We start from the raw sequence: 144,179 nt of genomic DNA, 5'->3' as shown, positions 1-144,179 counted from the left end.
CTGTCTTCGGCTGAGCTCATCGCCAGCTGACACACAGCCACCGCTCCACCAGCAGCTCCTGTCTTCGGCCGGGCTCACCGCCAGCTGACACACAGCCACCGCTCTATTAGCAGCATCTGTCCCTGGCTGTACGGCACCCGGCTTCATCCAGCCGCGGAATTGCAACGTCCAGACGGGCTGAGCTGGGACGGACACTATTGTGATCATGGATTTCCAGGGGTGAGATACTCCAACTGTCATTACTTACCCGTTTTTCCTCCAGCGTGACTGCATTTCACACTGGGATGCCAGTAGTGATTGCAATCTAAGCAGTGCAAGTGAGCTGCCTCACCATTGGAAACTAATTGCTACATTTGTAGCCATCGGTGTAGGAGCTGAACATTAGAACGCTATGCTGTAGAAACCTCAGTGATACAGTTACATTCTCCTAGCAATGCACCTAAGCTAGAGAGGCATTTGATCCTTGCTATTATATGATTGATTCATCTTGTTTGATTTTATATATGTACATTTGATTATCAGTGTCTATCTGTGGACCATTGTATTAAAGTATCAGATTTATTTTATTTTATTCAAGCCTCCTGTTTAATTAAACAGACAGCAAACCATATATAGAGTTTTCTAAATTTGTAAATCCAACAGTGCATAGCGCAGTAAAATAATTCTATACCGCTTCCCATCAGACTCTCCACCTCTCTACAATCCTTCAAACGGGCTCTCAAGACCCACTATTTCATCATAGCCTTCCAGCTCTCATCTTAACTTGCTGCTACATACTCCTTCCTCCCTGCCTACCCCATCTGTGTCATCCCTGTTTGTCTGTCCCTCCCCCTTAGAATGTAAGCTCCTATGAGCAGGGCCCTCTACCCTCTTGTGCATCTCCTTACTATACCATACTTGCCGACTATCTGGCTGCTCCTTCCGGGAGGGAGCAGCCAGATCGGCAGAACAGGGGGCGTGGCCGGGCGGGCTGAAGGCAGTTTCTGGGTGTGGCAGGGGGCGGGGCCACGCGATTGCATCATTTTGGCCCCGCTCCCGCTACACAATGTCAAAATACAGGCATTGTGAAGCAGGGGGCGGGGCCAAAATGACGCGAATCGCGTCAGCGGCCCCCCGCTGAAGGGGGTTTATCAGGTGCTGGTGGAGGGAGACAGGGGTTTGGCGGCATGCGGGAGGCTTGCCTGCCTTTCCGGGGGGGCGGGAGCTGCACCCGTTTATCGGGAGGCTCCCGCCCGAATCGGGAGGGTAGGCAACCCTGCTATACCTTCATCTACTTCTTACTCTCTACCAGGGCACCGAACACTTGATTGCTTTGCATTGTTGCTTATCTGGGTGTTATGGTCGTGAATGTAGCAATGTATATTATCCATGTCCTGTAATGAATTGTATTGTACTGTACTGTAAGTCACTGTATATCAATCTATTTGTTTATGTACTTTGTAAGGCGCTGCGGAAAACTTGTGGTGCCATATAAATAAATTATAATAATAATAATAACAATGGTATAAACAGACCACACGCTGATACAGTGTAAAAAAAAGTAAAAAAAAATTACCTGACTCAAGGGACTGGTGGTCGGGCCTCCGGTGATGTCTCCCCTCCGGTCAGCTGGTCTCCCATGCTGCATTGCGGCCCGGTCATCAGGTGATCGGGTCCAAGTACAGTATGGGATATCACATGACCGGAGGACATGGAAGACATCACCAGAGCCCGGATCATGAAGGTAAGTGTAATTAAGAGAGAGGGGGAGTCACGGGGGCGGGGCTTAACGACGGGGGGGGGTAGCAGCGGCGGCCGGTCGGCGCATGCGCGTTGCACTAGTAATGGTATTATTTTGCAAAAATACCATGACTAGTGTGCGGATGGAATTCGCAGGGACAGAGCTTTCTCGCAAGCTCTGTCCCTGCAAGGGATTTGTAGTAAATCCCATGTGATATTGCCTGAATTCGCAATGCGAATTCAGTCGGTAATAATATCACACTACAATCTGCATTACAAATGCGGATTGTAGTAAATCCCCAAGCCCCAAGTGATGTGCAGCTGAAAACAAATGTCTGGCAGAAAAAACAATGGGCCTGATTCAGAGCTGAACGCTCTGACCAGAGCGCTCGCTCTGAATCAGGGCCGTCCCAGCTAAATTTGGAGCGGCCTCCTGGCCGCTCGCATAGCTGTGGGTGACCACCCACAGCTTATGCGAGCGGCCAAAAAGATGGTCGCGATGGTCAAAGACCATCGCGACCATCGGGCTTGCGACGAGACCCTGCGGTAGGGTCTCGGTGACCGCAAGCCCAGGAGTGATTTTGGCTCTATCAGAGCCAAAATCACTCCCACTGACATCATTACTGATGTCAGTGGGGCCGGACTCAGACAATGCCTCCGTCTGGCAGTTACGCCTCCGGCACGCCCACCGAAGGGGGCGTGCAGTCAATCAACATCGACAGCACGCCCCCTTTGGTGCGAGACCCAGAGCGACGGAGAGTCCGTCGCTATCCGGGTCTCGCGCATGCGCACGACGGAGCTCCCTCCGTCGTGCGCATGCGCAGTAGGGCAACATCGACCCGTTTGCCAGCGTCCTTTGCTCGCGAATGGGTCTGAATGACCCCCAATGTCCAATAATGAAGCTGGGAACAGGTGTCTGGCAGAGAAACAAAAGGTCCAATGGAGGTATGACTGAGGAACAGAGGACTGTAGTACTGGAGTGGGCTCTGAATCCGGAGAGCTGGAGGAGTCACAAACAGTGGGGTGAGTAATGGGATATAGAAGGGTAGATGCGGGTATCCGGGAACAGCCTGAGGTGGAAACAGAGCACTGCTGGGACTGCAATAACATATCTCCCAACTGTCCTGCATTCAGCGGGACAGTCCCTTTTTTCTGGGACTGTCCCGCTGTCCCACCCGAAGGCCGCAGTGTCCCGCGGTGGGGGGGGGGGGGAGTTGGGGGAAGCATACACCACTGCTCTGAATAGCAGAGCAGCGGGTATGCAGAGCGAGAATAGATGCTGTGCGCATGTACGGGGGGAAGCCTGTTGGAGATGCTGGGCATGCCCCTTAGTGATGTAAAGGTGGACGAGCCAACAGGCCATGCCCCTTTACTATCATGCCACGCCCCCTTTTCGGGCGCGGAAGTCCCAAATCCTCCTCGACAAATGTTGGGGGGAGGTATGCAATAATCACACGGAGCTAAGGAGCACAGAGAACTCTCTCACAGCTTGCACTGTGTACACGTTGCACTGGCAACTAGATGGAGTGCTGAACACGCTTAAGTACCATGGGAATGTGTATGATAGGCTGCTGAGAGTTCACACAAGATGCTCTAACCTGATTGGCCCATTCAGTACAACTTGCCCAATACCAAGATGGCGGCGCCCAGGAATCCCCGGCGCAGCAGCGCTGCCAGTCTCACCTGTCACCACATGGCTTGTACCCTTAGGACATCCACACACACCCCGTGCCAACCTCCAGACACCAGCACCCCCACTGGTAGGACCGCGCCACAGCACCCGCACGGGTAGAGACCGCAAGTCGCCATGTATAACAGCTCTGGTCGTGACATACCCCTCCTTGTCTGGAATTAAAAAGTAACAAAAACCTCTGATTAAAGGAAGAAAAGAAACTCCTTACCTTGTCTCCAGCCAACGAAATTGTAATTCTCTGGGTGCAAGTTCCTCATCTACTAATTCTCCAACCAGCTGGCCAAGATATTTTGCAAAACAGGTATACAGCGAGTTCTACAATGAAGCTCAAGGATTCACTTAAGGCAATTACATCTCAATGAGTGGGGGGTAATACTCAGATCACCCAGCACGTTTCAGAGGCTTTGCAACTAATTTCTCAAGGGTATAGAGTACTCTATTTAGCACCAGGAAAATAAAATAATTTGTAACCATATACTGACATAAATCCGATTACAATTATTATTTGCAATTATGCACTATGGGCCTGATTCAGAGCTGAGCGCTATTCCGTTGTTCATGCAGTGATCATCAGTGGCCCACGCATGCGTCCCAGTCGCATTGTGCACATGCGTCGAAAGATTTGCGATCGCGCATGCTGTGATGATTCACCTCGCAATTGATTGACAGGAAGAGACCATTATGCGGATGGCTACGAGGAGTTCCGGCCAAACTGCAAGCGTGTCAGGGCCGTTTCCTGGGTGTGTACTAGCCAGCGCCTGTGATCACACATGCAGAGAACGAACCTCCAGTGTCTCAATTATCCAAATGCGGATTGTAGTAAATAGAGCCCCAGGTGATGTGAAGCTGAAAATAAATGTCTGGCAGAAAAAACAATGTCCAATAATGAAGCTGGGAACAGGTGTCTGGCAGAGAAACAAAAGGTCCTATGGAGGTGTGACTGAGGAACAGAGGACTGTAGTACTGGAGTGGGCTCTGAATCCGGAGAGCTGGAGGAGTCACAAACAGTGGGGTGAGTAATGGGATATAGAAGGGTAGATGCGGGTATCCGGGAACAGCCTGAGGTGGAAACAGAGCACTGCTGAGACTGCAATAACATATCTCCCAACTGTCCTGCATTCAGCGGGACAGTCCCTTTTTTCTGGGACTGTCCCGCTGTCCCACCCGAAGGCCGCAGTGTCCCGCGGTGGGGGGGGTGGAGTTGGGGGAAGCATACACCACTGCTCTGAATAGCAGAGCAGCGGGTATGCAGAGCGAGAATAGATGCTGTGCGCATGTACGGGGGGAAGCCTGTCGGAGATGCTGGGCATGCCCCTTAGTGATGTAAAGGTGGACGAGACAACAGGCCGTGCCCCTTTACTATCATGCCACGCCCCCTTTTCGGGCGCGGAAGTCCCAAATCCTCCTCGACAAATGTTGGGGGGAGGTATGCAATAATCACACGGAGCTAAGGAGCACAGAGAACTCTCTCACAGCTTGACTGTGTACACGTTGCACTGGCAACTAGAGGGAGTGCTGAACACCCTTAAGTACCATGGGAATGTGTATGATAGGCTGCTGAGAGTTCACACAAGATGCTCTAACCTGATTGGCCCATTCAGTACAACTTGCCCAATACCAAGATGGCGGCGCCCAGCAATCCCCGGCGCAGCAGCGCTGCCAGTCTCACCTGTCACCCCATGGCTTGTACCCTTAGGACATCCACACACACCCCGTGCCAACCTCCAGACACCAGCACCCCCACTGGTAGGACCGCTTCACATTACCCGCACGGGTAGAGACCGCAACTCGCCATGTATAACAGCTCTGGTCGTGACATACCCCTCCTTGTCTGGAATTAAAAAGTAACAAAAACCTCTGATTAAAGGAAGAAAAGAAACTCCTTACCTTGTCCAGCCAAGGAAATTGTAATTCTCTGGGTGCAAGTTCCTCATCTACTAATTCTCCAACCAGCTGGCCAAGATATTTTGTCAAAACAGGTATACAGCGAGTTCTACAATGAAGCTCAAGGATTCACTTAAGGCAATTACATCTCAATGAGTGGGGGGTAATACTCAGATCATCCAGCACGTTTCAGAGGCATTACAACTAATTTCTCAAGGGTATAGAGTACTCTATTTAGCACCAGGAAAATAAAATAACTTGTAACCATATACTGACATAAATCCGATTACAATTATTATTTGCAATTATGCACTATGGGCCTGATTCAGAGCTGAGCGCTATTCCGTTGTTCATGCAGTGATCATCAGTGGCCCACGCATGCGTCCCAGTCGCATTGTGCACATGCGTCGAAAGATTTGCGATCGCGCATGCTGTGATGATTCACTCGCAATTGATTGACAGGAAGAGACCATTATGCGGATGGCTACGGGGAGTTCCGGCCAAACTGCAAGCGTGTCAGGGCCGTTTCCTGGGTGTGTACTAGCCAGCGCCTGTGATCACACACGCAGAGAACGAACCTCCAGTGTCTCAATTATCCAAATGCGGATTGTAGTAAATAGAGCCCCAAGTGATGTGAAGCTGAAAATAAATGTCTGGCAGAAAAAACAATGTCCAATAATGAAGCTGGGAACAGGTGTCTGGCAGAGAAACAAAAGGTCCAATGGAGGTGTGACTGAGGAACAGAGGACTGTAGTACTGGAGTGGGCTCTGAATCCGGAGAGCTGGAGGAGTCACAAACAGTGTGGTGAGTAATGGGATATAGCAGGGTAGATGCGGGTATCCGGGAACAGCCTGAGGTGGAAACGGAGTACTGCTGGGACTGCAATAACATACCTCCCAACAGTTCCGCATTCAGCAGAACAGTCCCTTTTTTCTGGGACTGTCCCACTGTCCCACCCGAAGGCTGCAGTGTCCCGCGGTGGAGGGGAAGTTGGGGAAAGCATACACCGCTGCTCTGAATAGCAGAGCAGCGGGTATGCAGAGCGAGAGTAGATGCTGTGCGCACTTCAGAGGCTTTACAACTAATTTCTCAAGGGTATAGAGTACTCTATTTAGCATCAGGACAATAAAATAACTTGTAACCATATACTGACATAAATCTGATTACAATTATTATTTGCAATTATGCACTATGGGCTTGATTCAGAGCCGAGCGCTATTCCGTTGTTCACGCAGTGATCATCAGTGGCCCGCGTATGCATCCCAGTCGCATTGTGCACACGCTTCGAATGAATTGCGATTGCGCCTGCTTTGAGGATTCACTCGCAATTGACAGGAAGAGACCGTTATGCGGGTGGCTACGGGGAGTTCCGGCCAAACTGCAAGCGTGTCAGGGCCGTTTCCTGGGTGTGTACTAGCCAGCGCCTGTGATCGCGCACGCAGAGAACAGACCTCCAGTGTCCCAATTACCACAGCTATTCTGAGTGACCACAGACTTACTGGAGCTGCGGATGGTTTGAAGATCTGTGTATAATGCTGCATTTGTGTATGCAGTTGCGGGCAGCTACGAGGGCTCCGGTGGGCGTCTCAATACAAAATCTGCCGCCTGTAGCATTAATATATTTTAGCTACTGCGATCCGTGAGAGTATGCATTTGCGCATGCATTACCGTCCGTCTCTGAATCTGGAACTATGTTAACAAAAGGTAACTAATGATAGTATTCATGTGATGAGCTCTGGATGATTAATGCTGGGTTCCTTAAAGTGAATGGAAATGCCATCATGTAACTCCCAATTGGGACAGTGGCGGGATAGTGACGTCTCAGGGGCCTACTATCATCGGCTTTGGCTCTGTTATACTTGGGGGAAAAAAAAACAGATAATGCATGTTTAAAACATATTTAAATGTCAGAGATTTTGTTCAATGTAGAAATGTAGATCTCCTGTGTATAATAAAGATGTGACCGTCTAGTATGTCAGCATAGTCATTTATTTATTTATTTTATTATTTATTACCAATTATTTATATAGCGCACACATATTCCGCAGCGCTTTACAGAGAATATTTGGCCATTCACATCAGTCCCTGCCCCAGTGGAGCTTAAAATCTATGGCCCTGATTCAGAGCCGGTCGCTATTTGTGCTCGCTCGTCCAGAAAATAGGGGTGGCTATTCAAATGAACCGTTCGCTGTTTGCGGTCTGTTCACGCCTCTAGGTCTGAACGAGCGAACAAAACTTGCGGTCGTTTTTTGGGAAACTACGCCCCCTGGCCGCTCGCATCCTATGTCATGTCCGCTATTTATTAGATTAATCGAGTACATCGAACATGGTATGAGCTGCTCACTATTCTTGTGGTTGGTTTTTGCTACCACAATTTTGCGAGCAGTTCATGGATAAAAAAACCAAGTGACGTGGTCAATGACGCTGCTGTTTTAAATATGCACACCCATAAAACGCCCGTTTTGACCTTTAAGCACGCCTACGTTCTGATTTCCACTCCCCGTTTTCAAGCACCTTCCCCTGTTACCACCCAGATACGCCTCATCCTGTCACTCAAATTAGCAGGCATTCGCTATTTTGCAAGCACATGAATTTCGGCCGCACTGACTGGTTCGCGCATGCGTATAACGATCCGTATGCATGCGCAGTTTGGCAAACATCGCTCGGAGCGAACGAGCTGCCGCTTACGAGTGGCTCTGAATGAGGGCCTATGTTCCCTATCACATGCGCACACACACACATATGCACTAGGGTTAATTTTGTAGGGAGCCAATTAACCTACCAGTATATTTTTGGAATAATCATACTTGCCTACACTCCCGGGACTGCCGGGAGTCTCCCGAAAATCGGGTGCTGCTTCCGGCACCCAGCAAGAGTAGGTAAGACCCCCGGGAATGGCGACCCCCCCACCCGCAGCCCCCCTGCAATCGCCGCGAAAGTGGGCAGTCTGGGGGTGCGATGACACAATTTGAACTGAATCGCTTCATCATAGCTCCGCCCCCTGCTTTATAATGCTGGTAATATCGGCATTATAAAGTGGGGGGCGGGGCCGCAATGGCGCGATCGAGTCGGCACGCCCTCGCTTTGCCTGCCTAATCTGCCCCCATCCGCCCTTTTGCACCGACGTGGTAGCCCCCTCCCGGAGGGGGGCTGGCCAAATGTCGGTAAGTATGTTAATAATACTATTTATCAAACTATGGAAACTGATAGTGTTGGCCCCCTGAGATCCGCTTTATTCCTGTAGGGAGAGGGTCCAGATTGCAAAGAGGAATCCATTCCCCCCGTAACCTAATGTCTCGCATGCGCAGTAACACTGCCAGGACGGAGACTGTCCGTTTACACTTCCGCCACTACCATTAGCAGCAGTACGGATGTTAGGCCTCTCCGGTACAGCTGCTTTTCAGAGCAGCTATTCCTGAGGGGGAAGAGCGAGACATAACACTGCTTTACCATGCAGACCTGTATATCTCAACAATAACTATTTGTACCAAATGTATCTGTACACAGTAGACGACAGATAAACTCTCTGGGCCTGATTCAGACCCGGACGCTAAGAAGCGTTCGCTCGTAGCTGCCGATGGTTCACATTGTGCGCATGCGTATGCATCGCAGTGCGCGAGCCAGTTACTGCGAGCGGGAGTCGTGCGCTCATAGCACAAAGACTGAGCGCTACCTTGAGTGACAGATAGTGTTGTTTGTGGGTGGTAACAAGGGAAGGTGCTTGTGAACAGGGGAGTGGTGGTGAGAACGCAGGCGTGTCTGGGCGTCAAAACGGCGTTTAAAGGGTGTGCATAATTAGCATGGAGGCTTCATCGTACACATCACCTGGCTATACTTCAGTCAGCACTGATCGCAGTGCTTGCGGCGGGGTAGGGGCTACCTCAAGCGCTGCGTGCAGCTCCGATGGCTCTCGATGTTACCGATTAATCATACACTTCCTGGAGATGACGTGTTAAGAAAGGAAAGTGGGCGTCTTTATACACCAGCGTTCGCTCACTGCCATTGCTCGCTAAGACATAGAGGGCATCCTTACGCCACAAAGTGTGATTGCGGAATTTGCATAGCCGGCCCCTTTTGGCAGCGAGCGATCGCGCCTTAGTGTCCGGGTCTGAATCAGGCCCTCTGTACGGTGCAGAATTCAGACATCTAACACCAATAGATAGTACTGTACCACAAAAAAAAATTTTTTTTATTAAAATCTATTCTAAAACAGCGCCTCTTCTTCAACGTGTCATATGCCTTAGGAATTATTTACATTTTTGTTAGGAGTTCTTGTAACACTAATTATATAGCATCATTCAGAGCTGGTGTGCAGGAATCTGACAGCTTCATAATGTCACAGGAAGTTTCTCGGGTGAGTGTGCTCCTGCCAGTACATGGGATGCCTATTGGCTACCTTCATGCTGACATAAAATGGGAGATTCGGTGAGCAGCATGGTCTCATCGGAAACTCTCGCCCTACTACTATGTGGGTTAAACAGGAAGGAAACCTTGACCCAAGTCTGGATTGCAAGTGGGAAGAGCACCATTACTGCAGCCAGCCACAGGAGTGATGTGTACTAGATATACAGCAGTGTGCACAGGAGTGATGTGTACTAGATACTGTATATAGCAGTGTGCAAAGGAATGATGTGTACTAGACATATAGCAGTGTGCACAGGAGTGATGTGTACTAGATATATAGCAGTGTGCACAGGAGTGATGTGTACTCGATATATAGCAGTGTGCACAGGAGTGGTGTGTACTAGATATATAGCAGTGTGCATAGGAGTGATGTGTACTACTAGATATATAGCAGTGTGCACAGGAGTGATGTGTACTGGATATATAGCAGTGTGCACAGGAGTGATGTGTACTAGATATATAGCAGTGTGCACAGGAGTGGTGTGTACTGGATATACAGCAGTGTTCACAGGAGTGATGTGTACTAGATGTATAGCAGTGTGCACAGGAGTGATGTGTACTAGACATATAGCAGTGTGCACAGGAGTGATGTGTACTAGATATATAGCACTGTGCACAGGAGTGATGTGTACTAGATATATAGCAGTGTGCACAGGAGTGATGTGTACTAGATATATAGCAGTGTGCACAGGAGTGGTGTGTACTAGATATATAGCAGTGTGCACAGGAGTGATGTGTACTAGATATATAGCACTGTGCACAGGAGTGATGTGTACTAGATATATAGCAGTGTGCACAGGAGTGATGTGTACTAGATATATAGCAGTGTGCACAGGAGTGGTGTGTACTAGATATATAGCAGTGTGCACAAGAGTGCTGTGTACTAGATATATAGCAGTGTGCACAGGAGTGGTGTGTACTGGATATACAGCAGTGTTCACAGGAGTGATGTGTACTAGATGTATAGCAGTGTGCACAGGAGTGATGTGTACTAGACATATAGCAGTGTGCACAGGAGTGATGTGTACTAGATATATAGCACTGTGCACAGGAGTGATGTGTACTAGATATATAGCAGTGTGCACAGGAGTGATGTGTACTAGATATATAGCAGTGTGCACAGGAGTGGTGTGTACTAGATATATAGCAGTGTGCACAAGAGTGCTGTGTACTAGATATATAGCAGTGTGCACAGGAGTGATGTGTACTAGATATATAGCAGTGTGCACAGGAGTGGTGTGTACTAGATATATAGCAGTGTGCACAAGAGTGGTGTGTACTAGATATATAGCAGTGTGCACAGGAGTGATGTGTACTAGATATATAGCACTGTGCACAGGAGTGATGTGTACTAGATACTGTATATAGCAGTGTGCAAAGGAATGATGTGTACTAGACATATAGCAGTGTGCACAGGAGTGATGTGTACTAGATATATAGCAGTGTGCACAGTAGTGGTGTGTACTAGATACTGTATATAGCAGTGTGCACAGGAGTGATGTGTACTAGACATATAGCACTGTGCACAGGAGTGATGTGTTCTCGATATATAGCAGTGTGCACAGGAGTGATGTGTACTCGATATATAGCAGTGTGCACAGGAGTGATGTGTACTAGATATATAGCACTGTGCACAGGAGTGGTGTGTACTAGATACTGTATATAGCAGTGTGCAAAGGAATGATGTGTACTAGACATATAGCAGTGTGCACAGGAGTGATGTGTACTAGATATATAGCAGTGTGCACAGTAGTGGTGTGTACTAGATACTGTATATAGCAGTGTGCACAGGAGTGATGTGTACTAGACATATAGCACTGTGCACAGGAGTGATGTGTTCTCGATATATAGCAGTGTGCACAGGAGTGATGTGTACTCGATATATAGCAGTGTGCACAGGAGTGGTGTGTACTAGATATATAGCAGTGTGCACAGGAGTGATGTGTACTAGATAAATAGCACTGTGCACAGGAGTGATGTGTACTAGATATATAGCAGTGTGCACAGGAGTGGTGTGTACTAGATATATAGCAGTGTGCACAAGAGTGGTGTGTACTAGATATACAGCAGTGTGCACAGGAGTGGTGTGTACTGGATATACAGCAGTGTTCACAGGAGTGATGTGTACTAGATATATAGCAGTGTGCACAGGAGTGATGTGTACTAGATATATAGCACTGTGCACAGGAGTGATGTGTACTAGATATATAGCAGTGTGCACAGGAGTGATGTGTACTAGACATATAGCAGTGTGCACAGGAGTGATGTGTACTAGATATATAGCACTGTGCACAGGAGTGATGTGTATTAGATATATAGCAGTGTGCACAGGAGTGATGTGTACTAGATATATAGCAGTGTGCACAGGAGTGGTGTGTACTAGATATATATCAGTGTGCACAGGAGTGATGTGTACTAGATATATAGCAGTGTGCACAGGAGTGATGTGTACTAGATATATAGCAGTGTGCACAGGAGTGATGTGTACTAGATATATAGCAGTGTGCACAGGAGTGGTGTGTACTAGATATATAGCAGTGTGCACAAGAGTGCTGTGTACTAGATATATAGCAGTGTGCACAGGAGTGATGTGTACTAGATATATAGCAGTGTGCACAGGAGTGGTGTGTACTAGATACTGTATATAGCAGTGTGCACAGGAGTGATGTGTACTAGACATATAGCACTGTGCACAGGAGTGATGTGTACTCGATATATAGCAGTGTGCACAGGAGTGATGTGTACTCGATATATAGCAGTGTGCACAGGAGTGGTGTGTACTAGATATATAGCAGTGTGCACAGGAGTGATGTGTACTAGGTAAATAGCACTGTGCACAGGAGTGATGTGTACTAGATATATAGCAGTGTGCACAGGAGTGATGTGTACTAGATATATAGCAGTGTGCACAGGAGTGGTGTGTACTAGATATATAGCAGTGTGCACAAGAGTGGTGTGTACTAGATATATAGCAGTGTGCACAGGAGTGATGTGTACTAGATATATAGCAGTGTGCTCAGGAGTGGTGTGTACTAGATACTGTATATAGCAGTGTGCAAAGGAATGATGTGTACTAGACATATAGCAGTGTGCACAGGAGTGATGTGTACTAGATATATAGCAGTGTGCACAGTAGTGGTGTGTACTAGATACTGTATATAGCAGTGTGCACAGGAGTGATGTGTACTAGACATATAGCACTGTGCACAGGAGTGATGTGTACTCGATATATAGCAGTGTGCACAGGAGTGATGTGTACTCGATATATAGCAGTGTGCACAGGAGTGGTGTGTACTAGATATATAGCAGTGTGCACAGGAGTGATGTGTACTAGATATATAGCAGTGTGCACAGGAGTGATGTGTACTAGATATATAGCAGTGTGCACAGGAGTGGTGTGTACTAGATATATAGCATTGTGCACAGGAGTGGTGTGTACTAGATATATAGCAGTGTGCACAGGAGTGGTGTGTACTAGATATATAGCAGTGTGCACAGGAGTGATGTGTACTAGATATATAGCAGTGTGCACAGAAGTGGTGTGTACTAGATATATAGCAGTGTGCACAGGAGTGGTGTGTACTGGATATATGGCAGTGTGCACAGGAGTGGTGTGTACTGGATATATAGCAGTGTGCACAGGAGTGATGTGTACTAGATATATAGCACTGTGCACAGGAGTGATGTGTACTAGATACTGTGTATAGCAGTGTGCACAGGAATGATGTGTACTAGATATATAGCACTGTGCACAGGACTGATGTGTACTAGATACTGTATATAGCAGTGTGCACAGGAATGATGTGTACTAGATATATAGCAGTGTGCACAGGAGTGGTGTGCACTAGATATATAGCAGTGTGCACTGGAGTGGTGTGTACTAGATATATAGCAGTGTGCACAGGAATGGTTTGTACTAGATATATAGCAGTGTGCACAGGAGTGATGTGTACTAGATATATAGCAATGTGCACAGGAGTGGTGTGTACTAGATATATAGCAGTGTGCACAGGAATGATGTGTACTAGATATATAGCAGTGTGCACAGGAGTGGTGTTTACTAGATATATAGCAGTGTGCAAAGGAGTGGTGTGTACTAGATATATAGCACTGTGCACAGGAGTGATGTGTACTAGATATATAGCAGTGTGCACAGGAGTGATGTGTACTAGACATATAGCAGTGTGCACAGGAGTGATGTGTACTAGATATATAGCACTGTGCACAGGAGTGATGTGTACTAGATATATAGCAGTGTGCACAGGAGTGATGTGTGCTAGATATATAGCAGTGTGCACAGGAGTGGTGTGTACTAGATATATAGCAGTGTGCACAGGAGTGATGTGTACTAGATATATAGCAGTGTGCACAGGAGTGATGTGTACTAGATATATAGCAGTGTGCACAGGAGTGATGTGTACTAGATATATAGCAGTGTGCACAGGAGTGGTGTGTACTAGATATATAGCAGTGTGCACAAGAGTGCTGTGTACTAGATATATAGCAGTGTGCACAGGAGTGATGTGTACTAGATATATAGCAGTGTGCACAGGAGTGGTGTGTACTAGATACTGTATATAGCAGTGTGCACAGGAGTGATGTGTACTAGACATATAGCACTGTGCACAGGACTGATGTGTACTAGATACTGTATATAGCAGTGTGCACAGGAATGATGTGTACTAGATATATAGCAGTGTGCACAGGAGTGGTGTGCACTAGATATATAGCAGTGTGCACTGGAGTGGTGTGTACTAGATATATAGCAGTGTGCACAGGAATGGTTTGTACTAGATATATAGCAGTGTGCACAGGAGTGATGTGTACTAGATATATAGCAATGTGCACAGGAGTGGTGTGTACTAGATATATAGCAGTGTGCACAGGAATGATGTGTACTAGATATATAGCAGTGTGCACAGGAGTGGTGTTTACTAGATATATAGCAGTGTGCAAAGGAGTGGTGTGTACTAGATATATAGCAGTGGGGGTCATTCAGACCCACTCGCGAGCGCAGGATGCTCGCAAGCGGGTAGATGTTACCCCACTGCGCATGCGCACGACGGAGGGAGCTCCATTGTGCGCATGTGCGAGACCCGGCTAGCGACGGGGTATCCGGCGCTCCGGGACTCGCACCAAAGGGGGCGTGCTGTCGATGTTGATTGACAGCAGGCCCCCTTAGGTGGGCGTGGCTTCCAGACGGAGGCGTTCCCATGGGAACGCCTACCGTCTGAAGCCGGCCCCACTGCCATCACAAGTGATGTCAGTGGGAGTGATTTGGGCTACCGCAGGGTCTCTGTCGCAAGCCCAATGGTCGCGATGGTCTTGACCATCGCAGCCATCATCATGGACGCTCGCATAAGCTATGCGAGCGACCAGGAGGACGCTCCATTTTCATGTAGGAGGGCCCTGATTCAGAGCGAGTGCTCTGGTCAGAGCGTCCGGCTCTGAATCAGGCCCAGTGTGCACAGGAGTGGTGTGTACTAGATATATAGGACTGTGCACAGCACAGGAGTGATGTTTACTAGATATAAAGCAGTGTGCACAGGAGTGATGTGTACTAGATATATAGCAGTGTGCACTGGAGTGATGTGTACTAGAAATATAGCAGTGTGATTTATATACATACACACACACATATGTGTAAAGCAGAATACACAATAAGGTGTATAATCTATGTGAGTATACACAGCTGTGGCATACATATAATATATAGCAGTGTACACAGTAGTGGGTATAATAGATATGAGTATACACAGTAGTGGTGTACATACACTGAAGTGCCAAAACTCATAGGATAGATTCCTAGTGTCGTGTAGGACCCCCTCTAGCCCGGAGAAGTGCAGCAACTCGTCATGGCATTGATTCAACAAGTGGATGCAAGACCTCTGGAGAGACGTTGACCCGTGCCATCTGGATAGCTTCCCTGATATTTGTAGGTGCAGGATCTTGGGTGCGAATGGACCTCTCCACCATGTCCCATGATTGCTTGATGGGATTCATGTCGGGTGAACGTGGTGGCCACACCATTTGCCGAAACTCTACACAATGCTCCTTTAAGCATTTCTGCACAACCTGGGATGATGAAACGGTGCATCATCCTGCTGGAATATTCCATCGTTTAGGTATACATGAAGTCCATAAAGGTTGCTAATGGTAATCAAGCAATGCAACGGAGCAGTTATCGATCAATGATGTGTTCAGACAGATCAGCGGATCTAACCCATGCCACGTGAACATACCCCACACCATTATGGAAGCACCACCAGCCAGCAGGGTGCCTAGTTGACAACTGGGGTCCATGACTCATGGAGTCTGTGCTACACCCGAACCCTACCATCTGCCCGAAACAACTGGAACTGTGACTCATGGGACCATACCACGTGTTGCCTGTCCTCCAGGGTCCAATTAGCAATTTCACAAGCCCAGGTGAAGCGCTGTATCCAATGTCGTAGTGAGGCGCTCTGGTGGGTCTTCTGCTCCCAATTCCCATGGAAGCTAAAGAATGCTGCCCTGACCTGCTGGATATGAGTCTGGTATCTCCTGTATTGAATGTATATGTGATTTGGGCTAGTGTTGCTTGTCTGTTACCACAGAAAAATCTGGCCAGAAGCTGCTGGTTACAATCATTAAGCACCCGTGGTCGGCCACTGCGCCGTCCACGGTGGATGGCAATGCCTTCCATGAAGTATTCCCGGCATAGACGTGGCACCATAGATCGACTTCAGAAATGGAATGTCCCACCCGTCGGGCACCCACTATCATGCCCCATTCGAACTCCGATAATTCACCTCGCCTTGCCATGAGCACCCTAGCCAGTGTTCAAACTGACTCATGAGATGTCAGATTACAACTGATACAGGTCTGGGCATTTCCAAGACATTACTGTGACGCCACCTACCATTGCCTTTACATACTGCTAACCAGGGGTGGACCCAGAAAAAAATGACAGGGGGGGGCACTGTGTTTGGGGGACCATGATTGCGGGGTTTTGACCAAGTGGGGGATACAGAGTGGGCATGTGGCACACGTCTGCTCTGAATACATAGTTTCCACCTAAATTTGTTGTGCCAAATGGTATAGAAAATTAACATCCCACTTATATTTTGAGCAACTCAGTGATTGACGTTAGTAAGTAGAAGTGCTAGTATGTAAACTTAAAACAGTTGGCTGGAGGGCTGGGGGCCGCCCAGGCCCCCAGACGCTTTATGGATTTTGATGGTGTGAAATTAAGTTTAGATGCATTTTCTGCACCTCTACCACCAACTGAAACTCAAATGTTTGGCCACTAAAAAGAAGTATAGCTACCTACTTTTATTAATCTGTCACACTCTTCAATGGACAAAGGGCCTGATTCAGCAGATTCCGATGTTCGGGAATCTGCGCATGACCTGTTCTGCGCATGTGCAGAACGGGTCTGCGAGGCTGCACGTAAACTGACAGTGATTGACAGTCTGCTGCCATTTGGGGACGGGGATGTGGCGACGACAGCCTCCGTTACCCGGAATGGAGTCGTGTCGCCGCCATTGGGGGAGAGGGAAGAGAGCAGGCTGACAGAGATTTCCTGGCCTCTTCCTCTAAACTGCAGGCAGCCGGCTGTGTGACCCCATGGGTCACCTTAGCCGGCTGATGTTCCGCAGTTTATACGATGCTGCGTTGGACAACGCAACTCGGATAAGTAATGCACAGGAGACATGATGCCTGCTGCTGCATTACCATATCTGCAAGGATCGCAACTGCAAAGCTGCCTGCGTGCATACATCATATATATATATATATAGCCTGAGTGCATACATCCTATATATATAGCCTGCGTGCATACATCCTATATATAAAGTGTGCTGATCTTATCCAGGACTCTATATGTCATTATACTGCAAACTTTTTAAACAACTGTGCTGAGGATTTTGCATGTTTGTGGCTAATAGTGTACATCAGGACAAGTTATTCTCCCTCCTGCAGAGCAAATAGGAAACTCTGACCAAATAGACAAAAGAAGTAGAAGGTAAACATTGCAGAGCCACCTGAGCTTAGATATACAATTTCCATTGTAGAATAAGATGTAATAGTTTATTAAATGAAGAATGTCACTCCTGTAATGGTTCATATTTAAGAACATACTGAATTTTAATATATACAGTACTTTGCTAGGCAATAACTTAATATACATTGTAGTGACCTCCATACAATGCAGAGAACATTTTAGTGTCTGCAATATACTACAGAGCACATAGTAGATTATGCCATACAAAACAAACCAACACAGAGTACATCCCAATGACCAATATATAATACTGAGGAGGATTTCCAAATCCTGCATTTCACCAAAAACCATGCGTTTTCAATTCCAAAACCCAAGTACCACCAACTGGTCATGTTTTGTTGATGTCTTTAATCATAAACAGGTAAATTAATCTATTTTGCTGGGTCAGTGATTATCCCAACTGCTTCCACAGACAGACATCCTCAAAACATGACCTGTTGGGAGTATATCACGCTTGTGGCTGAGAAACACTGCCATTAAGCAATTTTAAAAAAAAGGAGTACAATCATACAAGAAAATCAAATGTACATAAACTGAGCAATGAGTGGGTGGGGGTTGGGAAAGAACGGGGGAGGGGGAGGAAAATGGGGGGGTTTGGGAAACTAGGGGGAGCGGAATGTAGGGGGGTATGTAGTACCAAGGGATGGCATGTGTTGGTGTGTGCCTTCAGTGTAGGTTGTGTTGGTGTGTAATGAAGAGCCAGACACTTGAGATTGAATCCAACCTGTTTATTGATGAGACACAGTGCTCCCCAGGTGGTTCCGTGAGTGGGGTTGGGGTTGAGTGGCGGGTTACATAGTATCCTGGTCAGGGAGTTGGTGAGCCCTTTTAGGGGGCTCCTTACCGTGCGGCCCTTACTTCTGCACGTCCCCTTTGCACTTCTGCACGTCCCCTATGGTCTCAGTCTTAGAGGACCAGGATAGTGATGATGACAATGAAAAGTCCCGTATAGTGACAGTAGCGGCATCCCGCACTGATGGTGTAGTTACTTACTGGTAGGTTGTAGTCCCTGGTTCGTGCACAGTAGTCGTGTACTCCGGTATTGGTCTGGTGGTTGCTGGCACCCTGCGAGCCCGCAGGGTGTACCGGACGGGCGCCCGTCACTGCTCCGAGATGGGGGATGATGCGGTGGTCCGCGTATATAGTTCTGTATCACCTTGCCGTGGGGTTGATGATGAGCTACAAGGTGGGGTAATGCAGTAAGCTGTGTGGGGGTGTGTTGCCTCCAACGCGTTTCGGCCTCAAGCCTTCTTCAAGGAGTTACTGATAGGTAGACTGAGGGGTATTAAATAGGTGGAGGGTGGGTGTGTGGGCGTGACCTGTGGGTTGGCTAGCCTATCGGAGTCGAGGTGTTGAACAGGTGTGGGCTGCATTGGGTAAGAGGCGGCAGAGTGGGTGATTGATATATATTGGCTAGTCAGTGACGGTATAGGGTTAAACTGCGGGCGGGTGGTGTTACCTATTACACATGAGACATAATCAGGGTCTCAACACACACACTGCAGTTTGGCGATATCGGGCCACCCACCTCACGGTTCACATCACGCGCACCCACAATCATGCATATGACTATTTCACATAAATATATTACTATTACATTTATTTATTTATCCCATCAAAGTGACTCTTCATGCACATTTAATTCCCCCAGCAAAGGCGCTCAACGTGGAACACTTGCCGAAGACAGCACCTTCTGGAGCCCAGGTCCCGGCAAGCTAGCGTCACCATGGAGACCAGGACGCTGCCACCGGGAATCCCCTCCCTGGTAGGCAGCAGTACACCATGTGACGCTCGACGCAGGGGGATACCTGCGTCGATGCGTCACACGGCATGCCACACCCCCGGACAACCCGGACCACATGACCTAAGGAAGAGGATAGTGACGTGCACGTGGGAGGTGACGTCAGAGGGCAACCCGACGCTCCCACGGCAACGCTGACCGCCCGACAGCCCGGCCATCACCGCGTGGAGCAGAACGCGCGCCCAAACACACACACCACCCGCCCGCAGTTTAACCCTATACTGTCACTGACTAGCCAATATATATGTCAATCACCCACACTGCCTCCCAATGCAGCCCACACCTGTTCAACACCTCGACTCCGATAGGCTAGCCAACCCACAGGACACGCCCACACACCCACCCTCCACCTATTTAATACCCCTCAGTCTACCTATCAGTAACTCCTTGAAGAAGGCTTGAGGCCGAAACGCGTTGGAGGCAACACACCCCCACACAGCTTACTGCATTACCCCACCTTGTAGCTCATCATCAACCCCACGGCAAGGTGATACAGAACTATATACACGGACCACCGCATCATCCCCCATCTCGGAGCAGTGACGGGCGCCCGTCCGGTACACCCTGCGGGCTCGCAGGGTGCCAGCAACCACCGGACCAATACCGGAGTACACGACTACTGTGCACGAACCAGAGACTACAACCTACCAGTAAGTAACTACACCATCAGTGCGGGATGCAGCTACTGTCACTATACAGGACTTTTCATTGTCATCATCACTATCCTGGTCCTCTAAGACTGAGACCATAGGTCCAGCAAAGGGGACGTGCAGAAGGGCTCACCAACTCTCTGACCAGGATACTACGTAACCCGCCACTCAACCCCAACCCCACTCACGGAACCACCTGGGGAGCACTGTGTCTCACCAATAAACAGGTTGGATTCAATCTCAAGTGTCTGGCTCTTCATTACACACCAACACAACCTACACTGAAGGCACGCACCAACACACGCCATCCCTTGGTACTACCTACCCCCCTACATTCCGCTACCCCTAGTTTCCCAAAACCCCCCCATTTTCCTCCCCCTCCCCCGTTCTTTCCCAACCCCCACCCACTCATTGCTCAGTTTATGTACATTTGATTTTCTTGTATGATTGTACTCCTTTTTTTTTAAATTGCTTAATGGCAGTGTTTCTCAGCCACAAGCGTGATATACTCCCAACAGGTCATGTTTTGAGGATGTCAAAATGTCCCCCCCACCCACTCATAGTTTTTCCCCCCCCAGCACACATTCACGCATAGGAGCGCAGGTGTACCAACCTTCGTCTAGCTTGTAACAGACAGGATCTGGTACTCCTGTTCCATGTGCAGCACCACCATACCCCACTTTCTGCCCCAGCCTACCCACTACCCCCCCGCTCCCCCTTCCCTCCCCCACACATCCAAATAAACTCACCCTCTAAGACCTGGAGCGTGGACCACTCTGTTCATTATAAACTGAACAATGCATATACAGGTCATGTCCTTTGGATATCAGTCATATCAACCCTAAGAAAGACCATTAGCGCAAGGTCTGTGTCGGCATAACAATTATACCTCTCTCCAGTGAATAGACGCAAAGTGCATGTGCATGGCATCTATTCACAGCTTGGGGGCCTCCCAATCCTGCACCGAGGGGGAAGCTCTGTCTCAAAAGACAAGGAACAGGGCTAGCACTAGGTTTCTCAGCACCCAGCGACATTCTGTGTTGCAATGTCAACCCTTCCCTTCCCCGTTTCCTCCCCAAATACCAATAATGCCAGTGGGTGGAGGGCGGGTTGTGGTTCTGGTGCCCTAGTGCGGATGAACTAACAGAACGTGTCATGAGCCGGCCCTGACAAAGATGCCCTTATCTCTCGATGTTAAGAGATCCCCCGCAGGCTGCTCTGCTTGCTATGTCAAGGCACCAGTGGGCTGCTTGTCATACAAGTGTGTTACATAACTTGCAGGGCCGATTCTAGACCAAATAGAGCTCAGGGAAAAAATTCCCATTGGCGTCCACCTTAAAAAATAAAAAATCTATACAGTTTTTTGTATGTTCTAAATAAAAATACACCTTACTTATATGGTAGTTTCTCCGCAACCTCTTCTGAAATTGATCCTCCCTGGGTAGACAGTGTCTTCAGCCGGTATTTGACATCAATGTAGGAGGTCACATGGTCTGGAAGATGCCTATATTTCTGTAGAAATATATCCAATGTCATCATCGTACAACAGAGGTTCAACCAGATTCATGCTTCCTGTGTCACCTCCTGCTCCCTATGTCTCTCCAGCCTCATCCCTCTCTGCATCTCGCCAGCGCCATCCCCTGCATCTCTCCAATGCCATCCCCCGTGAATCACAAACGTCTCCCATCTGTGTCTTTCCAGTCTCACCCCCCTACGTCACTCCATTACCACCTTCCTGCCATCTCTCTCTAGTAGCACCATCCTGCCCTATCTCCCACCAGCGCCACCATCCTGCCGTCTTCTCCAGCGCCACCATCCTGCCATCTTCTCCAGCACACCATCCTTCCGTCTTCTCCAGTGCCACCATCCTGCCCTCATGCCCTGTCTCTGTCCAGCACCACCATCCTGCCCTGTCTACCACCAGCGCCACCAACCTGTCCTGTCTTCTCCAGCGCCACCATCCTGCCCTTATGTCCTGTCTCCGTCAAGCACCACCATCCTGCTCTGTCTTCGTCCAGCGCCACCATCCTGCCCTCATGCCCTGTCTCCCTCCAGCACCACCATCCTGCCCTCATGCTGTCTCCCTCCAGCACCACCACCCTGCCCTCATGCCCTGTCTCTGTCCATCATCACCAACCTGCCGTCTCCATCCAGCACCACCATCCTGCCCTCATGCCGTCTCCCTTCAGCATCAGCATCCTGCCTTCATACACTGACTCTGTCCAGCACCACCAATCTGCCCTAATGCCCTGTCTCCCACCAACACCACCATCCTGCCCTGTCTTCTCCAGCACCACCATCCTGTCCTGTCTCCGTCCAGCATCACCATCCTGCCCTGTCTTCATTCAGCGCCCTGAATCCGCCACTGCTGCTATCCCATGAGTTTTGGCACTTCAGTGTATAATGTATAGCAGTGTACGTGGTAGGGTGTATAATAGATATTATTGTACACAGTAGTGGTGTACATACAATAACTAGCAGCAGGGCCGTAGCTTGGGTAGTGCGGCCGGTGCCATCGCACAGGGCACCACAGGTCAGGGGGTGCTGTTTGGGACTGTCAAATTTCTGTTTATTATCATTCTTGCTTGTAGCTTCCTCTTATTTCATCCCCAGCATCTCCTGGCCTCCCCTATCTCTTCCCTGGCCCTTCCCCATGAAGCCATGGCCCTTTTTTGAGTGCATTATGTCCCTTTGAAAAATGAGGAGGCGCCAATGCTCTTTATGGCACAGGGCACCAAAAAGTCTAGTTACGGCTCTGACTAGCAGTATACACAGAGTGTATAATAGACATGAGTGATGGTGTACATATAAAATACAGCAATATACATAGCAGGCTGTATAATATATGATACATAGTAATGGTGTATACATAATATATAGCAGTCTGCACAGGACATCCCAGCTTCTTCTTGCAGGGCTGAAGATTACACACAATCACTATTCCAGGCTAGAAACCAACAGCAGTCAGTCCCTCTTCCTCTATGGTCACGCCCCCGGACTGGCGGCCAATCACAAGGCAGACTGTGTGTTGTGCTGCAATTTGCATACGAAAGCGTGTCAGCCAATGAGAGCTCCCCACTCATTAGCATGCACCTTGGCTCATTAGCATGTGGGCTGCGTTCAGCGCTAGGAGGGAGCGGAGTGGCTGCGGCAGTTACACTGTATGCCTGATACTAGCGCTGCTGCGCTCCCGGGAGCAGGAGGCGGGGACAGGAGCTGCCCCTTGTGTGCTGCTGCTGTAGTGATTGCTGGCTGCGGGAGAGGAGAGAGGGAAACGCTGCTGCCCTGGGTCCCGGGAGCACACTGCATGGAGTAATCCCTCCCAGCGCCCGGCCGCCGCTCATTGTCTATAGAGAAGCAGGGGTTTGTGCAGCCCTCACTGGCGGGGATAAGGATGAGCTGCCCAGGCTGGCTGCTGGCTCTGACCGCCCTCCTATTGCTGTTGATCTCCCCTTCCTCAGGTGGGCCCAGCGGGGCTTCATCGCCGTCCCCCTGCCCGGTGCCATGCCGCTGCAACGCGGAGAGAGGAGTTGACTGCTCCGGGAGAGGGCTGCTGGCGGTTCCCGGGGGTCTCAGCGTCTTCACCAACATGCTGTGAGTATGGCAGGTGGGGGGTGAGGTGCAGGGGGGCTCCCAGTGCCCTCAGGAAGGGGCAGATGCGGGGGGAGGACTCCGGTGCCCTCAGGAAGGGGCAGTTGCATGCTGCGGGCTCTTGCTGTCTAGGAGCAGGCTCGGGTCGCTGCTGTGCCCGCAGCATTCATATCACTTTATCCACTGAATAAACCTACTTGCAGCCATGTATCAGAGTTCCCCTGGTCATGTAGCAGTTCTATAGCAGGAGCCACAGAGTGGGGTCACTTCTGCTGCTACTTTACATGATAACCAAACTCCTGCAGTGCATCAAAGGGGGCTGCAATGTCTCACAGCTGGGCCACCGCTGCCCTCCTCTACCCTCAGCCTGGCATTCACCTGCTTACTCCATAACCCTGGTCAGACATCTCCACTCTGCTCTGTGTATATCGCCTATGAAGCACTGGACACTACTGATACTATATGTCGTTGATACTGGTGATCATGGCCAACTATATCTGAGTGTATTGTATTCATGATTCTTTAGCCCCATACATACTGGATGATTTTTATGAACGATAATGACATCTTTAAACGATATATCGTTCAAATCGTCCAGTGTGTAGGCACTACGCTATGGACGATGCACGCTCCCAAGTGTCGTTAACGATATCCCCAGTCGTCTGTACTTGCAGTACAATCTGGGGATATAGTTTAGTGTTTACCCAGCTTTATACTCTGTCTCACTTAATATTAGTTTTTGGATTATTCTTAGTATTTTTAGAGTTGCATGATGTTGATTATCTGTCCTGCTCCTGCAGTAATATTGATAATATAATTTCTTTACACTACCTACCTATGCCGGTACGATAGATGACATCTAGCACCCAGGTCTTGGTGTAGAAAGCACCATAGCAGTACATGGCATGGCAGCACTAGCTGCTTACAAATGTTTTGACTGTGCCCATGGTCTGTAAAGTTTTGTGACTGGTGCCTAGAGTGGGCATCAGAGTTGCCTTCAGTTGATTTGTTTCATCGTAGCCTTCTGCCCTCAGTTCCATGATTGTTATTGTAGCTACCAAAATACATCAACAAAGTTCCTCTGTAACTTTGACAATTGACACTTCTTAATGGACCAATCATCACATTTCTTTCATAAGCCTATATGTGTAGAGTTGGTATGTTCTCCCCAATATTTGAATGGGCTTCCCCCTTGTGTTCCCGTTACCTCCGACAATCCAAAACATACTGGTAGGTTAATTGGCTCTGACAAAACATTAACCCTAGTGTATTTATGTGTAAATGTAATAGGGAATATAGATTGTAAACTGTCAGGGACTGCTGTGAATGTCCATATAATCTCTGTAAAGATCTGCGGAATATGTGTGCGCTATATAACTGTTAATAAATAAATGCTACCTATGTTTCATATTGTATTAATACTTCACAGAAAAGTTCTTCTACAATTTGTATGTAAATAATCAAAGCCAAGCACTTGCAATTGCATAGTGCCTATATACACTTGTCAGAAGAGTACTGTTACTATATAGATGTTTGTTTATGTTGCCAGTGTACTATTTAAAATGTAAGCTCTTCTGGTCAGGGAGCTCAAATTCCTCCTGTTAGTATTGCATGACTTGCCTTATATTCCGGCTTTGGTTTTTGTAGTTCAAATGCTGTTTACTTTGGTGTTACTATGTAAACAATTATATACATAGATGACATGCATAGCATGTACATGTGTTTTGGCTTCCAGTCTAGTTTGCTGTTCTATTGTAGTCAGGTTTTGTTGTTTTATATTTGTCTGTAGGCAGAGGAAAAAAGACTCGCTCCCTGCAGAGGTTGATACATGACGAGCCTCTCTGTAGAATGCAATATTGTTGAAGTCCTCCTGCAATTACCCCTACTGACCTCTCTTCCCACCCAGAAAGTCACAATGCTCTAGCTATGTAATCCTGGTGTTTATTACAGCATAACCAATAGACTTGGGAAACATAGTGAGTTCTAGTACCTGACTATGGGAAGGTATCTGCTACTTAATTCCTGTTGGCTACTGATTTAACTATTCTAGTCCTAGAGATCAATAGTCAGAAAATAAATGACATCAAACGTCAAAGACCGATGGACTGGCAATGTATCCTGGGATATGTAGTTCCACAACTGCTTTAGAGCTACTGGCAAGGAGAACATTTAGCCTAATGTGACAAGCAGCCTATTTGTATGACACTTTCTTGAGACATTTCTATCTCCTGTGTCAATTTACTTCCGCTAGCAGTGTAAACTTGTACAAATAAATCAGTTCCTTTGTAGTAACATGTATGTGTATATATAGTGTGCTTGTTACAGATTGCACAGATTTTAAGGCCCCATGTATCAACAATCCCTATTACCATGGAATTTTTAGTTTAGTATCACAGTGATACTAAGAGTATGCCTTTTGTTTTAACATTACTTGCCCCCTCCCCGGTGAGGTCCATCGATAGCCTATCGAGTGATAAAGAGGTTATGTCTCGTTGAATAGGACCCTTAGATCTTGCCTGTGTATGTGTGTAGAGATATATATTTATTCTCTCTATCCAATTTTTTTTTTTTTTTTTTTAATAAAGCTTATATTGATGAGTCCCTGATAGACCAACTGCTAGAGTGCGGATGTTATTTTAGCGACAAAGCTGGAAAGTTGTTGCTTTGTGAGTGGTTTTATTAGTGTTTTATGTTGTGAATCTTCGTGAATCATTAAAGTACCAGTTTATTGTCTGCTAACCTAATATAAGTTAAAGAATGTTTTTACTGTTGAAGGTAGCAAACATTGACCTCGGATGAGGAATAAAACATCTACACTTAATTGTTAGATGTTGAGGCTGTTATCTATAGTATGCAGCTTACCGTCCTTGTCATTTTTATACAAGGCTATATCAGGGTTTGCATTTGAACGGTTCAGACTTCTTTTATATCCCAGACAAGTCTTGGCTATAAATTAAATCAATATGATTCTTGTTCCTCACTCCAGATGTGATACAGGTCAACTGTTTGGCAAGAGGGAACTCCAAACCCCCCCCCCCCCCCCCCCCACAAATATGCTTTCCAGTGCAAGCCGTCCTGTTAATTTTCCTGTGGTTTAGCTCTTTCCCTCTACACGGAAAGGCATATTTGTGACCCTGTAATGTAGGTTGAGTTGATTAATAATGACCTAATTTGCATTACTTTTATTTCTCTCCTTAAATGCAGCCATTTAGGTTTAGCTACACAAAAGATGGTTGTGGTAAAGCTGTCTGTATTTTAAGGAGGGTAGGGGGGAGTTCTACTGGCGGCTCTTTTTTCTTTTTCTTTTGTATAACCTATAAATATATACCTTTTTATAAATATAAAGGCTTTAAAACCTGAACTGCAACACTTATAAACAGTGCAAAAGTAAATGCGATATATGTATTAAGTGATGTTACAGTACTTATAAATACCGTAAATTATAGCTGTAAAATCACATTTTTATTATAAGAAGTTTGTGTTTTATAAGTGATTGTTATGGATGTTGGTCACCTCGGATTTCTGTGACCTGTATTGAAGCTTTCTGCTACAGTCTATTTTTGTATGGTTGCAAAATTCTTTGGCGAATTCTGACATCCTTATAGCTTACAGGAGGGAGTGCGTTATGCCATGTAAATCGAACAATTTGTAAAGGGCAGCAGTGTCCTGCAAAGGCTCTACAGTTGTCAAATAAGCCCTACCTTTCACATAGTCGCAATGATTTCACTAGGTTTCCTGTATGGCATAAGATTGATATACTAATTAACGTGTACTTGACACGGTGGCAGCCATTTTGTACAGGAACTGCTATTACTTATGCCTCACTCGACGATGTCGCTGTTTTGTAGTGAATTCATAGGCTGCATTCTTAAGACTATTGGTTTAGCCCAAAAGTATGTGAACAGAAGACTTCTTAATGGCTTATGACAATGCTTCTGAAACGTTGTCCTCGAGACACGCTAACAGTCCAGGTTTTAAGGCTATCCATGCTTGAGCACAGGTGACTTTATTAGTACCTCGGTCATGTTGATTTAACAATCTGTGCTCAAGTATGGATATTCTTAAAACCTGGACTGTTAGTGTCTTAACAGAGTTGGAGAAGTGCTTTTTTAGGATACAAAATTTGACTTTGCTAAGTGCTGCTAGTTTTTGTTAAATTATAGTGTTTACTTTTAGTGATTCACTATTCAGATATGTATGTGCTGTGTGTATGCTAACTGAAGTATTGCACATCAAATAACTGTTTGGAATACAATAAATGAGGCCTTAGTTCTGGATCATAGGTGGATACACCCCTGCCCATCTCCCATGGTGTTGGTTACTTTTCATATTTGGTGCTACCGGTTATGCATTGTAATTTACAGTTTAATAATAAACGTTATTTTAACCATGGACCAATCTTCTATGTTATGATTTCGAGACAATTCTGCCCTATTCTGCATGTGTGGTCTAATACTTGTTCACAACTTTTTTTTTTGGGGCTTCCAATTATTTTGTTACATAAACCCCCCGTTTGCCATGTTGTTTTTTAGGTTGCCGGTTAATTTAATCAGAACTTTTTGTACATTGCAATTGCTCTACCTATGGGGATTTTGGTCTTTTAGAAAAAGCATCAGCTGCAACAGGACAATGCAGGGATACATTATGTAATTACATTAGTGTAAATGCTGTATATTTTGGCGATTGTACAGACACGATCGAGAACTATTGTGGTAAAGGAATTTGAAAGTAAACAAGCAAGCAGCAACAAGTTAGGATATTTGGCTTCCTACATGTAATATCTGACAACCTGTAAACTGAAGTCAGTGTGCACAGTAGATTTAAGTTCTTTTTATTTTTTTTTTATTTTATAGGTTAATTTTTTTTTTTTATAGTAGTGTTATAGATAACATTTATTTCCCCCCATTGAATATTTGTTTATATTAGGTCTAAATGATTACATCCTCTTCATCATTTAATGAAAACCTCTTCCAATTGTTGAATAATTATTTTGGAGAAATAATTCTAGCGACCATGCTGCGCATGGGGGGCTCCGAAGCATATGGTGGTCACTGCACCCATGCTAATGAAGTTGCATCGGCGGAAAATGCTTACGTTTTCATTGCAGCGTTATGGTCTGGGGAATGTTTTCATGGCATTCTCTGGGCCCACTCATCCATGTGGAAGGTACCTTCTACCGATATGGTTATGAAGCCAGCCTTGCAGAGCACTTACACCCATACATGCTGATTGTCTTCCCTGAGGCGGATGGGATCTTCCAACAAGACAATGTGACATGTCACACGGCTAGAAATGTCCAGCAGTTGTTTGACGAGTACGACCAAGACATCCAAGTACTTCCCTGGCCCCCTAATTACCTGGACTTGAACCCAATTGAGCACCACGATAATTGTTTGCTCTATGGATACTCCACCACGCAACCCTCCAGCAGCTGTGGGATGCACTGCAGTCAGCATGGTTCCAGATACCTGTGCCAACCTACCAGCACCTTTGAGTCACTCCCAGCCCGTCTAGCAGCTGTCCATGCTGCACACAGCGGTTATTCTGGCTATTAGTTGGTGGTCATAATAATGTGACTCGACTGTGTAGTTGTCCATAAGCATGCACTCAGTAACTGATGCACTTTTCAGGGTGTTCAACAAATGTCACACCTCTCCAATCCTGAGATGTGTGACTCATACCCCTTTCAGACATACTGAGATTCCCGGGATTTTGGCCTGCCTCGGCCAAAATTCCCGGGTCTCATGTCTGTGTGAAGGGTACCTACCCGGGAACACGTTCCCGGGTAGCCGCCCCTGCAATCGACCAGGGTTTTTCCCAGGACTTAAGTCCCGGGAAATTACCCTGCTTCTGTCTGAATGGTGCTACCCGGGAATTTACTACTCCCGGGCAGCACCAAACAGCTTTGACATGTAGCTGACAGCGCAAAGCGTCCTATAGGACGCTTAGTACTGCTGCTGCTCACCACCCCCAACACCGGCCGGCTGTGCCACAGCGGGCCGCCCGCACTCCCGCTGGACCACCAGGGAATTAAAATAAATGTTAAAAAATGATGATAAAAAAAAAAAAACTGCATTACGATTGGCCGGCTTTTGGCTGGGAGGAGCAGACGGCAGAGAAGAGGCAGGTAAGCAGAAAAACCCTGCTCTTGTCTGAAAGGGGTCTACCTGGGAATTTCCCGGGTAGACACTGTAGTGTGAAAGGGGGGTCTCGACCAAATACCCGGGAATTTGCACAGGAGAAATTCCCGGGTCTGAGCAGCAAATTTCCCGGATTGTATGTCTGAAAGGGGTATTAATCATACATAAAATAAAAGAGCACTCGCTTTAGAAACAAACTTTTTTTATTTGTATCATGATGTGATGATGCCGGCTGTATCTAGTGCTGAGGGGGTCTTGATAATGGTCACATCTGTGACCAAAACGACGACCATACCGGACCAGGTTATGGTGACATTTTATGGATTACCTACTTTTAGATAAGTACCGCACATGACTAGTATAATATACTATGGTGGTTTAATATTAAATCGAAGGTGATTTTTTATTCTATTTTTTTTATATATAAAAAAATTAAATTACCTATATCATGCTGAGATGCAATGTTACTATAGACTCCCAGTGAGTTTCCTTAAGTCATTTTGCTTTTTTAATAGGCAAATCAAACAATGTGGAACAAGCTGCCGCAGAGCGTTTTATGCAACTGTTTTTCAGTGTGCCACGGGCAAATTTGGCACCAATCTGCTTCAGCCCCCCTCTGGCATGAACAGATCACTTTGGTGAATGTACAGTAGTATTAGCACAGATGCTGACAAATCCAGCAAGTTGGATTCCTCCTGTTTTGTACTTGATTCACGTTGTTCCATCCTAATAAACAGCCTCTTATTTCTTGGCATCCAGTAGTGACGGGTCTTGTTGAACGTCCTTTTGGCATGCCCTCTGTTTCCTGGAGAAACATACAGGATTTGTCCACTGTTTTACTTCTTTTTTTTTTTTTTTTTAATTTGTGAAAAAGCAATGAAGCTGTATATATTGGAAGTTGTATTTCAAATAAAAAAAACAAAAGCAGTTAGTATGATTAACATTACAGAACCGAAGCAGTGAAAATAGGCTTCCTTACCCCAAAATAGCCTATTATTTGCTTAAACATAAATAAGAAGCAGGATCACTTTCTTCCTCATAGGTGAGGATTTTTAGTTTTATTCCTTTTTTAAACAAAGCTATATCGGGTGTAGAGTTTGTGCTGCAGTGATGTCACTTACCCCGCGTGAGTTCATTAGCTTGTGTTTTGGCTAAAATCTTTTTTACAGTCTGTATATGGCTAATCATGTGATCACAGGTACACCTTTTTAGAGGTCTATTTACTAAGCAGTGTTAGGAGACAGAGTGCCAAGTGATAAGTCTGTGATACGGTACCAGCCAATCAGCTCCTAACTGCCATCTCACAGGCTGTGGTTTGAAAAAATGACAGTTGGGAGCTGATTGGCTGGTACCTTATCACAGACTTATCACTTGGCACTCTGTCTCCTAACACTGCTTAGTAAATAGACCCCTTAATAATCTAAAGTTTTGATCACATCTTGTGTGTATGTAAAGTCTGATTAATTTATTCTCTGCAACCGTCATGTATCTGATGTGCCGAGGACAGACCATTCCTGATTTTCATACTCATTTAGATGTGTGTTTATGATGAGGCGATTATAAACCTTTTGAACTGTACCATAATGTATTTCTTGCTTTGTGAATGGGGCTGTCAAATGAAATTACCACTTTAATCTTTTTAAAAGCCCTTAGTAACAGGTGAAGGGGATGAAGGAAGATCTGAACCCTTCTGTACACGACTCGGTGAGGGAGGGAGTCGGTGGTTTGCTTTCATGCGTATTGGTTTGTTGATGCGGTTATTGTCTGATACTCTTCCATTACAGGTACATGCATCAAATAAGAAAATGATAGACCAGAGTATTTCCTTTCTGGAATAAGGGTGTTTCGTACATATTGTGACAAGAATCACATAGACCGGGTAAAATCCATCAGTAGCTTTTATTGCTCACCACAGGCAGGTATACAGGATATGGCAGTTTCACAGGCAAGATGTTACACAGTCTTCCAAACAGCAATATTCCTTCAGTGGACTCGCAGGTCCAGGTCCCCTAACACTAGCCACCACCTGGCCTGTAAGCTGGGCGACTATCTCGCCATCAGGCTCAGTTTCCCTAGTGTCTCTGCAGTTCTTAAACGAGCCTCACACAGGTGTCTGTAATCAGCTGCCTTTCCAGACTCCGATTGAGGCAACACCTGAACTGGACATTACACATTCCTAATGCCTTTGCTCTGCCAAACCTGGGAGATCTGGATATTCCACATTTACTTCATGTGGAATTATGCTGACCCTGTCACAATATCTATCACAGAATACACCCTTAGCGGTCAAACCCCAGTTTGTGGGGGTTTGACAACATTTCTCATATGCACCAAGCCAACGCCATCTTCTAATGGAGTTGCCCTGTAGAAGCCTATGGTCTTTTATTCGGAGAGTGATGTGAGAGGAATCCAGTTGGATCCCACTCATCGACATACGCGTCCTTCTGTGTAATTAACACCGTCATGCATGCGAAGAGTGGCGGGATGCGTCACATCCCGAACGCGATATCTCATGCATCCCACCCTCATTCATTTTACCTTGAACTACCGTTAATAGTACTTGAAGGAAATATACGTTGCAAGTTGCTTTTAATTGAAATTGGTGTTTGTGAATAACTTTTTTTAATAATTAGATTTATTGTCATAAACCTAAACTTGCCTAGTGTGAATTCCAGTATCTTCATTCCCTAAGTGAACACCAGACCCCTGTTTTCTATGCAAACAACATTACCTACACTGCATTTGTTTTGGCATAAGGAAGACCGAAGCCATTTTATACGCCCGGCGGAATTTAAACTTCGAGGCTGTATCAGAATACATTTAGGAGCAAGGATTAAAACTCTAAGGAGTGTCCCCATTTACAATTAGAGGTGTTGGGCTGAGTTGCTGGTTTAACATGGTAATTTTCTGGTTGGGAGGTCATTTGCCTCTTTGGAAGTTTCCCACCCACTTTTTATGATTGGAGGAACGGAAACTGTGGCAGTCTCGCAGTAGTTCTTGAGTTGCTCTCCCCGCCAATACACAGGTTTTGACTGATTTAACCCTAGGTCATCGACCTCACGACGGGCCTTCTGTGTGTTATTGGCAGGTGAGCTTGGATACCTCGAGTTGGCAGTTGCCCCATATACACTTTTCATTGGATTATTTGGGCCAGATGGGGATACTGCAGGTAGGGCCATTCTTTCTTCACTGCCATACCTTTTCCCTCCTTTCCATAAATAAATAAAGCTGACCCTTTTCCATGCCAATATGTCTAGGTGACTATTGCAGGTCTGTGTTTTCCTCTCTTCACCTTGTGTCGTAAATTTGCAGTTCTACTTCATTTTGAATCTCTGCATATCTTGCTCTTTTATACATATAGTATGTTAGAGGACAGCTAAACCTATAATATAAGTTACTTCATAAAAAATGGCTAATAAAATGAATGTATGCCTACATGTAAAATAATCAGGATCTCATCTGAACTAATGATAGTCAAGAACTTAAGTTGATTATGGTGGAGACAAGTTTCCCGACGTTCTACCCATAAGCCTATTTATGGCACCATCACGGTATGGAATGTTGTCCAGACTCTAACAAATGAAATTACGTGAGGCCTAGTGTTATGTAGTGAATGTGGTTTCCATTGTTTGGGTTTGATTCCATCACAAGTTTTTACGTAGTTCTTTTAATATCCATAGGTGGAAACTCTGTCATTATAAATACTACTTCATGTGTGAGGGCAGCACATGGTTAGCATTACTGCCACACAGCACTGAGGTTGTTGGTTTGATTCCTGTTAAGGCCCCGAATGTGTGGAGTTTGTATATCCTGCCTGCGTGGGTTTCCTCCGGGTGCTCCGGTTTCCTCCCACACTCCAAAAATATACTGGTAGGTTAATTGGGTCCCAACAAAAATTAACCCGTGTGTGTGTGTGTGTGTGTGTGTGTGTGTGTGTGCGCGCATGTGGTAGGGAATATAGATTGTAAGCTCCACTAGGGCAGGAACTGATGTGAATGGACAAATATTCTCTGTAAAGCACTGCGGAATATGTGTGCGCTATATAAATAACTGGAAATAAATAAATAAAAGGATTTTCTATTTCACTCTAGTTATCTTTATACTTTTATTCACCACATTGTTTTCAGTTAATTTGAATACACTGAGGGGTGCCTTACATTTCTCTATGTATACTTGCAGGTAGACGTGCCACAAGTCGAGAACCCTTGCTTTATAATATGGATTTACTCTTAAATGACTCTCATACTTTATTTACCTTTACACATTTGCATAACTGTAAGTACAAAAGCATTGAACTTTCAAGTAACAACTTAAAGGCACATGCACTGAAGCGAGGTCCAAATAGAAAAGATTAGTAAATGCTAAAATTGTTCGCATTAAACTATGTAGACAAGTGATTGGACACCCCTATGCAAGCGAAATGCATACCATTGCACAGGAGTTCGAAATGGTCACTAATGTGGCAGTTTCGACAAGAACACTTCGTAGGGAGGCCCATGCACTTGCAGTTCTATGGAAACAACAAATTTTATCAGGCCGACAATGCCACTTGTCATGTTTCCAGGGCGACACTGGACTGGTATACAAAAATTTCGTCCAGCTCAGGGCAGAATTCAATTGTTTTTGCGGCCTGGACTTCCCATCTAAAGTGATGGGAGATCGCGGGCCGCTCTTCAATTGTTCCAGCTTTTCACACTGATCGCGCCCAAAGTGGTAGGGTTTAGCCGCGTAAATCGGCTAACCACGACCAAACTGCTGGGCGCGAATGCGAAAAGGGCCGTTTGGGGGCCCAAACAGGTCACTTTTCGCCGATTTTAGCTCTGACCCCTCTGCGAGCTGAAATGGAGCGCTGGCAGCTGATCGCGCCCGACAGGAGCAACAATTGAATAACTCCGTCGGGTGCGATGGGGGCTGGAAACAATTGAATTCTGCCCTCAGAGTCCAGATCTTGACCCCATTGAGAACCTCTGGGACGAAATGGCGTAACTGGTGCATTCTAGGCATACACAAACTTCTTCAGCGCCACTGTACTTATGGCGGAATGGTGAAACATTCCGCCTGCTGTTGTCCAGGAACTTGTGGACAGTTTACCAAGAAGTGTGTCTGCAGTAATCACTGCACATGGTGGACCTACAAAGTACTGACCTCAATAAAATCTCATTGATCTATTTCCTGCCAGTTTTCAATAACTTTTGTCTACATAGTGTATTATGATATAGAGTGAGGATTTGGGGTGAGTATTAAGGATCTGATTGACAAGCCTTGACTAATTCTAGAATACTGGTCGATAATGAGTTGTGTGACTACCTAAGGTGTTCCTGTTTTGTGGAACTTCTCAGTTGAGTTTGATATTATCCTTGACAAATTTTCAACAATTGTCCGTAACAAAACCATGGGTTTTGAGCTGATATTTGGTGGGTGTTTTCCTTCCAAGATGTATTTTTTTTATTTTGGGGGGGAGGGGGGGGGGGTTATATGGCAGTGTCTAGTTAAATTAAACCCATTGGATTTTGGAACACGTCCCCCAAATGTTTTCAAAGGCCGCCACTTGTCTGTACTGTTTCCGAGACAGAGTGGGCGTAGAGGAGATTATCTGAGGTTTTGAGGGAACAAATTACTATCTGCTATACATTTATATTTGTTTTCACTTTTAGTAGTACTAATAGAAAACTTTATTAACCTGCTTCTCATGCCATCCCATTTTTCATGACCTATTTATATGGCTTGGACCTGTTGCCTCGCATATTTATGTAGGTCAGAGCATAGGACACAACTTTAACAAAATGACTAGGGCTGCTCACTTTACCCTCCACATATGACTGAAAGATGTCATGGATAGATACGATTAGTGGCGGCTTCGGCACAAATATTGGGGTCGCTCGAGCACCCATATCGCCCACAAAGCTGACTGTTGTTCGTAGGAGTATGCTATAGTTGTGGTTAGTAATGAGTGGTATATGAAGGAAATGGCATCTCTCCTCCTGTGGGTGCTCAATCACAGAAAAGGCCAAGAGTGGTCATATGGTCTCCTACATACAAGGCCTAGCTTTAGCTTAGAGCCAGCAAAATGTGTGTGGTGGAATACTGTGCTGAGGAGGGGAATATATTTTGAACGTCAAAGAGCAAAGCTGATTTTATATTATTGGAGAGGTGTGCAAGTTGCTTAATAGCCAGCTCAACCCAAGGGCAGCAGCACTTATTATAATGGATTTGTGGGAAAAGAGGACAGTGCCAGCGGGAAGCTATAGGTGATTGAGGGGTAATTTGAGATATTTAGTTGAGTGTTGCCTCCTATTTTGAGTGGCAAGATTGAAATAGTAATGTTAGTTGTGTGTGTGTGTGTTTTTTTTTTTTTAAATAAGTTTCATATTTTAGGTACTTATAAAAGTTAATTTTGCTTTTCTTAATCCAACTCATCTTCAGAGGCTCCTTTAGTGTGAAGGAGAAGATGCCACAACCCAATTTGAATAAACTGCCCTGACGTATTACAGACCATAGGGACTGCAAGCTCATCTGATACTGTGTATCGAACTAGGACTAAATTTTAAATTGCATCTCTTCCCATCCCAGACACATTTGTTGCAAAGCATTTAAATAAAAACTTTTTACAACTGGTTTATAGTAGGCCATAGGGAATCCATCTGGACCAGGGACCTTGCATGGTTCCTGGAATTCTAGGGCAGTTTTCATTTAGTCTGTTATCTCATTATTCAGGAATTTAACAGATAATAGGTCTAGAGTGACCAGTTTTACAAGAGTGTAAGGACTGTATACTGCACATCAGTATACACTATAGGACTGTATACTGCACATCAGTCTACTGAGGAGGTGCAGTTTTGTGGATATTGTACAGGGAGTAATATGCCTCAGTACGTATGATCGGTATATTGCTGATCTGTTTAGGGTGGTACGGTAGTCTAGGCGGCACCATATGCTATGACCGTAGTATGCTTGTTATTTTTATTGTTTAGTGCTGTATGTATGAAGGATGTGCTTTTAAACGGTTCCATTCCTTCTTGGGTAAACAGTTTTTTGTAAATGAATGACTGAATGTTTAGGGATTACAGTACTGAGAAAACAGACTGTTCATACGTCTCTGGTTATAAAGGATCGTTTAGTAGACCTATTAAATCGAGCTCTGCTTGTTTCATTTCTGTTTTTCTTATTTGCAGATCCATTCCCTTTAGATAGTAGTATTTTATTTTGTCATTCACATTTACGTTACACATGAATGGCTTGGCCCAGTACCTCAGTAGGCGGCTTATGTAGCTTTGCTTTTAGTAAATACCTTGACGAAGCAAATATATGGGATATTTTATTGCGGAGAGCGAAGGCATGCTCTAATTACATTACATTACATTGTATCATATAGGCGTCTCTTTGGTGATGGGCAAATGGCAGCCCTCCGAGTCTTTGCTTGCGGCCCTGCTCCTTACTGCTTGGTTGTGATGGATGTTTGTTACAGCTTGTAATGCTTTGCTTAAAATACCTACTGATATGTTGTTACAGATTGCAGTCTTTTTCTTTGATTAAATGCATTGATTTACCTAATGACTGAGATTAAAGGTGAAGTAGAGCTCTTTTGAAGCTTAGAGAGACTCCCAAAGTGTCAGGTTGTCTATCACTGCTGTATGCAGAGACAGTAATGTATGCAAACCTTATGAAAATGAGAATATTTAAAGGAGGCAAAAGCTGAATGTCTATATAATAATCTGCTCATTTCTTGCAATAAAGTGGCAAATGACTTTTTTATGTTTGTTGTAACTAAACCTAAAATGACCCTTAATAACACTGTATCCAGGTGTTTGCTGTTGTCTTCTGTTATCAGGTTACCTGCGGTATCCTAACAGCTTTATAGAACCCCCCCCCCCCCACTATTTCCTCCTTGATCTTAACCCTTCAGTTGGGTTGAATTATTGAACTCTTTAGATACATTACTGTTAATAGTACTGTAGCTCTTCTATGGGACCACTTGCGTTTTTGCTTTTGTCATCCATTATTTAAAAAAAAAAGTCCTGCTGAATTTGAAGTTAGAAATGAAGGTAATTCTTGACCAGAAATAAAATCTATGTCTGCAATTGGCAAATATCTAGATTTCCAGATGTTGTTTTTTTTTTTTTTCTTTCCCCCTCTGTAATACACTTGATCAGGTCATAAGTGAAGACCGAGGGTGATGATTATAGCAACTTTTTTTTCTACTTCAGGGTCCATAGGGTATCCACAGGATACCTTGGGGTATAGGTGTGACGTCAGTCGCTGGGCACCATAGAGTTAAGCTTTTCAGCCTCCCAGGATGCACTAGGGTCCCCCTCCTATACCCCGCCCCCGAGCCAAGGCACCTCAGTTTAGTTTGGTGCCCGGCCGGCGTCGGGTGCACCTGTCGGAGTGGGGGCTAGAAGAGCCCCTGAAGCTTTCTTCAGTGCAGCTGTGGCTGCACATCTGGATTTACAGCATGGACAGTCAGTCCTGACGTCCATGCTGTCTTCCCTACACCCCCGCCGGTACCAGAATGCCGGTACCGATCCGGGGATGCTGGTGAGCATCTGGGGTCACAGCTAGCGGTGACCCCAGATGTTCCGGACCATGGCCGGATCCAAGGGGGACAAAGGTAAGCAGCGGGGTCCCGCGGTGGGTCCCCGCTGGTCACATGGTCCTAAGTCCCCAGGCAGGGGGCTCCCTGGGGACTGGCTGCAGCGTGGAGCCAGGCGACCAACCTGCGCTTTCCACTACCCCCTGGGACAGCGGACCGCAGCAGAGCGGTAGCGCTGCGGCGTCCCAGGGTTAAATGCATGCCAGGGGAGCGCGCCTTCCCTGTCTCACAGCCGGCGCCTCCCCCGCTGCACACAGCCCTCTCTGCATGTTGCCGACTGGTCCTGTGGCAGCGCTCCTCCCCCAGGCCAGCCTCATCTCTGCTCCTCGGCGGCCATCTTCTCCAGAACGCATGGTGAACGCTGCTGGAAGCGCTGGACGGAAGCATCGTGGTCTGGGTCCCCCCGCATACCTCTCCTCCGCTGTGGCTCAGGTCTGTGTATGCAGCGCTGTGTCCTACCAGGCCCTGTGTCTGTGTAGTTGAGTGATCAGCGCTGTTAGTGCAGGAATTGTTATTTCTCTGCATTGTATGTGACTGTGCTAGCGCTGCCTGTAACTTTTCTTCTCTAAACTGTCAGCTTTATTACTGTCCCTGTTCTTTCTGCTAAAGCCCTTGCGGTGCGGTGCTGCAGGGTGGTCTCTCGCCTATTTAATACTTAATTGGTGAGAGAGGTCACATACGTGGTGCCATCATGTCTGAAAGTAATTTTCTCCTCCGGCTACAGTGTACCACGTGCAAAGTACCGTTAGCGGAGGGGGAGGGTAGCGCGGAGGGCCTTTGCCGGCAGTGTTTGTCCATGGCGCGGCCTATTACGGTTACAGCACCGGTACAGGAGCCGCCCTGGGCTTGTTTCGCTCAGGTGTTAACAGCTTTAGTGGGCCAGTTAGCTCCGCAGCCCGCGTTTACTCCGATGGGTTTGTCCCAGCAGTCTGTGGTGTCGTCACCCATGCAGGGGTTCCCACGACAATTGGTGGTACCCCACAGTCTCCCTATTTCCCCGCTCCCGGGTTCTCAGGAGCCAGCGTGGGTTAACTCCCTGACGAGTTCTGTACAGCACTTGTCGGATGTGTTGCAAGGGGAGTCTGTGATGCGGCCTCATAAAAGGCCGGTGGCGTCTCTGTCCGCTCCTTATGAGGATGACGAAGGGATGTCTGATGATGGGGAGATTCTGGATCCTTACGATCAGGAACCTCTCCATACTAAGGACGCTGATGCTAAGTCCAAAGTATATATTCCTGGACTTATTCGGGCGGTCCGCACAGCCTTGGTGATTGAGGACGAAGTTCCCCCAGCGGCTAAATCTAAGTATGCCTTTTTCAAAGATGTGAAGGGCGATGCCACAGTCTTTCCTCTTTCGGGTCAGTTGGTGGACCATTTAGAGGAGGCGTGGAAACAACCTGGCAAAAGATACCAGCCGCAGAGACGCCTGGCGGTGGCTTATCCGTTCGCGGATAATTATTTTGCTAAGTGGGAATCCCCTCCACAGGTGGATTCTCACGTGACCCGTCTTGTCCGTAGTGCCACATTGCCGATGCCATCCATGTCCTCCCTTAAGGATGCTACGGACCGCAAGGTAGAAATCTGCCTGAAGTCCACTTATTCCCTTGCAGGGGGGGCAGCACGGCCGGCTATGGCCATTTGCTGGGTTGCCAGAGCGATGGAGCGCTGGGCGGATTCATTAGAGGCTTCTTTTGAATCCGACTGTCCGGCCGAACAGGCGGAGTTGATTGGCAATCTCCGTGATTCGGCCACCTACATCAACGAGGCGGCTCTAGACATTAGTACTCTGGTGTTTAGAATTTCTTCAGCAGCGGTAGCTGCTCGTCGCACCTTGTGGCTGCGATCCTGGAAGGCGGACGCAGATTCCAAGAAAGGTCTGGAAGCGTTGCCATTTACCGGAGAAGTTCTCTTCGGTCCGGATCTGGATAAGATTGTGGCCACGCTGGCGGCAGCCAAATCTGCTTGTCTCCCGTCGGCCGCTGCTCCTTCTGGTTCTGGACCATCGTCCTTTCGGTCATCTAGGGCCCAGGGCAGGCCCAAACCACAGTCGTTTCCTCGACAGGCTGGCCCTAAGAAATCGGTCAAGCCCCGGAAGCAGGCATGGAGTACCAGACGTCCGGCCCCCAAGCCAGATGACAAGCCTGCGGCCTGACGGTCCGGGCCTCCCTTTGGGGGATCCCAGGGTGGGAGGCCGCCTGCTACAGTTCGCCCAGTGTTGGTCGACCACTACGACAGACACTTGGGTTCTGGAGGTGGTTTCCCACGGATACGCCCTCTCCTTCCGGCACAGACCCCCGGCTCGATTCTTCACCACGGGTCTACCATCAGACCGGAACAAGGCTACGGAGCTGCGGAAGGTATTGCACACTATGCTCCAGGCTGGAGTTATAGTGCCTGTTCCATTCTCCCAGAGGGGCCAGGGTTTCTATTCAAATCTATTTTTGGTACAGAAACCCAATGGGTCATATCGTCCGATTCTCAACCTCAAAGCACTCAACAAGTCTTTGCGGGTCCCGAAGTTTCGGATGGAGACCCTACGGTCCATCATTCTAGCGCTGGAACCTGGGGACTACATGGTGTCATTGGACATACAGGACGCTTACCTGCATGTCCCTATTCTTTTGCGCCATCAACAGTTCCTCAGGTTTGCAATCCGCAGCGACCACTTCCAGTTTCGTGCGTTACCTTTTGGCCTGGCAACAGCACCACGTGTTTTCACCAAGGTGATGGCGGTCATGGCGGCTTCTCTGCGGCTGCAGGGAGTCCGCATGTTGCCGTATTTGGACGACCTGTTATTGGTGGCAGGATCTCCAGAGCTCCTGTTACGCCACTTGGACCTGACCATTGCACTGCTGCAACGGCACGGCTGGCTAATCAACTGGCAGAAGTCCACTCTAATCCCGTCTCGGAGGATTCTGCATCTTGGAGCCTTATTGGACTCGGGACAGCAAAGGATCTTCGTGACGGAGGACAAGATCTCTGCTTTACAGTCAAGGGTGCGCAGTTGTCTGCACAGCCGCCGGGTGTCCTTACACTCGGCGATGAGGTTACTGGGCTCCATGGTGTCGGTGTTCGACATGGTGGAATACGCCCAGTTTCACTCCAGACCTCTGCAGCACCTGATCCTGTCCAAGTGGAACGGGCTGCCTCAGTCTCTGAAGTCCCGGACGATTGTGCTCACCCCGGAGGTTCGCCTGTCCCTTGCGTGGTGGTTACAGACGACCCACCTCAACAAGGGACGTCCGTTCTGGGTTCCAAATTGGGTCCTGTTGACAACGGACGCCAGTCTTCGGGGCTGGGGAGCAGTTTCGGGTCCACACTTGTTCCAGGGCAGGTGGACGCCGACAGAAGCGGAGCTTCCAATAAATATCTTGGAACTCCGTGCGGTCTTCAATGCTCTCCAGCAGGCACAGCGGTTTCTCCAGGGTCGCCCGATGCAGGTCCAGTCGGACAACGCTACCACCGTGGCCTACATAAACAGGCAAGGAGGAACTCGCAGTCGGGCGGCTCTCGTAGAGGTCTCTCGGATCCTGGTTTGGGCGGAGCGCAATCTTCCGGCCATATCAGCGGTCTTCATCCCGGGAGTGCTAAATTGGGAGGCGGACTTTCTAAGTCGCCAGGATGTTCATCCGGGGGAATGGTCCCTGCACCCGGACATTTTTCAACTACTGGTGGACAGGTGGGGTCTTCCAGAAATCGACCTCATGGCGTCCCGGCACAACAACAAGTTGCCGGTGTACGGGTCTCGCACAAGAAACGAAGGGGCGTCTCTGGTGGATGCTCTGTCCGTCCGGTGGACGTTCCGGTTCGCATACCTGTTCCCTCCGGTCTCCCTTCTTCCACGGGTAATCCGGAAATTGAAACAGGAAGGAGGGTCGCTCCTGTTGATAGCTCCCGCGTGGCCCAGACGGCACTGGTTCTCAGACCTTCAGGGTCTGTCCGTGGACAGTCCTCTGCGGTTGCCGCTACGACCGGACCTTCTGTCTCAGGGTCCTTGCCTTCACCCGGACCTGACTCGGCTGTCTTTGACGGCGTGGCTGTTGAGACGGCCATGCTGAGGTCCCGGGGGTTTTCCAGCTCTGTGGTGCGTACCATGTTACGAGCTCGGAAACCCTTCCGCGAGGATATACCATCGCGTGTGGCATACGTTCTTCCAGTGGTGTCGACCGAGAGGTTATGCACCGCGGGAGTTTCGTCTGTCTCGGATTCTCGCCTTCCTGCAAGCGGGACTAGATCATGGGCTTCGCCTTGCTTCTTTGAAGGTACAGGTTTCGGCCCTATCTGTCTGGTTTCACCGTAGGATTGCTACAATCCCGGATGTGCGCACCTTTATGCAGGGTGTTCTCCGCATTCAGCCGCCCTTTGTTCCACCTGTGGCGCCTTGGGATTTGGCTGTGGTCCTGAGGGCTCCAAGGACCGCCGTTTGAACCACTGGGCTCAGTGGATCTTAAATGGCTAACAGCTAAGACTGTTTTCCTTCTGGCCATTGCTTCGGCCAGACGTGTTTCTGAGTTAGGGGCTCTTTCTTGTAGACCCCCTTTCTTGGTTTTTCATGGGAACAGGGCAGTGCTCCGCACTCGGCCCGAGTTTCTTCCCAAAGTTGTTTCCCAGTTTCATGTTAACGAGGAAATAGTTGTTCCAGCCTTTAACTCACCGGGTCTTTCCGTGGGTGAGGCCTCTTTGGATGTTGTGCGGGCCTTAAGGACTTATGTTGACCGCACTTCTTCGTTTAGGAAGTCAGACGCTTTGTTTGTCCTCTATGGCTTCCGTAAAAAGGGTTGGCCTGCTTCAAAGCAAACTTTGGCAGCCTGGATCCGTATGGCTATTTCTGAAGCTTATCTTCATGAAGGCCTACCGGTCCCTCCTTCTCTGAAGGCTCATTCCACTAGGTCTGTGGGTCCTTCGTGGGCAGCTCGACGTGGTGCCTCGGCAGTTCAGATCTGCAAGGCTGCTACGTGGTCCTCTGTCCATACCTTCGTGAGGTATTACAGGTTTGACACCTTCGCCTCTCAGGATGCTTCCTTCGGGCGGCGGATTCTCCTTTCTGCACGGGAGCGTCCCCACCCTTAAAGGATACTGCTTTGGGACATCCCCAAGGTATCCTGTGGATACCCTATGGACCCTGAAGTAGAAAATATGAGATATGGTAAGAACTTACCCTTGTTATCTCTATTTCTACGAAGTCCATAGGGTTCCACAGGACTCCCGCCCTGTCGCACCTGTGCTGCAGATGGGCTTTGCTCTGGTCACCGGTTTTCCATCTCCCTCTGGTGAGAATGTGATTCTTGTATGTGTCCAGATCTTTTTTCTCTCTCTTCCTTCTCCTCCTCCGGCCTATGGCTTGATAACTAACTGAGGTGCCTTGGCTCGGGGGCGTGGTATAGGAGGGGGACCCTAGTGCATCCTGGGAGGCTGAAAAGCTTAACTCTATGGTGCCCAGCGACTGACGTCACACCTATACCCCAAGGTATCATGTGGAACCCTATGGACTTCGTAGAAATAGAGATAGCAAGGGTAAGTTCTTACCATATCTCATATTTTTTTTCCCCCATTGGGTCTTTTATTGTTGACAACCATTCTGTCTGCTTGTGTATGTGGTCTAACCCAGCAGGCCACTGTTATACCAAAGTATAGTTTGCACCACACAGCCGTAAATCATCCAATTTGGCAATCTAACTGTGTGGCAAACTGGATGTTGATCCTGTAACTCGACTGAAACCGGTAATTGTAACAAAAACAAACTGTATGACCTTGTGTTTTATATGTTGCTTTCTTTTGTCGCTTTAGACCATGTCCTGCACATGTTTACAACTATTTCTACCCTGGTTTTGCCAGTGACCTTCCCAGTGTGCAATCAAAATGTAAAAACGTATCTTGCTGTGAGAAATTCAGCATGTGCACACGTTTCCCTGGCCTCCTACCCCTCTGCGATTGACGGCCATGTGTTGACCAAGCTGTTAATGTTTTACTCAGATTGTGTAGGTCAGGTGTACTTGAGGGCGCTCTCACTCTCCCAGAATGCATTGCATGGCACCCTCACGGAGCATAGTAATAACTTTAGACAAACTGAATCCGTTGCAGAAATAAAATCCTGTGATGCAATGTGGTTCAACAGACTTTGGTGCATCTAGGTGATAAAATGGTCCAAAGTCCATGCAAAGAATTATGGTGTGTAAAATCACCCAGGATGCAGCTATCTTTCCAGTGTGCCCATCTAAATAATTGTCTTCTACATTTGAGCTTTATAGAAGTCTCATTATTCTCCATTCAGTATCTAAGAGCATATTTCACAGGAAATTTCCCTCCCTTGATGATAAATGGCATAGGCATACCATTTGGCCATTTACGACGGTAGCTACAACTAACAGCCTCTGTTTTGTAAGGCATTAGCTCTGGGTGTATTTGGCCAGAGAAACAGCAATCCGTGACACTGTCCAATCAATCCATCTGTCTGAATCCACTAATAAATAAGATTTGTCTATTGTGGGTCACATCAGATACTCCGACCTGAAGGTGCTATGCAGTATGACTCTTGGCAACCACTGAAAGCATAACATAAATCCTAAAATCCCTTCAGTATTCTACTTCGCCTGATTATTAACCTAATGTGTGGCCTATTTGGGAACTCTCCAAGCCCTACTCCACAGACTCTGCCATATCATGCTTTGCACTGATGAGATCCAATGAGGCCGAAATGGGCTCTGTCAATTAGATTGATAGCTCTGCACCTCCTAGCTGGATCCTTGCTGGCAAACCAGCGGTTCTGAGCAGTAGTGGGCAAGTAATGAGTAACTTGCACGTCACCAGCCAGAATGACTAGGATGAGTTTTAAGCATTCTCTCTTTATGGTTTTTGGCGTTAATGCGGTTTGTTGTTTTTTTGCAATATTTGCATCGGAGCGTAAATGCCTCTTCTGTTCTTATAGGTTGTTTTATTTACGCGCTCTTCGCTCTCCGTTGTGATTATTCAACCGCCCGTACACACAGCACGTTGCCCCCATATATCTGCAGATATATTGGGCATCGGCTGTGCAGCACAGCCGACGCTTTGTCTGTGATTGACGTCGTTCACAGACATATTGCTGGTACACACTGGCCGACGGGCACCCGGTATATCGGCCGATCAATTGATCGGGCAATATATCTGCCAGTGTGTTCCCAGCTTAACCCACTGTACAATCATATCACATCTCATCTCCAGTATATGGCTTTAGTGAGAGATTTCCTCACTATAATTACCTTCCCTGCCCTTTTGGCCTTTGTACCATTTGTTTGGAGTAACTCTGTTGCTCAGGGAGTATTTCCAAACAAGGCAGTGCCTCAAGCTGTCCGGAGATGTGATTTATGCTTTTGACAATGCATGTTGGGCCTCACTGCCTGAGATATACACATTCTGAAACTGCTTGTAAAGTGCCCTTTGTGTAGAGAGTACAAGCAAATCAATTTTAGTAAAAGTTCTACTAAGAGCAAACACTGAATAACTACTGTAATCTGTTCCACTCTGATAAAGTTTTGTGTTTTTTTTTTGTTTTTTTTTAATTGGTTTCCATCTCTACAGCATTATTTGTTCACTCAAATTGCTATTCCACCCCATTTTTGTGGTTGGTAGTGTTTTTTTTTAAATATTTTCTTTGTTTTACCGGTTTTTTATTTTTATGGTACAAACTCTGTGTTTTGGGTCCTGTTAACATATAAAATAAGTGTGATTGTGCCTTGTGTTTATATATTGTCTTTCTATGTGCCTTCCAGATGTGTCCACATACATCTATCCTCCGTGCGCTACAAGTTGCGTTACACACAACGCCGCACAACTCTGTAGCGCCAAACGTCTTTTCGTGCAACTTTTTTCCCTTTAAAATTGCGTCTAAGTGATGCAAATAGGACCCACAAGCAGCTTATGCTGATTAAAATGATATGTGGCATGCCTATATTCTGTGTGCATCTGATGGTGTCTCTGCATGCAGAATGCTACGTTACAGTCTCACCGCCGCTGTTATGTGCCATGGTTTTGATGGAATCTGGGACGGGGTGTAGTCATCCTGATAGCTGGGATGCCGGAGCTGAGAATGTCGGCATTGGAATCGTGAGTCAACGGTAAGTAGTGGGGTTAGGCGGAGAGGTTAGGTGTAGGGGAAGGGTTTAGATAATTACCGGCAGGTGTCGGTATCTTAACGGTATCGGGATGCTGACTGCAGGATTCTGACCGCCGGTATTCCAAGTGCCAGCATCCCATACCCAACCCTCTGGGACACCTCGCGTGAATGATTTGTGCTTATTGGAGCTCATTAGCTGCAAAGAGGTGTTGTTAATAGTTTTACATCCCAGTCATATATACATCAGAATTCTGTGGAAATGAAATCTGACATGTCCTCCAGTCACGGTCAGAAAGCTGTTGATTTATTGCTAGAAATTCAACTTCTTTACAAGCTTTGAATGTTATGCCCAGCAATGCTGTAACCTGAAACTATCTACTTGTCTTCTTCCCATAGTTATCACAGAGTGGGTGTGGTGAACCTTTATCTGATAGTGAGCCCGCACCACAATGTCATAGCCTCTGGCAGTGGTTCCTTTTTAGTGGGTGTTTCGGTGAATGTAGTATTGCAATGCCAGCCAGCACTTACAAGGTTAATGTCGATATTTTTTATATTATTTTTTTGACCTATATCTTTTACTAGGAGTGTCTCGTCCCCCGCAGAAACCATTAATAAGACTTGTACTGCGTTATCTTGCAATATATTTATCAGCAGTTTTCACTTGCTCTTTTTTTTTTTTTTTCCTGCTTTATTAGTTTTTGATAGGAAATAAAACAAAACTTAGTGGGGATGATTCTGAGTTGCACTGAAAGTGGGGGAATTCAATTAGAAGTGAGGTGATGTAGCCCCCGGGGTGGGTGACTGGAGCTATTCTATTGTCTGCCCCGTGACTGGCACTTAAGTTGGGAGCTGCAGCTTCCCGTGGCTTGGTGCGGATTTCTGCTCACTCTTCAGGTACCCGGGGTAGCCTAATTCACTTCCTTATACTGGTATGCAAGTATCGTTCAACTAATGCAGGGGTTCATGCGTGTGCAAGCGGAATCCCGTGCCACTAACTCAGTTCATGCCGGACGCCACAACCATCGTCATTAGCATCTGCACTTTCACCAGCCTCGTGCCCAGGTGCAAGAGATCCTTATGAAACATGTTTCCTTTCCCCGTGCGCACAACTCAGTATTGCATGGAGGGTTTGATACAGACACGTGACACTCCCACAAGTCAGTGTGATTAATGGCGATCGCATTGTCACTACCTAGTTCACTACCTAGTTCACGAACCAAAACCCCTCTTTCACGGAAAACAGACCTGGCCCACTCGGAATAGGACACACATACTCACAAATGCGTAAGTTCACATCTTCACGTGTGCTGTATGCAAAAAAAAAAAAAAAATGCCATTTGCGTCTGAACAGAGATCCATGCGAATCAGCCCCAATGAGTTTCATTAGTGCTTCATATTTGACCTCCGCATTGTTACACCTCAGACCTCCGCATTCATTGTATATGCACGACATGAGACTTATAAATGCAGCACACATGTAATTAATTTTTGATTTGGTCTCCGTGTATTACACGTATGCCTACTCTCCGGGAATGTTTTATGGAATTCTCCCGCTTCCCGGTATAGTAGGGGAAGTATTCCCCAGTGAAGTGGGTGGTTTGGAGCAACGTGATTCTCTGCGATTTGTGTTGTTGTGGCCTTTCCCGTGCTGTGCACTGCTGTGAATTGGAGCATTGTACAGTGGAGGGCACAATGACTCTTCCCAACAGGATATGCCCTCCTGAGGGGCACATTTGCAAATGTCTGCTATAACATATTTAATGTTCTTGGGCTTTTAGTAAAAAAATAAATAAATAATTGAAGCGTTTACTTGTGTTATATACTTGCGGCATAGCCCTAAAGGTGCCCATCCACTAGCAGACATGAAAACGACTGCACGATTACAACATTGTAATCGTGCAGCCGTTTGTCAGTCTGTGATGAGCCTGCACTGAATGAGCAGTCGTTCAGTGCAGGTTCATTAATCATCTGCAAACATGCTCAACCTGACTACCAGCATTGCCGGTCGTTTTAGAAATTTTTGCAAACTATTTATGAACGATCGTTATCGTTCAATCGCTCAACTTAATCTTTTGGGGGGTGGGCACCTTAACAGTGTGTGAGGTACTGTAGAATCCATTCATGCATTGTCTGTGGCTGGCAATGCATCCTGTAAGATACACTCAGCAATGAGTCACTGGATTACCTTAGTGTGTTCTGTATTCCTTTCTCTCTTCTTGTATGTGTGTTGTGCAATGAACACTTTTTCATCCATAAACACTAGTGTAATATGGCAATGGCCTACCTGAACTGAACCCATCAATGTTCAATAATAAGGATTGTAGGTGAATATGTCTATAGCAGAGAGGTGAGAATACTAAAGTCATTTAGAAAACTTTCTTGCATTTCCTGATTTTGAACATAACAAAGCATCTGCATGCTTCAGGTACAAAGGCCTAGCATTCCACAGGTTACATGAGGCATTCTTTGTATTGGAGGCCAAGCCCTGTAAGACTTTTCACACAGGGACCCTTGACTCAGTGCTAGTCTTCAGTGCTGTGCCTACATCCGATATTATTGAGATCCATAACACTCAGCAAGATATCTGTGACAGACCAAACCATGAGAGTCCCTCCTTTTGTAATATTAGATAACATATCAAATATTAGATAACATATCATGTGCTATAGCTATACTATATCATTTCTGACTAGCATGACCCTCACCTCCTGTCTTCTTGTCTGCATGTTATGTAATACCTTTTAAATTTGCAAATTACCTGTAACATATTCTTAATTGTAATCTTTTGTTAGCACATTTTTGCTTCTTGAGTATTCTGTATTTGCTTTTCTATATTGTTCTTGTTGGACCTTTTTTAGGTTTCATGTACTTTGCTTTATTTTCATTTCTAGTACGGCGCTATGGAATTTAGGGGTCTATTTACTAAGCAGTGTTGGGAGCTGACTGGCTGGCAACTTATCACTCTGTCTCCTAACTGTCATTTTTCAAACACAGCCTGTGACATGGCAGTTGGGAGCTGATTGGCTGGCACCTTATCACTTTCTTATCACTTTTCACTCTGTCTCCTAACACTGCTTAGTAAATAGACCCCTTAGTCGCATCTTAAAAATGCAAAATCGTTGCTCTAGTAAAGTCCAGCCAGAAAGGAAACTATAAGTCTCTGCACGGCGTGAATGCTGACTAGAGAACAGGAAAAACAACCTGGGCACTAGTGTAGTATGTTGAGTCTTTGGTTTATAAGGCTAGTACAATTCATATCTTTATAAACCAATAGTGCTCTTATGCGGTTCATGTCTAATCGTAAAAGATGTACAGGGAATACATCTTCTCACTTGCATTCCAAGGTTATTTGAAAGATTTATGTGTGCATGAGGTTATTAATGTAACAATGTAATTGCTAGATACTAAAGAACAGAACAAAACCTGTTCATTCACAAGGGTTAGTCAATGATTTAAAGTTTAATACTTTAATAGGATGAGTTGTTTTGTTTTTTATTATTATCCATTGTACACCCCTGAGTAATGTAAACCGACCCTTTTGTGCGTGATTTAATCGGTTCTCCAAAGCGTCTGATTGTCTGGCCTTTTCTAAAAAACCAATTGAAGTCTCTTCGTTTTTTTGACAAATAACATTTTATCACGAAACTAAAGTTCACACAAAAGGTTCTGGTGTCTGATTTTATAAACAGCTGCAGAGTACAGTTTGTGACTATAGAATACAGCCTTTTAAAGTCCTTGTCATTGTATGCTCACATTATTGCACTAAAAAAAAAAAAATATATATGAAAAAAAAATAATAAAAAAAAAAATAAATAAATAAAAAAAATAATAATAAAAAAAAATAAAAAAAAATATATATATATATATATATATATATATATATATATATATATATACACATACATTTTGCCTTTATTATGCCTACAGGATGCTTGGAGATGTATTGTTAGATTGGTATTCGGCCAAAATGTCAACATGGACGTTAGGTCGACATTCACAATGTTGACATGTTTATAATGTCGACATTTAACATGTTGACAGTACATTTTTGTATTATTTTTGGGGTTGGGCCAGTGGTTCCCAAACTCAGTCATTACAGTCCATGTTTTAAGGATTTCCATGCTTGAGTCCAGATGGTTAAATCAAATAGTCTGATGTTCTAATTAAGTCACCTGTGGTCAAGCGTGGAGTGTACTGTAACGGCGGAGTTTGGGAACCTCTGGGTTTGACTAAAATTAGCTAAATACTATATGTTGACATTTTGTAGACATAGCAAATGTCGACATTTTAACAATGTCAACATTTATGAATGTCGGCTGTTTTTATGTTGACCTAATGTCCATGTCGACTTTTCATGCTAAGGGGCCCATTCATCAACTAGTTTTATCATACGCAACAAGTGATAAAGCTTGTTGCCTATGATGAATGGTGTTCCAGCCAATCTGCTTAGCTGGAGCACCATTTCATATGCAACAAGTTTTATCACTTGTTGCGTATGATAAATCTCGTTGATAAATCTGGCCCCTAAACTCATTGGAAATAGTTCTGTACATTGTGAAATTCAATGCAATAAGTAGCAGAAGGTGAACATTTCAGTTTCTTTGTTCATATTGTGCTTTTGTTGTAATGAAATGGTGTTTCTACCCAAAACTCAATATCTAAAGTTTACTTGGGGTCCAGCGTTCGAGCTCCCTGGCGGGGAACTGCTACTATGCTGCAGACATCAAACCTCCTGGCAACCCTATGGAAGCAATTGTTTTGGACTAGGTTTCACTTTTAGAATGGTCCTTTTAAATAATATGTTGTTCTATAAGTTCTTAAGTGCATGAACACTGTCTTCTAATGGCCGAAGCACATTGTGGTAAAGTCCTCTACAAAGATGACCTTGCGTAATCATACCAACAATTACTGTTGCTGCTGAGCCAGCTCCCCCTGTGCAATCGTGGCGCCAGGAAAAAAAAAAAAAATATATATATATATATATATATTATAATATTATTTATTTTTTTTTTTTTTCTGAGTGGGCGTTGCCATGCCTTCCCAGACTTGGTCACGCCCCCTCAGTACCCAGGCCCATGGTCGTTCTCTGCAGCCCTGCCTTCCACTGAGTATACAAATACAGTATAACCCACAAAAAGACATACCTTCACATCTAAGGGGTCTATTTACTAAGCCTTGGATGGAGATAAAGTGAACAGAGAAAGTACCAACTCCACTAAATCTTAACATAATGTGGGTGATTCAGGTCAGCACGCTGTTAATAGTCCCGGGAAGGAGTTGCCAGGGCTATTTAATTCAGTGCGTTGTTAGGCACCCTGAGGGTTCAAGCCGATATCCGACTAAAGTGTTTTCTGGCTTAGCGCGGTGCTAACAGCCTCGTGGCCGGTACTTTACAGTACGCTGAATTGAATAGATCCAGATACTCCTTCCCGGGGATATTCACAGTGAGCTGAAATGAATGGGCCCCCAATGAGTCAGAAGAAAAATTGGTCACAACAGGGCTCGACAAATCCCAGGGGCCATGTCGCCATGGCTACCAGATTTTGCAGTGAGGGAGGAAGCAGATCCTCATCAGCTCTGGCGGAGATTCGGGCCTATAGTAATGCGGTGTTCATATCATGTGCTGAGTGTCGCCTGTGGTGACTGCTGTGCCTGTGTTTGTCCCGGCCTGCGCTGACTATTCCTCTCCATCCTGGCCTGCTCTGATCCCTGCTGTTTGTCCAAGGCTACACTGATCCTCCTGTACGTCCCGGTTGTCTACTGTCTCTTATCTCCGGCTGCATAGAGCTTTCCTGTAGTAAAGTCTATGCGTGGCCAGGGCTTGCGGAGCGGCGTCAGAGGGATAGTGGTGTGACCACGAGGGGAGGGGGGTTTTGTTGTACTTTTTGGCACCAGTATTTTATGTTGGAATGTGGTTTATTATTACTGGAGGTTGGAGGGTGGAGCAGGGGAGCTGTGCAGAGTAGTGAGGGGGCCTCCATTTTACTGTATCCATTCAACTGTTACCATTTTGTGGACTAGTATAGTGTGTATAACAGTTACATAACACACAGAGCTGTGCTCCTCACTCACTCCTGTAATATCTGTTTGGTGTTTGGGGGTACGGTGGTCTGGCTCCTACACTTTCATCCTGGCACCTAGATTTTAGAAAAATTTGTCAAGCCCTGGGTCACAAAATGTTTATGAACACCCCCCACAAAATAGCCCGTCTACAGAGCCGTACAAACCTTGAGATGCGCCCATCTCTGGATCAGCGAATATGTGCCTGGTTAGCAGCAAGTCCCCATTATCCGTGGTGTGTTAGCACCTGTTCTTTTATTGGGTGCAATAGGTGCCTCCTAACGTGTAAATGCTTATATCTGCAAATCTGCATTAGCAACATTTGCATGAACAATTACTGTACTCTGCCTGTGTTTTCAATGCCCCTTCCCTTCCCGTATCTCACTGCAGCCATAGAACGGCGCAAACCGTGTATTTGCGATCTTTCTTTTTGTGGACATGCACAGTGCAAATGTGCGTAATTTATGCAAATTTGTTCATTCAGACTTGTCGAAAGGCTCCTTGTTCATCGAAGAATTTGGAATCGTGGTCCCTTAGAAGTGAAGTTATTAGATGTTCCATTGTGGTTTGCCAGGAATGCATTTGCAAGTGAGAGTGCATCTGAAATAAACTTGTTGCATTGCTGTATTGGAATTTGCAGCATGTGAAGTAGTGCAGTGCAGGTGACTGTAATACGTACAGTGGCACTTGGTAGTACTCTGACTTCAGTGCTGTAGCAGGGCACTAATGCATCTTAGGCCGGCCCCTGCCACCTCTCACACCCACACATGTGACGTCACGGAAGAGGGGGGCAGTACAATGAAAATTAGCACTGGGTAGCACAGACTTCTCGGCCTTCTATCCTCGACGCCTGCACCTCTTGCATGTACCCGTTTATACCACCCCCCATTAGATTTTTCTAAATGTGCCATTTAGTTTACTTCTACTTGGCCTCTGTCACTGGTTATTTTTTAATGTAATGTTTCCCATAAGGCAGCACTTTTTACTATGTATTTTTTTAGTATTAGAAAGTAATACGTTTAAAAAATTTTTTTTTAAAAATTGCTGTTTTACAGATCTATTTTTCTGTATAGTAAAATATCCACTTCTACTGCCCACAGCTTTATATACAGTGTTACTTAGCACTTTTGTGTTTACTTTGTTTGTAAATGCTCAAAATCCTTAAGTTATGGAGCAAAAAAAAAAAATAAGCATAACATTGTTATAGCTTAAGACAATAAAAACTTTTTTATTTTAGCCTTTTAACCTTAGAATTCTATGGTGTTCTGAAGTTGTTGTTTTTTTGTGGGTTAATGACAAATTCTTGTAATTTCTGACTCTAGATGTAGATATGTTTCTACTTTATTTTGCTTAAGTCACATGCTTGTTTTTGATTTTTTCAAAATCAATTCAAATATCCAGGTTTGATTTTTTATTTTTTTTGGTGGTGCGGTTATAGAAGCATTTTGTGTACACACTATTTCAGCAGCCCTCAGTATAGTATTTTTTTTTTTTTCCCCCCTTTTTCTTTAAGTTTAGCAAAACAGGCGTGTAATTCGTTATTGAGCAGGAGCAGTGGGGGTTGCTTTGTGCAGGTCTTAATTAAGGGCTTTGTAAGCCTCAACAAAAGCGAGTGAAAAAAAGTATTGCATAGGGCTCATTGTTGCCTGTCCCCATTGGCCTGGCTTGCTGGCCAGCTATTGGTTCACCTCTGTGCTTTCTGAACATAAGACACTTTTGTTCGTGGCTAACGGAGGTGAAAGAAGCCAATTATTGCCACTTTTATGCTGGTTTTTATTTATTTTTTCTAACTCTGTTAAAGGGCAGCTGCGAAATGATGGAAATAAAGGCAAATATGGACTGGGCTTACACTTGCAACTTAACTTTAAAAACTTTTTTGTGTGTTTGGATGTTGCTGAGTTCATTGACAGAAGTTTTATTTTTTTTTGTGACTTTTACGGCCTAATTAGCATTTTGGTTGTAAGTGGAGATCAGGTTATACTTGTCCAGCAAAATAGCAACTCTTTATCCTACCTGGAAGCCTTCGGAGGATTTAAAGTGGTGAAGATTCAACTTCATCTTCATAAATGGGTTTCGTCAGTCGGATTTTATTTGTGAAGTATTTTGCGGTTTGGTAATACATTGAGAGTCCCTTCGAATTTTAGAACTGTCTGTACTGAGTGCAGGTTACATTGATTTGGTTTAAGTACATTTCAGACTGGAGATTTGAGTCATTTCATAATCTAATAGAATAAGCAACGATTAGACTAATGTCAGAAGAGGCTGCTCTGAGCCTTGTTTTAAGCACATTACTTAATTGTACTTAATAAATTATGATGATGGACAGTGGGGAAAACTATAGTATACATAAAACAGACTTATCCGGTCGACAAAGTAAATGCAGGCGTGAAAACAAAGGTTTATTAGATTAGAATCTACCTCCTGAATCCTATTTGACTTATATGAATGGAGCTTTCCATCTAGTTCAAGTTACCAGGTTGCGGAATATGTTGCTTACCTATCTTCTAAAGTGTACTCAGCTAGTGTCCTTGCATATAGGCTATATACATATAGCCATATCTTTCAGACTGACTACCCATGGGCTGAGCACCATGAACTCGTTAAAGAGGTTTATCCAACTACATTCTTTCATTTTGTGTTCTTTATTACTACCCCCTATGATGCCAATGTCCACAGATAGCAATGTTCTCCCCACGAGAGGGGAAGGCTGCGAGTGTGCAATGCCTGCTGCCCGCCTCCAGAGCAGGATGGGTCGGGGCCGAGTCAGATGGGGCAGCCAGGATCCTCCCTTTGGCGGGGGTGACCCCATTCAGTGTGAGCACCTCTGCTGCCCACGGTGCACTCCCCCCACCCCACCCCACTGTCCAGGGCTCCCAGCAAGCCGGGCAGGCCCCAGGCAGTGTAAGAAAAATGCTGTGCGAAGCACCCAGCAAAATGGCCCCTAGGAGAGCGCTGGAGAGCAGATGTCTGTGACTCCTTGTGATGTATTGGTAAATTATGGCCTCAATCTTTTAAGGAAAAGGGAAATCCTCACAATCCTATATTTAACGCAAAATGGCTAAAATTCACGGTATGCAGTCAGGATGCTGACGGTCTAAATCCTACCGTCGGCATCCCGACTGTCTAATCCCGGCAAGGGTCTAATGATAGGCGTCGAAAGCAACTTCCAACATGGCAGCCGTATATGCCGGCAAGATGAACTTCCACAATGGCAGCCTCAGTATACCTTTACACCTCAAATAAGCAAGGAACCGTGCTTCTTACACCCATCCTGGAATGACTGTCTCTGTGCCAGCCTATGGTGCGTTTATCCTTCAAGTCATATTTACTTAATGGGCAGCATGGGTCGTGTAATGGTCACGACACTGAGGTCTTGGGTTCGATTCCCACCACGGCCCTAACTGTGTGGAGTTTGTATATTCTCCCTGTGCTTGCGTGGGTTTCCTCCAGGTACTCCGGTTTTCTCCCACAATTCAAAAATATATTTGTAGGTTAATTGGTCTTGTGATAGAAATTCACCCTAGCGTGTATATGTGGTAGGGAATATAGATTGCTACCCCCATTGGGGCAGGGACTGATGCAAATGGTCAAATATTATTTGTAAAATGCTGCGGAATATGTGTGCGCTATATAGGTAACTGGTAATAATGGTTTCCTTTCTTTGTGCTTCCGCACAGAAGGTGACTATTAACCTCCCAGTTGTGTGTAATCACTACTATGCATTTATCATTGTTTCCTACTGGGAGGTGAACGAGGAAGAGCAGATCAGCTACAGGGCAAATCACCCACTTACAAATTGACGCTTTGTGGCTTGCTCCAATTGACACTGTTTGCTTTGTACTTTGGCTAGAAGTCAGCCGCGCTCTATACTGTACGTGCCAATGTTTGTCTTCTCCTTGCTGTTCCTGCCATCTTGGACACTTGTAAAGCTCTAGGTGAGTCAATAAAGGTAAAGCAAACTATGGCACACGGAAAGTGGCAGCCGCTGTCTGTCAGAGAACGCTGAACTTGGCAGCTGTGCCTATCTGTGCCCTCTGTATTTTTTAAAAATTTTTTTTTTTTTTTTTTTGTAAACACCAGTGATTATCAAATACATTTTACTAGGGTTTTAACTCTATATGGCAGTGATTCCCAACCTCAGTCCTGAAGGCACACTAACAGTCCAGGTTTTAGTGATATCCATGGTTGAGCACAGATGGTTAAATCACAATAACTGAGGTACTAATTAAGTCACCTGTGCTCAAGTATGGTTATCCTTAAAACCTGAACAGTTAGTGTGCCTTGAGGACTGTGGTTGGGAACCCCTGCTGTACGGTATATTTTTAAAAGGGTTTCAAAAATAGAACTAACTGTTCTTAATGCCCCCTACCCACTTTCGTTCTTTCCGAATGTGCTCTTATAAACTTGTTCTTAACATAAGTGTATGGTCTGGCAATGCTCCCATAGAAATACAATAACCCCAAATGGTAGCGACAAAAACGTATGTGTGTTTGTCATGACTTTTTTTCACTCTTTTTGTTTTTGTGGTGAAGGGACCTAAGGCAACTCTGCTGAATGGAGATTATTACTTTTGACTAGTGTATTAATAATTTAAGCTGGGTATGCAATAGGACGACTAATCGGGCAGTGGACCGATCCGCTGTCCTAGCAGCCGATTGGTAAGCTATACACACTTGCCAATTGGCCGCTCGATGTGTCCGTGCTGACATCAGAACTGGGCGGTCCCAGTTGAGATATTGGTGTTGGCGGGTCCCTGCAGCAAGTGATCAAATGCGCCGATATATTCTCAGATATGTCGACTGTACTGCAGAGAAGACTTGTTATCTCTGGGAACGCCATCGATATATATAAAACCCGCCGATGCACTGGAGATTTATATATCGCTCGTTGCTAGGGTTGCCCAGCCTTTGGGTTGGATATGATACATTCCGTCACTTATTGGCTACATGGCGGCGTGGGTAACGCCAGCATGCACTTAGTATTGTGAATAAAATCGTCTTTTGCAAGGATAGGATTACCGAATTTATGACCTGGGAGTCCCTCTGTGCATGTGCTGGGGGACACGGAGGTATCCGGGAACATTGCGAAGAGTAGCCCATAGGCTTCTATTAGGCAACACCATCTATAGAATGCATTGCCTAACGAGTCCAAGCCCTGGAAGGTATCGCATTGTGGAGCTTGGTACATATGTGGCCAAAACTCTGAGCTTCTGACACCTTTTGCTTTTAGTACATCCCGTCCTTACTCTTAAGATTAAGGTCTTGTTAATAATGACAAAAAGAAAAAAATCATTGTTCCTGCATATGAGTGTAAGAAATTTAAGCTTGCGAGCAGGTCCCTCTTACCCCTCCGTTAGTGCTAGGTCTTATTGTATTAGATCATTGTTTCCAGTTGTAAAGTGCTGCAGGGCATGCTGTCTGTATATGAGCCAATGTTAATATTAAGAATGTTGTCCTTTTTCTATTTTGAGGTCTGTTAAGCAGCCAATAACCATCCCGCAGTTATTGTCCTAGCACACGGAAGCCGCACAGTGGTTTATGGTGGATGCAGTTCTCTAATGACTCTTCCAGATTTACCATTGAAATGATGTATATGTGTTTTTTTTATTTCTTTTCATCCTCTGCCTAATTAGCTCAGGTCTAGGAGAACAGTGCGTTCACTGACTCTGCACCTCTGGGTAAAAATGAGTGTTCTCCATCAGACATACTAACCTGGAACAGCGACTCTTTCCCAAGAGAAGTAGCAGAGAATCCTTTGTAATGATCTCAATCTGCTTTTTAATTTTTTTTCTAATTCCTTTCCCAGGGGGTATTTAGTGTTTTTTTTGTAATGTGAGTCTTATCTTAAATATCTGACCCCTGAATTCATTATGTGCAGCCTTTTATAGTGGAGAGTGTGGGGTGAATGACATACAATCACAGTGACTCTCACCAGGGTCTGTTAACCCATTTGTAACCATATTGCGAGCCCATTACTGATCATTGCAATCAGCATCTCCCGAGCGGACCCTGAACCATCTGTTGTAAGAACGCTTTCTGGCCTGATACAGGGATGTACACTAATGCCATCCCATCTGCAATGTCGTACGCAGCTGCTGTGCAAATAAATGCAAATGTTGTAGACCCCGAGGATTGTATTGAGACGCCCACCTACGGCTTTGCAAATCCAAGTACCTGTGTACAAAGACTCGGCATCGATCGCGGATCTGAGTAAAACTGTGGCCGTGGGAACTGACATGCCGGAGCCATTTATATTGTGTATGGGATCGCAGATGCAGGCTGTGACACCCCCCGAAAACTGTTGTGACGTCCCTGCGTTTTCTTGCCGCCACTCCCCATCACTGAGGCACCCATTGCCCTGTCACAATGTGCCTCAGCTGTGTCACTGCATCCTAGTGCATCCATGGGCTATTTGTTTACATTCACTAATGTTGGTTCAGATCACAAAATGGCTTCCTTCGTTTCTACTAAAACCAATGCATTACATGTGAATGACCATTTAGTGTGGTACAAACTTAGATTTTCATCCTTAACATTATTTCGGAGACATTTTGAACTGCTACCTGGGGCGAGATGCACTAAGACCTCGCACTACTTGCCGTCGGACACCGCCTCACTGCTGATTGCATAGGCACTAACATATGCGATCAGCAGCAAAAAGGACAGCTCTTCCGATGAGAGCTGTCCTTTGCGCTCTGCCTTGCGCCGTGGACTTCCGGGTTTATGACCTGGGAGTCCATCTGCGCATGTGCAGAGTGACGCGACGGCCGTGAGGCATGCTGGGAGGGATCCAAAAGCTGGCGTTACCCTCTGCATCGGAGCCCAGCAGCCAGCTGATTGATGCATGCGGAAAATGCGGTAAATTGGGGTTTTACTGCATTATCCGTTTAGTGCATCCCGGCCCAGGTCTGTATGGAAGGCTGTTAATGCCCATCGGGCCTTGTCTAGTTTCCCTTTTGATAATCTAATTCCTGTAGATACATAAGTCACACGCTTGGATTTTATAAGACCTAAATATTTGGCCTGAGATTCTGGAGAATTGCTCCATTTCAGAGCCCTTATCTGTATAAATTCCGCCCTTGGTCTGTTGCTTTGTACGGTTTTAAAATATTTTTAATTATGCTACTACAGCACTGATAAGAGAACATCTACTTAGCGGAAGGACTAGTTTATTTTCAGTCGGGATCATTTTGTTCAGAGAGATTTATTATGCCCCCTATCATAAATAAATAATCAAAAAGCATTCTGTTGCTATGATACATAATCAAAACACCATCACCAGCCCATACACAATAATGATCCTTTCTTTTTAAAGTCTGGTATAACCTATTTCTAGTGAAAAGAGTGCCAAATATATTACATGTTTTCCATTTTAAGGCTGTGTATTTCTCGTGCTACTTCAGGCTATTTCCGTCCAGCATTCAGCATTTCCAAACCATCACGTCTAATTTAAAAGTGGCAATGCATTAGTTGGCTCACTTAAACCTTGTATTGCTGTTATAGGACCTCTATTCCAGAACCGCTGTGTATATTTTGTGGTGGAAACAATAGTTTTGTCTGAATTGCGATCTCCGTTTTTAGTTTTCATTTTTTTCAGTCTCTGTAGTGTATAAGCCAGCTTTTTGTGCCAAGGGCTCTACACTGAAATTTGCGCAGTCAAGTGAACCAGCTGCAATTGGTGGTTAGTATATTTCTGGGCACTATTTTAGCTGGAGTTACCGGGTTGGTTGAAAAGCATAAAAAAACAGTAAGTAACTTTGGACCTTGATAAAACCAAGCTGCACTGCAGGTGGTGGAGATTTAAAATATGCTGTCACATTTGTGCCAATATAAATAGTTTACTAGCATGTGCTCTATTGAAGACCCTTAGCGTATGTGGCTCACGGTAACAATATTAAGTATAAAATGTGTTCTTGTTCGTTCTGTTTTATTTTAAATAAAGCAAAATAAAAAAATACAGCTCTCAAGAGGCATTGTGTTTGCACGCGCGGCCACCGAACCTTGCGGATTTCTCACCGCTGGTCGGTATAGTGAAAACAACCATGCTTCTATTTCATGTGGTGTGGCATATTTCTCTGGAGGAAAGACGAGACCAGTCAAGCACCCTGCATATGCCTCAGCCACAGCTTATAGGTTTTCAAACAACCTGCCAAGTACAGAATACATATTGCACATGTTAGTATTTTGGTAATGTAAATGCAACCTGACAGCTTATAAATCTAGTGGTCCAGCGTCTCTTCAAAAATCGGCATTTAGTTTTTAAGGCCTTAAGCCGGGTACACACTTCAGCGACCCAGTGGCCGATTTTGGTAAGCCGCACACACTTGCCAATCGGCCGCTCAGTACGTCTGGCCAGACATCACAACTGGGTGGGCATTTAAATTTGCCCGCACGGTTGTGATGTCACTGTTGCCCACTGAACAGTCAGTCGGCAGGTTGCCCGTACACGCGGCTAGACGTATCGATGCTTCGGCTGTGCTGCGGGGCCGACTTGATATGTCTGTGAACAGTGTCATTCACAGACGCATCAGGTGTACGCACCCGCCAATGCATTATGCGATATGTCGCTCATCAGCTGTAGGAACCACATATCGAATAGTGTGTACCCAGCATTATTGAGGCTCCTCAAACTTTTCATTGTAATTTTTTATACAGGTTTACAGCGAGGTACTAAAAACAAACCCTATGAGTAACGCTTTCTGCTATCATGCCGCATTTTATAGTCTGTAATGATGCTCGCGAGCCGGTCTTACTAAATTCTGACCCTTTTTTTATGGACGTTAAATTAGTCTTCAGCTAATGACCCCTTCTTTGGCTGACTTTATTTAATATACAATTGAAATCTGTGAGCTATTTAGAAACATGGTGTTTATAGGGTATGCAGTTGGGAAGCCGGCGGACCTAATCCCGACAGCCGGCTTCCCGACTGCTTAATCCCGGCGAGGGTTAAATGACGGGCGTCTAAGTCTAGGCGCCTGTCATTTTACCTACGCCTGGAGACCGGCGTCTGGCATCCTGATCGAAGGGACGCTGGGCACGGATAGCCGTGAGGATGGGGTGGGAGGGTTAGGTTTAGGGTTCCCGGGGGGGATTTGGGGTTAGGCACACCCCCGGGAGGTTAGGTTTAGGCTAGGGGAAGGGGGGGTTAGTGTTAGGCACCCCGGGAGGGGGATTTAGGGTTAGGCACCCCCCCGGGTGACTTGGGTTTAGGCAGCAGGGTAGGGGAGGATTAGAGTTAGGCACTGGGGGGGGGGAGGTTAGGGTTAGGCACCCCTAAGGGAGGGTTAGTGTTAGGAGGTAGAATTAGGTTAGAGAATACTTACCTTTGACGACCGGGAGATCCTCCTCTGCCTGGATGCTGCTGTCGGGATTCCAACCGCTGGGCACGGGTCCGGCGGTAAATCATACAGATTCCATTTCTAGATGTGGAATTAGACCTCCACTTGTTCCAGTCCTGTTCATAGTCGCATCTATAACTGTACCGTATTGATATGAATGGTAAGGTTGTGTACTGTGGGTTAGTTCGGGTGCAGTGATGGATGAAATAGAAATGATTACGCAGTTGAGGCATTATCTGTAATCTGGGTACGCCTTTGAGTCTCACTGCGCGTGCCTCCCAAGTTTTATTTTCGTTGCAGCGCGCAGTGAGGTTTATTTGGAAAGTGATTTGAAAGACAGGGACCGTGGTATTTGTAGGTGGCAATGGGGAGTGGCCCTTTTTGGGGTGTGTCTCAGCCTGCAACTGCTATCCGGTGTTCAGTAAAAACCGCTCCGCCGTCTTGGTTCCTGCGACCATAGTTACTCAGAAGCCTGATAATCTGCTGATCTGCAACCAATGCTGCGTCTTTGCAGTATTTGCGAAGTCACCAGTGGGCGTCTCAATACAAATCCTGGTGGCGGCAAGATTAGCGTATTTTCGCACAGTCGCTGCGCACAAATTCACAGCTGCGGATGCATTAGTGTACATCTCTGAATCCGGCATGATCTACTTTTGGATTCAGGTTTTATGCACTGTTGTGACCTGCAGTATTGATTTATGTATCATTTTGTAGTATCCCTGGCAGTGTCAAACTGTATCAATAACCGCATTAATGTTGTAAAGCTTATGTTCTTGTTAGGTCTTCAGGGGAGATGTATCAAATGATCTCAATAGGTTATAGGTGCATATCAATTGATCGGCTAATGTATCTGTCAGTGTGTACCCAGCTTAAGAGGATGGCTACAATCTGATTGGTTGCTGAGGATAACTTCTCTACTTGTTCCTGTTAGGTTTACTAAATGTTAGTGTATATTTTGTCCGCCTGCATTAGTATTTACCACATCATAATGTGCTTTTGTCTTGTATATGCTGTGACTTTTTCTATGCCATCAAATACAGCATTCTGAGATCTGCAGATCAGGAATAACCCATAAAGGAGATTTTTTGCATTGTCATTTATGGAAATGAGCAGACAATATTTAATATCTCCTTAAAGTTCAAGAATGAACAGTGATCCCCAGAGCTGTACAATAAGTCAGCTATAAAGAGATTGCGGTACAGAATCATAGAAGTCCTCAATATGTCATTAAAGATGATTTCTGCCTATTTTGCTGCTTACGTGGAAACAGGCATTTTTAGGTTTCTCCAAAGTGTATATTACATTAAATCAGTGCTACAGCCCTATATTTACATTGACTGTAAATCATAACTCAATACTTATTTAGGATACAGAACATATGTTTGTCCACAGCTGACCTTATTTTTATTTTTTTCTCTCCCTCCAGTTACGAGTTTGCTGACTTTAGATTTTGTGTTCTATGTAATATTTTCCCATCTTTTAAAACCCCCCCCCTTTTTTTTTTTTTTCCCAATTAAACGTTTGCAACACACAATTTGTGAATAGTATCCTGGAACTAATTGCAAATGTGAGTTGCTTTCATTATTAGAGCCATGTTGGTGAAGTCCTTTGCATATGACCCACTTTGTGGAAGCGTTCCATGGTGATACCCACATGCTCCAGAACTGATTTATAGAACAACGGCTTGTGATAATCTGCCTTCTATTACTGATGGATGGCTGGTGCTGAGGGGTTTTGTCCTCTATCTTTAGGAATTTGGCAAAGTGACATTTTGGGCAAAATTTACTAAGCGGCGGGTTCTAAACCCTGGCAGGTTTGGTGGCGGTTTGACGGCGGGTTCTATTCTGTTCTAAACCCTGGGAGTTTGGCGGTTTTGCAGTAGTTTCTAAATGACAGCCCTGTTCTATTCTATTCTAAAATGTGTTTTCCTGTGGTTTGGCGGCGGTTTTGCTATCTGCAGATTTACTAAGACCCAAACTGCTGCAAAACCACCACCAAACCCCCTGAGTTTAGAACAGAATAGAACCTGCCATCAAACCACCACCACACCACCGGGGTTTACAACCCGCTGCTTAGTAAATTTTGCCCTTTGTATTCTGATGTCACTAAGAAAATAAATTGTGATCTGTGTCCAGGATTCCCTGCCCAGCACTTGCAGCACATTAGGGCCTATTAATCATTAAATATATGCAGAATATTCCGAGGGTTTCCCACAAATATTAATGGTCCCATAGATGTACTATTGAGGGATTGCCTCAGATATCAGCTGCGGGCCCCCCAATTTCGCCCACAAATGCAGCTGCCATAGGTTTCTATGGGTGCTGCCGGCTTTACCTAGCCAGCTTGGCCCTGATAGGGTAGCGCTCTCCAGATAGCATTACCTTATAATAACCTATGGGCTACTATATCGCATATTTTTCCGGAGGGGGAGCCAGTCTCCTGGCAATAGGAGTTTAGTAAGTTTGCATGAAGATACTGTGAATTTACGTGAAAAATATTTCACATCCACATTCCAAATGCAGATAGTGATAAATGTGCCCCATAGGGGATATGTAGTAAGTCTTGGAGAGTGATAAAGTAGACTGAGATAAAGTACCAACCACCCAGCTCCTAGCTGTCACTTTACAGGCTGTTTGAAAAAATGACAGGAGCTGATTGGTTGGTACTTTATCTCCGTCTACTTTAGCTCTCTCCAAGGCTTAGCACATAGACCCCTCAATCACGAGGAGTGCCTCCATGAATGTTACTGGCATCTAGGTATTTAAGCTTCACTTTGGTGAGCACTGACTCAGGGGTTTGCTCAGTGCATGAATCATGGCTATCTTCCCTTTCGGGTGCACATGAACTTGTCTCAATTCGCCGGATTGAAGCATATATGCGTTTTAGGACTAATACCCAGAGAATATTTTGGCATGAATGATTTAATACAAAGTAGTAATACAGTGATGTATGCTGTACAGATAGCATCTGTAGAATAAATCTATTTTCTGCCTGCTTCTTAAAGACTTTCTCTTTTCTTTACAGAGATATCAGCATGAACAACATTACAAAGCTGCCAGAGGGTGCCTTTAAGAGTTTGCCCTATCTTGTAGAATTGTAAGTACCCTATGTCTTGTGTTAACCCTTTTTAATAAAACAAAGAGCTTTAAGGCTGAGCAGTCTAAAATGGGTAAGATTATAGTTTAAAAGAGAAAAAGGTTCTCCCAAAAAAAGTGATAATGTCTGTGCAACTGGAGTCTGAAGCTGGGTACACACTGACAAATATATTGGCCAATCAATTGATCGGCCAATATATCTGCTGCCCGTCGGCCAGTGTCTACCCGCGATATGTCTGTGAACGATGCCGTTCAGACATATCGTATTGGCTGTGCTGCACAGCCGATGGACAGATACAGTATGTCTGCAGACAGATATGTCCCCCCTCCCAGTGGCTGCATGTGTACGGGCATACACACTTGTCGATGGACAGTTATGTCGGCAGACATAATGTCCATCGGCAAGTGTGTACGCCCGTACACATGCAGCCACGGGGAGGGGGGCGGACACTCCCCCCGGCCAGCTGGACCTGCCCCCTCCCACACACTGAACACAGATGATGGTGTTCAGTGTGTACGAACAACCATTATCTGCAGATATATCTGTTTAGTGTGTACCCAGCATAAAGGGTTTATTTACTAAAGTGAGGGATTTTAGAAGTGGAGATGTTGCCTATAGCAACCAATTGGATTCTACTTTAACATTTAACTTGCACCTTCTAGAAGATTCTAGTAGCTATGGGCAACATCTCCAGTTCTAAAAACTCTCACTAGTAAATATACCCCTTAGCCTTTTGCTCACCAAGTAGTTTAGTCTATCCCTTACCCCCTCCCATCCAACGCAATAGACTTCACATACACACTGCTACCTCCATGCTCTGTAACACCTGCTCCTTCTCTAGACCTGTTTCTATCTACAGTGGATTTGGAAACATCCACTAAAGTGATGGCAGCTCCATTTACATTGATTATAATCTCCTATTAGAGGAAACACCGATCTCCCCAGTGTCACTTTTGACGGTTGTACCTACTTGGCACTGGTGCTTTTAGTGTCTATATAAAGACATCTTTGACAAGGCTAATACACTTGGTAGCCATTTTAGGTTCCAGTTAGCTCCCACCGTTAACTTTCAGCAGACTGATTTGTTGGGAAGGAGCCTGCTTACCCTGCAATCACAGCCTTCTAAAACCCTCTTTAATACTAAATATTGCATCATACCTTATTAATATCTTTAATATCCAGCCGATTTTACATTTTAGGTTTAAGCAGTACTTTACGGGAAAGAAAACCCTATTGCCTTATATTTCTTTTCCGAATCTGCAGTTTCATTCCGTGTTTTGGTAATACATCTGTAATCCATTATTGTGCCAGATGCCTACACATGTTGGTGACGACAGCCATTTTCGGGCTCCTAGTGACCTCTTCTAGGCTTGCTCCCATGGGTGTTGGGCCTCAGTACGTAGATGACTCTATTTCCTTTGGAATTTTAATAAAGGGGGTATTAGTGTGTGTGTGTGTGTGTCAGACATTTCAAAGTACTGAGCCATAAGATGTGCTGTGCTGGTTCAATTATAACAGTTTGCTGTTACGTATTTGTACATATGGTGGTTTTTAAAATAATGTAAATTCAAAGTAATTAGTGTTTACAATATCTAAGTGGGTGGGAGCTTGCTACAGTACAGTCCGTGTATACGTAAAGGGATTCCGAGACGGCTTGTCCAACTGATTCCAATTAGACCCATCCTGTCAGTGTAATTGGAAGGGGAGAATGTTACTGATGTTTACATCTTGTCAGCAAAATGGTCTATTCAATGTGTTTGTGTATATCTATCATCTTCCCTCACCTCTTCTTTTCTTCACTGTCTCTCTGTCGCTCTCTGTGTGTGTGTGGGTCGCTCTCTGTGTGTGTGGGTCGCTCTCTGTGTGTGTGTGTGGGGCGCTCTCTGTGTGTGTGTGTGTGGGGCGCTCTCTGTGTGTGTGTGTGGGGCGCTCTCTGTGTGTGTGTGTGGGGCGCTCTCTGTGTGTGTGTGTGTGGGGCGCTCTCTGTGTGTGTGTGTGTGGGGCGCTCTCTGTGTGTGTGTGTGTGGGGCGCTCTCTGTGTGTGTGTGTGTGGGGCGCTCTCTGTGTGTGTGTGTGTGGGGCGCTCTCTGTGTGTGTGTGTGTGGGGCGCTCTCTGTGTGTGTGTGTGTGGGGCGCTCTCTGTGTGTGTGTGTGGGGCGCTCTCTGTGTGTGTGTGTGTGGGGCGCTCTCTGTGTGTGTGTGTGTGGGGCGCTCTCTGTGTGTGTGTGTGTGGGGCGCTCTCTGTGTGTGTGTGTGTGGGGCGCTCTCTGTGTGTGTGTGTGTGGGGCGCTCTCTGTGTGTGTGTGTGTGGGGCGCTCTCTGTGTGTGTGTGTGTGTGTGTGTGTGGGGCGCTCTCTGTGTGTGTGTGTGTGGGGCGCTCTCTGTGTGTGTGTGTGTGTGTGGGGCGCTCTCTGTGTGTGTGTGGTGCTCTCTGTGTGTGTGTGTGTGTGGGGCGCTCTCTGTGTGTGTGTGTGTGTGGGGCGCTCTCTGTGTGTGTGTGTGTGTGTGGGGCGCTCTCTGTGTGTGTGTGTGTGTGGGGCGCTCTCTGTGTGTGTGTGTGTGGGGCGCTCTGTGTGTGTGTGTGTGTGTGGGGCGCTCTCTGTGTGTGTGTGTGTGTGGGGCGCTCTCTGTGTGTGTGTGTGTGTGGGGCGCTCTCTGTGTGTGTGTGTGTGTGGGGCGCTCTGTGTGTGTGTGGGGCGCTCTCTGTGTGTGTGTGTGTGTGGGGCGCTCTCTGTGTGTGTGTGTGTGTGTGGGGCGCTCTCTGTGTGTGTGTGTGTGGGGCGCTCTCTGTGTGTGTGTGTGTGTGTGTGTGTGGGGCGCTCTCTGTGTGTGTGTGTGTGGGGCGCTCTGTGTGTGTGTGTGTGGGGCGCTCTCTGTGTGTGTGTGGGGCGCTCTCTGTGTGTGTGTGGGGCGCTCTCTGTGTGTGTGTGGGGCGCTCTCTGTGTGTGTGTGGGGCGCTCTGTGTGTGTGTGTGTGTGGGGCGCTCTGTGTGTGTGTGTGTGTGTGGGGCGCTCTGTGTGTGTGTGTGGGGCGCTCTGTGTGTGTGTGTGCGTGTGTGGGGCGCTCTCTGTGTGTGCGTGTGGCGCTCTCTCTCTGTGCCTGCGTGGGGCGCTCTCTCTCTGTGCCTGCGTGGGGCGCTCTCTCTCTGTGCCTGCGTGGGGCGCTCTCTCTCTGTGCCTGCGTGGGGCGCTCTCTCTCTGTGCCTGCGTGGGGCGCTCTCTCTCTGTGCCTGCGTGGGGCGCTCTCTCTCTGTGCCTGCGTGGGGCGCTCTCTCTGTGTGCCTGCGTGGGGGGCGCGCTCTCTGTGTGCCTGCGTGGGGGGCGCGCTCTCTCTCTCTGTGTGCCTGCGTGGGGGGCGCGCTCTCTCTCTCTGTGTGCCTGCGTGGGGGGCGCGCTCTCTCTCTCTGTGTGCCTGCGTGGGGGGCGCGCTCTCTCTCTCTGTGTGCCTGCGTGGGGGGCGCGCTCTCTCTCTCTGTGTGCCTGCGTGGGGGGCGCGCTCTCTCGCTCTGTGTGTCTGTGTGGGGCGCTCTCTCTGTGCCTGCGTGGTGCGCTCTCTCTGTCTGTCTGTGTGTATGTGTGTCTCTTATACACGTTGAGTCTCCCATATCCAACATGCTTGGGACCAGTGGTATTTTGGATATATGAATAATCCGTATTTTGGAATATGTGCATGCCATAATGAAATATCTTTGGAATGGGACCCAAATCTAAGCACAGAATGCATTTATGTGTTATATACACCTTATACACACAGCCTGCAGGTAATTTTATACAATATTATTAATACTTTTGTGCCTAAAACAAAGTTTGTGTACATGGAACCATCAAAAAACAAAGGTTTCACTATCTCAGTCATGCTAAAAATATTCCGTATTTCGGAATATTTGGATATGAGAGGCTCAACTTGTATATACTTCTGACACTGCTAGGAGTGTTCAGAGGTCAGACCAACTGTAATGACATTCCAACTGTTTTATAAGGCTCCGATTTTATTATATATATCTTTTTATAAATAAAAAATGCATGTGTATTGTATTATACACTAATATAGTTTAGACAGTAACTCCATTATGAATTTCATATCAGACACCTAATTAGACTCTTTAATCATGGTTAAAAGTTGACTATGAATTTATATTTTTCAGTCAACAGACGCTGTCCTCTATTAACATCATTAATTTAAGTTGGAGTGTTGTGACCTAGTTATGGTGTTTGGAAATATCACACAACTTGTGAGAAGTGCTCTTACATACAGAACAAAGGGTGTGACGAGGGTGGAATATTTAATGAACATTTATTAGCAGTACAAATCTCTTAGCACGTACAGCAGTTGGAGAAAAGGCTTTATTGGGAAGTTGATCATGTTACATAAACATTGAAAGCGTTTGCTGTGTGTATTGGGGAATTACATTAATAATAAGGTGCTGCATTTATATTTGGAGTCGTAGTAGTAGATTTAGGATTGCTTTGATGCTGTTGACCAGATAGACACATGCAGTCTTTTGTCCTTGTTTTATGGGTATGTATTTTTTTTTTTCTTTTTTTTCATTTATTCATAACTGGGACAAACTGTTTAAAAAGTTTTTCTAAGATACAGTAAAGCCTATTAAAATCGGTTATTAATCGCCACTTTCTAGCTTTTCAACCAGAAAGCAGCATTCATACGCAGGAGCCTTATTTTAAAGCATCCTGCCAAATACGCCAATACTGCGTGCTCATCCGAGCTGTGAAATAAGAGCTGAGGATAATAGACGTCTGCTAATGATTGAAGGTAGAAAAATGTGAAAATGCAGATTCTTGGTGCATCCTGTATAACCATAATCTAGATATCTTGGCATGCCTTCCCATAATATCAGACATGATGATTCATCTATCCTGCTAGAGCACCCTCCAGTTCCTGTGGAACTACATATCCCAGAATGCCCTGCCACAGTTTTGCTACTAGGACATACTAAAACTGTGGTAGAGCATTCTGGGGTGTGTAGTTCCTCAGCAGCTGGGAGGGCCAGGCCACATGTAACTACAACTAGTCTGTAGAACCATGGTTTCAAGTATTCGCCAAAGCCTTCTAAAGATGTATGAGATATGACTGTTCACCTGAGCTGTTCACAAGTGTATGCAGCACTGATGGAAGAACACTGACTCTCTGCTGACTACCATCTGTGAAAACAAGTGACTCCGGGGCAACTTCCCTTTAGTCACCCATTTGCTAGCTCGCCCATGGGATTACTAGATTATCCTCCGCGCTCTGAAAGCACAAGGTTGCCTTGATATCATTGCAGACCCACATGTGGCATGACCGCAGCAGTCCCAATTTTCACAGGAGAGCCCCATTTGTCACCGTTTTGACATGAGTAGATGGACATGCTTCGGTTGGTTTAGGATCGTGGTCTGTTTTGGCCGCAGTTTGTCACACCTCCAATTGCATGCTGGGATATGGGCCCATGAGTAGGGTAAGTGATGTTACAGAAAGCATAAATGACACTTGTCCTTAATCAGAGCCACTTATCACTGTATTACAAAGGCTGTTGCATTCATTTTAGGTTTTTCCGAGCTGTTTGTCAGCTGCCCTTATTTAAATGCACATTTCTGTTAATGTATGCTTACACTATTAATGCTACATGCTCATTAAGCTACAAGCTTGTCAAGCAGTCTGATAGAACAGTGCGCACCACACATGTTGTACCTCATATCTGATCTCAGCAAGGAGTGGTTTGTGAATTGTGGCCAAACACCAAACGTTGCTATTCATTACTCTCCAATCGCCTCCCTGTGCCTGTGTACTCATAGCTTAACCAGTGCCTCCTGCACTGCAGCTTTCAGCTCATGGTGGTCCGAGTGTCTGCTTTGGCTGATGCCGTCCTACAGACATCTGTAAATTGCTTCCAGATGAGTGTCTGTTGGACGGACAAAAGAGAAATGTTAATTTAGATTGCAAAATGCAATAAATTTAGTGGATTCCTGTCAGGTTATTGTTTCATAATTGATATGCGTTCATGTAGGGGTATTTTGCCTAATATATATATCTATCAATATATCTCTCTCTCTATATAATTAGATTGGAAGTTTAAGCTTTTTTGTATACGGAACCAGCATTCATGAAAATGGAGCCACTATGTGCCTCATACCCCAGTGAAGTCTCTAGTTCAGGGAACTTTTTTACCTTTTACTCCAAAATATATTTGGATACGCTGACGTTACCCCTTTGATTTGAAAGGAAGGAAATCATGTACTAGTGCCCCCATATAATGCCTCTGTAGCAGTGCCCCCATATATTGCCCCTGTAGTAGTGCCCCCATATAACGCCCCTGTAGTGCCGCTTGTACAAAAAAAAACCCCAAAAAACACCTTAATCCCTGCTCCTGCATCCGCCGCCATCCTGTCCACCCGGCTGCTGCTCGGACCTATGCGAGAGACGTCATGACGTCTCTCCTATAGTGCGCATGGAGAGAGGCGGAAGCTGGAGTTCAGAAGAGAACTCCAGCCTCTGGCTAACGCGGCGCTGCAGGGAAGGAGCCGGGCGCCCGCTGGTGGTAACATCTCAGCGGGCGTCCGGCTTAGAGCCTCCCTGTGGCACAGCCGGGGCTAATGGACGGACAGCCGGGCATGCATAGAATGATTCATATGCATGCCCGGCTGTCCGTCCATTACCCCCAGGAATTTAATTTTTACCCCATGTGTGGTAATTTACCCCTGTTCCCCGACCACTGCTCTAGTTCATAGTAAATCGAATTACTTCATATTGGTTCAGCTAACAAAATAGTTCCCTTCGTTGTGTGTAGAGAATATATAGACTTTCGATCATGCAGCCATCCAGCTTCTGTGGAACTATACCTACCAGCACTCCCTGACACAGTTTTGCTATTAGGGCATGCTAAAACAATGACAGGGCATGCTGGGCTGTGTAGTTCCACAGCAGCAGGAGGGCTGTATGTTCATTATCCCTGCTGTATGCATTGTCTTGCAACAGGTCTGCAGAAAGGAATTCTGATGTGTCTAGGTAGCTTCCCCATGATCAAACCAGTATTTGCAATATCTCCAGTTCTGATTGTGTTGTGCAACTTTCCCTCTATTTATTTCTCAGCGTTGGATAAAGCAGCTATGTTGGGTTAACCCTTTCTGCCTCTAACACTATTTATTTAGCAAGATTTTTTATTTTTTTTTCTTTCTCCATTCTTGCCCCCTCAAACCTTGCAGTCATAACTGACAGAACAAGTTGTGTCTATCTAAAGCACTGGGCTTGCTGGCGTGAAAAATAAACCATTCAAGATTAGTACTGGAGCCTGTCTGGGACTAAATTTTACAGTGAGCTCTATGTGAATATGCTGCCACCCATTTAAAGTGTTACATATGGGATTTACTTGCCATCCTGCAGCTTTTACTAAAAATGTGGCTGTCTAGCATTGTCCTTTTCTTTCTACCCAGGTCTTTCTATTATCAGGTAAAGCTATTTTATTTGTGTTGCCCTTGGATATGAAGCATACAGTAGCACTTTCTGGGTCATATTGTGCCAATGCAGAGAGCACGTCAGAGGTCAATGAAAATAAACAATTTCATGATTACAAAGAAAAAATCGATTAATAAAAATCAAAAACAAAGTAAAAAAATTAAATACTTGGGTAAAAATGCTGGCAGGCATATCCAAACAAGCCAGAGACGAAGATGGACAACCCCTATCTGGTATCCCTTTTGTAAAACTCCAAGGCTCTCATGAAACACTGTAGTCGTGCTTCCTTGGAGATGAGTACCTACTGTACCACAGTCTGGTACTAGGCCCACAATTATCATTGTCTTGTGCCAATGGCCCAGATCTCTGACCGTGAACAATTAAAGTCACTAGAAAGGGAGGTGCAAAGTTTTAGGTCCTCTCGTCCTAAGAGGTGTTAGAATGGGGTCTGGAATATTTCCCTTTACTATTGCAATATATGCAGTTATTTCAGCTCAACATAAGTAGAAGCGTGTACTTATTACATACAGAGTACACTTTACACCTTCAGCTTGTGTTTTCCTGAGACCCAAATTAATCTTTACATGGAGTAGGAACAAGGTGGGGCTTGTTTAATACTTAACACATGGGGAATCGATTCAGCTTTGCATAAGTGACATAATTTATTTTTCATATTTTTTCTCTGTGATTACATTTGTCAAGTACATGTGCTTAATATGACAATCTTCCTCATGCTGCAGTAGATGTATAAATATGTATATCAATATAAAGTGTGTGTGTGTGTGTATATATATATATAAATATATAATATAGATTCACCTTGCCAGTCGTCAGACTGGTAAGACACATGGCACTATGGGATTTGGTAAGTAACTTTTTTGTGACAAGCATACTTGCTTGTTAGTACATCATACTCCTCGTTGAATGGTCAATGTTTCAGGGACACGCAGGACCCCGTCATCAGAACAGAGGAGATGCAGAGCGATAAGCCAGAATAAAGTAGTGTTAATTATATTAATATAAAGTATTGTGAAACAAAGCCTTCTTCATAACCTAGCACTAAGAACGGCATACAATATAATTAGTATGGATATTTAACCATCTGATATTACCCAGCTCCTGCTCTTCCATATGAATCTCCAACAGCAGAGAGATCCATGTTAAATTTTCTTCCCGAAACCTAAAACCATGGCCACAGTTCTGCTAATCCCCATTCACAGTTCAGCAAATTACTCAGCTGGGTAACTCACTGCAAAATAATGTGGACACTTAGTGTGGAAATCGTAGCCCAGCTGTAATAAAACACTTGAGTAATATGTATCCTGAGCAGCCAAGATATGGAAATAGTTTGGGTTGTAATCATTTTTAGCCTGTAAGAAGCGATTCTGCACCTATATTCCTTACAGCGTGGTTTAAAACAAACCTGCTCATATTTAGGAGATTAATTGCAGGACTTTAGTACATCAGTCCATTTAGTACCAACCTGTAGTATGGAATATCTGCAAGGCTCTGTGTTTAGACATTTTTATAGACCAGAAGTTGGCATAAGTCTTTGTGTTATGTCATCCGGAATATGGACTATTTATAAGGAATTTGTTTTAAAAGGGAAGTTTATACAAATTGAATGCTCTATTGGTAAACCTCCATCCATCATAGCTTTATATCTCTAGAGCCTGGATTACAGAGTGATCATAATATCTAATAGGATAAGTGGTGAGTTATCCAATCCTGTGAGCACAGACTGTCATCTCGGCCTTTTCTGGTATTGGATATCTGGAACCATTACAGGTGTAGATGAGTGGTATCTGCTGAACTTGTCAGGAGTTCTCTTTCTAAGACGTTTGTATGTGTTTGACCTTTCTACAATAGCTGATAAACTGTACTACACGTGGCAATCCTGTATTACAGGTGTCTTCATACATCTATCCTATTTGCGCCATACGACGCAAGGCACCTGGTGTGATTTTGGCACTTCCCCCGCTGGTAACTACTCCCTTGCTTGAGTACTTTTCCCAGAATTTTGAATCTTCATTCACTAATGGTGTACTGTGGGGGTCATTCAGCTGCAGATGGATAATGCGATCACTGTAATCTGGTCATGCAGCAGGAGGTATCAGATCATGTTGTGGCCTTGGTCGGCGGAGTGACCATGGGGGTCACTCAGCCGGCAATCACAAACTAGTAAAAGAGGCCAGGAAATCCTGCGTCAGCCGGTGCAGATCCCGGCCTCCCCACCCCAATGGCGGCGACATGTCTCTGTTCTCGGAAACTGAAGCTGTCTGCCACCCCCTCCCCGACCAGAAACTGCTGCAGACTGTTTGCGGGTTTGAAGACCCATACTGAGCACGGGTCAGGCGCATGCGCAGATTCCCGATAATCGGCAATCTGCGTGATCCCCATCACTGCGGCCTCTGTTAAATCACCCCCTATGTACTATAGTTAGGATTTGTAGTTATTGGCAGAAAGTAGCAGGTTAAGGATAACTGCATGGTGCCAGTCACTCATAAAGAACATTTTTTTTTTTTTGCCTTGTTACCCAGAATGGGTAATTTTTCCTGAATTATGTGTAATTCGCGAATAGTGTACTTAAGTTTTTAGTATTTTTTGTCACAAAATAATTGGTATAAAGTAGCAGATTGACACACATTTTCTAGAAAGTCACATGGCAGAGTCGGAAAGTCTATGGCGCGCCAAATGGGCCTGCTTGGCACGATTTGAGGATAGGTGCATGCCGGCACATTTCATATTTCAATCCGTGGCTAGCCATAAAGTGGCCAAATCTTATCTTGTGGCGTTATCCTACTGAAAAAGATGATTCCGTCAAAATTTTGTGAGATTGTCCAGAAATGTGACAATTTAAGTTTGGGGGAAAAAAAAATGTTCATGATTACAAATTGTTCTATGGTGAGAAGTTACAACTAGGCAGCAATTACAGCTGTGCTTGGCGCGATTGCCGTTTTTCAACTCTTGTGCTTTATATGCATATCAGATACGTGCAATAAGGAATGTAAAATTGCAAAAGGCAGAGGTGGGTGTGTGGTATGATTGGTCAACAATCAGAAGGGAGACGGGTTGTGCATGTCGACAGAAGGTTGATATGATCATTAGGTCGACTAGCAATATGTGTATGGACCTCTTCAGTTTTTGGGGGTTCTAAACTCCTATTGCCATAACTTGGTCCAAGGCATAGTGCCGGATTCATTTAGCTGCAGGAAATTAGCCAGTGATCTGCAGTTAACCCGGATTTCACTATGAGCCTGAGTAGGCTCGAACAGAAAACAACGTTTAAATGCCCCGATCGTGGGTGTGAAAATGTGTTCACCCATAGCTCTGGGAACTTAGCCCAGATCCTATGGGTTAATGTGCGTTAACAGGTAATTAACCGCGTGAGGAAAATGGGACTGTAATTGAGGCTACCACCCTTTTCCCAGCGCGGTTAATTACCACATCAAATTGAATCCGGTCCATAAACGAAGTCTAGCTGTTGGGTCCCAAATATCAGCAACGAATGAAAACCATAATTCTGTGACTATGTAGAAGTGGGATAATGTACCCAGCAGCGGTGGCATAGCTAAGCTGAGTGCAGGCTTAAGTTGTCCTTTTCACCAAGCTAACTAATGGCTGACTAAAAAAAACAAAACCCCAGCATTATCTGAAGATTTTGTAAATGCACATAAACATTGACACCTGTAGGTTATTAGAAAGGGCTACATTCCTTAGAAATTGGATTTACACACAAGAATATAAATATGAAAACGGTGACTCCAAAATGAGATTTTTTTTTACTTGAAGTGGTCTCCTTTTTGTCACATTGGTATATAAAGCACACTCCCACGGATGCGCTCCTGTGACACCGCTGTTTTTCAAAGTGTACACCGTGATAATGACAATAGGTGTTGCACCTGCGTGTCTGCCGTTTCAAAGAGCCCGTGTCACACCTATAACTTTACAAGACAGTTTCAAAAGAAAACTATAACGTCACATAAAAGGCACTGGCCAAGGCACTATTCTAACACTGACAAATGACTTCATGGAATGAGATTTGTACTGAGGTGTGCAAATTATTCGACTCCAAACAAGGAATTTAAATCAGTCACACTTTTTCTGTAAAGCTTTTATTGACACACTGTTTGCAAATGTTAATACTTTGTATGATGGCCTTTGTTATTTATAATCATTTTGATACAGTTTGGCTGCTGTTCAGGAGAGTTTCACAGATTTATTTTTTTTATATATATATATATAGAACTTGAGCCCTCTGCCGTATTCATATAAGTTCTTCTTTGAGGCCATTCTTGGTGGTGGTCGTCTTCTTATTGAGTTCTTTCTCTTTAGCATTGGCCAAAGATTCTCATTGGATTGCATCTGGGCTGTTACCTGGCCAGGGAAGGACATCTACGTTACTTTCTGCCAAGGCTGCCACATTCAAAAAACACATTTTCCCTACCAAATTTTTTAAATAGAGGACCTAGGGGTAAATTTACTAAAGTGAGAGTTTTTAGAAGTGAGTTTTAAGAGAGATGTTGCCCATCGCAACCAATCAGATTCTTCTTAACATTTAACTAGCACCTTTTTAGAAGATAATAGCTAGAATCTGGTTGCTATGGGCAACATCTCTTTTAAAACTCACTTCTAAATACTCTCACTTTAGAAAATGTACCCCCTTGAAACTTGGGTAACACATGAAAATATCTCCTTGCAAAACAGTTTTTCAGTTTAAGGCCTCATTTATCAACAAGTTTTATCATTCACGACGAGTGATAAACTCGTTGCTTATGGTATATGGTGCTCCAGCCAATCAGCTCCCAACTGTCATTTTTCAAACAGAGAACACCAGTTGGGAGCTGATTGGCTGGAGCACCATTATCATAGACAGTACATGAGGCCCATAGTTTGTGGCCCATAAGTCATGTAAAAAACTCTGGTTGGGTCTAATAAGGTGCACACATGTCCATAATATATTTGATGTATCATGTGTCATTGTACTGAATTCCTTTGCTTTAAAGATGTTTTTTTTAATAATTCAGTATAATCACATTTATAAGACCTAAAAATGTGTATGAAACATTACACTTGGAGCATAATTAAAAAGATATACACAAGTATTTTAGAGAACAGTTGGAGTGAGAAAACCACCGCACACGTGAAATCAACAATCATTAAAAATACATGTACCAATATGAGAGCTGACCACTAGAGGCATTAAGGGCCACACTTGCAAGGATCAATATTTCAGAACAGAGAGCACCTCCTAAATTATACCAAAAAGTCAAAGCAAAGTCTGCTTTGTGAAAGTTAGCCTTTTACACGTGTGTGTGTGTGTGTGTCAATTAAATATAAAAAATATATATATTTTGCTTTCTTTATTGATCGACCTTTCCAAACAATCCATATTGAATAAATAGGAGACCCGAGGCATCAGCAAAGCCAATGTCCGTGTATCTGATGATATCCATTGGGATAAAATAGTTTTATTTCGCTGCCGCAATCTTGGCTAACAGCATTTATTCTTATTTTTATTATATGCGCAACTCCCAATATTTAAACTTGCAGAATCGGGATAAAATAGGACCCATGATCCATCCAATCCCTGCTCTGAAGCTCCCATAATCTAGTTATGAGTGAAATCCATTTTGAGGTCCCAATTTTTAGTATTCATTTGATATAACTTGTAGTCTGGCTATGTATATATTTCAATGCGGTTCCCCTGGTTGCCAGGGGAACCTACCTTCTATGCGAGCCAATTGGAGCACAGCTTTTTTTTTTTTTTTTGGTAATTGGTCTCTTAACTTAATATTAAATTTAGGAAGGGGGGAGAGAAAAATGTAGAAATTAGGAGCTAGTGAGGAGCATTTATAAGGACTAATACAAAAGGAAATACTGTTCATAGCAACCAATCAGATGTCTGCTTACATTTTCTAAGCCACCTTTCAGAAATTAGAAGAATCTGATTGCTTACCAACATGGGCAGCACCATTTTTTTTTTTTCTTTACATGAATCACAAAGTAGTTTATCATAGGAGCTATCTTAAATTGTTTACGGAGCCGAGAAAAAGTTCTATATCCATTGTGATAAATGGAATTTTAAACTTGGGCACGAGCAGTCCATGGTGTTTGTATTTAATTGTTTTAGGCCCATTGTTAACATTGTTGCGTTGTTTTGACCAGCCATGGCTTAGGCCATTTTAACATGTGAGAAAACCAGGGTAAAAACTACAGCAAATGCTTCAGTTTGAATATCGTTAGATGAGCCTTCCCTGTTCGCTAATATGGGGGAGTACTTTTAAATGTTTATCCAGCTCAGGCAATTTATTCCAGAATATGGAGGGGACTGTATAGTAAGTACCAAGCAGCTGGGGCTAGGGCAGAAAGCCGGAGTCTACTGCACTGCCAGAGAGGGGGGGGGGGGGGGACCCGCACGGAGGCTGCATACGTACCCCCTCCTCTCTTAAGTCCCCCATACACGGTGTGATTTACAAACAATCCAATCTAATTTGTGATTTCCCTTGAATTCCTGAACACTCCCGGACAAACGATATTGTGCTCACACACGGAATTATTGTACAAACGACCCAACTATGTAGATGGGTCGTTAACGACTGCAGATCATTAACGATATATCGTTTGGCTGCAAACAACCTCACAATGCATCAGCAGAAACATTTAAATATAGTGGAGGGGAGTGGCCACGGTCAGTGACGACAAATCGCCCATTGCATCACTCATCATGCACACACACAGTCGGAACGATGTGCGCCAAATCGTGAATGATGGGTCGATATCTTTCTGCAGGTTCAGTTGAACAACGATCAGCGACCGTGGGGAGCGTGCATAGTTGTTGTGCCCACAACGATATGTCGTTCCAATCGGTCGAAAATGGCCAAATCGCTTAAAAAATTGCACCATGTGTGGGGGGCCTTTAGTCCGCCCCTGTGTGATACCTCAGATTTTTAGGGTAGGTCTGTAGTTTATGGTATGGCATGTGTCCTGGTGTAGCTTTCAGTAAAAACAAAGCAGACATTAACTCAGTGCAAAAATTAAAACTATACTGCCCTGACTAGAACCATACAGAAGGCAATGCCTAATAATAATAATAATGATGATGATGATAATATTATGCACAACAAGGGGTTGCAGTCAGGATGCCGACTGCTGGCTTCCCGACTGTCTAATCCCAGCAGGGGTCCATTGACAGGCATCAAAATCCCGATACCTGTCATTTTACCTACGTCGGGAGCCCGACATAACGATAGAGGGGGATGGGGGGGTTGGGTTGGGGGTTCCCAGGGGGGACTTAGGGTTAGGCTAGGGAGAGTGGGGTTAGGCACCCCTGGGGGAGGTTAGGGTTAGGCACCCCCAAGTGCCTAAACCTAATCCTCCTGGGGGGATGCCTAACCCTAACCTCCCCCCAGGGGTGCCTAACCCTCCCGGTGGGGGTGCCTAACCCTCCCGGTGGGGGTGCCTTACCCTAACCTCCCACCCCAAGAGAGAGTGTTAGGGGGGGGTAGAGTTAGTGATGGTTAAAAACACTTACCTGTCGGGATCTTCACTGACTGTTTCCCGATGTCTGGATTTGAACATGCGTCCGGCAGTATTTCATACCGATCCCCCACAAGGGTTCCACAGCGCCTTACAAAGTACATAGAAAACAGTGACTTACAGTACAGAAAGTTGCAGGATAAGGACGTGGTTTATCAATATTGCTGCATCAGCACTTAGAATACTCCAAATAAGCAGCAGAGCGACTGAAACGAAGGGTTAGGTTCCGTTGTAGTGAGTGTGGAATAGATGATGGTATAAGTAATAGAAGTAGAAGCACATGAGGGAAGAGGGCCCTGCTTGTGAGATTTTACATTTGAAATGCAGTGTTACAAATTACAGCAGACTGATCAGATACTCTAAAAAGGATATGATGTCCTGTACCATTGACCCCATACTGCATGCACCTGTGGTTGGCCATGGTCAATGGCCTTTAATGCAAATGAGCAGCCACCTTTTTATGCATTTATTTTTTATCTTCTGTGCCTTGACTAGTTAAGTTGTTATCTGGGATGTAAGACAAAGGGTTTAGTTGAGAAGTGTTAGTGATAACCCTCAAATTTTCCATAGCTGTGCTGAAATCCTGGTCCAGTCACTTGGAAAGTGTTCTGCCTCGTAGGGTCTGCATGGACTGGCTTCTATTACTATGTCCATTATATACAAACAAATAGGAGGAGCCCCAACAGTGTTCAGCGTTGCATTTTATCTTTAGATCAAATGACATCCAGTGGCGGCAGCATGTCATTTCAAAAAGATTTAACAATACAGCGAAACACGTCATCAAGCCCTCTAACTGCCCACTTTACTTGGGCAGTGGTGAGGATTCTGGAGACTGGTTTGCTCTTCCAGGAGTGCATAATAATTCACTGAAATGTGTGAGCCTCCCTTTCCAGGAGAGTAGACCACTATGGTAGTAAGGCTGCAATCCCATCACAGTTTTTGGGGGTTATGTTTTCTCTAAAGATAAATCACTTCCTTTAAGAACATTTGCCACTTGTTTTATTTTCCTTAATATTTTACATTCAAGCTGCTATTAATGATTTAATTTTCCCAGTGTCCTGAAATCTCTATGGTAACCAGCAACAACACGTATGATGTAGTGCGCTCAGAGGCTTTGGAGCTTCCCTTTCCCCAGCATGCATATTGATAGCACAATTCCTTGGCCCTCCTTCATCCTTTAGTCCTTATGCCGCGTATCCATTTGCAGATAGTGGAACGACCGTACGATTACAACATCGTAATCGTACAGTCATTCCTCATCCCCTGTAGTGCCTTCACTGAACGAACATATCGTTCAGTGTAGGCACCCTCCCTCATCCCCGAACATGGTCAATCTATCGTTATCGGCAGATTGACCGGCATGTTCAGGTGATGTTTGAAACGACCAGCGGGAGCACGCATTGCTGGTTGTTTCCGACACTAAACTGCCCGATTTATGCCCGATTAATGAGCGATTGAAAGATTACCATGTCGTGATCGTTCAATCGCTCAATTATATCTGCAAGTGGATACGCAGCTTTATTCTTTCATCACATGACCAAAGAGGAACTTCTTGACTGACTGGCTCTAATCTTGGTACACTTTACTCCTGAACATGCACAAGAGTACTGTACATAAATGTAAATTCTTCCATCTGAAGGACACGACCTTGCCCTGGCAGCCATGTAATTCTCCCAAAGGATAGTGAATCCTGTGTTTTAGAAAATATCATGTTGATTCACATAAGTGTACTAAACAGACTGTGAAGCCACAAATGTGGAATTGCAGCTTTCATTGTATATACCATTGCCTCTATACATACAAAACAGAGAGAACTGGGCAGATAAAGTTATATTGGTGACTTGTATTTGTCCAGTCCTGACCTAAATTTGAAAGCGTTTTGAACTGAACACCCTATGCCAGATTGTATGTTTGGCACGTGTACCCACAAATTTGATCGATCCAATTCTTCAGCAATTTTGCGCAATGATCTGAATCTATGCTGCAGTTAGGTTGTATTTTGTGATGGCTGTAATAATCCCCTAACTGCATCTTCTCTGCAGCTCGTTATTGATTTGGTTCAGTGGTCATTTTGGGACAATATTGTACATAAAGCAGTTTTGTTTCCAAGTTGGTCTACTCTAAGAAGACCTAATTGGCATCTGAATTGCTTTGTGAATGGGTAACTTAACTGTTACGTTCTTGGTAGCCTGATCCTAGCTATATGAGTGGTAGCACAGTGGTTACCATTGCAGCCCTCCAATTCCCTATCTTGTGTCAAGCTGCATACACACGTAAAGATTTTCTGTCCAACCATCCAACTAGTTGATTGGTTGGAATAAAAATCTGGTAAGGAATGAAAGCAAATGACAATCAATCAGCAATTTAACCCAAATGCCGGAAAATTAACAAAAACTGTTTGTTAAATGTTTGAGCTAAACAATTTGTTCCAACTTGTCTGACGACCATTTTCATCTGTTTTCTGGCATTTAGGAGCAAATTGCTGATCATCAGTTACTCCCATACGTTACCAGATTTTCATTCCAACCAATCAACTGCAGTGCCTTGCAAAAGTAGTCACCCCCCCCCCTTGGCTTTTTACCTTTTTTGTTACATTACAACCTATTTATTTATTTTTTTTAATCTGAATTTTGTGATGGATCTGCACAAAATAGTCTTCTTTGGTGAAGTGAAATGAGAAAAATATATCTAAAAAAGAATCTTTATAAGTAAAATTCTGAAAATTGGCATGCGCATATGTAATCACCCCCTTTGCTATGAAGCCCCTCAAAAGTTCTGGTGCAACCAATTACCTTCAGAAGTCACATAATTAGTGAAATGAAGTCCACCTGTGTGAAGTCTAAGTCTCATGATCTGACCAAAGGTAACCCTGAAGGAGCTGCAGAGTTCCACAGCAGAGACTGGTGTATCTGTGCATGTGACCACAATAAGCCGTACACTCCATAGAGCTGGGCTTCATGGAAGAGTGGCCAGAAAAAAGCCATTACTTAGTGATAAAAATAAGAAGACACGATTTGAGTTTGCCAAAAGGCATGTGGGTGACTCCCCAAATGTATGGAGGAAGGTGCTCTGGTCAGATAAGACTAAAATTTAACTCTTTGGCCACCAAGGAAAACGCTATGTCTGGCGCAAACCCAACACATCCCATCACCCCAAGAACACCATCCCCACAGTGAAACATGGTGGTGGCAGCATCATGCTGTGGGGATGTTTTTCAGCAGCAGGGACTGGGAAACTGATTAGAGTTGAGGGAAAGATGGATGGTGCTAAATACAGGCATATTCTTGAGCAAACCTGTTTGTCTGTCTGTGATTTGAGACTGGGACGGATGTTCACCTTCCAGCAGGACAGTGACCCGAAGCATACTGCTAAAGTAACACTCGAGTGGTTTAAGGGGGAAACATTTAAATGTGTTTGAAAGGCCTAGTAAAAGCCCAGATATCAATCCAATTGAGAATCCGTGGTCAGACTAGAAGATTCCTGTTCACAAGCGGAAACTATCCAACATGAAGGAGCTGGAGCAGTTTTGCCTTGAGGAATGGGCAAAAATCCCAGGGGCAAGATGTGACAAGCTCATAGACTTATCCAAAGCAACTTGCAGCTGTAATTGACGCAAAAGGTGGCTCAACAAAGTACTGACTTTAGGGGGGTGAATAGTTATGCATGCTGAAGTTTTCTGTTATGTTGTCCTGAATGTTGTTGGATTCACAATATAAGAAAAACACAACTTCACAGTTGTAGGCATGTTCTGTGAATGAAATGATGCACACCTTCAAACAATCCATTTTAATTCCAGGTTGTGAGGCAAGAACACATGAAAAATGTAAAGGGTGTGAATACTTTTGCAAGGCACTGTAGTTGGATGGTTGGACAGAAAATCTTTACGTGTGTATGCAACCTAAGGTTTGTCTGTCCAACTTCTGTTTCTGTTTCGGTGGGGTTCCAATGGTGCTTTTGAGTTCTGTTGGGAGAAAGGCTCTATATTAATATTAAAGCAATTGGAGTGAGACTTGGCTGTTCTTGTACAAACACAGTGAGCCTGTTGCCCTATCTTTAAATGCTTTAAACATGAAACATGTATATATATTTTTTTCATGAAAGCTCTTGTTAAGGTATAAATCGGCCTAGAATTATAATTGCCCCCCAAATCGGGTAATTACCTGAGAGCTAATCCATCTGCTACGGATCTGTACACCCAGGTATTGCCTTGATGTTGAAAGTTTAATATGTCATTTAAGAAAAAAAAAACAAATGATGTCTGGAGGCTAAGAAATGTGTCATCTTCCGTTCCCTCAGCCCCACAGGCATTATTTATATCATCTTAAGAGTTAGTGTCTAGTGCTAATAGTGCACATCCCCTCCCCGCCCCTAATTATGAGGTTCTTGACCCTTATAAGCAGTAAGTCCGTCAACGGCCCACGAATATTTGGCAGGCATGTTAGAAAAGCCTTTCGCATACTCGGCCAGTTGTATCCTGTTTCCTGGAAGATTGCCAGAGAGCGGAAAAGCGGATACTGGTTGAATTGCTCCTCACTGTTAGTTGGTTTAGCAGGCTGAATAAACAGGAGTTGCCTTGAGGTAGGCAGCTCATCTCTACTTTAAAGTCACGCAGCAGCTCTTGGTTTCAGCATGTTCCTCTACAATACATCGGGGACAGTGGTTTCATTTGCATTGTGTTTTGTTTTGTTTTTGTTTCTCTGTCCTTTTTCTTCCACAGACTACAGATGTGTTCTTATACATCTTTGCTGCAGACACGCTAAAAAGCCCCTCTCGGCACACCACCTTCCATGTGACTCTGCTAGCACCAGGCGTCTTTTTGCCAGATAACGAATGTTCCAATGCGATCAGACTAGGATACACCAGCAGACTGTGCTGATTCAGTTTGAAATGCAACACTTGTATATCTGTGTGCAAAGTGCTACAATGTAGCGGGCACAGGTTTTTTTCATTCCAAGTTCCGTTGTGGTTCATATACAGATATACAAGTGTCACATATCAAATTAATCGGCAGAGTCTGCTGGTGCGTTCTAGTCGCATCACATTGCGACTTGGACGCAATTTCAGCAAAAAAATGTTTCTCTTATTAAGGCTAGATGTATGAGGACACATTTCTTCCATCCCTGCATCAGCCATGTTATGTCTAGCCTATGTATAGGCTGATCCCAGTGATAAAGCCAGCACAGAATTTGGATGCATTTATAAGTGTACAATTTATTTTGCGGTTCGGTTTCTTCTAATTTGCACTAATGTATGTGTCATAATTGTGGAATATTTTAAATAGGTTTTTTCTGTAGCTGTTGAATTAAGTGTTATGGGGGGACTTCAATTGCTTTTTGCGCACCCGTTAGGGTTCCCGGCTCAGCAATTCAATTGTTCCTCTGACCAGACTCTGGTGTCACTGGCTTCAAGATTTCTTTCCGCACCCTCCTGAGGTGCCAGCCGTAGGCTTGTGCAAGTGTCCATGGTGGATGGGATGGCACTGATGATTGTGTGTTTGGAATCACTGGCGGATTTGCACTGTCCACGGACATTGTCGTCTCAGGGCTTACACTGTCCAGCGCACGTTGGTACACTGTGAAAATTCTCGACTGCAACTGTGTCCACATCTGTATTGCAGGCTATCGCAGAAATACAAAATGTTGTACCTCATGTATTTATCATGAACAGCCCCAGCGAAAGCCCCACTCCTTAGCGGGAATGGGTATGAAGTCCCGGAGGTTGATTAGCCGCCGGTTCATATCCCGACGCCGGCAGCCCGAAGGGAGAAGATCACGACAGGGCAGGTAAGTACCTTAACCCCCCCTCAGTGGTGCCTAACACTAACCTCCACCCTAGTGCCTATCCCTAACCTCCCCTCTTACCTAACCCTCCCCTCTAGGGGTGCCTATCCCTAACCCCCCCCCCTTACCGCACCCTAAACCCAACCCTCCCATGGGGGGTACCTAACCCTCCCCTCTAGGGGTGCCTATCCCTAACCCCCCAAAAAACCTAACCCTAACCCCGCCATGCTCCCTGAACCTAACATTCCCACCGGTATTTCAATGCCTAAAGTCCATCATCTGGATTTGGATGTTGGTATTAAGACCGGTGTCCGCAACTACATCCCCCTTAACGAAGCCTTTCTCCCGGACACTGGAAGCCTAACTCTGTCAGCAAAGGGTTAAAATAGTGGGGGCGAACCCTGGCACTCCAGCTGCTGTGGGAGTACATATCCCAGCATGCACTGCCAGAGTTTTGCTATTAGGGAATGCTAAACCTGTGGCAGGGCATGCTGGGATATGTAGTCCCACAGCAGCTGGAGTGCCAGGGTTCACCACCACTGGGTTAAAACAGTATGCGCATGCGTGGCTTATGTTATGGCCTACAAAGTGATTTGTACTGACAACGATCTAACAAAGCCTCAACAGCAGTAAGCGGAGCAGAATAGGTTATCATTGGAGACATTTGTGATTATTCCTGGATTAACCTGTTAATAAATAGCAAGAAGTGGGTATAAAGCCTTTCTCCTGCATTTTTGGCCGAGGTTAGTCTTATCTCTTTTCATAAATAGACCCCTCATTGTGCAATGACCGTTTTTAACAAGTTGTAGCTGATCTTGACAACCCCTTTTTTTTGTTTCGGAGGGTACACTTAAAATAACATGGGCAATAGTTTTGTGCCCGTTAGTCTTGCACTAAATTTTCAGAAACTGCTGGAGAATCGGATTACCTAGAAGTCGCAATGAATTGTCTGATTTATAGCTGGTAAACTTTTTGTCTTACAATAAAATGCATCCTCATCTGTTACAGATCAGTGCCTGTACAATCTTCATCTTATTTAAAAGGCACCACAAGGATTCCGTGGCACCATACAAAGTGAATAGAACAAACAACAAGCTTCATAAATACAAACTGATACAATTGCACCACTTCACATAAATACATAATTGCCGTTTAATGACATAACTGTGTAGAAGGGCTCTCCTTGCGAAAGAGCTTACAATGCAGTCTACAGCTTTGATATTTATTGTTTGTTTTAACTTGTTACTGAGATCAGTGCTGATTTGAGGCCCTTTAGTGTTGCAGATTGCCCCGTTCTAATGAGATGCTGCTATATTCGGTTTTTGTTGCCAAATTATCGTCAGTTCGGATTTCTCTTATTGGCTATCCAAAACACGTGACAGCCGGATAGCCAATATGATGCCGTTTTTGAGATCCGAACATATCCGAGTTAAACCGAATCTCGCATCTCTATTCATTACCATCTCTATTGAGCTTCTTTTACACACATTCACTGGATTCGCCTTATGTTGCAACTTGCCATGTTCCTGCGTTACAATATTTGAATTAAATCCGCAATGACTCATAACCACTTTCAGACATATGACCCGGGAATTTCCCTGCTCTGACCCGGGTTTTTCCTCGAGACCCCATTTCACACTACACCTGAGACTCGGGGAAATTCCCGGGGTTGACCCCATTCAGAATTAAGCCAGATCTGCCCTGGCATACAATCATCCAGGGCTGGCAGGCTGCTCTCATGTCAAACTCTTACACATACAACAATGTCATACACAAGTCACACTCATACACACTCACGCAGTCACACACCCCTTCTCCAGCCACCAAATTTCACAACAGGCAGCGTTCCCTCCCCAGATCCAGCGCTTAGTTTTTTTTCCTATTGTAGGAGGATGCCCCGCCCCCTTCAGTAGCCACAAGCAGCCAATCAGAGGCCTCTAGGTGTGACCAGGGAGTAAAATCCCGGGTCGCACCATTCAGACTTAACCCGGGTTGTCTTCATGGGACTAAAGTTCCGGGAAAAACCATGGTCAATAGCAGGGGCACCAACCCCTGGTTGGTGTCTTTCAGACATAAGTGAGACCCGGGTAGTTTGGCCAAGCCTCGACAAAAACCCGGGAATCTCTCTATGTCTGGAAGGGGTATTAGTGACATTATACTGAAACATTTTACCAATTTAAAAAATCAAAACCTATATTAGATGCTTTGTTCAAAAGCAATGAGTGGGTTTTTTTTGTATGTTTTCTTTCATTCTTTAATGGTACAGATTATTACCGTCTCTTTATACCCACACTTTTCCAAAGACCAGTATAGGTGTGTTCTCGAGCACTGGCCGAAATGAAGACCTGATGGTATGTCAGAGCACTTGTCCAATCAGGAGAGAACGCCTATCAGTTACTGCTGCATTAGATCCTTCCTTTCCTGCAACCCCTCTATAAGTGACAGTCCTAAATACAGGGGGTTTGTGGACCAGTCTGAGCAATTGCGGAACAATGAAAGTTAAAATAAAATAACCTGCTCTTTATACATTTTATTTTTTTTTCTAAATCGATTACTTTTTGCTACATGCCCCTTTAAGCATGAGTCCTCTATCAGTTAGAACCTATCACTTTTTCATGCCAGTGATTAAATGTGAATACTTTTTTCAGTATTAAAATGACTAATACGCATAAAAGGGTAACTGACAAACGAGATAAGACTTGTGAAAAGAGTTGTAATCTCACAGGAACTAGTGTACCTGCTCGTAGGATAATCGTTGTTTAATAAGGTTGAAAAGCAAACATGCTGGACCGGTAACCAAATATGGCAGCTACACCTGCCCAGATACTCAATGGTAGAATAAATAGGCAGAAAACAAGATTGCAAAAATCTCAATGATCTTCAAGAGCAACTAATGCTCGGGGCATATAATCAGTCTGAATGGACAGTTATGTATGTGTTATGTAACTCGTAGCCATCACCAAATCCTAGATTTACCCATCTGACACCACTTCTCCTTCAGCCATTTCCTTTGGGGGCCTCACATTATTTCATGCTCCTTGGCATGGAGGTTGCCACAGTGTTGGTGTTGGGGAACTTCTATCATCTGGTCACTCCCACCAACTCTTACCTTCTAAACTCTCCATTTGATTCTTTCCATTGAATGCTCATGATATTCGCCTTTTTCAACTTTGAGTAGCTGCCTTTCTTCGTCCCCCTGGACTTAGCTCAAAATTTCTTGATAACTGCTTCCTGGCTCTTAATCTTCAAATGGGCTCTGAAGACCCTCTTCTTCCTCATAGCTTTCCAGCGCTCATCCTAACCCACTACTCCATGTTCCTTCCTCACAATCCAGCCCATCTGTGTCACTCTGTTTGCTGCTCCCTCCCCTTTAGAATGTAAGCTCTCACGAGCAGGGCCCTCTTCCCTCACGTGCTTCTCCTTCCCTTACTTATACTTTAATTTACAACAGCACTTACACTTGGTTGCTGACACCCTGCTGCTTATTTTAAGTGTTATGCAGCAATGTTTGTAAATCATGTATTTGTCCTGCATTGTTTGTACTGTTAATAACGGTTTTCCTTGTGTGCTCATTTATGTATGTACTGTGTAAGGCGCTGCGGAGCCCTTGTGGCGCCATATAAATAAAGGATGCTAATAATAATGTAAATAGCTATATTTTAGTGAAAGGAGTAAAATTGCTTTAGGAGGATATTAAGTTTCCATTTGTATTAGGGTGTGGTATAAAATGTTGACATGGACATTATGGCGATACACAATGCCAACATTGTAAGCATGTCAACAGTCGGCATGTCGACAGCATTTCCTTCCCATTTTAACCATAACCCAGTTTAAATCGAACACTAAAATGGACTTGTTAATCTGCCTATCGACATTATGTCCATGTCAACATTGTAAATGTTGACATTTTGACTGTTGACATTCTGAATGCCGACATGGACAAAATGTAGACATGACTGCGTACCCTTAATTATTCTTTCCAGTATCCTAGGTAACAGAAATGCTCTGCTCAGTCTGCATGTAGGTGAACTTATACAACAGAGTGGCAAACATAACTGAAATGCAATGCTTTAAGCTTGAGCTATATGTCCTACATCAGATCCCCATTGTACACTGTCTAAGCTGCAGGGTGGGTGCTGAGCTGTTTTTATATGGAGCGGAAAAGAAATCTATAACTAAATTTCAGAATTGTACAAATCTTGCCTAGAATGTTGGGGGTAAAGGTGCCTACACACTAGACTATGTGCTCACAATGCGAGCGATTTCCCTTGAAGTCTCCCCGGCACCCCAGGACACAATATGGTGCTAAAAAGTGTCCAATCTGACTTAAGATCTATCGTGCACAAAATCTGTCTATTGCGCAAAATTGTGTATGAGATTGACAAATCTTCCCTGCAGTAGGCAAGAACTGAAGATGGGATGAGTAGATACTCATGATTTGGACATATTCTACCCGATTTGCCATTCCGATGCTTCGAAGTTTTCGGTTAGTTTCCCACGACAACCCTAACTGTGTGGAGTTTGTATCTTCTCCCCATGCTTAAGTGAGTTTCCTCCCACAATCCAAAAATATACTGGTAGGTTAATTAGCTCCTGAGGAAAAAAAAGTTCTCCCTATTATATAAATGTGTGTGTTTTTGTATACATGTGGTAGAAAAAGTATAGTGTGCAGGGTCTGAAGTGAATGGCTAGGTATTCTCTGTAAAGCATCTGAAATAAATCTGTGTGCACTAGATCTATAACTGCTAAATAAATAGGGTTAATCTTTGTTAGCAGCCAATTGACCTTCCTGTATGTTTTTGGAGTGTGGGAGGAAACTACAGCACCTGAAGGAATCCCACACAAACGCTAAACATACAAACTCCTCTCAGATAGGGCCATGCATGATATTGAACCCATGACCTCTGTGCAGTAGACAGCAAAGCCATCCATTGGCCCATCATGCTGCCCATATATCTGTATAAATCATATATTTTTGGTCAATGAGGTTTGTTTGTTTATTACTCATTTGTCCAGTCACGTTACAGCTTACTCTGAAAGGTTATAATCAGTATGGTTTGTCGGTTATCTATTTATTCACGGTTAGGAGGAACTTGCTGTTAAACGCCAGATGTAAAACCAATTAGCCAGCAATTATCAGCACATCCCTTTACTAATAGCCATGTAAAATGTGAAGAGCTGGCTAAAGAGAGCTCTGGGACAGAGCCTGCGAGCCCCCACCACTGCACATGGAAGGAGCTATAATACAGCTTGTGCTTGGCTTACCGTGTAAACTGATTCCTGTGGGCAGCCTGGTGACTGAGATTACTAGGTGTGCCACATTTTAGCACTTGTCTAATTCTGCATTCAGTAAAGGGCTTGTGATATTTAAGCCTCGGTGCAGCAAAGGTTTGGACCACACAGAAAATGTTTATCAGGAAGAAGTACAAGCAGAGGAAAACAAGCCGGGAGTAAAGACTGTTCCCAGGAATGCCCATCTAGATGGGATTTGGGGTTTTCTTGGTGTTGATCCTTAAACATTGCCAGAATCTTACTTTGTGAGTTTTAAGTGTCTGACACTTTGATTTGTTATTTACTTGGTATTTATTAAAATGCTGGCGTTGGAGATCATTATCCATTCTTATATATGTTAAATGTAAAAAAATAATATAGAGTAAAACACAGCTGCTGTCTTTGCAGTAATGATTTATTAAAAGGAAAAAAAAGCTTAGATGCAGTTTCATGTAGAGGCATATTACACACGTCTGTGAGCCTACTACATGTGAGAAAGGTTAGGATAAAAATAAAAGTGGATCCCCCCTGTCACTCTCTATTGACAGTGTTTTATACACACCTGTATCCATTTGTTTCAAATAGAAGTGAGTTCTGACAACACATTCATGCTGCACCAGGAGCTAGAGATCGCTACTCCGCTTTTGGGAAACCTTGGTGGTCTCAAGCACCCACCGAACTGGCACCTTTGGTCCACCCTAATGGTGCACACACACGGTCAGATCAGATAACGATATCGTTGTCTGATCCTCCTGCATCTGCTGGATGATCGATATCGATCATCCAGCACACCACCGAACCCCAAACGACTATAACGACCCACGATCAACGATCGCTGGTCCCTATAGTAACCTGGTCAATATCGACCAGGTTGGAATGCATGCACGGGTGATGGTCGTTATAGTTATCGACCTTCTGTGCCCGCGCATCGTCCGTCGTTTGGGGGTTGGAGGGGACCAAAAAATGGACGATATGAACGATATAACGATAAACGATCTAGTTTATCATTCCTATCGTCCTACAAAGTCTGACCGTGTGTATGCACCATAACATTCACTCTTCTAACCGGTCACTGGTGCCTATACAACCAGCACAGTCACTGATTCCCTAGAGCAGGCTTGGCTCTCCAGCTGTTGTGAAACTACAAGTCCCAGCATGCTTTACCAGGTAATCGGTAGAAGGGTAGTTTCACAACAGCTGGAGAGCCACAGGTTGGCCAGGCATGCTCTAGAGTAATGTAACTGGTGAGTGACAGTTGGCATGTGTTTTTTGTACATTTAAACACTAACCGCAGCCTAAAGCTTGAGTACACAAGATGCAATGGTCCACCCCAGCAATACTTTGTACACGCTGCATGGTCTGGTGCACGACGGTGCAATGTGTGGTTATGCTGCAGGCGACAGCAATGCCTCATTAATTGCACCGTCCCATCTGCTATGGGTGTACCCAGCTTAACCATAACGTGAGCTGTCGACCTTCAAAATGCAGACATTGTGATACTGTCGGCATAATGCCCATGTCGACATTCAGAGTTTATAAGTTCTGCGCTAGCTCTTGGTTAAACAGGATAATTGGAGTTGCTTTGCATGTATAGCATGCCATAATACTAATAATGAGACATCCTTGCCACATTTACTAAACTAGGTCACTCTCCAGCTCTCCTAATGACCACTGGCACTTTATGATGGTCTGCCTAAGGCTTTGTCTGAGTGTAAGAACTGTCCTTATTGTGCCCTTTCCAGGAGTAATTATTGTAGAATGTCTCTTTGGTTTAACAAGTCACACATTCTTCACAATCAATTAGCGATGGCTCTAAAGATTACTGTTTTCTTTTTTGTTCTCAACTCATTAATATAATATTTTTAATAGATTCTCAATTTATCTAATTTTTTTTTTTTTCCCGAGTCTCAATTATTATTACAATTTTTTTTTCTTCCAGGCGGCTGGCGGGCAATGACCTCTCTTTCATCCATCCCATGGCCTTGTCTGGCCTGAGAGAACTCAAAGTTCTGTAAGTAATTGTGCAGTTTTGTTAGTAATTACATGCTTGCCCTGCTCTGTCAGCACAGCAAGTCTTTCCCTTTAACCCTTCTAGACCTGCTGGAATTCTGTCATCGCTCCTTGGCATAAGTCACACCTGCTTCTACAGACACTGCATTCAGAGAATTGTCCTGTATTTGTCACTATCGCTAGCATTGGGTAAATGATCCATCACAGGTGATTGCATAAAAAAGTTATAGGAACTTTTTTGTGTTTATAAAACACCCTACACAACTGAACCTGCTGAAAGAGCCTTTTGTGATACTTATGGGACATTTCATAGTTGGTGGCACAGGAAAGTGCTGCATGCACTTAAAATATAGCCATACCCTCTGCTTATAGCCCTTATGTTACATCTCAACCATCCATTTTCTGTACTGCATTATGTAGCAGAGTGCAAGTGACTATACTTCCTGCTGTGTTCTTCCTTAAACCTACAAAGGTGTGCAAAGGAGAAATATTTCCTTCCACAGAACAATAGTTAATTACAGTACCTGTGTTTTATGTAGGTGCTATGGGTTTGATTTACTAGATTATTTCATTTTTTTTATATAGTGACTGATCATCGGTGGCTTGAGTGATAGATTTAAAACTGCAATAGTTATAAATGCTAAATCAGGCTTCTTAGCATTTATTTGTATTGCCGTTTTAAATCTGTTGGTCAAAGTCCCCGATGATTAACTAAAGGGAATCTTAATTTAGTGACTTGCTATACTTGGCCACATCACAACTCCTGCTTTCCTACATTTTATAGGCAAAGTATTCTTATGACTGATTGTAAGAATTAAAACAAAAGGTTAGTGCATGTCATGGGCTTGGGGAGGTCAAGCAATAGAGTTGTAAGAGAATTTTCCTGACCAAGAGGTCTGTACATTCAATAATACTATCGCATGTTATATTTTGTAGGACTCTTCAAAATAACCAGCTGAAAACTGTCCCTAGTGACTCTTTGAAGGTCTTGCCATCCCTACAGTCCCTGTAAGTGGTATTCTTTATTTGCAATTTATGTACAGATATGAAATAATTTTTCATAATATATTTCTAGGGGATGATCATGTGGTATTAACCTTCTTAATGTGTGATTCACACAAGGATTATATTTTGTATACAAGCATTTACCCAGCTGTCACCAGCACTGACATGTTGTCCTTACTCTCCACCTGAAATTGTTTTGGTCAAATATGTGAAAGCCCTTTAACTCCTCTACCATGCCATGGCTGAAGTCACACTGCTTGACGGTGACGGCACTACTGCAGTTTATAGTTCTGGGACTTTGAATTGGCAGAACTTACCCATAGCTACTTTGATTACGACTTGACAGTTTCTCCTACCCACAAGTGAGTCCATACTTACCTTCTCTCCCAGAATGTCCAGGAGACTCATGAACCGGAGGCGGGGGGGGGGGGATGGGAACTCCAGGACTCCCAAGTGTACAGGCAATCCTCCATTATGCCGACTAGTTCATTCAGTCAACTTACAGTTGAGTTTCATCAACATGGCCCCTCACCTGCTTTACATTGCCACGAATCGGACACGGCAGCCAAAATGTCTGCGAGTATAGGATAGGGTCAGTTTATATGGACACTGGTTGTGCTATGGTACAAAACTCTTGTTGAAGTTTAATACTGAAATTAAAAGTTAAAGCAGTAGCTCTCTGAGCCTTAATGTTTGAGATTATATTTCTAAGTCACTCTGTTCGTAGCGCTGCACTTGATCCGTTTGGATACATTTAACACACAAGAACCTATTCAATATCTTATAGGAGCACTTATTATATGCATGCTGCTGTGGTTGTCGAGATTACATGTGCTCCAGTATTTAGAACTGCTTTCAGTTATTACTGAACTTCCAGCCAATCAGACCAGTGCTTAGAGGGGCTCTGGACTTTAGCGACACCGCCAATGTACTTCTGATTTGAAAATAACTTCTAGTGTTTGGAGGAAAATTTAGCTTCGATCCCTGGTAAAGAACTCCAGCCAGAGCTAAAATTACTCAGTAACATTCTCCTCCCAAGCAACAAGCAGAAATGCCGGGGTTCTGTGCCTGGCACCCTGCCACCTGTGAGCTGCCCAAGTCCTGGCAGAGATGCATAGTCAGCCCTCCTTCGTCCCTCCAGGGTATACCAGATCATTATGAATTTCAAGTGCTGCTGACAGTACAATTTCACTTCTGGATGGAGTTCTTTTTAAATATCATGAGACTGTGGAGCAGATGCTCCCTGTTTCTCTGTTATCAGAGTGTTGTATAGAAGTATGTGTGTGTGTGTGTGTGTGTGTGTGTCTATAATATGCATGTACACATATAACATATATACACACACTGCTGTCTGCTTTAATTGTAGTATGCCTATTTTAAGTACAGAAGATGGTTGTAAGGATTCCAAACTCTCTGAACACTATAATTTAATCTATGCAAAGTTCTGCTTTTATATCCAAAACGTGGTCAGTCTTCAAACATCTACAGTATGTTGTCATAAGCTCCTTTTAAAGAGAACCTCTAGGCTTTGGTCCCTTTGTATGTAGTGCCACACATAGTATGCTCACTCTACTTGTTCCTTCACCTCCGGGGCGCTGTGATGTAGGGATCAAACCGTATGTGACCTATCCTAGAAGAGAAGCCAGGCTGTCTTCATACAGTGGGCCAGATTCAGAGATGTACGGTCATCCGAGGATGAACGCAAATCTCCAATGTAGAACAGGTCCTGCGATCTTGCTCGCAGCCTTCCCCCCCCCCCCCCCAAACAGCAGCATGATTGACTTGCTGCGGCATTTGGAGGGCAGAGCGGGGTTGTCACCTCCTTCTTCCGGGAGGGACCAGACCAGGGTCTGCGTCGGCGGACGCAGATTCCTGGCCTCTTGTGTGACCAGACATCGGCTAGGCTGTGGGAGACTTCAGCTCCTACAGCCTGACCAAAAGAGCACCGGTGATCCCAGCCTGCGACTGCAAATGCAGCAAGGAGGTGTCCGACACCACCTTCTGCATTCGTATGGGAGCTTGTTTGCAGCTGTGTAAATCCGACCATCTCTGAATCAGGCGCAATGCACACTATAGAGAGTGGATTTTTTACCACATGCATCATATTATATCTATCATTGAAATGGGCATGGCTTAGGCCAGGATGTACTAAAGGTAAAATTATGTAAAAACCCAGTTTTCTGGGTTTTTATCGCGTTTCCATATGTACTAAGCCCCGGCCGCACTTTTATCGGTGCAGAGGGTAACGCCAGCAAAACCTGGCGTTACCCTATAGAAGCCTATGGACTTCTTACTGCGCCCCACTCACGACGCTTTGCTGTCGCCCAGCACTGGCCCCCAATCACCTGCTCTCACTGGTCGCCGGCCCGCGCTCCTCCTGGGTCCTCCACCTCCTCCTCCTCCTCCTAATCTTCCGGGTGCAGGGAGGAGGAGGAGCCCGGGACGTCCTGTACAGGTGACCAGCAGGAAGCTCCCGGGACTCGGAGGGGGCGGGGTCACACAGACGCCGCGTCGGCTGCTTCGCAAATGGCAGCTCTTATCGCAAGAGCTGCCCTTTGCGATACTAATCGCATATGTTAGTACATATGCGATTAGCAAGGTTACAGGGGCATAACTATGGGGGCAAGTCAAATCAAAGGGGTAACGTCGGTGTATCTAAATATATTTTGAGGTAAAAGGTAAAGTTCACTACCCCTGTTCTAGAAGATAATGGTTAGAATCTGGTTGCTATGGGCAACATCTCCATTTCTAAAAACTCTCACTTTAGTAAATATATCCCTTAGACTTAACAGATGTGAGTTTGTGGCAAATGTTACAATTTTTGCGAATCCTTAAGTCACCCCTGTGCCTAATCAGAACTACACCTCAAATACTTTTCTGTACAAAGCCCCTCCCCCTCTGCTGCAGTTCTAGCTGTCATTGGATAACTTTATTGAGCGCAAGGGTTCAGTGTGTAGACCTCTTACTGCTATGTGATCACCACGACAGGGGCATGCTGGATAGCATGGGTGAGTAATGTTATCTGTGTGCGACAGGAACGTAATGGGCACAGCTGGATAAATGTGTCTGGCAATGCTGTGACTATTTATCATTTTTCTGCTCTGTTGTGTTGTGTGAGCATAACCCTAACAATTGTGTACATCGCCCTCTTGCAAACCAGCTGAGGTTTGGTCCCAGTCTCCAAGTTTGTTGAAATTTTTCAAAGTCAAACTATCTGGCTTCAGCCGCTGTCAGTGTTTCAATAACTGTACACTGCTGTCAGTTTAGTTATTAAAGAGAGATATTTGGACTGTTCTAAGATATTTACTACTGAACCTGTTGGAGGACTAGCCGTTGTGTTTTGCAATGCCAATTTGGAGAAGAGTTGAGTACACATTAGGATATACAGGTGGGGAGCAATTTTTGAATGGTAGGAAAATTTAGGAAAATTTACCCTTTTTATGCTGGCTACACATCCTAGTAGTGATCATTTAAAACTTGTCCTATTGTTAAATTACTGCGTAATTTAATCTATGACCAGAGTAAAATTTTATTTAAATCTCCTTTAGATATTTCAGCTGGTGGCTGGCTACAGTAAAAAGGGAGACTGGTTGGGAATGTCGGGTTATAAATTCAGGGGTGGTAAGCGGTAATGGTCCCATTGTACTAAAATTGATACTGTGACCCACTAATGCCTTAAATCAAGATTTACTATCAAGTATTGTATAGAGAAAATAGAGTTAAAGCATATTTTCTGCTAACTGAGCAAGTTTACGGTCGTAGTTTCTAACTTGTGTACCAGTAAAAGATGGGTTTAGTCTCAGGACACAGCTTGGAGTCCCAGGGCCACATCAAACCTTAACCGGGAAAGGGGGTAGCCTTGATTGGGGTACCTCACTGTATACAAAAGAAGAAGATAGACCATTTAGATGGAATATTTGGATGAGGGTTGGTGTGTAACGGAAAAAGATTAATCAATATTTCTTAATTGATAGAAAAATTGATCTTTCTTATGAATAAGTTCTTATATGCAGGTAAAGTGTTACTGTGCAGCACATCCTCTTGTACTTCATGTTTATGCCCATCCGATGTTCACACACTTCGATGTGCGCGGTATCCTGAGGTCTTGTTCTGTTGAAAGGTGCTTTTGTGTAGAATGAGAGAGGGCTTTTATTTTAGCAGGAGAACGTTGAGCCAACTGTTTTAAGAAGGCAGGTTTGGCACTTTGGGCTGTGTTCCGTGAGACCTACCAGGTTGTCTGAACTAAAACCAAATCCTCCTGAAGGTTTCGATGTTTGAACAGCTACCGAGTCTCTTGGCAGCAACAGTTGAACACACAATGGAAATTCTTGAAATGAAATTTCAGTGTCGCTTAACAATACTCTCTGCTCTTTAGACACCCGTACACATACGCTGTGTCAATTACCTTATTTACTTGCTATTTACTCACATACGTACATGCATAATTTATTGCCACTGGCTAACACCTTTATTGTACAACAAGGGTATACTATTGGGTATAGTAAGCTAGTTGTGATGGAAACCTTCGCAATTATGCGCGCGCCAGGAAATGGGGTATCTCCCTTACCATTCCAGGCCGACAGGTCTCAGGCTGCTCCCCCACTGGCGCTCAGTCAAAAGTGCCCATTATGCAGTGCCCCCTGTAGTTATCCCCATATGCAGTGCCCTTTATACAGTGTCCCCTGTAGTTTTGCTTTGCCCTTATGCAGTGCCTCCAGGCTGGTCCCTAATACGTAATTGTGAATATGTTCTCCATCTGTGAAACATTTTAGCATCCCATTCCGATCTATACATTTGTGCAGATGCTTTTACTTCAGCACAATAACCACGGCTTTTATTTAGATGCCTGGCAACAAGATGTAGATTTGGGGAACAGCAAATACACAGGAGACTGTTTTTTGTTGTTGTTTATTTAGGTTAAGCTCATACTTTCCTCTTTATGCACAGTAACATCATGAAGAAGAAAAGTGTCACAAGGAGATGTGACTGAAAATCTGGTGTCGCACCTCACATTTTGGGGGAATTCAATTGCCGACACTGACGCGATCTGCAGCACCAGAACGGCACACCGTGCCCGCCAGCATCACATTTTCCCCTTGCACTCCTATCTGCCACCGTAAATGGCCGATAGGAGGGCAGCCAGGTGGCACTTCCCGCTGAATTGAATACCCCCTTTGTGCCTGCAAATCTGGAGGCACACATTATGTAGAGACTGTAAATCTGGTGGCACACATCACAAACAAGAACTTGCAGTAACACCTAATGTTCAATAGAGTACAGATTCAGTCCCAGCCCAGAACTTACCTTCTCTTGCTCGCCACTCACGCTCCCTCTGCCTCGCTCTGACTGGATCTAACTAGATCACGGGGCAGGCTTCTTCTTTAGCCTCCGGTCACTTCAGAGGCCAGCGTTACACAGTGGCCGTCGGCGGGAAAAAGTGACGGGCGGTGGTAGGCTGTTTCTGCTGGGCGATGTGCCTGCAGAAAACAGCCTGGGGAGAACACTGTGTATGTATATGTGTGTATATATAGATATAGTTTTTTTTTTTATGTCTCCACCAATGTTTCCTTTCCCAAAGAGTAGATATGACACTGAGAACATGTTCTTATTATTATTATTATTTATTTTGTAAATTTCTCAGACTGTTTGGCATTCTTTATATAGAAGAATACTGCATTATTCTGAAATCCTTCCTGGTTGAAAGACTGCTGCCCAGGGGAAATAACTGGTTGCCTAGTTTTTTCTTGGTTTGAAAATCATTCTGAAGATGTCTTCTGCATGTTTGTCAGAAAGTGTCCTTTGTAACAAAACCTATTACTTTATGAAATACTTCCCATTTATGTTTTTAAGAAAATCCAAGCTTTAAAGAAGGACTAATTTAAAATAGGAGGAAAAAAATTAATTTGAAATTTGCATTATAGATAGGGAAAAACATGCTTGTTCATTAGTGTTAAATGACTTAATTATTGAATTAACGACATCTCTGTGGACACTGATATGGGGCTATTTAACAAGCTCCAAAGTTTTTCAGATCTTGTTAAATTGCCTTGTAGCACAGTCTTCAGTGGCATTTTGAGATGGAATTAGCTGGTTTTGTCTATGGGAAAAGCCCAGTCGCATCTTCTGATCCCTCATCGGTAGGGTGGACACTCCTTCACCCCCTGATGGCCGTGCATGTACAGTGGAATGGTCGGGACAGCGAGAGAGAGTTTACTCCTACAAAGATTCACCTTCATTTTTCATGTTTGTTTTATTTCGAAAATTGTTGAATTATCTCTCTAAAGACCAATTCTATTCACGTGGGGAGAAATTTAAATGGATGGTGTTATAGGTGAGTGTTTTGTATTGTTTGTGTTTATGCGCACACAATGTTGTGTGTATTTACGGGCAGTGACACTGGAGTTGGTTGCTCTCATGGATAAAATGTTTGGACAAGAGTTGTGCTATGAGTGTTTGGATGGACTTTGGGTGGACTGCTGCCTGCTTTAGCTCATAATGTTAGGTCAACACACTGCTCCCTGTTTGTCTATAAGGAAATAATGAAGGTATTTTCTTGACGCTTGATGAGTTTATCCTACCGGAAAATCTTTCTTTTGATCTTCAGGGGAGGTTTATAAATCTGGAATAAGAAGACAAAAAGAAGACAGGTATTTTCTAGTTCATTTTTAATGGAGCCTCAGGCCTTTTGTATCTTGAGATGTTTTAATGCACCTCTGTTTAAATATCCCTTTCTCCTGTGCAGGCAAAAATGATTCATCAATACAGGATTATTTATTTGCATTAGGTAAGAGGCACACAGGTGGCATTACGTAAGGCAGAGTCATCTCCCAGGTCACTGCTTTTGCATCAACAATGTATTTTGAGAAGATCTTTCTTTCCTTGTAAAAATAATTCTGACACGTTCATAAGCCTCTAAGAAACTTGTCAAGAATGACCTGGAGGATTGGTGTGGAAGAGAATTAGCATTTTAAGATAGTAAGCGATGTTTGTAAGCAAAGAATTCCAAGACATCCTTTACTTGTCGTATTTACAATTAAAATAATCTACGGTTGATTGGAGTCATAATCTAGTTGCTATTCCAGTTTAAAGTGCTGCTATTCCATCTGCATTATAATATCTATCTGTCGCTACTCCTCACCTCTATAGGGGGAATTCAGGTGTACTGCGCGCCGTCAGGCACTAGATGGCGCCCAAGAGAGCAATTCATTTGTTGCTCCGTTCGGACGCGCACAGCTGCCGGCGCTGACATTTCTACTCGCAGCCCCCCCCAAGCTGGCTAGCAGAAATTATCGAAAAGTGACCCGTTTGAGCGCTCAAACGGGACTTTTCGTGGGCGCGACAATGTCACAACATTTTGACTGGCTGATAACTAGTATATTAAGATATAGATGGATATATATTAATATATTAATGTAGTTTTATGTAGTGATAGATATATATTAATGTCATTTTTGTTTTATGTAGTTAGGTTCCCTTGTTTAACATGTCTCGCACATTTATTTGCAAATGTTTATTAATAATTGAGAGGCATTCTCTGTGTATAATATCTCTGACCATATGGGTTACAATATATTAAACAGGAAGTTAAATACATGGAAATGAATGAAAACGGCTCCTATGTATAAAATAAAATTCTTGCCTTTTTAAAAACGTGACCTTTTTCTGGGGAAATTCAAAAAATGCTAAGAACCAGATGAATACTTAATAAAACTACCGAGGTCCCTGAAGTATTTGACAAGGTCAGTGTGTTTAATTTCACCACCTTGGCATGTCTTCTACTAGCTGCCTTTTACAAAGAATTCAAGTTATAAACCAAAAGTTTGCCCAGGAATCTCCTTTTTCTGCCTGTTATGTGTTTTAACCTCAGTGGAAGCTGTCATGCTGCTTGCATGGCTGTGATCAAATTAAATTGGTCATCTGCAGACAGTGAGAGATCATATATTGTGGACTGAACAAACATTTGTGAGAATGCAGCCAATGAAATCATTGCGGGCTAGTGATGTCACTTAGGCAGCCATTTTGCGACTGAACCAATATTTGCCTCTCATCACTGGTTCCTGGTGATTTGAATAGGTTGCATTCTCTGGAATATTTCTTCAGCCCACAAAATGACTTCCCCTGTGTAGACTAGGTTTGACTACTCTCCTGAAATGACTCTTGGGGTAAATTTACTAAAGGTCTCTTTTAATCGATTTTAAATCGATGATGTGTTTCAGGGGCTAAATTGCACATTTACTAACATCAATATAAAAATAATCTGTAGGTAAATGTGCAATATAGTCCATTAAAATTGTCCTTTAGTAAATTTACCCCTTGGACTGCTGAGAATGTAGGCCACCATCCTGCTTCTCTCTTGTGAAGTGGTTTGGATCTTGACTCGTTTAGCATTATCAGACCCCGTTTTGAATTTGTGGGGGGGGGGTGTCAAATATGGTGTGGACCAAGCTAGGAATAACATTCCTTTTGTTGATTTTTATGACTTAATGCAAAACATTTGGAAGCAGAAGCATGAGCCTAATAAAACGACAGACCTATCGAGCCGTACAGAGAGAGAAAGTACCAACCAATCAACTCCTGTAAATTTTCAAAAACAGTCTGTAAAGTGATATGAGCTGATTGGTTGTCACGTTCTCTCTCCACTTTCTCTTTCCAAGGCTTGATACATCTAGCCCTGGACAAGTATAAATGGAGGTTTTGGACGCCCAAAACACCCTTGTTTACACACCTCCACTTTCCAGCCACATAGCGCCGACCTGACTATATTTATAGCCCAAAAGCTGTAACCTGTGTAAAACTTAAATAAAACTGAGGTTTATTCTCACGCACATATCTATTGTGTGGTAGAAAAAAGAATAAGTGTGCAGTTGTTCACATTTCAATTATCCCCAGTGAAGAAATGAATACCGGACACAGTCATTGGTTTTTTGTTTTTCTTTGGGAATGAAAATAAATTGCAACTGTTGCTCATTTTATGTTCATTTTTCAACTGACAGCTACTAGGAAGGCGAAAGATCGGGAGATCTGTAAATGATCTCTCCCTGCTTTGTTTGGAGAAGCTTAATGCATCGGCAGCTCCACCATTAATCACAAGCCTGACAGCAGAGTGCAGGTGTTTTTTGTTTAAATTAGGAGGGAGCCTGTCCATTTATGTTTAACCTACATTATGCCAGAGGGACATCCGTCCCCATCTCTCCTTAACTCTTTCGTGCCGGTAGAGGCCTGCAAGGTACATTTGTTGTTGTGCATAACTTCACTTAAAGGTCTTAAGCTACTGGTAGGATTCATAGTTTACCAGTTCAAAGTGTTCCTTAAAGGAGGATTAATTAAACAACCCCTGGAAATTTGATAGTCTAGGTGGGTCGCTAGTTCAAAGCTTAGCTCTTTGTTATGTACTTTGCTGTGATCTCTTCTCTTATTGTAATGATGTTATTTATGTTACAAAAGGCATAATCTGCTTGTTGGGGAATGGAGTAGAGAGGTGCAAGGAGTGAGGATTGTTTCGGGTTCAGCCTCCAATTTTCGCCCCGGTACTAAATGCTCTCTTTGTAAAAAATGTGCTGCTTCTTCTATTGCGGTAGCCCAGAGTAAAGGAGTTGACTTTGAAAACATCAAAAAACAAAACAAAAACCTTCTAATCAATTCATTTTATTTGGCAACTGTTTCGGGAAATCGGCATTTTAGTAACAGCGCATAATTCAATAGGGTAAAGAGGTTGCTCTGAAGCTCCAGCTCCTGTATTTATTTTTAACTTCTAAGTTGTTTTATATATTGGAAAGCCAGAAAGTTGGACATTTTATATAACTGGAGATGTAACTCTCGGAAAACAATTCTATTTTACATTTTTTTTTTATTTTTTTTTTTAAATAAAAAAAAAATGGAAGCATAGATGTAGTTGGTTTGGATTACAGGACCTTTTTCCTAGTGTGCTAGATCTTCCCTAGTGTATGGCCTCAGAGCGATACTGTTAGTATTGTAGTTCTATTGAAGAAACTTTTTAGGGGGGTAAATTTACTAAAGTGAAAGGTTGCCCATAGCAACCAATCAGATTCTAGCTATTGGAAGGTGCTAGTTAAATGTGAAGTAAAATCTGATTGGTTGCTATGGCCAACACCTCCACTTCTAAAAACGCTCACTTTAGTAAATATACCCCTTAGTAGCTTATCTCAGTCTCCCAACCATTTATTAAGTCTCTGTCATCTAATAGTCCATGTTTATGAGGATTTCCTTTTGTTCAGATTAAATAATAGTTGATGACACAACTTGGTGATAGTTGCCAAGTGGTTTGAATAATTCTGCTTTACCTATAAAATATAGGGCTGATTTGAGTGGTGTACAAAATGGGAATAGAGAATGTTGACATGGACGTTATGTTGACATATAAAGAAGTCTAAGTCAAACTGTAGCCGTACACTAACTTGGATTGTTGACCTTAAGACCATGTCGATATTTTGAGATCTACCAGCTGATAGTGGAGGTGAGGCGATAATTCAGGGTGTCTCTCGGAGTAGTTAATAATTATTTCATTTGTGAATCTTCTTGCTCCAGACCTTAATAAATTCCTTAAAATCATACTGCAAACATTAGTCCATTTAAGGTGCAAACTTTGGCCCCATTGTATCTTCACTAGTGAACTCTCTAGTCTTCCCTAATTAAATGCAACCATAACCTCTGAACCAGCCATCTACAACTGTGTGTGGACAATGCTAGATCCACCGCTGGTTAGACTCCTTCCTTTTAGGACATAATTTTGTTTCTTCAAACTTATTGGGGCAGATTCAATTAGCCGCAGGATTTACCCCGCGACTGATTACTGGCCTAAATTCCCGCGTCGTGGGGAAAAGCTATTCAATTAAATAGTCTTTTTCCCGCACTGTAAAATCAGGACTCGCGTGCGGAAACACACTGATTCCGCGTAAACAATGTGTTTTTTTTCCTCGCGCGAAGCCGATTTGACACGGATTTAACCACGCACCTACCTGAGGTGCGAGGTAAAGTCCAACTGTGGGGACTCGCGCACGAGGAATCCCCGCTAATCGGGTAGGTCCAGCGCAGCAATTAGCCGTGGGGTAAATCCCGCTGATAATTAATGCAGAGGGGTAATGTGAAATGTTTGGCATAATATAGTGAAATCATAGGAACCACTTAATCTTGAAATCCAAATTCATGCCAGTTGGTACCAAGGTTTGCAATCTATAGATAGTGATTCGCCAAACCATTCCACTGACCGATTTCTATAAATAAGATCACAAATGTTAGGATTTTGGAGAATGTGTTTATAGTAAAATGTTGGGAGATGATCAGACCACCGACTTCTATTAAACTACTAGTCCTAGTTCCAGACTAACTCTGCTCCATGGGCCTTACTCTTCTGTACTTGTGCTCCTTGGCCTCTCTGAAGAATTGCAGTTGAATTAATTTTGGAAGCTGCTCCAGATCACATTAAGAATATACAAAATCGGGGAAGAAATACTGAAATAGTGCCTGGGTGGCAGAACGAAACTTACCAGGAAATACCGGGCGAGCTGAGAATGTACAGATTAGAGAGAAGGGAGTCTGGGACAGAGGTAATGGGATAGATTCAGGAAGGGTTAACTTTTTTTTATATTTTTTTTTTTTGCTTTTAAATAAGGGGTTTTCACATGAAGGGGGGACATTAACTGAAATTAAAGGAAGTTTGAGAGGTCAAATAAGTAATTTTTTTTATTCTTTTATTTGTTGGAAAATCGGTAATAGATTAATTGAATAGTCTCCCAGCAGTTGTTGTGGGGACTCGTACACTAAAGAAATTAACGAATATGTGGGATAAACCTATTACCATACATGTCGACTTCCTGGCAGCTAAGTAGGAGGTGCTGGGGAGAGGGGCGCGTGGCAAAGTGTGTGGGGGGGGGTGTTTTTCGGGTTGGGGCTCAACCTGCACCATTACGTGATTGCGGGATAATACATATACACGTATGTGTGTATCAACTTGATGAGTGTTGACAGAGCAGACTCACAATACGCTGTACAGATTTGTGTACAACCTTCTCTGCTTCCTGCCCTGTTTCCAATTTGCCAAGCCTGTATTAACGGGTGTAGTGTGATTGGTCGAACTATGTTGACATTGTGGTGTTGACGATATGAATCTCAGCATGATTTCTTTTGTCCATGCGACCTTATACTTGCGTTAACTGGACTTTAAAGGTCCTATCAAGTTAATCACTTTTTAGTTTCTTTGCAGAAAGTTGGAAAAGTAGAAATAGATTATTATCAGACTCTAAAACGGTCGGGTTGGCGGGCAGTATATGCTGGAACTTCTAGTTCAACTGACTTTTTCCTATATTTGCATTTTATGAGTTACTTTGTGCAATAAATTAAATGCCATCCTTGTATTTTGACAGTGAGGGTTTTGCCAATATATGTGCTGCCACATTTCCATCACATATCCTGTAATCACAGTAGACTAAAACTCTTTAGAACAAGGCACTAAAATTGCAGTGCATGGTGACCACGCAGGTTAGCAAGGTTGAAGAACAATATAGTTTTGGTGATGCAACAAGGTTGGAAAGTTGTATGAGAAAATGTATTAATACACTCTATCCAGAGTACTCGGGACAAGACCGATAACCTAATGATACCACATGGTGAATGCTTGTGTAGTGTTTGCCCATGTAGTGATCTAAATGCATTGGGCCTTATTCTGAGATGTACGCAATGCCGATATTTGTCGGGACTGTTTATACGCCGTTTCACGGGTGTGCATAAATTAGCCATTGCGTGGCTGCCCGATTTGCGTCAATATTACCGATGTTGACGGTGTTGTATCTCGTTGAACGGTTATGAGAAGGCAGCAGTGGGCGTCCCTATTCCCTAGTAAGCTTTGGGAAGGCATTAGCATATTTTAGCGACTGCGATCCGTGAGAGATCGCAGATGCGATTGCATTAGAGTAAATCTCTGTCTGGCCTATTGTGTTTAAAAAGAATGGCTAACAAGTCGTCATTGCTAAAAGTGTAAATTTAATTTTCTCCTTTGGCTCTTTATTTTATTTTATCAATACTGCATAAATGTATTTTGAAGATTAAACCTGCAGATTCTGTCTGGTGGTGCGTTTCTGACAAGTTCCTAAAATGGATCGGTCTCTCGTATCTCCCGACTGTCCCGATTTATGAATGGCAGTCTCTGTATGCTGCTGCCTATTTACCCCTTCAATGGTGTGTGCAACAGTGCCCAGTGTTAATGGGGAATTTTTTGTATTCTGAGGCATTGGGCACGCCTGGTGGGGATATATGCCCTAACGTGCTGCGGTGTGTGCACAGTATCCTGACTCCAACGGGCAGATTCAATTAGCCGACGACTGCTCGCATTGTACGTTTGTCGGTTCATTATGGTAGTCAATTCCGTCCGCACCTCCATAAAGTGCTAGCGGAACCTGCCTACTGAAGTTAACGCATGGAAGCTGTCGGAACTACGGCTATATCGGCTTGTTTCGACCTGAAACCGATGGTTCCAAACTCCTTCTCAAATATGACCTTCCTAAAGAAAACAAATGAAAAAATACATACAATTGCATAAATTTCCCATATCTAGAGATGGTATATGGTAATAATATAAGCACGAAGGACAATACACGGCTAAATTCCTACCCCAATCGACCTAAAGAAGTGTTGTAATTGTTAATCCAAATAAGATCGGGGGAAGATGGGAGGATAATAGTACATTACTAAAGGTACCTACACACTTAGCAATATTTTACACGACAAATCATGTAAAATATGCCCAAATCGTGAGTGTCCCCTTACGATCACGATGTGCGTCCCCGCAGGTCGCACATCGCATCTTCAGATCTGCCGTGCTGTAGGGCAGATTTGCCGATCTGTCACGATGCACTGGAATAGTTAGGAAGCACGATAGTTCGTTTGTCACATTGGACAGTTTTTAACACCAAATCGTGCCCACGACTGCCTGGGAGCTGCTGGGGAGAGTTCAAGGGGAAATCGGACACGATATCGCATCGTGACCACATCTCCTAATGTGTAGGCACCTTAAGGCCCATCAAGTTCTATGGGTATTTTGTTTTACCTTCCTGTAAATCGACAGTTGAGGCAACTTCTAATTACCTTTTTATAGTGAAAAAATGCGTACAGACCCAATAATCTGAATCTTTTCAGAGAGGGTTGATTAATAGCAATTGTATATTTTTTTTGTCTTGCATACAGTAGGAATAATAGATTAAAGTGGCAGAAAAGTGTAGTTTTATTTAACAGACTATTTGTAAAGTAATGGTTCGCCCATAGATAATCATTATAGAACTGTTCTATTTTATTGCACGTCACATCCATACAGTTTCTTCTAAATGCAGCTTTAGATGTGTATTGGGCGTTAGCCATTCTCTTTCCAGGTATAAATGTGCATTGGTATTTATAGGACTAGATATCCCATGTCTGCACTGGAGCAACATGAGGGAGTGGAACTTTAAAGCAAATAATAGTCTAGAGCGGGGTGGACAATAAGTGGCCCTCCAGCTGCTGTTGAACTAAACATCCCAGCATGCCCTGCCTCAGTTTCAGCATGTTCTTATAGGAACACTGTGGCAGGGCATGTTGGGATGTATAGTCCCTCAGCAGTTGGAGGGCTGCTTATTTGCCCACCCCTGGTCTAGAGGGGGAAAAAAGAGGGCAGTTCTGGTATTTTTGTATTTATTTATTTTTTTTCGGGATATTTTTTTTTTTACAATTTTATGTATATTTATAATTTACGCTGTGATCTGAATTTAAGATCTCACAGGCTTTAGTTCTTGTAAAAAAAAAAAATTCACATTCCAAAGTGGAAATATTTTTGCAGTTCAGATTTCCCCTTTCTCTCAACATCACACCATAATAGATCATCTTTTGTGCCAGGTTTACTGTTTTGCTTGTCAAACTTTTTTAGTCTCAAAATATTTTATCTCTTCCCTTTCAGTAAACTTGCTCCTGGTCATGACACTAAACTATTTTGATGAATCGGGTGTTTCTCTGCCTCCCTCTCTCTCAGGCGACTAGACGCTAACCATATTGTCACCGTGCCAGATGACAGCTTCGAGGGTCTTGTACAGCTTCGACATCTGTGGCTGGATGACAACAGTTTAACAGAGGTCCCCGTCCGTCCTCTCGGCAACCTCCCGTCCCTTCAGGCCTTAACACTGGCGCTGAACAGAATCACTCACATACCAGATTATGCCTTCTCAAATCTCTCAAGTCTTGTTGTGCTGTAAGTATTCTCAGATCATTTTTCAAATTAATGGGAAAGTTTAACTTGTATGTCATGTCTACCAGTGATACTTAAATGCCAAAGAAAATGTTTCGGGACTAGGTTGGAATGGAAAGTATTTGAGAAACCTTTGTTTAGTATACATTTTTTTTTTTATTTTACATGCACACTGGGTTTTCTGTAAAATATTTCTTAACCTGGTGTACAGGTAACTGCGTAAAACAAAAATGTATCTGTAACCTGTAGCAATTGATCAGATACTAGTTGGTTTAATCTGGTACAGTTTAGAAAAATAAATCAGGCCGCTATTATTCACTCTGTCTGATGCAGAGTTGACGGCGATCGGCCTTAATTGAACCCGCGTTGAGTACACGCAAGTGCTGATATTTATCCTTCTGCACAATTTACACCTCTATGGTCGGACTGCTCCAATCGGTATGTTTCGTAGCCGTCGTTCTAATAAGTGTTCACTTGGTGAAAAAAAAAAAAAATCTCTGCACGGGCGTAATTTCGCACAGACACAACTCTGCATAGGGGGGGAATTCAATTAGCCGCTGTCCAGTCAGCCCCGAAGCTCGACCGCCTTCAACACTTTTTTAGGGATTTTTTTTCGGGACCTCAGCAGGCTCTGAAAAAAAATAAATACCCAAAAATTAACCTGTTTTAGGGAAGCCGCCAGCGAAAAAACATAGGTCCATGAACTTATCACAGATTCTGTGTATATTCGCCCGAAACAGAATTTTTCGGGTGTGAAAAAACGGGCTCTAATTGAACTGCCTGAAGCTAAAAAAAATTCGGAAAAATCCAATTTTTTGCCCCTGAAATAATATCGGGGCTAATTGATTTCCCCCCATAGTCTGCAATTCTATAAAATTATAATATAACGTAGGAGAATAGGCGACCGTTGCAGTGTTCAGATGTACAAACACTCAGGGCAGTACTAAAGATGCCTCTACCAAGCATTAAAACAAAATGGGTAGCTACATATTTATTATCACCTGTATGCTTTTTATTTATAAGTTTTTTTTTGTTTGTTTTTTTTTACTTGTTATGACTGTGTTTTGTGTTGATCTGTGCTAAGCTTGCACAAAGCAAAGAATCTGTTAATGCCATGCTGTAGGAAAATTTGAATAATGTTAATGGCCGTAAAGAGATTGTTATCCTAAATAATAGAGGCTTACTTACCTGGGGTGTTTCCCCTGATGTAGCTGGTCCACTGATGCTTCCAAAGGTCTGGCCTGCTTTCCTCTGTACTGCTACCGTGTGCCTGGTCCTGAAATAGGGAGGTGGTGTCTGGGTGGGTGCATAGGGAGGGGCTTTGACTATTATTATTAATATTATTTTATTTAATATTATTATTCTAAAAAATATCATTATTACCACCAGTTATTTATATAGCGCTCACATATTACGCAGCACTTTTTATAGAGAATATTTGCCCATTCACATCAGTCCCTGCCCCAGTGGAGCTTACAATCTATATTCCCTACCGCATGCTCACACACATACAGGCTAGGGTCTGAAATAGGAAAGTTGAAACCGGCAGTGAGGACAGCAGTGCCGGATCATTGGAGACGTGGAGTACCCACCACTACCTTGATGGAATGCTGAACCCCCAGTGAGTAATACTATGACTATCTTTAAAACATTTAAAAGCCATTCAGTTTCAATTTAAGGTTTGTTATTTCTTTTTTTAAATTACATTTTCACAAACAAGTTCCTTGGTCGTAATCTCCTACAACAATGTGCACTTTTTTATTCTCCATTTTTCCTGATATATATATTTTTTTTGTTACTATTATACCTGCTTGGTGTAATGCAAAACGTACTATTTATTTGCGAAACCTATATATATATATTTTTGTTATTTGGTTTCTAGGCACCTTCACAATAATAAAATAAAAAGCTTGGAACCCCACTGCTTTGACGGGTTGGACAGTCTGGAAGCGCTGTAAGTAGCACATCTCCGTAACCTGCCTATCCAATAGTTCTCCATCTGCTTATTCCATCCGAGCTGATAGCGTGACTTGAGTGTTCCTGCATATTGTGTCAAGGCATACTTGTTTCATGATGGATCTCTTGCTCCAGGGGCTGGGGTTTGCGAGGATGGGTTTAATCAACAAAACACTTAATTGCTCTATTAGAAAGATACAGGATGTGGGCAGAATGGATACTAGGTTTGTCTGTGGACATTGAAGCTTTCAGATTGCAGTAGGAGTTTTTGTTCTCGCTGAACAGAATGACTTGCAGAATCTAAGATGGATCAGATGTTGAATATCTCGGCTGAAGGCACAGTGACTTATATTTTTAATACAGTGGCATGTAACTTGTATGTGAGTGTTCCTCCCCCCCCCCCCCCCCCCCCTGTGAAATAAGCTCACCTAAAGCTGGTCAAACTGCAGCGAATGTTGATTGACCAAAAAGCATTGCATGACCCCTTAGCTCAGCAAAGGTTCTGTTGCTATTAGTATTAACCTTTCTAGGAGAGACACTGACTCGCTGCTTCTTCTGCTGCTGATCTCTTAATCAGTTTGCAGGGTCACCTGTCTTCAGGGAATCCACCTAAATTCTACATATTCCTTAATTTGTTTTAACTTCTGATATCTGCAAAATGTTGTAATTTTTTTTTTTAAATGTACTACTTAGATTAGTGATGGGCAACAGGTGGCCCTCCCTGCCTTCGCCTATTGGCGCCAGCTCCTCCTGCTTTGTCAGTTCTATTTGCCATAGTTTGTAACCCTTGTTTAAAATGTCGGCTGATATGTTTCTCTGTATAGATTTTTTTTTTTCTTGATTTAAATCTAGTATTTTAACTAGTTACAGAGATTAAGGGTAAAGTGCAGCTCTTTTTAAAGTTAGATGGCAACATGTGCAGTTACCATCACTAAATTAGATTGTACAGTAACTTGAACCTTGTACACAGGCAGCCATTTTGAAATCCAATTATCAGAATAAAGCAGACTATCAATTTCCTAGCTATTGACCATAAAGAAGTATGAGAACCACAAAATGACCTCTTGCACAGGCAATAAGTACAAGTACACTATTTGTGTCACTATTACCAAAAATCAAGGTATACAGTTGTAACAGAAATAAAAGAAACATTCTGTACCTAACCTTTTATTAGTAGAAACACAAAGTATTAGACTATTTTTTTTGTATGCAGTATTTTAGTCAGCATTGTATGTGACTATGGGGTCTATTTATCAAGCAGTGGAAAAGTTGCCCATAGCAACCAATCAGCTTTGAAGTAGCATTTATCAAGTACAATCTATAAAATACGTAGGAGCTGATTGGTTGCTATGGGCAACTTCTTCACTGGTCCACTTCTTCATACTTTTCACTGCTTGATAAGTAGACTGCCTATATTCCAATAATGAGGTAATATAGAAAAACGAAGATGTAAAAAACAAGTGTTTGTGAGTATCAACAGTTAGTTCAGAGGTTCCCAAACTCTATCATCAAGGCTCCCTAACGTCCACGTTTTAAGGGTATCCATGTTTGACCACAGGTGACTTAATTAGTATTTCAGTCAATTTGATTTAACCACCTGTGCTTAACCATGGATATCTCTTAAACGTGAACTGTTAGGGTGCCTTGAGGACCGCGTTTGGGAACCGCTGAGTGAGTTGATTGAAAACAGTGATGATCAACTCTTCTGGAATGTCCAGGAGACGCCAGAATTTTAGGTGCTCCTCCTGGACACTCGGCAGAGTAGGGCACCCTCCCAGAACCTGCTTCACTTTGTTCTAAAGTGGTTAGTGGCTTGAAGACGCGATTGTATGTGAATCGCGTTGTCATGGACCTGCCACCGCTGCATGATGACGCAAATCCTGTAGCCCTAACACCAGCATTTGACCATTGGAGTTGGTGTGGGGTTCAAAAAAGTAGGCAAGTACCAGTAAGGCTTATAATGGGGATGTAGTTAATAGACTGGTGGACTACATGCCACCGGTCTATATCCCGACAACGAAAGCCCAACAGGGGACTGAAGATGTCGAAATACAGACACTTATCTTAATCCCGATGCCGGAATACAGAAAGACGTTGGACAGATCGAGGTAAGTCTGGGCGTCTTAGTATTTAGCCGCAGATAGAGTGGGGGGGGGGTAGATTTAGGGACTCCCGGAGGGACTTAGGGTTAGGCGCCACTGGGTGGAGTTTAGGGTTAGGCAAACCCCAACTTGGGAGGGTTAGGTTTTGGGTGCGGGAAAGGAGGGTTTGGGTTAGGTACTTCCCCGGCAGCAGGGGTGTAGCATTTAGCCATGGTGCCCGGAGCATGTCTGTGCTACTGCGCCCCCACCCCAAGTGTGCCAGGTAGGGGGGGGGGTCCAGCATGTAGGGGCAAATTAAAGGGAAATAAAAATAAACTTTAGTTGCAGTATCAAACTGGGACATGGAGGGCTAGATGTATTCCAACCCACTAAAGTAAATCCACCAATTAAAAATAAACCACACAGTAGTGCTCACAATTCACGTTATGCCGCACAGTAGTGCCCATTATGCCATACAGTAGTGTCTTTTATTCATATTACGCCACAGTAGTGCCCCTTATTCACATTATGTTACAAAATAATGGCCACAATGCACATTATGCCACACATTAGAACCCATTAATTTACGTTATACCACAGTTTGGGCTATTTTTTCACATTATGCTACACAGTAGTCCCCACATTTTATATTATGCCACAGTAATGTCCATAGTTCACATTGTCATAGTAGTGCCCCTTATTCACATTATGCCTTATACAGCGATCACTGCGTCCTTGCTGGGGGCGTGGTGTGGGTGGAGCCACAAGCGCCGCTCCGTCCACACCATGCCCCTTTTCGGGAAGCACTGATCTCTCTATGTGTTTCATGCTCAGCTCAGCAGGTGGTCTGCCCTTCGTTGGCTGGCTGATGTCCAGCGCCCTGGCCAGAGCAGGCGCCTGGAGCAGGTGCTCCACTGGAGCCACCCTCGCTACTTCCCTGCCCAGGAGTCTTAGGGTTGGGCACCACTAAAGGAGGGTTAGAGGGAGGAGAGGGGAGGGAGGGTTAGGGTACTTACCAGCCTAGTCGGGATATTGTCTTGTCGGGCTTCTGTTGTCAGGATTTGAATCGGCGGCTAAAAATGTAATGAAAAAGTTATGTTCATACCTCTGTTAATCTTTGTTCTTAACTGGCTAGCACAATTTGGCAACGGCTTGTTTAGAAGCTACATATAACTACTCTATTTACTCTCAGCGCCTCACTGACACACAGATTAACAATTTTATAAATAGCACACACCTACAGCAGCAAGAAAAAGAGGGGTGTTTCCAACCTCACATATACATAGAATAGACAAACCGGCGCTGGTGTAATACTTGAAAGTCATAAACCATCATGTACATATTGGAAATTTATGCTGTACATTACGTTTATCACAGCACTACATAGTGCAGGATTGCAAACAACTGTGTAGTTGCATTTATATCTGAATTTTTTGCAAATATCCACTCAGCTGAATTTCATATAAATATTTTCAGTACTTTTATGACCAAATATTAGAAAGAAAACATTGTATTTTGTAGACCCCAAAAGATACAACAGTTACTATACATTCCTAGCTGTCCTAACTATTAGTCTGGAAATTATATGCTTCTTGTACATGGTCTTTAATGAATAGGCAGATTTGAATTTTATATTGTTTTATGTGGTTGAATTAATACAGTACATGATGCTTTTTGACATTTAAGTATTACACCAGCGCAGGTTTTCTATTAGATGATACATTATGTCCGATAAATTCTTAGTACTTATATTCTATTTAAAAATGGTTACTTATCTGGGGGCCTGATTCTGAGTCGCACGATTTTCTGCTACTGCGCATGAACGAAAAAACCCTAAAAATTATTGCGGCATATATGTTACACAGTGTTTGCACACAGAGGCACAGTTGCTTTTGAGATGCACAGTATTAAGCTGCATACACACGGTACGATCTGCACAACCAGCGATATCGCTGAACGATTTCCCTTCAACTTTCTGTAGTGCAGGACAAACTATATTGGGTGTACACACTGAGAGATATCTGATGGATGTCTTTCAGTGAAGTCATCCAGCCACATCTGTGAACATGCAAATCATGATGAAATAGTCCAAGTTGGCCTGCATGTACGGTACGGACAACCTTAGATATCGCTATCGTCCATGCGGGAACGCGCATCGTTGGCTTTTCACTGCATAAAAAAATGTTATGAACTATTTATCGTAGAACGATATCGTTCATAGATATCGTAGCGTGTGTACGCACCTTTAGAAATGTATTGGAGATGTGCTGGCCGTTCCTGGATGGTGACTGGGAGGTGACTATTCAGACGCACGGCAATGGTCTGTCTTATGGGCGTGTCCCTGAAGTGTTTGGGTACACAGACTCTTAACCTCTCACAATTGAGGCCGGAAAATCTGTACCTAGGGTAGGGGTGGTGCAAGTTACCATGGTGTGACCGATGGTGGAACCTAAAGACGCACAAAGCGATATTACAGCATCTGGAGGCGCTCAGTTTTTACCACTTTGAGAGAAACACTCGAAATACGCCCTATGCATTCCTTATTAACATCCCATAGCTGTTGATGATAATTTATTTGAGAGGAAACTATAAAATAACTCCTAGAGGTAGGGAATCTATTTGTTGACGAGAACTAACTTGTGTTTTTTTTTTTTTCTGTTAAACGTCTTGTGGTTCCTAATGATCTATGAATGTATTCACTTCTTGGAGCCTTCCTTGTAACATTTACATCTGATACTGCTCTGTTTTGAAGTCGAGCTTAAAGACATTTGTTCCTCTTGACTTGTTAAGGATAAATGTATCTAGATTAGTTTCCTTCCCCTTATCCTGTCTTGCCTCCCATTGCTGTTATCGGCTCACACGGATGGCGGCTTTGTTGTACTCTTTCAAGGGAAAAAAAAAAAAGAGAGAAAATTACTGAATAGTTCTATTCTGAAAATATAAGCCATTGTTATCAAGCTGTGTAACCGTAGCGATATTGCTCTTAATTCAACATGAACATGTGTTCAAACAAAGGTGGGAAGGTATAAAGAAAATCATTAAGTGCAGCTAACTTATGTTTAAACCAAACAGGGCTGGCAGATAGGATCAGTAAACACTCTGAGGTGGTGCCAGTCACCTATTCCTATGACCGATTAAATTGCATATGGCTCCTTTTCCTGCTGCTGATGAATTCTTCACTTTGTGTATTCGCACGGACATACATTTAATTTCACAATGTCTTATTAAAATGTCATACGTGTTCACAGGATTGCAAAATTAGTGCACCTGCCAAAATAAGCCTCTCTTGTTCCTTAGCCCCAGGGAAAATGGGAGAGAGCGCATTGCACTGGCACTATTATATTTCTCGAAAGAACAATAAAAGTATCTTGATTGAATTCTATTTTTGCTCTAGTTTTAAAAATGACCCCATATTTTTGTAACCTTCCTACAAGGCATAGGTCCTGCCATATTCGTCTTTAATTGGATTGTTACAGGAAAAGTATTGCAATAGAGTGCAGTGTGTTACGGGGCCCAGAACCCCACTTATCCTCCAGAGCAGTAACTAGGTTTAATAATTGCTATACTCACTTACTAATGGCTTTAGACTATGTCCATACCTAGACTTTGAATGTTCTGGTAAAAGACCAAGTTGGTATCACCCCACCATCATAATCCTGCACTTTCCCCTTCTATACTTCTTCCCTTGTTGTCATACAGGCACCCACAGTATTCTAGATGTTTGGCCTCATTAATTTGAGTTCACAATGAACTAGAGATGAGTGGTTCGGTTATGTTCGGAACTCAAAAACGGCATGTTATTGGCTATCCGGCTCTCACATGTTTTGTATAATCAATAAGATAAATTTGAATCAAAATCGAACCACTTATGGTGGTGGGTGTCCATCCACCATACCACGCCATGTTATCGGATTGGGTAGGTGGCACCAGCCACGAATTCGTATTGGCAGTATCACAGCCACGACCAATCATATTTATGCAACTATCTAGAGAAACTGTTTTAGATTGCGTTTCATTCCCTTTGTAGTCTAGTTATCGAAGTTTCAAAGCTATTATATGATCGATGCAAAGTTTTTTTTTTTTTGGTTTTTAATTTTGTTGGGTGTTTTTGTTTTGTTGTGTTGTCGTTTTTGAAAGTCTTGTTATGAAATTAGTGAGAAGTTTTTCTAGTGTTCCCTGCATTTATCCTTCCTTGCAACGTAGTACAGCACGCACAAAGCTGCTGGCCTGAACTGAGCTGACCTCTGTCGTTGTTTTGCTGGATCAGATATAAATTGCATACTGAAGGAAGTAATTAAAGATGGAAAGACAAATACTGTGGTGTAACTAGGGGATAAAGAACACCACTGATTTTGTTAACATGCCAACCATTCCTCTGTTTTAAAAGGATGTTTAAAGGGACATACACTCCAAAATAAAAAAATAAAATCATAACTTAGTGTCTTAACATACCACTAGCAATTGCTTTCCTGTGTCTGTAGGCTGATTTTAGAAAACCATATTGTATTTAGGGGTATATTTATAAACATAAATGTGCCCAGCCCCTGAAAAATGAAATGCTTAATGTTGACATGGTTTAAATGTTGACATTCATTGTGTCTACTCTGATGACGTGACATGATAGACTGTCGACAAACCATTCCTGGTGGTCTAGTTGTGTCTTACTTGGTCCCGGTGGCAGCGGTGTCTGCAGAATCATTTACCAGGTCCCGGTGTCAGCGGTGTCTGCAGAATCATTTACCAGGTCCCGGCAGATTGCATATCGCGGCAAGAATTTGATCTTTTTTTGGAGGAATGTGAAGTGACTGTTTAAATGTTGACATGCTTAGCATAACAGCAGTGATCTACCGAGTTCCGTAGGACCACACGTCGCGGCATTAAGTGAATCTTTTTTGGGGAGAATGTGTATTAATGTAAGTTGTTGGGACACGGCTCTAGTGATCCTCAAAAAGTAAAGTGACCGCATACCCGATCACATTACTTTCGACTTTAGACCCTGGCCAAGCATCTGTGCATGTGCGGCTATCCAACTGTGCAATGCAAAAAGAAACATCATTAAAATCAGGGCCACCTTCAGCCCACCCGAGAGGCCTCGCAAGATCCCTCCCCTGCAGGGCTGCTCTATTAAAGTTAACAGGCTAGTGCAGTGGTTCCCAAACTGGGGTGCCATGGCACCCTGGGGTGCCTTGGGTTGGTGGTCTAAAATTATTTTGTAGTCATTGTGATGGGCAAAACCAGTGCTAATGGCTGCCAACCAAAATATGTGGACAAAATGAAGCGCAGCCCTGTAACCACCACATAACTGAACCGAAGGGTGACGTATATGCACAATTTACTTAATTTAATTTTTGCTGAACAAGAGTTTTAAAACTTGCATTGTTGGGTGAAGGGTCAAAGAACACGATTACTTAGCAATAGGTTATTTTCTTTAGAACCAATGTCGACCATTTCTGTAGAACCAATGTTAACACCACAGTCGACCATGTGACTGGATCGCAATACAGCACTATTTAAAAGAGTATGTGTCAAATGCTGTGTCTTACTGAGCTGACTTACTAACACTTCATGGAGGATTTGCACTTAACTAAATAATTTCACTCATGAGAGCAAGTTGTCATTAGTAGGAGGCATGCTTTCTTACTAGGGATGTGCAGGCTCATATTAGTTCGAATTTTCCCGCCAAATTCAGATTATTCCCGCCAAAAATCAGGTCTCAGAGGCAAAACGTCATCTTTCATGGACTTTTGTGCAGGAATAATGATGATTGACCATGAAAAATTACGTTTTGCCTATTTCTGAGACCTGATTTTTGGCGGGAAAAATCTGAATTTGGCGGGAAAATTCGAACTAATATGAGCCTGCACATCCCTAGTAAGAAAGCATGCCTCCTTGATTTTTGGCGAGAAAATCCAAACTAATCCTAGCCTGCACATCCCTATTTCTAACACAAACAGGCACAGAGTGACTGACCGCTTGACAGTCTCTTGATTTGTGGATATGCACTGTGAATTGGTTAACTCCTACACATGGGAAGAACCAGTGATATCACTGTATTCCAAATTACCGCAGTCCCTCCACTTTTAGACATGTATCATATCCAATCAGCCTGCTGTCCTAAAATATGTGCATCGGGGTCCAGCTGTCTGTAATGTTATGAGATGGTAGGAGTTATCTTTTTAATAGAGCTGCAGTTAAATCCGGATAACCCTGAGCATGGATTATATCTTTGTAATCCAGATCTGAAAATATAAGGTTTTTTTTTTTGTTTTGTTTTTTTCCTTTTTGAGACAAAACCATTTACATGTATGCCAACCAGAATCAAACAGACACAAAATTCTTTATGGTTTCAAATTTAATTCTCTTCTTATGGTGCGATTAATGTTCAGTGGATGGGACAGCAGGTCTAGTATTGCTGAATTAAGGCACCATGACAGTTCTCAACGTCTCAAGGAGGTTTACAGAGTGGAAAGTCTTGTGATATTTTGCTGTCTGACATTGTCCTGGTCTCTATTATAAATAGCACTGAGGAAAAAAAAAAGTGTCATTTATAGTTGTTTGGGGGAAGTCTGACCATGTGTTCCATTATTTCAGGACACAATGCATTTTGCTTTGTCTAGTTTCAGTATTGATATTCAAAATGAAGATTCTTTGTTTGTAATTTGTTGCATAAATGTTTATATTAAGTATACCTTTTTAATTTTTATTTTAGTGACCTTAATTATAACAACCTTATGGATTTCCCTGATGTCATAAAGTCCCTGTGCAATTTAAAGGAACTGTAAGTATGGTTTGGTCTTCTTTGATCACAAAGTTTGGTTGTTATTGATTATTTATGTGATGTTACACAGCGATGGACAGATAATGTTATTTATTTAGTGCACACATTCTGCAGCACTTTTGCAGAGAATATTTGGCCATTCACATCAGTCTCTGCTCCAGTGGAGCTTACAATCCATATTCCCTACCACATGCACACATACACAATTCCTGTCGGTAGCCAATAAACCAGTATATTTTTGGGTTGAAGGATGAAACCAGAATACCCGGAAGAAACGCACGCAAACATGGGGAGAATATGCAAACTCCACACAATGCTATAGTGACAATCGAACCCAAGACCTCAGTGCTGTGAGGCAGCAATACCCCTGTCCTATTAGTTTATATTCTAAATTATCCACCACACAAATGGGTCTACATCAGGGGGGCCAATAAGCGTCTCTCCAGCTGTTGTTGAACTACACATCCCAGCAAGCCTTGCAACAGTTTTAGCATGGTCAAATAGCAAAACTGTAGCAGGGCATGCCGGGATATGTAGTTCTAGAACATCTGGGGGACCGCTTATTACTCACCCCTAGTGTATATAATAAACAGCCAAATAACCTACCAGTATATTTTATGGACTGTGGAAGGAAACCAATTAAAAATCCACAAATGCTGCCCTAGGACTCGAATGTTTTAAAATAAGTTATTTAATTGTAGTTACACTATTTAAACTGTTACTTATTACGGTTTCTTATGTTTGATTGGTTTAGAGGCTTCCACAGCAATTCCATTACAACTATACCCGACGGAGCATTTGAGAAAAATCCACTGTTAAAAAGCATGTAAGTTACATTTTTGGGGATTACAATGTATGATAATGTTATTCATAAATGTACCTTGCTAACCTCTTCACAATTGACACTGTTTTTGTTTAATTTTATAATCTGAATAAAGTTTTCATTAGCTCCTAAACGGATGCCTACCAAAAGTCCAGATTTTCATGGCACAGTCATGGTTTTTGTTGGTCGAAAAAGGGGATCTGACCCAGCAGACAAGGTGTATGGCATCAACCAAAACTGGTGTAACTGTGATGGGCATTAATATAGTTTTCGATCTTAGACATGGGTAGTAGTTGTTTTTGTATGCTTGATGTTATTAGGTATTCCTAGATGTATAGTACAAGGGAACGCAAGCTGCGATTTGGAACCTGAAGTCAGGGTCAGATGTGCAATACATAGAAGTGGGTACTGCCCCCAGTATTTGACACACATTTTAGAATCACCCTTTGTGTATTATTAAGTTATTGTAGCGTATTGTGGTGTTTTTAATGTTTATAACAATATATGTAAAGTTACTTCTTACTTGATTGTACTGTTAGAATCCTGATCGGGACTAAAGATAGGAGTCAGGATTTCGACTCCTATCTTTAGACCGACGACGAGAACGAAGCGGGGCCCTGTTGTTAGCCGCGGGAAGGAGGGTTAGTTTTAGAGGCCCTAGGGGAAGATTAGGGTTAGGCACCCCCCGGGGAGGGTTAGGCTACAGGGAGGGGGGGGGGTTAGTCACCCCCGAGGGGAGGTTAGGTTGCGGGAAGGGGGGTTTAGGGTTAGACGCCCTCTGGGGAGGTTAGGCACCACTAAGGGAGGGTTAGGGGCGGGAGAGCGGTTGGATTTAGGGTACTTACTTCCCCTGTCAGCATCTTCAGCCCTCGGGCTTCCGACGTCTGGTATGAACCGGCGGCTGTTCAGCCGCTGGGACGTCATACCCATTATATATATATATATATATATATATATATATATATATATATATATAATACTGCAGTGCAAGAGCTGACTACAGCACATGTGGAGCTTTCCAAACTTTACAATCTCATTGACTTTGTGGCAGATATACTTAATAATTTTAGAGTTGGCAAGTGGCCTTTCCTTCTGCAAATGTATGTAGCCTATTCTCTCTGAGCCTGGTCCATCTTGTTGCTTTTTACTACATCTGAAGCACCAGGGCAGGTCATAGACTGGCCAAACTGGCCCAAAATTTCCCACGAGTGGATTTCTAAGAATCTCGAACAATGATAGAAATTCCATCATATTTATCTCTCTCCCAGTGTAGAACAAAGGATTGCTTGTAGATTGCAGTTTCTTCGGTGTTGTTACTAGGCAACCTCTGATATTGGGTTCAATGTAATTTTCCCACGTGGCCTGGGTCACTAAATTACCAAAATTGTGAATTTCAGCAATTGGTAGGGAAAGTATATGCTACTACATTTTATCGGGTTAAGACTCATAACCTTTTAAACGTCAGTGTTTTTGTTTTTTAAGATTTCCTATATGTTCAGTAATTGAATAACGGGAGTTGAATTTTGTTAAATGAAGTGAATTTGGTGTAATTTAGACCAGTAATAATGCTTTGTCCCAGCTATACAGCTCTACTCTGACCTATACTCTTTTTGAACAGTTCAACTAACAGTTTGTCCTCTTTTATTCCCTCAGACAATTGTACGATAATCCGTTGTCTTTTGTCGGGAATTCAGCTTTTCAAAACTTATCAGACCTACGCTTCTTGTAAGTACTTGTCTAGCCTTTAGTAGAATGTGTGAAGTGAGATACTTGACACAGCGGTAGCGGCTCTGGCTTCTTTCTATAATTACACTGCTTAACTGTACTCTGACCCACTGACCTCTAAAAAGGTTAAATAAAAACATTAAAATGTAGTCTGGCTTTGAAAATGACTGACTTATGCAGGTACTGCTATATCGCACACCAACAGATTTGTGTACAAATGTCAGATGTTGGCATTTATGCTCCACTTGTGGTCTGAAGAAACTCCTATTGAGTGTTTGAGCGCTTTTAAATAAAAAGGATTTAAACGTTAAGAGTTCCGAGATCCTTCTTTAAAGTTCAACTAGAAGCCAATAATTATTTAGAGTAATACACCACCTAAACTATTTTCTAGAAAAATTCTGTTCTGATTTTTTCGCTTTATTAGAGCTATTACTAACTGGATGTTACAGGCCTATTACTAACTGGATGTTACAGGCCTATTACTAACTGGATGTTACAGGCCTATTACTAACTGGATGTTACAGGCCTATTACTAACTGGATGTTACAGGCCTATTACTAACTGGATGTTATAGGCCTATTACTAACTGGATGTTACAGGCCTATTACTAACTGGATGTTACAGGCCTATTACTAACTGGATGTTATAGGCCTATTACTAACTGCATGTTATAGGCCTATTACTAACTGGATGTTATAGGCCTATTACTAACTGGATGTTACAGGCCTATTACTAACTGGATGTTATAGGCCTATTACTAACTGGATGTTACAGGCCTATTACTAACTGGATGTTACAGGCCTATTACTAACTGGATGTTACAGGCCTATTACTAACTGGATGTTACAGGCCTATTACTAACTGGATGTTACAGGCCTATTACTAACTGGATGTTACAGGCCTATTACTAACTGGATGTTACAGGCCTATTACTAACTGGATGTTACAGGCCTATTACTAACTGGATGTTACAGGCCTATTACTAACTGGATGTTATAGGCCTATTACTAACTGGATGTTATAGGCCTATTACTAACTGGATGTTATAGGCCTATTACTAACTGGATGTTATAGGCCTATTACTAACTGGATGTTATAGGCCTATTACTAACTGGATGTTACAGGCCTATTACTAACTGGATGTTATAGGCCTATTACTAACTGGATGTTATAGGCCTATTACTAACTGGATGTTATAGGCCTATTACTAACTGGATGTTACAGGCCTATTACTAACTGGATGTTACAGGCCTATTACTAACTGGATGTTATAGGCCTATTACTAACTGGATGTTATAGGCCTATTACTAACTGGATGTTATAGGCCTATTACTAACTGGATGTTACAGGCCTATTACTAACTGGATGTTACAGGCCTATTACTAACTGGATGTTACAGGCCTATTACTAACTGGATGTTACAGGCCTATTACTAACTGGATGTTACAGGCCTATTACTAACTGGATGTTATAGGCCTATTACTAACTGGATGTTATAGGCCTATTACTAACTGGATGTTATAGGCCTATTACTAACTGGATGTTACAGGCCTATTACTAACTGGATGTTACAGGCCTATTACTAACTGGATGTTACAGGCCTATTACTAACTGGATGTTACAGGCCTATTACTAACTGGATGTTACAGGCCTATTACTAACTGGATGTTATAGGCCTATTACTAACTGGATGTTATAGGCCTATTACTAACTGGATGTTACAGGCCTATTACTAACTGGATGTTACAGGCCTATTACTAACTGGATGTTACAGGCCTATTACTAACTGGATGTTACAGGCCTATTACTAACTGGATGTTACAGGCCTATTACTAACTGGATGTTATAGGCCTATTACTAACTGGATGTTATAGGCCTATTACTAACTGGATGTTATAGGCCTATTACTAACTGGATGTTATAGGCCTATTACTAACTGGATGTTATAGGCCTATTACTAACTGGATGTTATAGGCCTATTACTAACTTGATGTCATGAAAATGGCTCCCTACCTCAGTGTGTCTAGGACACTTCCTATATTAAAACCCAGCAGTTAATGTATGGGACTCGTTTACAATTATGATTCTTTAGACTTAGAAAAATCTGTTTATATTTGGTGATCTGTTGGCAAATTAAGTAGTTTTTCCCCACACAAGTGTGCCTGTAATTTAAAGCGTTGTGTCCCAAAATCAGCTGTCAGTGGTCTCAGACACCAGTCAAATCTTTGTTTCTACATATAAGTTATAGTCGCTAGCTCGATGATTAGGTGCTTAACTAGAAGTATTGCGAAAGCGCTGTAGAGTTACCTACATAAATTATCTTGACAGCTCACACTCACTGAGACGTGTGAAAGTACTGATGGATGATAAACACACCAGACCTTATTAAAGTATGAGGACCTGTCTCCAATATTCTTTTTTTAAAATGCATTATTTATTTTTAAGTTAGCTATATACATTTTCTGTTTGTTTGTTTTTTTATGATTTGGTGTAAAAAAAAAAAGATCAAATTTTATAATTAAAAAAAGTCATAAACCAGGCAACAATGTATACTATATTTAAATATCTCCAGTTATGTAGACTTTTACATTAACCTTTAAACACTGCATGATGTCCTATAGTTCATATGGCGCAGTTGTGTCTCAATAAGGTTTTCTTTCATAGACAGAAGGTTCCATTAAAAGTATAAAGTGCTATTTTCCAAATTTGTTCTTATGAATACTGTTCTACTGAAGCTCATAGACTTGTTTTTTCATCAGGATAATACGAGGAGCATCTGATATTCAGTGGTTTCCAAATTTGACGGGAACGGTTAACCTTGAAAGCTTGTGAGTATTTATTTTAGTAGGATTCTAACTACCTTCATGAGCACACAAAAAACTGTGATGTACTACTTTTCTGAGATTTTTTGTTAGTTTAAAAGTGTCACGTGATACTTTACTTTTATACTATAATGCAACTACGGAGCAATACTATAGGTAGAATAGAGGGAATGTCACTGGGTAGTTGGTCAATAATGAAAAAGTCAAATTTCTAGGGATATGTCTCTCTGAAGACTTGGGCTATCCCTGGAAACTGGGCACAGTTGACACTAATGCCCACTGTATCAGAAGTTTGCTTAGTCTTTTAGAATAATGAACCTTTCAGCAAATCCATTAGAATCTATATGAATTTGTATTGGCAATTTTTGTAGTATAAGAATGTAAAAGTGCAACAAATCACTAAGTTCCGTTTATCCATTCCTGCTCTGCCACTGACAAATGGCACCAGGTTGGAATGGGGTGGGTACGGGATCCCAACGGTCAAGATGGCGACGATCGGACAATCGACAGCGGCATCCCGAAAGTCAGAATCCCAACAGATTTAGGTAAATCTTCTAACCTTCCCCTCCCGCAGCCTAACCATAACCCTCCGCCTACTGTCCATCATCTGGATTCCCGAGCCGGTATTCTTATGACTGTCAGGATTCCGGAGTGTGTTTTCTGACGGTCGGGATGCCGACTACATCCCGTTGGTACAATCTCTGATTGTGAATGGGGGGCATGATGGCAATCACAAGGCACCATGCTCGTGCGAGGCACTAAGTGCATTTCAGGGCTGCGGTTACTGAATGAAGGATGCTGAAGGGCCATCATTCGGAAACATTGCCATCTATACCTGCTTATGGATAATCGGTAAAACCACAGATGGTTCCTGGGTGGTGAAAAGTGCAGGTAGATTAGTTTGGGGAAAACAAGGGCATATCACAGCCCTACTAGTACACCTAGCGTGCTTAGTACTGGGATGGTAAACAGTAAATATTATTTAGATGTAAAAACGAGAATACAATTACTGAATACCCCTGTAATCACCATCTGCTTCTGTTCCTTAATACTAGAGGTACGATATCTAATACATTATTTATATGTTGTACAGAACCCTGACGGGCACCAAGATAAAAAGCATCCCATTGAACTTGTGCCAGGAGCAGAAGATGCTACGATCTCTGTAAGTTCATGCTGGTATCCTGTTTTTGGTTTTGTTTTGCTTTTTATTGTATATTGTCTAATGCTTCTATATTGATCTCTCCTCTTCTACCTTAAGGGACCTTTCCTACAATGAGATTACAACATTGAATGGATTGAAAGGGTGCAGCTCATTGGAGGAAGTGTAAGTAACCGTATTTATTTTTAGTATAAATTATGTGGTTAAACACAAGAAAAATAAGATACTATAAACGTATTCTCCCGCTCCCAGGGGAATAAATACTGTCCAATTTGACCCCACAGTGGGGTCACCTGACCTGCTGCTGACTGGCTAATGTGAGGTGTATAGAATAAAAACACCACTAGCCATTCCCTAATGTGCCGGTAACAGTAGTCTGTGTTGCTCAGTATGAATGTTTTTTGTTAGTTTTTTCTTTCAAATTAAGGCTTTCCTAAAAACGTACATAAATAAACCCTTGTGAGTACTTGCTGTAAATCCTGTTGTCATTTTCTTAGGTTTTATACTGCATCATTTATATGACACATGGGTGCCATTTGTTTGGTCTGTAATTATTTTTAATAATGGGTTAGTATTTATAGTTTTAACTAGCTTCTCTTTCTTTTTTATAGTTACTTGCAACATAATCAAATCACAGAGGTTCAAAACGAGTCTTTACAAGGCCTGACATCTTTACGTGTGCTGTAAGTATATATGGTTTAGAAAAACTGATTTTATTTGTTTCTTGAGTTTTGTCTTTTTTTTTCCCTAACCACCAATAACATTTCCCTCGGTGAGAATGATTTATCTAATTCCCACTGGTATGATTGTAATTGAGTTAATGGCATGCTTTTTCTTATACTAAAGGTTATTCGATAAACTGATACAAAGCGCAAGGTTATCTAACCTATAGGACCCCCTAAAGCCTTTGTCTGAATATACTATGGGTCTGATTCAAACGTGGATGCAAATGCCATTTCAGCTGCAATCTCTCGCGGATCACAATAGCGAAAATATGCTAATGACTCACTAGCCGTCCAGTGCTTAGAGACGCCCACAGAGAGCATCACACATCGGCCACTCGCACAAAACTGGAAACATTGAACGCAGATTAGGCGGCCATCAGCCATCTGAGTAAGTCTAAGCTGTCGCAGACATAATGGGTCCCCTGACACGCAGAGGGCTACCCTGCTACTGGAGAGAATACAATGGCTACTTTATGCACTCCCAGAAAACCGTGTTTAAATGGTCCGACATACCTGCATTTTTCTAACCACCCCTCGTTACCTCCCCCAAATGCTGACTACCTGTCACTTACTTTGCGAGCAGGGTTGCATAAAATTAAATTATTTTTTTTTTTTTTTTAAATAAAAATCAAAAACGGACTATATTTGATATAAATAGGATTTTTATTAAAAAAATTTAAATAAACGTTTAAAAATGTAAAATGTTAACTTAAAAAAAAAAAAAAAATCCTATTTAATTCTAAAAAATCTGATTGAAATCAAACAAATCCGTTCTTGATTTAAAAAAAAAATAAAAAAAAAAATTTTATGCAACCCTTATTTGCGAGTGAACACTCTGTGTGAGCATGAATGCAATACAATTGCCGAGCATGCACAGTGCGGCTTACATGCCTGAACCATGGTTAACAATCGCTCAATCTGCGTACAGATCAGCATTGCATCCACGTCTGAATTAGGACATAGGCTACTTGAATTCTGATATTTAATTAGGTATGGGGGCTGCAGGGCATCATTTCTCTTTGCACCCAGGTATTATTATTATGCTGGGTACACACTAGACGATATGTCGATCTGGCAGACCGGAGAGACATATCGGGCACATCGGGTTTCCCAACCTCTGTCCTGAAGGCACACTAACAGTTCATGTTTTAATGATATTAAGACACCTGTGCTCACGTATGGCTATCTTTAAAACCTTCGTCTGTTAGTGTGCCTTGAGGACCATGGTTGGGAACCCCTGATCTAGTGTGTACCCGCTTATGGCGCTGATGTCTGCTCCTGCTCGGGATCTGTGACATCCTCCCTCGTCCCTGCATGCAGGGCAAACAGGGGATATCGTTAGCGAGGGCCATGCTGCCGAATGCAGCATGGCCCCCGCCGTCTCTCCATCGCTGCCGGCATCAGCAAGTGTGTATGCACTTGCCAATGCCGGGTCGGGCACAGTAGACATCGTATAGTGTATACCAGGCTTTAGACTGCTCAGTGATGCCTTTGCAGAAACTCAGCCACAGCACTCTTAGGTGTGCAATCCCCAGTTTGCTGTGAGGCTTGTCTACTTTACATCACTCATAGCAGAAACTCTATACTTGTGAAAATATGAAGAAAGTCATGGCTGCTACGTAATCGGACACTAGGTGAAAAATCAAACCCTGCTTTCTTGAAGATTTAATGATGTTTGTTTTTAACGGTTACAGCGATCTCAGCAGAAATTCAATCAGCCGGATTCACAATGAAGCTTTTACCACTCTGACAGCGACATCTAAACTGTAAGTGACCTATCAAATACATCATTCTCATCCAGCAAAACTGCAGCAAAGATAATCTCCCCCCTTCTCTCCATTCTGTGTTTCTTTGTATGCTAAGAAGTTTTACCTTCTAAAAGAATTTAATAAGATACCAGACCCCCAGGGTAATTACCACAAATCAACATCCTTTACCATTAAAATAACAACCGTGCTTTGAAAAGTACATTGTAGTCAGATTAAGATTTTTGTGGTGATATAACAAATGTCAAGTGCGTTTGCAAAAAAAATGAATGTTGTAATAGCTAAGTATTATGAACTGTGGTTACCGAACATGAAACTACAGATGTCTGGCGCCCAATTGTCACCATTTTTTGCTGGGATAGAGTAGAAGTACGCTGCCTCATACTTCTACTGTCTGCTGGTAACATTGCACAATCTTATTTTATTTCTGTTAATCCCTTTTATATCATGTTGATGTTTTCAGAGACCTGAGTTTTAATCAGCTGACAACATTTCCAACTGGAGGGCTCCATGCCTTAATCCAGCTGAAACTCACAGGGAATCCTGCATTCAAAGATTCACTCTCTGCAAAGGACTTTCTCAAACTCCAGTAAGTGATCACCACATGTAAATATGGGGTACATTTAGGAAGCCGTGAACACAGTGGAGAAATTGCCCATAGCAACCAATCCGTTGCATTTATCATGTACATTCTATAAAATGATAGGTAGAAGCTGATTGGTTGCTATAGGCAACTTCTCCTCTGGGGCACACTTCTCCAGACTTTTCACTGCTTCATACATCTATATGAGATAATACTCGAGCATTGGTTACAGTAGAAGTGTCTTTACTTAAATGATCTTGCAAGATGCTCAAAGACCCCTGATCAATGCAGTACAGTCGTTGGCAATACATGTACGGAATCTATTAACTGGAAGACTTGGGACTCTCTGGATAATGGTTATTCTGTTGGAGAACCATGTCTGATGTATACCTAATGACATTTAAACATTACCCACTTGACAATGTCACTGGCGTTACCAGCTTCATTAAATCATTTTGCAGTACTCACTGCAGTGGACCTAATGAAGAGTTGGACCTAAGTAGACTTTGCACAATTTGCACTCTTGTTTTGAGTTCAGTGTATCCTATACATGCATCCTCTTGCGGATAGGCAGGCGGTTCAGAGGGGGTCCGTGAGTTTGTCCCGTACAGTGACCTGGAGGTGCCTGTCATCCATGCCCCTCAGAAAGGGGTCCATTTTTGAACACTACATGCCTTGACCAGTATGTTTGCGTGACCCATAGGACAGGTGCTAGTTTCCTAGTTGGTGATTACTGACGTGTTCGTTGGCACTAGCACATTCTATTATTCATGTAAATTTAAATCTACCATATAGATCATACCTGCCTACATTTTAAGCCTCCACTGGGCAAAGTGGACAGGTGCTTACTCACCTGAGGCCGGGAGAATTCCCCAAAGTCAGGAGTTTATAAATTGGGAGTCTCCCAGGCATTCCGGTAGAGTAGGAGAGTATGATTAAGGTAGGTGCAGCTCCTAATATAGAAACTTAAGTCTGCAGTCACATTTTACATGCAAAAGGCGCAATTTACTGTAGATCTGACCCTGAGACTGTAATAGGAGGCGATTAATGGTCACGTCTGTGTGCGTGATGCTTTCACAGAACAGCAACAATCACATGATTTCATTTTCTCTTGGGGTTTTTTTTTTTTTTTTTTTTAACTATTTGGAACTTGCTAAAGGAAAAATTATATCCATGTATATGGGATCTTTTTTCTGTGCTTTGTATTTACAACAATGTTATCCTTCGTACTTAAGGTCCGTGTCGGTACCATACGCTTATCAGTGCTGTGCCTTTTCTGCATGCGACTCCTACGTGACCACAACTGTTGAAGAGGACGTGTCAAAGTATCAGAAACTACTGCAGGACCACGAGAAAGGTATTAATATAAAAAAGCAAAAGACAATTGTCTGGGTCAGAGACACAATACTGGAAATAGGATAATAAACTAATACTCCTTTCAGTCCAAAATCCCTGCACGCTGTTACAGCTCTTCATACCCCTTTCACTGCACTTTTTGGACCTTGGTTAATCCCAGGTTGATCCCTTTCACACTGGACCTGTGTCTGGCCTGCCAAATGTGCAAGTCTTTAGAAGTGGACGTTTTGTTACAGGCTCTGACATCGATCGGAGTAATCTATAAGCCACATCGCTTAGTGTGTACGGGTGGCTGCGCACTCCCGTGCGTCGTTCGTAGCATGTTCAGATTTGCTGTGCATGTATGGCAGATCGGAGGAATCGGCACCCGACACTATATGTCTGGATGCAACAGGGGAACGACCTATCGATAGGCCATACACCAGATCGTGCAGTATGTATGGACCGCCCGATATATCGTGCCGTCGCTAGGGAAAACACATCGTTGTGTGTACCCAGCTTAAGTAATGAAAAGTGGGTGTCAGCGCCAATAAGATCCTCTTGCTGTAACCCGGGTTGCACCTTTCACATTGAAGCCTACAAAGAAATAAGCCTGGAAGCGACCCAGGACGCACACAACACTGGTCAGGCTTTCACACTGAGACAGGACCTGGTTTGTGCTAGTTGTATGAGGACACATTTGTGAAAGCACAATATTAAAGCATTGTAAATAACAATGAAAGACAATGAGGGAAAAACAATAGCAGATGGGATGAGTTATGTAGACTTTGCTTTGCTACTCTACTGCTGTTAGTGTGTGGTCTTCCATATATTGATCGATCCTCCTGAACTATTCACATGTTGGTGGCGGCATAAGGGCTTTCCAAGACACGGAGTAATCACTTTAGCAGAATTATACAGAGCTTTTCTTACACTTTGAGATGGTCATATTCAGGGGCGTAACTAGGTATTTCAAGGCCCCATAGTAAAAGTTTGTAAGGGCCCTTATGTACCACCCAATGGTGAAAAATGTATATAGCACATGTAACTTTGACAAGGAAGATGGGTCCCCCTAAGCTCTGGGCAACATAGCAGCTGCACCCCTTGCACCTATGGTAGTTATGCCCATGGGCATATTAAGAGCATTAAATAGCCAGAAGCCTAATCAGAGGACACACCTTCACCCACCATAACTTTCAATATTATGAATATAGTGTGCCAGTAAGTGGAGATCTTGGGACAGTCCCACCAAATGTGAGCAGGTGTAGCTGGTGAGAGACCTCTGACATGGGCGACCAGGGAACATTTTGTGAAGCACACCCGGGCACTTGTAGTGCGTATCAGTAACAGAAGTACTTGTGTGAATTAGGTGGTTTACTCCCATTGCTTTTCTGTCATTGTGTACATTTTAATTCTATTTGCCATGAACATATATATTTATTAGCACTTCTTTATATAGCGCACACATATTCCGCAGCACTTTACAGAGAAAACTAGGGGGATTGGGATAAAGGTCTTCCATTGTTTATTTACATGCGAGTGAAATAGAGCGTGTGATTGGTTGGTTGGAGGAGAAGCACACTTCAGAGGGAGTCTGAACACAACTTCAAATTTACTCACACAACTTGATTCAGTTGTCTATTAAACCTTTTAAATATGGTTTTATTGGCTGTGAGGGACAAAAAAAAGCTTTGTGTAATAAATGTGAATCCCTACAAGGATAAAATAACTTGGGCATCCTTTGTATTGCCTATTAAATTTGTCACTGCCCTCCTAATTTTATAGGTCACTGACAAATCGGAGGTCTGGCAGAAAATTGTGGGGATACAATGTAAGGGGCTAAAAAGCAATTGCTACTGTGGTACGTTGTAATGGTGTATCTGCTTCCTTAGGAGCTATTGAAGATTATTTGATGACAGAAGATGACAAAGACCATGTGCAGACTGTTATTCACTGCAGTCCGGCCACAGGTAATAGTCCCTGAACTTAAGACACTTTTTTTTTTGTTTCCATGGATGTTACCAATGGGTATAAGTGCTAAGCCTTGGAGAGAGAGAAAGTGGACGGAGATAAAGTACCAACCAATCAGCTCCTAACTCACTTTACCGACTGTGTTTGCAAAATTACAGTTATGAGCTGATTGGTACTTTAGCTACGTCCACTTTATCTCTCTCTCCAAAGCTTAGTACATAGACCCCCCCCAACAATTTCCTTAAATGTATCGTAGTTGCACGTTTTGGAGTTGCATAGATAACAAAAGCACCTACTAGTGTGCCGTATAGGACCTCTGTCTAGCATTGGCTAGTGATGTATACATTTTTATAATGGAGCTGAACTCACAAAGTGTAGGAGACCCATTATACAAGAATATACAGCACTTTAGCGTTAACTTAGAAGCTAGATATTTTTCACAGTTCCTATTTCAAGGTGGCAGGACAGAGCCAGAGAGTCTATACAAAGTGCAGATTATGCCTATTTTTGCTGATTGTACAAAATTTAGATTGCATTTTGCAGAGCAAGACTATTGAATAATTTGGAGAGGAGCGCACACTTAGCGTTCCGCTCTGTGTGTGTGGGGTGGGATTGGTTGTCTCACAGCTATTTCCTCCCAGCATAAGGATTTGTATATTAATCTTAATGCAGGTGGCCTTTGATAGCTAAGTTCACTGTGAGCAAAGTAATAAAAGATTTGCACACCAAAATGTGACCAATATTAAAAAGTTTGTGTCCCCTTTATCTATTGACTGATATGAGCCATAAATGAGGCCCAACTGAGAAGGGCGACAGCAGAAAAACGTATTTAACAGTTTTAAATGTTTTTAGTTTTAAATATTTTTAAACCATACCAACATCCTCTCTCCTTCATTCTCCTGGCTGCTTAGTTGTTGTTATTAGTGCAGACAGAAGTTACACCACTTGCCACACACCCAAGGGTCTTAAAAAGCCACTTCTGTCCCCAGGTCCACCCACCAGTATCCTTTTTTGTCACAAACAAAAAAATAACGGCACATCTTTTATACATGTCTGTTTTGTGTTATCTATTTTCTCTGATTGAGAAAAAAAAATCCTAATTAATACAAACAACATATGGTAAACTAATGGGGCCCATACATCTGCGATGGATTGCCACGATTCCCTGTTCTGCCGGGGTTGGGGAATCGGGGAAAAAATCACAGGAAATCCTCGATTTGCCGATCACAACTAAAAAATGGGGATCGACAAGTCAGGGATTTTTAATATGCTGTTTTTTCCACGATGCGCCGATGGATCATCAATGGCTGTAGATGTATAGCCCGCACAAAACTACTACTAATTTTGTAAAGCTCTCTTAATTCTAAAATGTTAGTATTCTATGGGGGTCATTCAGACCCACTCGCGAGCGGCAGTACGCTCGCAAGTGGATCGATGTTCCCCACTGCGCATGCGCACGACGGAGGGAGCTCCGTCGTGCGCATGCGCGAGACCCGGGGAGCGATGGGCTTCCCATCGCTCCGGGTCTCGCAGCAAAGGGGGCGTGCTGTCGATGTTGATTGACAGCACGCCCCCTTTGGTGGGCGTGCCTGCCAGATGGAGGCGTTCCCATGGGAACGCCTACCGTCTGAAGCCGCCCCCACTGACATCACTAGTGATGTCAGTGGGAGTGATTTTGGCTCTGATAGAGCCAAAATCACTCCAGGGCTTGTGGCAGGGAGACCCTACCGCAGGGTCTCCGTTGCAAGTCCGATGGTCGCGATGGTCAAGACCATCGCGACCATCTTTTTGGACTCTCGTATATGCTGTGGGTGGTGACCCACAGCTATACGAGCGTCCAGGAGGATGCTCCATTTTCATGGAGGAGGGCCCTGATTCAGAGCGAGCGCTCTGGTCAGAGCGTGCGGCTCTGAATCAGGCCCTATGTCCACTACTGATCCTGTTAGATAATTACTTCCAATGACAGAGCTTCCTTAATGGCTTCTAATAATTTATTTTATATTGCAGAGTAAAGGGGGTATATTGGCAAAAAAGGCCTGTGTTGGGCATGGATCTAACTTTATACTCCTTTGGTTTTGTCACAAGCTCTTACCATGTTCCAATTCAGACTCTGTTTATTACTTGCCATTGTTATGTGGCTAAAATGTCTGATTTATTGTTTGACCTGTGAATTTATTCTTCTTTTAAATTTTTCAGGTGCTTTTAAACCCTGCGAGTTCCTGCTTGGCAGCTGGATGATTCGGCTCACTGTATGGTTCATCTTCCTGCTGGCGCTTATCTTCAACATCATTGTCCTCATGACCATGTTCGCCTCCTGTTCGCCCTTGTCGTCCTCCAAACTCTTCGTAGGTCTCATATCTGTCTCCAATCTCTTCATGGGCATTTATACTGGCATTTTGACTGTACTGGACACAGCCTCTTGGGGAAAGTTTGCGGAATTTGGCATCTGGTGGGAAACTGGCAGTGGATGTAAAGTGGCCGGGTTCCTTGCAATCTTCTCTTCGGAGAGTGCCATTTTCTTCTTGACCTTGGCAGCCATTGAACGGAGCTTGTCGGCAAAGGATATAATTAAGAAGGAAAAGAGCCAGCATTTAAAAAAGTTTCAAATTGCTTCGATTCTCGCTCTGTTTCTTGCTATAGCAGCAGGGTGTTTGCCTTTATTCCACGTTGGAGAATTTTCCTCCTCTCCCCTCTGTTTGCCTTTCCCTACAGGAGAAACCCCATCTTTGGGCTTTACAGTTACCCTGGTTCTCCTTAACTCGTTGGCATTTTTGGTGATGGTCATAACCTATACTAAACTGTACTGCACTTTGGAGAAGGAAGACCTCGCGGAAAACGCAGAATCCAGTATGATCAAACATGTTGCTTGGTTGATCTTCACCAACTGCATCTTCTTCTGCCCTGTTGCCTTCTTCTCGTTTGCACCACTCATCACCGCAATATCCATCACTCCCGAGATCATGAAATCTGTGACTTTGATATTTTTCCCGTTGCCAGCTTGCCTCAACCCTGTGCTGTATGTTTTCTTCAACCCCAAATTTAAAGAAGACTGGAAGCTGTTGAGGTGGTACTTGACCAAGAGAAGCGGTTCTGTTGCCGTTGCAACCAATGCACAAAGGGGATGCGTGACCCAAGACTTTTATTACGACTTTGGAATGTATTCCCATTTACAAGGCAACTTTTCAGTGTGCGACTACTGTGAGTCGGTTCTCCTAAAGAATCCTCTGCCTTGTAAACACTTAATAAAGTCTCACAGCTGTCCTACCTTGGCAGTTGTACCCTGCCACCGGTCAGAAAACTACTGGTCGGACTTTGGTACTCAGTCTGCCCACTCAGATTGTGCAGATGAGGAAGATTCCTTTGTGTCGGACAGCTCAGACCAGGTCCAAGCCTGCGGCCGAGCCTGCTTCTATCAGAGTCGTGGGTTTCCCTTGGTTCGCTATGCATATAACATACCCAGAATGAAAGACTGATGAGGTACAGATGGACCTATTTGTAATGAATATAGCATTTGTCAGAAAGCACAAATTATTAAGGACCTATCAGCAAAGGGAGCACTTTTGTAAGCATGTCACTTATAAGAAGGGAAGTGTACAGAGGACTTTGACTCTCAACTGAGACCTTTTGTTGTCTACGGGACCGTGTGTTTTGCGCTGAGAAGTTCTTCACGCAGTTCTATGCCTCTGCGAGAGTCAAAAGGCTAAAGACTGACTGTCTGGACGATAAATAATTTGTAAACCAAAATTTTACCTGCATATGTTTTTGTCTGTCCGTATTCTGATCTATGTAATGCTTTGTCTGCTTTCTTTTTATACAGTGTAATGTCCTTTTATGTTAGTTCTATTTTGTATGTTGTATTGGTCTGTCATCTACGACTATGTAGGTATGGACGGAATGTCATTAGATGAAGACAGGTTTTTATATTCTTCTGCAGCAAAATAACTTGTGTGTTTAGTAACTCAGGATAACTTACTGCAGGGCCTAGAATGGATATTGTTCTGAATAGTCACAGTCAACCTAAGTATGTCTAATCTGGCTTTGCTGTGGAAGAATTCACCTATGACAGCCATTGCCTTGCTCTGAAGTTGCTGAATCTCATTGACTACATTCAGAAGGAGGTTGCTTTAGACAAACTGTACAGTCAAGCACCCGGGAGCCTGTAGTCAGTCCGCATGAAAGATTGTGTGTGCAAAGGGCTAATCTGGCATCACATTTACAGAAATTAGTCGAGCACAACAGTGGGCTATTTATACACCACAAACATGACGTAAAGAGCTGTCAGGTGAGAAAAATAATCAAACTTACAGTATTACGTCATATATTTACAGTTATAAGGGCCTAATACTCGCCAGTAAAAGTGTATGTGAATCCTTACGCAAGATTGCAGTACAGATAGGAAGTGCATACTGCCGACAGACACAGGTAGGTACATTGTTGTTGACTTGAAGTTTTCCAATGGTTAGCATTAGCGGTTTAGTCAGAAATGACATCCTGAGTTTATCATCAAATTTGAGGTAATATATATTTATTTTCTTCATGACTAGCCTGGTGTCAGAATATTTGTTTTATAAGTCTTGTTACATACAAACTGTTTTGTCAACGATACTGTAAACCAGCGGCGTTTCCTACCCTCTTCGACGAGGGGGACTGTCCGTGCTGCAGTCTGGACTCTGAGACAGTCCCTCCTCCTGGGTAATGGATTTGGCAGTTGCCGGAACCGGTGCTTGCGCACAAAAAGCAGTGGGGCTGACGCATGCGCATGAACACCGGCTTCTAGGGACTGTACCCTAGATGCTGGGTAGGGCTGATTGCATGCAATAGGAAGCCGTTCCTCTGCCTTGCCATCTTTCTGGTAATCGCGGCCTGGACTGGCAGTCCCAGGGGAGAAAACGCCTCCCCCTGGATCTGCTTGTCTTTTGTGTGATTAACAGATACTGCTTCCAATGGGAAGCTACTGCCAGAGTGAAGCCAGTGCACAGACTCACTGGCGGTGATGGATTTTACCGGGAGGTGGCTGCAACCCTGCTGCCCCTAGATAAATTCACCACAGCTGTGAACTCAAACAGATGTCTATCAAATCTCTAGGATCCATTGCTTGAGGCATGAAGCCCAAAATACTCCAGGCCCCAGCCATAAATAAATTACATAATAGTTTTCATTTTCTAAACATTAGGGCAGTGGTTCTCAAACTCTGTCCTCAGGACCATACACAGGTCACGTTTTCCAGGTCACCCAGCAGGGGCACAGGTGTATTCATTAGTAACTGACACATTTTAAAAGTTCCACAGGTGGAGCTAATTATTTCACTGATTCTGTGAGGAGACCTGCAAAACATGCCCTGTTTGGGGTCCTGAGGACCGAGTTTGAGAACCTGTGCATTATGGGAAGCTCTTGCATAAATTCCTGTCGACTTTGCTGGTAACGAATGCGAAGGTGGAATAGTATATAACCGTTGCTCAAAAATTGCTTTTATGTAATGGTTTCCTTTTTAAGTCATCATTAAAAAAAGAACAGTAAATGGCCACATTTTGGACCAATTCTGAACTCATTTGAAGATTTGCATTGTAAACTAAATTACTGCTAAACACTGTGAAGGTCTGGTAATGAACAAGCAAGATCCTTAATGTATCTTCATAGAATTATAATTTCATGGCAAGAAATAAATGAACTCATCAATCTAGTATGTCTTTTATGAGTTTGAAAACAAAGAAGCAAAAAAAAAACTGATTGCCTTTATTGCATATAGGTATTTTGTCTAGTGTATTATAAATGTTCACAAATAAATTAATTTTGAGCATTTGACTGCCAAATATTTTTTTTTTTTTTTTTTTTTATCCAAGCTTTTTAAGTTTTTGGAAGTTTAATCAATTTTGGATGAAAGATAAATATTTTTTTTATTAACAATCCTTTTTTTTTTTTTTTTGCTCTCACTTGGGAATTATGTTCATTATGTTGCCTGTTCATATAACTGTTGAATGTAATTAATCATTGTACACACAAAGCACAATTTGTCAAATGCTATCCTCTGCCATAACCCCCCCTCCAACCTTCCTTTCAGAGACATTCCGGTTTTAACGTTGAAGCTAGATTGAAGTTTTACAAATTAGGCTGTATATAGTGAGCATATGTTTTTTATCTTTGTATTGTAAATTATTTGATAGAGCACTAAGTTGGGTTGTATAGCTTCAGTTTATTTTGTCAATTAAAGCTACCTCCTAAAACTATATTGGCTGCCAGTAGCAGAATAAATTGGTTTATATACTTTTTTTTTTTTTTTCTCTTGCATTCTAAATAAGCTCTTTTGTACATAGCCGCTGTAATAAAACAAAGTTGTATATTAATCATGGGAGGTTTATATGCTCTGTATATTGCCATGTTTTTTTATATATATGAAAAAGCATTTAATGAGTAAAGGATTGTTTTTCTGTTTTGTGTTACTATTCAGAGAGTTATTACCAGTTATTTTATATAGCGCGCACACATTCCACAGCACTTTACAAAGAGTATTTGACCATTCAGCCCCTGCCCTAGTGGAGCTCACAATCTATATTCCCTACCACATGTACATACTAGGATTAATATTTTGCAGGAGCCAATTGACCCACCAGTATGTTTTTGGATTCTGAGAGGAAACGGAAACATCCACAAAATCATGGGGGAAATATACAAACTCCACACAGTTAGGCCTGTGTCGGGAGTTGGACTAAAGACTATTATGTGGTCAATCCAATTGTACGCAAGGTACTCGCGGGTGCAAGTCACCGCGACAATGGCCGCACTTGGTGGCAGCCAGGATTCGCATAACAGTGCTCGCAGCCCCATAGGGTTCCAAGCAAATTTGGGCTCTGAGCGGGCCACGAAGTGTGTGAGGGGCCGGTGTTGTAATGATGTTGCAATGGCAACTCGCACCCTTCTCATGGAAAAATAGGATTGACTCCCATCAGTGCTGGGAGTTATGGATATTATACTTATGTGCCTGTTTTACAAAAAATAAATAAATATATGGATTATAGAATTCAACATATGAAAGCACCAAACTGTAGTAGTAATGAATTTTTACAGGTAACAGAAGTATGTGACTTTGAAAATGCCAAATTTACAGTAGGAGGTGGTTTCCTTATACTGCACTGAAGTGATGACATCAGAACTCACTGATTTTAAGTGATTAAATCAGAATGTACTGTTTACAAATAGTACTTACCAGAGTTCATATATTTGGATCCGATTCAATTAGCTGCAAACTTAGGTAGTGCAACTTTTTCTTCCACAGCGAAAATCCAGAGGTTGTGACTTTTTGCTATTTAATTTGAAAATTACGATAATGTGAGTTTTAATGGTTGAAATTGCTGCTCTTCCTTCCCACCTTCAGAGCTGGTGTCACCTTTTCAGAAGTCCTAATTTTAATGTAAAATGATTAATTGAATTAGCCCCATTATCTTAATATTACTTGTATATTTTACAGCTATACTACTTTTTGTGTTCTTTGAGACCAAGAAAAGGTTAAAAACACAGCAACAGTGGTACTTCACCCAGTGGTAGGAAATAGCATAGGAGGTAGGCTAGAACCCTGTGGAACACCACTTGGCAGTGGCAGTGGTGATGAGGAGGACACTCCTGAAAACACTGTCACCTGCCAGTGAGAAACCATTTCAACCAGCTAAGGACTGTGCTATCTAGTCCATACAACTTTTTCAGGTGCTCAATTAAAATCCCATGGTCCACCATATCCAATACGTCAGAGAGATCTAGATGGATTAAAATAGCAAGAGACAGAAGTGACTGTTATCAGAAACACACAGACCAGGGATGTTTCAGTGTTCTGTTGTCTCATGAGTTCTGACTGCACAGCCTGCACCCATTTGCCCATATTTCATAATTTCTTTGAGAATATGGAGCTGGTGTCATGTTTCTGCAGTATTTACCAGAAATATGGTACTGGTGCCATAGTTCCACAGACAATGCTGATATGCGATTAACCATTTCAGCTTGCAAATCCTGTAAGTCCTACACTACACTGACATCATGCATACAATGACCATGAATTGCTGTTCAAATCAGTTGCACTCTTCCCAATCATGGAGGCTGACCTACAGCAAGGCTGGTAGTGCACTACACCCAAAAAGTCTTATGTAGGCTTCATAGACAACAGCCAAGATGACATTAGGTCTGAGCTTCACAAATGCTGTCATCAAGGCCCCCCCCCCCCCCCCTCCCCCCATACATCAACAATCAGAAAATTGTACATCAGTCAATCGTTCGCCCATACCCTTGCTGCCGAGGCCGGCGGTGGAGGGAGTCGCATAGCCAAACTGCAGATGATGGTTGTTCACTGTGTATGGACAACCATTATCTTCAGATATATCTCTCAGGTGTGTACCCAGCTTTAGGGAGTAGTCTGTTTCGGGTTGGGTATGAGATCCCGGCGGTTGGGATACCTCTGGTCGGAATACTGACGGTGGCATCCTGACACGCATAAGGAAAAACAGGTAAGACAAACCCTTACCCCCTAACCCTCCCTCCCTGGTGCCTAACCTCCCCCTCCCCGCACCCTAAAACGAACCCTCCGCCTTAGTGCCTAACCATCCCCCCTGATGCCTGATACTTACCTTCGGTATGCCGGCGATCGTAATTCTGATGCCAGGATCCCGACGCTGTCGGGATTTCGGCCGTCTGCATCCCGCATGCCTGGTTGCTGATTACACCCCATCTGATTCACGTCACTACTGGGGTTTTTTTTTTTCTCCAATGGATTATGTTGGATCTAGAGAAGAAGTTGAATGGTAAGTATTCTATTTACTACACTACACATTATAGGTGGGGGCAAACTACATTAGTATAATGATGTAAATAAACAAAATAAAGGGGCATTGATAATCTATTAATATACTGAAAGGGCACATATAATATTATAAGGAAACCTACACAATGTGTTAATATACTAAGCGTTATCCCCAGGGTATCCTCAGGCCAGTGTCACCGAAAGGCGGCCCATAATAATAGCCGCAGACAAATGTTTACACTAAGCCCATTCGCTGTAGTCTTGATGCCATAGGTCTGCATTGTAGTATTACCGCCCATTGTGTCCCCACTGTAGAATTGCACCATCCCACTAGTGCAATAGATTTTCTCAAGTGGCAATAGATACCCACAGTGGTATTACCCCACCACCACCAAATGCACCTGTTCCTGCAGAGATCATCATCAGCCCCTCTTTCCACTTTTGGAATTTGCAGATGTGCTCCAAGAAGCCGATTGTACAGCATTCTGGAGGTAAGATGGACATGTGATATGGGCAGTCACAAACTACTACACCACAGCGTGGGGGGAGGACCAGCAAGAGGAAATTAGTTCTGAAGTGAATTCCTGTTTAAAGTAATGAGGGACAGCGGAGGAGGGCTACTAATGCTACTTAGCATCGCACTTAGTGGGTTTGTAACTCTCACAGAATTACACCAATAAGTCATAATTTAACCAGTTTGCTTGATAAATATACCCCCTGATCTCTGGTGTTTCAGAACTGTTGCAAAATTTTGCTGTAATCTTCTGCTTATCAACAAATGTCAACGGGCCAATCGGGAATTCAAATTGCCCATTGTAAATAATGTAAAAAATAGCTTTGGGCTATGTGTGGCCCCTACACTACAACAACACCACCATTGCAATAAAAATCTAGAACAAGTGAGAAACCTGTCTGTCTATCTGTTTGTATGTCCTGTAAGCACGGCCAGAGTTTTGGACCTAGCTCCACCAAATTTGGCATGGTGGTGTAGTTTGACCAGGATTAGGTTTTTGCCTAGGTTTGAACTTTGTCAGGGCCACACACTATCACATAATCCCTAAAAATGGGGACACATAAATTACACAAGTTCCAGGGCTGGCTCCAGTGGAAATTGGCAGGCTGCCAAAAAACTGTGAGAAATCTACAAAAGTATAACTTTAACCTAATTTGGAACAAACTAGATGACTCATTCAAGTTCAAATTAATCTAGAGCCTCTGTGTTTGCATGCAAGGGCGTAACTAGAACTTTGTGGGCCACATAGCAGGATCTTAAAAGCCCCCCTCCCAGAGGTTAAAAAACAAACATGCATACATTTGCCCCCTCACAGAGACCATTCAGGTTATGCCACACAGTAGTACCCCTTATACACATTATGCCATGCAGTGGTTTTGCCCCTTACACTACACAGTAATGCCTTATGCAGATTATGCCACATAGTGCCCCATATAACACATTATTCCATACAATAGTAGTAGTGCCCCTTACATATGCCCCCCCAGCAACCCACCTACCTGTGTCGCTCTAGCAGCCCCTCGCCTCCCCATGTGTGCCATCAGCAGGTGTGGATTTAGGGCAGGGCCGCCAGCTAATTACCGGCAGACACAGACCGTGTCGGTGCAATTTGAATCTTATGCCGGTCCGCGAGTGGTCTCTGTGGCCCGCCACTCCCCTGCACCCAATCAGGCACACCTTGCGGGCCACAGAGGCAGCTTGGGTAACATAGCAGCCGCTCCCCTTGCACCCACGGTAGTTACACCACTGTTTGCATGCATGTTAGCAAACAGTGGGGTTCTTTTCAGGATCAATGGAATGGGGTTATAGGCGAGGAGAATTTAAACAAAGGCTGCAGATGTACTTCAGGGACCAGTCTTCAACCCGGGCAACGCTGGCTATCCCAGCTAGTAATAAATGTAAGGGAGGTTCTACAGTGTGGCAGACACAGAACAACTGCACTGCAAGTTATTAGTTTAAGTCAGAGGACAGGATACCCACAATACAGAGAAACACAAACGGCAGAGAACAATAAATCGGGAGACAGAAGTGCACATAATTAGAGAAAGACACAGGAGGGAAATAAAGGCAAACAAGCAGAGGAGACACTGTTGCAAACAGGGAACAGAGAAAGGGGTTGTCAGACATACATAATAATGCCCAAATTTAATAGCCTGCAAGTTGTAAGCAACCACAAGACTGGGGTTGGATATAATATATTGACACTACAGAGGTGAACATTGTATAGTTTGACACCACATGGTTGACAGTCAATAATTCGACAGACAAAATGCTGACATGGTCC

The 144,179-nt window shown here is 43.6% G+C and overlaps 1 protein-coding gene across 2 annotated transcripts; it reads left to right on the top strand.

The window, feature by feature from the left end:
- The first annotated feature begins 23,345 nt into the window (after positions 1–23,345).
- Positions 23,346–139,514, top strand: LGR4 (leucine rich repeat containing G protein-coupled receptor 4). 2 transcript variants are annotated; one of them, XM_088470407.1, is made up of 18 exons: positions 23,346–23,790; positions 65,031–65,102; positions 93,078–93,149; positions 94,085–94,156; positions 109,164–109,379; positions 111,259–111,330; positions 120,123–120,191; positions 120,946–121,017; positions 122,668–122,739; positions 125,499–125,567; positions 126,655–126,726; positions 126,823–126,888; positions 127,335–127,406; positions 129,143–129,214; positions 129,678–129,803; positions 131,033–131,154; positions 133,025–133,102; positions 135,300–139,514. In XM_088470407.1, exons 1-18 carry the CDS (start codon positions 23,591–23,593, stop codon positions 136,574–136,576), a joined length of 2,871 nt encoding a protein of 956 aa, XP_088326533.1. In that variant the 5' UTR covers positions 23,346–23,590; the 3' UTR covers positions 136,577–139,514. The 2 variants fall into 2 exon arrangements, with proteins under 2 accessions (XP_088326533.1, XP_088326534.1); XM_088470408.1 differs by lacking the exons at positions 93,078–93,149; positions 94,085–94,156.
- The last annotated feature ends 4,665 nt before the right edge of the window (positions 139,515–144,179 follow it).

This window comes from Taudactylus pleione, unplaced genomic scaffold (genome assembly GCF_031769625.1).
Source record: "Taudactylus pleione unplaced genomic scaffold, aTauple2 ptg000100l, whole genome shotgun sequence".
Taxonomy (NCBI): Eukaryota; Metazoa; Chordata; class Amphibia; order Anura; family Myobatrachidae; genus Taudactylus; species Taudactylus pleione.
The sequence above is the reverse complement of the archived record's forward strand: the minus strand, read 5'-3'. Positions and strand labels throughout refer to the sequence as shown.

Bases quoted from the DNA above. Each gene is read 5' to 3' on its own strand.
- LGR4 (XM_088470407.1), top strand. From the start codon at position 23,591: ATGAGCTGCCCAGGCTGGCTGCTGGCTCTGACCGCCCTCCTATTGCTG. The intron at 94,157-109,163 runs GTAAGTGGTATT...CCTCTCTCTCAG, and splicing joins TTGCCATCCCTACAGTCCCT to GCGACTAGACGCTAACCATA. The intron at 131,155-133,024 runs GTATTAATATAA...CTGCTTCCTTAG, and splicing joins ACTGCAGGACCACGAGAAAG to GAGCTATTGAAGATTATTTG.